This window comes from Mesocricetus auratus, unplaced genomic scaffold (genome assembly GCF_017639785.1).
Source record: "Mesocricetus auratus isolate SY011 unplaced genomic scaffold, BCM_Maur_2.0 Super-Scaffold_100010, whole genome shotgun sequence".
Taxonomy (NCBI): Eukaryota; Metazoa; Chordata; class Mammalia; order Rodentia; family Cricetidae; genus Mesocricetus; species Mesocricetus auratus.
The window spans coordinates 36,616,265-36,760,443 of record NW_024429194.1 but is presented as its reverse complement, the minus strand read 5'-3'; the positions used below and the strand labels follow the sequence as shown (position 1 = coordinate 36,760,443).

The window sequence follows — 144,179 nt, the reverse complement described above, 5'->3', positions numbered from 1 at the left end:
AACAACAACAAAATGTCCTCGTTCTGTTCTGGTGATCATATTCCACTCACTGTAATGCAACCTTGCCACTTGAAGGTGCAGAACAAGCCATAACCTCATCCTTGTCTTACTAGTATTTATAAGATTAATTGATTGGTTGTTGGTTGTGTTTTTTTTTTTTGGCTGGTTGACTTGGGTTGTTTTGTTTCAGAGAGACTCCCTTATTCTCAAGATGCTACAATTTAGTTTAGTTTCGTAGTCACTAATTGAAAAACAACATGAGAACTATATGTTCTATCCTGGAATTAATTCATTATGGTATTTCCTTGGTGGAAAAATAAGAAACAGGAGTTTGAGTTCTGTGCAACAAATTCCAGCTACCAAGGATGATGATAGTGGTGTTCAGCACAGTGTGGGCTATGACACACCCTGGAACTGAGCAGTGTTCTCCAGCTTCATCATGACAGATGGCTGACACACTGGACAAGATAAGTTGTAACAGTTGAGTATGGCTGTAACCGTTGTGTGTGACTGTAACAGGTGAGTGTGGCTGGCTGAAAAAAGCAGACAATAGAAAATACTTGAAAATCCAGGCAGTCCATGACTTAGACCAGTAGGATAGAGAGGGTGGCAAAGAAAAGGCCAATTCCCAATCCAGCTGAGGACTTCTGTGATAAATGGTGAATGATTGAAAAAGAAGTTCAGATTAGAAACTCAAACTGAAGACATTTTTTTTTAAATCCTTGCTGGTAATGTCCATTCTCCAAAGGAGCAAGTCTGAGTCGCTGACATCTCAGATACAAGAATCATGATAAACATGGTAAACTGGAGATAATTTGGTTTTGTTTTAAACTCTTTAAATACCTAAAGTAACCAAAGAGACAACCAAAATGAAAAGGATACCCCAAAATCTTAAAACATAATACCAGCACCCAGACAGAAACCATGGCAGTTACCTTTGAGAAATTCCTAGTTTATATGTTACCAGAATTGACATTTCATGCTATGTTGTATTATTCATGAAATTACTATCAACAGAAGTCCCACTTGAACTGTATAACTGTTGTTCAGTAGGGACTTTTGGAAAGTAGAAGCTGATCCTATTAGCAGAGCATGAGAAGCAAGCACTGAGAGTCCTGGGCACACTGTCTCCACTCCCTCTCCTCAGCTTCCTATGGCTCTACTCCCAAGATCAACACTCCAAACTGCACTGCCCCCAAAACCTCCTCTGTGCAACCATGCTCCTACAACCCACAACTGTCCTTGTCCTCCCCGTTGATTGACATCCTCCCTCTTGTCTTTGCTTTCCCCCTATCCTGTTTAGCTTCCATGGACCATCAAGGGCATCACACTTGCCAAAATCCCTTGACTCCTTTTTTTTTTTTTTTTTGCCCACAGCCTCCTGGCAAAATCCCAGTCCTGGATGAATGGAGCCATCTGCCTCTTTTTGTGTGTGCCTGTGCAAGGACTGTTGAGATACTAGAGTTAAATTACACATCTCCATGGTCTATGAATTCACGGTCATCAACTTCAAATGGGTCTGAATACTGTCTGGCACTCTTCCTCCAGACTGGCTTCTGCTGACACCACTCTACCAAAACGGCTCAGCCAGTGTCACTGGTGATTTTGATGACATTGCTCATTCCAAGCCACTCTTTGGTTTTCAAATGACCTTCCCAAAAAGTTAAAAATGGTTGATTGTATTTCCAATGTCCTGCCATTGGCTGTGTTCTCCTGGAATTTTATCTTACAACTTTCCCCTCGCCCTGAAGCTTCTCTTGCCTAATCACTATAACCGGGGAGATTTCACTGTCACTGAAGTGTTGAGGAGCTCACTCACACAACTCCAGTTAGATTTATTGACTCTTTTTTAAACAAAGTCTCATTCTGTAGCCTATTTAGGTTGGCTTAAGTATCCCAAGTACTGGGATTGTAGGTGTGAGCCCCCAAGCCTAGAACCACAATGCCTTTTCTGAGTATGCACACTAATGAGTTTCACAGAGACCTCTGATACAGTGACTCCCGAAGAGGAGTCTTTATCTCCCTCTCGTCACCTGCCCCTCCATGGTGTTTCCGAGTCAGGAGAGGAACCACCTCTGAAAGAGAGAATTGGGCTTCTCCATTGTCCTGTGCTCAGCACATACTGCCACTCACTGATGGTGTTGAGTCTACATTTTAGATATTTACCTGACTCCTCACACTGTTTCACTCTTTTTCATGCCCTATTTTAATCTCTACTAGCGTCGGTTTCTCTAGCAATCTTCTATATGCCTCTCTGCTGCCTTCCAAAGACAAGAAGTTCGGTGATTTGTTGTTTTTCTTTTTGTTCTCTAGAACAAATCTGGACAGTCGTACCCTAAACTAAAATTTTATTGGTTTATCGTGTTCTTAGAATTGTGACTGAAGCCGGGCATTGGTGGCACACACCTTTAATCCCAGCACTCAGGAGGCAGAGGCAGGTGGATCTCTGTGTGTGTTTGATGCCAGCCTGGTCTACAGAGTGAGTTCCAGGACAGCCTCCAAAGCAATACAGAGAAACCCTGTCTCGAAAAAACAAACAAACAAACAAAAAAAAAGAATTATGACTGAAATCTGCAGTAGCCCATCTGAATAGGCACATCTCAATACAGTAGCTAAGTGACTTACTCTTTAGAGATGTACAAAGCTGCTCCTATATACTGTAGTTCTAGTCTTTGGGCCTTGACACACACTGACTTCTCTTCTTCAATCTCTCCCTCCCACTTCTTACCCTAACAATATTTTTTTATTTGTGAGGTGTTACTGGTGTTACTGTGCTGGAGATTAAACATAGGTCCTCAGACATGCTAGGCACATGCACGACCCCTAAGCTTTCACATAGTTTTGAAATGTTGGGGGAAGTCCTGTGCATTTGTCAATAAAGTACTGTTGAGCCTATAGGAAACCTAGATAGGAGGGACTAGGAGTCCAGGAGAACTCTGGGAAGGGGAAACACAAGAGAGTCAACATATAACGCCGGGTAGGAGCCCGAAAACTTCTCCGGTAAGAAACATACTTAGCTTAACAATTATGGGGTAATTACTTAAGGCAGAGCTAGCCAGTAAGAGACAAGCAAGGCCAACAGCTTCATGATTAATATAGCCTCCTGTGTGTTTATTTGGGACTCATGCGGATCTAGAACCAGGCTGGCGCGGCAGAGCCCAGGCGACTGGCGGGGGGATATACCAAAGCGGCTAGCAAAGGAAAAAGCTTCTCGTAACATAATGGTGATCAGGAGTGGGATGATGAATTTCCACATAAAATGACAAAAGCTTTAAAGGAATTTTAGAAACAGAAGAACGGTGAGAAGCACAGATTTTGGTAGCAGCATTTTCTCAGGTGTGCTCTGTTTTGCTAGCGACAAGCCGAGATTCACGTGGCTCGGTTACCGGAGTCTTCCTGACTCAGCATAAAAAGAAAAAGAAAAAAAAAAAAAACCAACAAGGTTGTTTTAAGAGACTCTGCTAACGATTGAAAGGTGTGTACGTACAGCTGGAAGTGGCAGCTTTTGCTGGAGGTCAGCATGGACTGAGGCGGTAAGCTGGAATCATGCTTACGCCCGCCATCTTGGAAAAAAAAAAAGAGGCAGTTTAAACTGCCACGGTTTTAACAGATAAGACACGTGGCCAGAAAAACATAAAGATTTACAGTAAAGTCAGACTTGGATGAACAAAACCTTTAAAGGTTTACAGTGTGTTTAAAAATATACGTGAGATTGAGAGAGAAAATGAAACGGCAAAGTGGTAAATAAATACAAAAGCTGGCGTTGTGGTGGCGCACGCCGGTAGGAATTGCTCCAGAGGCAGAGGCAGGCGGATTTCCAAAGAGACACCCTGTCTCAGAGAAAAAGAAATAAAAGTGAAAGAAATAAAGTAATAATAAATAAATAAGCCACACAAAGATGGAAAATACACAGAGAGTCTGGATACTGTACACTATTGTGTTTTTCAGTTTTTTGCTTGCTCAGGAAGGAACTGCTGCTAAAGTACACTTGATTATAAATGCTGCTGAATTAATCCAACTTCTATCTTTTGAAAATGCCTTGACTTCAAAATTTAAGTATAAGGATATGTTACTCGGAAAAGGAGATTTTATTTATGTTTCTACAGAAAATGAAAAGCTAAGGATTCCTTCCAGGCTTCTGTGGTTTGACGAACCAAGACCCCCGGAAGCAGTGGACCAGGTGTTCCAACAATCGAAACAGCGAAGATGATGCAGTCTTACAGACCCCGAAAATATGAACTTATACAGGTTTCTGAGTTTTGTCATGATCCCCATGGTATGAACAGCGCCCCCTTCCAGCAGGAAGCAGTTTGGAATGAGCGACGTCCCAATTCCCATCTTGTTTATAAATCTTTGTTTTCATTTAAATGGGATTGTTTATAATTGGCTAATGATCACAGCCAATCTTTTTTAATGGTATAAAAGGGAATTAGGGTATGGGTATTGTTTTTCATTTATTGATACAAATTCAAAGTCAATTTTGTGATAAGTATATTTCTCCTCTTGATTAAGTATTGTGCTTATACTGATCTTTTAAAACGTAATACATAATTGAATACAGACTATAGATAGTTACTTATAATAGAATTTATAGTTAGGTAAGTTAGGTTTTCTAGATATACAGAAATATATTTGAGATAGATAAACAGTCTTCAAACCTCTCAAATACCTTCAGAAAATGGCATTTAATATGGTTTAGGGTTTTTCTTGACAATGAGAAATGTCTGCTCCTGGCAGCACCAATTACGTCTGAGAGGAAGATGGGCATCGAAGAAACTTGTTATGGAGTTTGCTTTCAACATGGCAAGATTAGGCATTTGGGCAAGAAACTGCTCTTGCCTAGACTGTTTGACTGTTGCTGTATAAACTAGACAGGCAGGACCCACAGGAAAGTGACTACTGAACTCAGTCTTACAGGGTTCCTGCTTCATGAAAGAGTCTACGAGACTTTCTACAGGACAAAGAAAAGTGAATAACAGACTGCCAATGCAGATGGACAGTTTAAAATTTCCTGCTTTGCTGAGAAGTGTTCCAGACACACTGTGGCCTATGGGCTGAGATGGATGCCCAGAGGAACTTCGGGTGACTGTCCAGATAGCAAGATGTCTCTGTCAATCCTAGTGTTTATTTATTATCCTTCTGTGGTCTTTGATGGAGTTGAAGACAGATAGTTGTAATTACAGTTTTCCTTAGTTATGATAAAAGATAAGCTACATAGAACTTGGGACTCACAAGGATGGGATGGATGATATTTTCTTTAAATCTTGGTAAAATATTGTAACTATGTTCTTACTTGATAACTGTTCTGTCATATACAATTTGACTATGTTAAAATTAAGACCTTTCTTTTATTTAAACAGAAAAGAGGAGATGTTGGGGGAAGTCCTGTGCATTTGTCAATAAAGTACTGTTGAGCCTATAGGAAACCTAGATAGGAGGGACTAGGAGTCCAGGAGAACTCTGGGAAGGGGAAACACAAGAGAGTCAACATATAACGCCGGGTAGGAGCCCGAAAACTTCTCCGGTAAGAAACATACTTAGCTTAACAATTATGGGGTAATTACTTAAGGCAGAGCTAGCCAGTAAGAGACAAGCAAGGCCAACAGCTTCATGATGAATATAGCCTCCTGTGTGTTTATTTGGGACTCATGCAGATCTAGAACCAGGCTGGCGCGGCAGAGCCCAGGCGACTGGCGGGGGATATACCAAATCGGCAAGCAAGGAAAAAGCTTCTCTTAACATATTGAAAGGTACTGGTTCAAAAGTTTACTTCCATCATGAAGGTTCCCTACCCTGTCCATGTTATTGAGGAGAAGCCCCAGTCTGTGAGTGACTCAACCCACATGTCACACAGCCTGTCAGAGCAGAGTCATGGTAACATGGTAACAGCCATGGGACACAGGCCAGAGACCCTGTGGCAGCCTGAGAACTTCTTTTCAGAGATTTCTGTTCACATGAACCAGGATGATTGACATCACCAGAGAAGAGAATTTCAGGGTGACTTGGCTATGTAGCAGCATTGGGGTTTTTAAACCTTTTTTTAGAGACGTGGTGACTGTACATGGGGGGAAAGAAAATAAACAGACTTTCTGGGGTTTATTGGAGCCTGGTTCTGAGTTGACACTGATGCAGATAGAACAGTGTGGCCCTCCAGTTAAAGTAGGGGCTTATGGAGGTCCAGTGGTTCTCCAAACTCACCCTGTGGTTTTTTTCCTCAATCCTAGGATGTATAATTGGGATAGATATAAGTTGGCAGAATTATTACAGTGGTTCCCTGACCTGTGGAGTGAGGGTTGTTATGGTTGGAAAGGCTAAAGGGAAGCTGTTAGTGTTGCCTCTACCAGAGAAAACAGTGAATCAAAAACAGTATTGCATCCCTGGAGGATCTGCAGAAAGTAGTGCCGCCATCAAGGACTTGAAAGATGCAAGTGTGGTAGTTTCCACCTCCTCTCCCTTTAACTCTCCTATCTGGCCAGTGCAGATGGATCATGGAGGATGATGGTTGACCGTAAAAAATTCAGTCAGGTAATAACTCCGATTGCAGCTGCTGTGCCAGGTGTGATGGCCTACCTTGAGCAAAATAACACACCTCCCGGTGCAAAGCATGCAGCTATTGCTCTAGCAAGTGCCTTTCTCTAAGCACCAGTCCATAGGGACCACCAGAAGCAATTTGCTTTCAGTAGGCAAGGCCAGCCGTATACATTTACAGTTTACCTCATGGATACATTAACCTCCTGCCCTGTGTAGTAACTTAGTTATAAAGATCTTGATCATATGTCTCTTCTAAAAAATCACTATATTCACCATATTGATGACATGATGTACAAAGTAAGCAGGAAGCAGAAACCACTTTGGACTCGTTGGCAACTCTTAAGTGGATCAGACGGTGGGAAATAAATCCAACCAAAACTCAAGAGCCTTGTACTTCAGTGAAATCCTTAAGAGTCCAGTGATGTGGGGCATGCAGAGAATCCTTCTAGGAGAGGAATAAGTTATTGCACCTGGCCACTCCATCACTGAAAAAGAAACACAACATTAGTGGACCTGTTTTAATTCTTTTGAGGGCACATTTCTCACCTGAGTGTGACACTCCATCAACCAAGTGGCTCAGAAAGCTGCTTGCTTTAAGTGACCTGGAAAAGGAAGAGAAGGCTTTCAACATGTCCAGGCTGCTCTGCCGCTTGGACCATATGATCCAGCAGGCCGGATGGTACTTGAAATGTGTGGTGGTTTAAGTAAGAATGGCTCCATAGGCTCAGTTTGAATTCTTAGTTGCCAGGGAGTGGAACTTTTGACGGGATTAGGAAGTGTGGCTTTGTTGGAGGAGGTCTGACCTTGCTGGAGGAAGTGTTCCACTGGGGGTGGGTTTTGAGGTTTCAAAAGCCCATGTTAGCCCCAGTCTCCCCCTCACCTCTCTCTGCCTGAGGATCAGGACGTAGCTCTCAAATACTTTTCCAGCACCATCCCTGCCATGCCTGATGCCACACTCCCCACCATGATGGTCATGGACTAAACTTCTGGAACTGCAAGAAAGCCCCCAGTTAATTACTTTCTTATACAACGGTTGCCTTGGTCATGTTGTCGGAGGCAGGAAGATCTCTGAGGTTTGAATCCAGCCTCATCCACAGAGTAAGTTCCAGGACAGCCAGGGCTACACAGAGAAACCCTGGGTCTTGGAAAACCGAAGAAAAAGGAGGAGGAGAGAGAAAAAGGGAAAGGAAGAGGAGGAAAAGAAGTTGTCCAAATGTCTATAGTTTCTATTCCTGTCATTCATGCTGTCTGCTGCCAAGCATGCACCTCATGGGGTGTGTCCTAGGCTCTGTTGATTGAAGAAGAGAAGACGAGGCCAGGCTTATTGATGGTTCTAAATGTTATGTAGGCACAACCTGGAAGTGGTGCGGCTGCAGCGTTATAGCCCCTTTCTAGGACAACCCTGAAAGATACCAGTGAAGGGAAATCTTCGGAGTAGGCAGAGCTTCAGGCAGTGCATATGGTCACACATTTTGTTTGGAAGAGAAAATGGTCAAATGTGCAGTTATTCAAAGATTGGTTGGATGGTCAGGGACTTGGAAAGAGCATGATATAAAAATTGGTGAGAAAGACATCTGGGGAAGAAGTTTGTGGATAGATCTCTCAAAATGGGTGAAGGATGTGAAAATACTTGCCTTCCACACAAATGCATATTAAAAGGTAAATTCACCAGAGGAAGAGTTGAATAATCAAGTAATCAAGAGTGTAGGATGACCCATTCTGTGGACAGTCATCTTTTTTCCCCTTCCTGTCATTGCCCAACGGACCTGTAAACAAAGTGGCCACGCTGGTGGACACAGAGATTATACATGGGCTTGACAACATGAACTTCCACTCACCAAGGCTGACCTGGTTATAGCTGCTGCTGAGTGCCAGATCTGATAGCAGCAGAGACCAACACTGAGCCCCAGATATGGCATCATTTCCCAGGGTGACCAGTCAGAGCCTTGGTAGCAAATGGACTACATTCTAATACTTTCTCAGTGTAAAAGACAATACTTTGTCCTTACTGGAGTAAATACTTACTTTGGCTATGGATTTGCCTTTGCTACATGTAATGCTTCTACCAGAACCACTATCCTTGGACTTACAGAATCCTGATCCACCATCATGATATTCCACACTGTATTGCTTCTGACCAAGGAATTCAATTCACAACCAGACAAGTGTGACAGTGGACATATGAACATGGATTGTTTTCCCACCATCCTGAGGCAGCTGGCCTGATAGAAAGATAGAATGACCTTTTGAAGAAACCATGACACTGCCAAGTGGGTGTCAGCATCTTGGAGAGCTGGAGCAGTACTCTCCAGATGGTGGTATATGCTTTGAATCCAATATATGGTACAGTTTCTCCCTCAGCCAGATCCAAGAGTCAAAGAGTAGAAAATGGAGTGATTCTGCTCGCCATCACCACAAGTAACCCATGAAGAAATTCCTTTGCTTTCTGATCCCACACCCTTAAGCTCTGCTGGCCTAGAAGTTTTGGTTCCAGAGTGGGGAGTGCTCCTGCCAGAAGACATAACAAATATTCCAAAGAACTGGAAGCTCAGACTTCCCCCTGGCCACTTTGGGCTTCTGATGCCCTTTAGTCAACAGACTAAGAAGAGGATAGCAGTGGCAGGAGGGGTGAGTGATCCACATTACCAAGAGGAAATTGGATTGCTTCTCCATGATGAAGAAAGATTATGTCTGGAGTGCAGGGGATCCTTTAGGACATCTCTTGGTGCTACCATATCCTGTGATGTAAAGTCAATGGGAAATGACAACTAGCCAATCCAGGCAAGATGACAAAGGGTACAGACCCTTTGGGAACAAAGGTATGTATCTCTCCTTCAGTAAAAGAATCGAGACATGATGAAGTGCTTGCTAGGTGGAGGAAATATAGAATGGGTCATAGAGAAGGTGGCTATAAATACCAGCTAAGGCCAGTTGCAGAAATGAGGGCTACATTTGACATGAGTGCTTCCATCATATTTTGTTAAGAATGTGTTTGAACAGATATTTGTGTTTTCTTCCCTCAACTTCTTTATCATGTAATGTAACATCAATTAAGAGGATATCAGTGGTTATCATATTTAAGTTTTGAATACCAAAAGAATGTCCCTCAAGGGACATTGCCACCTATTCTAAATATATAATACATTTGCAAATGTATATGGGATAGTTAAATCATGTCAGACATAATTTTGACCTGGTTATTGTTTTTGTTTGTTGAGTTGATTTTGAGACATGGTTTCTCAGTGTAACATCTCTGGCTGTCCTGGCAATCTCTTTGTAGGTCAGGCTACCTGCCAGTGCCTCCGGAGTGCTGGGATTAAAGGTGCATGCCTTCATGCCTGGCTCTGGTTATTGTTTTCATTTGGAAATTAAGCATGACATACGTTGATTGTGTATCAAGTTGACAAAATGTGAACTTGTGATGGCTATTCTTGATTGTCAAATTGACTACATCTGTAAGTAACTAAAACCCAAGCAGCTGTGATAGATTTTTCTCTAAATTAAATCATTTGAAGTGGAAGACTCACTTTTATTCTGGGTCTTTTGAGGCAGGAAGACCCACCTTTATTGTGGCCTCCACCTTCTGCTGGCAGCCTGTTTAAAGAAGATAGAAGAAGAAAGCTTTTGCTGTGTCTGTTTGTTCTTGCTGTTGCTGTTAAGTCCATTCCTTCACTGGCATTAGATCATACTTCTTCAGATTCTGGCATGTACAGAAGACCAGCTGAAATATCCAGCCTTGTGGATTGATCAGCTACTGGATTCTTGGACCTTCCATTGGTAGACAGCTGTTGTACTATCTTGACCACAGCCTATAAGCCATGCTAATAAATTTGGAAATTAAGCATGACATAAAGATATATGTATGTGTGTAAAATGATACATAGATATAGGTATAGGTATAGATTATTCTATCAGATCTTTCTCTCCGGAGAAACATGACCGATACATATATATATACGTGTGTACAGACACACATATATATATATATATATATATATATATATATATATATATATATATATATATATGTGTGTGTGTGTCTGTACACACAGGACATTGGATCCCCTGGTGCTGGAGCTAGAGTTGTGAAGTGTAATTTCTGGGAACTCAGGTCCTCTGGAAGAACAGTAAGTGTTCTTAATCACTGATCAATCCAGCCCAGAACTGGAGTTATTAAGAAGAGATGATGAAGAAGATTCAAGCCTGGGGTTCTTAGAAAGAAAAGTGGTCAAGATATAGGCTCTGTTTTAGGGAGCCTATACCTGAGCACCTGTATAGGCTCCCTAAAAGAGATGCCTTTGAGTGCTTCTACAATAACTATAGGCATCATTTTGGTGACTTCTGCAGTTACATCTCAAATGGTTGCTAAGGAACTTAAATGTGGTTCCTTGGGTGCATTGATCGATAAAATCCCAGGTCACAAAGGTTGCACAATTAAGATATGTTTTTACTATAAATGAAGTTCATAGTCTTGTTTGTGAGAGTCCCAGAAGGGTACATCTGTGAGAGCAGGGTTACATCTGGGAAAAAAGAAAGATATTTGAACATCATGTATTCCTATGCCTTGAGCATGGTGCATTGTTGAACTCCTGTTTAAAAATCTTTTTGTATAAAAAGAATATTATTTCTTTGTACCAAACGCTGCTAATTGTTCAGGAATTTTTGACTCTTAGCTAAAGCTATGTGTAGGCCAGACTTGGGAGGAGGGCTCTTTTCCCTTTCTGTTTCCCCATAGTTTTCCTTGTGTTTTTCACTTGTGTCACTACTCACTTTATAATACATCTCTCTCCCTTCATGTTACTGAGGGTTGATAGGGGTTGTCCTGCTGTATATATGTTTTATCTTATTGGTTAATAAATAAAACACTGTGGCCAATAGAGGCAGGGAGATAAGTAGGACTATGGTCAACGAGAATTCTGGGAAAGGTAGGCAGGAGAGGAGCTGGCCAGAGAAGAGTCACCATGTGAGCCACCAAAGTTAGAGGTCCGGACCCTTCTCCGGTAAGCCAAGACCATGTGGAAATACATAGATTAATAGAAATGTGTTAATAATTAAGACAGAGCTAATCAATAAGAAGCCCTAGTCACTGGCCAACAATTTTATAATTAATACAGCATCAGTGAGTTTATTTGGGGCTAATGGCTGTGGGACCAGTCTCTGGGAAAGAAATCTTATAAGAACAGAGGATTAAAAAAAGGTCTAAACATACCATCTGACTTCACTAGTTTTCAGGTGACTTAAAAATGGCTAAATCTGAAGGTTACATAACTGGGGTGATACAGTATTAGTTTCCCACTGGCTTTGCCATAGATAATACCTCTATGATGTAGGTTATGGCTGCAGCTGTCCAGTTACTTTTCAGGGTCACAAAGGCTACTTTTGATGGAAACGCTAGCTCTCCAGCTGGGCTTGCAGATGTCCAGTGGGTGGCTGGAACAAGCTGAGGAGGCTTGACATCAATTTTGCTCACATGGCTTCTAGCCCCTTTGTTACCTTGATCTTCTACAAGCTCTGCATGTAGACATGTTAACTGTTTGAGAAGTATTTTGCCCAGAACCACACTATGGGATTAACTTGACCTAGACTTGTCCTGCTTCTCTTTCTCACCAACTGTCATGAACGGAAGCATCAGAACGTGAAAGGGGGGAAGGGGGAGCACATGGGCTGTGGAGGGTCCCTAGCTGTACCCAGAGCATGCGTGCATATCCCCCTTCTCATTAGTCCACCCACTGCAGAAGTTCTGAGCCACACCACTCTCTTGCCCCGGCATGCACTGCAAGTCTCCTGGGATTTCCCTACTCCTTTCTCCTTTGCTCTCCACAAAGAGAGTAACCCAGCAGAGATTACACATCACTTCTGCCCAAAGGTTTCCAAAGCTTCCTTCTCATTTAGAATAAAAGCCCAATTCTTTACAGTGGCTCATGGTGCCTTATTCCACTCGTCACTCTGCCTCCTCCTTTTGTTCTCTGTGTTGCAACCATTCTGCCCTTCCGGTTGTTCCCAAAACAATACCACACACCCACTATGTAGGGCCTTCCTCTCAGGCTGGAGCATGCTCCCTAAAGTTTCCTGTAGCTTGCTATCCCCACTCAGTATTCAGCTCTTTATTCAACTGTGGTCGGTGAAGTTTCCTCTGACAAGCCTGCTTAAAATTGCAGCTCCTGCATGACCTTTTCTGAAGGGAAATGTAGGTGGAGTAGATGTGGGGGAAAGGAGAAGGAGGGGAGGGGGTTGACTAGGAGGAGAGTAGGGAGGGGAAACTGCTGTCCAGGATGTAATATATAAGAGAATTAAGAGACATTGCAGCTTTCTGTCCTGAGCATGGTGAGGCAGGCCTATAAACCATGGCAGCTTTCTTCTGGCCCCCACTACTGTCTTTGATAATGGTGACATATCTTCATCTAACACCCTATAACATTTATTAATTCCTTTTGTTTATTAACTTTTTTCTTCTCCGAGACTGACAGTTTCTTTAATTCAATATTCTTTTCATATAATGTTTTCTGATTTCAGATTCACCTCTCCCAACTCCTCCCAGACTTACCACCTACCGAAATCCAAACTTTTCTCTCTTTCTTTAGAAAACAAACAGGCAAGGAAACACACACACACACACACACACACACACACACACACACACACACACACAGAGATAGAGAGAAAACCCATAAAAACAAAATCAGAAACCATAATGTATAAACAAAAGATCTGTAAGGTAAAACAACAAAATAAAGCAAGAAAAAAAGAAGTATGATGACACCAAAAAACCTCCAAAAATACCATTGAGTTCGGTTTTCATTGGCCATCTAACTGCTGGACATAGGGCCTCCCTTAAGAATGGTTTGGATAACAGTGAGACTCCGTTGGAGAAAACTAACTTTTCCTTTGTGAACAGTTATCAGTTGGAGATAGCTTCTGGGTTAGGGCTGGGGACTTATGTCCACTTACCCTCTCGGTGCTGGAACCCCCTCTAGAATAAACCTCAGCAGGTCCTGTACACACTGCCGCAGTCTCCGTGAATTTACGTGTGCTTCAGTCCTTATTTCCTTGGTGTCCTCCATCCCTACTTGCTCTTACACTCTTTCTGCCGCCTCTTCTTCCAGAGTTCCCTGAACCGTGAGGGCAAGATTTGATGGACACATCTCAACTAGAACTGAATGTTCCAAGGTCTCTTGCTCACTGCATATTTTCCAGCTGTGGGTCTCTGTATTTGTTCCCATCCACTGCAGGAGAAAGCTTCTCTGATGATGGCTGAGCAAGATATGTGTGTGGTGGAGTGCTGCTAGGAGCCATTTTATTGTTACATTCACTTAGAGGAGCAGTATTTGATTTTCCCCTAGGTCTATGTCCTATCTAATCGGCATGTGCTCCGTGGAGTGGTCCTTAATTCCAATCAAATAGTGGTTTGTTATTCCCTTAGCTTTCGTGTCATAATGCACCGGTGTATCTTACGGGTAGGTAACTATTGTAGGTCAAGACTAACAACTCTTTGAGGTCAGGAATTTCCCTCTTAACTATCGCCTTTCACCACTGCCATATAGTAGATCCTGGAGTTAATTACCTTTCTGTTGCTGTGATAATACAACATAACCAAGGCAACTTAGAAGAGAAAGAGTTTATTTGGGCTTAGGGCTCCAGAGGGATAAGAGTCCACAGTGGCAGGTGCAAGAAGCTAAGAGCTCACATCTTGAGCTGTAAGCAGAAGACAGAGAGAGTGAGGTAGAAACGGTGCTGGTCCTTTACCCCAGTGCTTTACTTACTCCAACAAGGTCACACCTCCTAAGCCTCCCCAAACAGTGCCACCAACTGAAGACCAAGCATTCAAATGCCACAGCCTATGGGTAGTATTTCTCATGCAGATCATAACTCTCAAAAGAGATTATTTTTGTTTGTTTGGTGCTTGGTATTGCTTATTTATTTGTTTGTTTGTTTATTTTATGTCTCACTATGTTGCCCAGGCTGGCCTTAGGCTTCACAATCTTCCTCCCCCCTCCCTCCAAGTGCTAGGATTACAAGTATGTGCCATAATACCTAACACTTTGTATATATGCATATATGAATTCACAAGTAAATGTACAGCATCCTCAATAAACACTTATAAGAGAAGCACTTGTTTTAATAGCATCATGAACATATGGTTTGAATTCTATGGCTTGAATTCTACTGGTAACATCTACACATGCTTCTAGCGAATTAAATACTTGTTTGAACACATTTTCTGCTTTTGGATTGCCTTCTTGCTCAGTCTGTTTGCTAAACCTAATGAAGCACCCTTATCTTCTTCTAGGCTTATCAACTTCTAGGCCTTCAATGTCATTAACTTTCCAAATTTGTTTACCTTTAGCTTCTCTCTTCCATTGATAATTTGCATTCATAATTTCAACACCCTCTGTGCTGGCTAGATTTATGTCAACTTGATACAAACTATAGTCATCTGAGAGTAGGGAACCTCAATTGAGAAAATGTCTCCATAACATTGGGCCGTGGGTCAGACTGTAGAGCGTTTTCCAAATTAGTGGCCAATGGGGGTGGGCCCAGGCCATTGTGGGTGGTCCCACCCCTTAGTCCTGGGTTCTATAAGAAAGCAGGCTGAGTAAGCCATATGGAGCAAGCCAGTAAGCAGCACCCCTCCTCCACAGCCTCTGCATCAGCTCTGCCCTCCGGGTTTCTGTTCTATTTGAGTTCCTGTTTTGGCTTCCTTCAGTGATAATCTATAATGTGGAAGTATAAACCAAATAAACCCTTTCCTCCCCAACTTGTTTTTTGATCAAGGTGTTCTGTGGCAGCAGCAGAAACCCTCCCATATGACATTAAACAGTGTCTATCAGCTATTTGTGCTTCAAAATCAACATTTAGAAATTCAAATAATTTGCACAACTACTCACATTAACTTCTCACAAAATACACATATACCCAGACTATACTTTCTTGTTTGCATAGGTATATAATAATATAATATAATAATGTATAGGTTGCCCACCTCATTATATAGTCATATAACCAAGGTAGAAATGATGAATTTCTCACACCCCATAGATCTCTGTGTCCTCCTGTTCTTTACCTGTGATTTGGTTTCGCGTGGACCATTTTCTTTTTTCTTCACTCATTCATTGGCTCATTTCTGCAGTGTTGTGGATGGAGCCCAGGGCTTTGCACATGCTGAAAAGCACTCTAACATTTAGCTGCTTCCCCAGCCCTCACACAAATTCCTGCTTTACATCTTTGGTTAAGAATAGGTATAGTAGTGAGACAAAATACTGCATTAAAGGAGTAAGAAAGTGTTTATTCTAAACCCAATATGAGTGATGCTGACTTGGAAGCTCAGATTCAAGACATCTTGAATGACCTGCTGCTCTAAGGAAGGGCATATTTTTTCGTGGGCATTGTGTAGGCTGGCTGCAAAAAACAAAAAGGAGGATGGTTTCAGAGGTTATCTTGTTATTTTGAGCCTTAGGGCTAGTGAAAGCCTATTAAAGTGATATTCTAAGAGGTAACAAGAAGCAGAGGCAGGTGGATCTCTGTGAGTTTGAGACCAGCCTGATCTACAGACCGAGTTCCAGGACAGCTTCCAAAACAATACAGAGAAACCTTGTCTCGAACAACAACAACAAAAAAAAAAAAAAAAAAGAAAGAAAGTTAGGTCAGATGTAAAGATTCAAGGAATTGGCCTTTAAAAAAAACACAGTCGGGCGTTGGTGGTGCACGCCTTTAATCCTAGCACCTGGGAGGCAGAGGCAGGCGGATCTCTGTGAGTTTGAGGCCATCCTGGTCTACAGAGTGAGTTCAGGACGGCCTCCAAAACAATACAGAGACACCCTGTCTCGAAAAACCAAAAACCAAAACCAAAACCAAAAAACCTTTCTTTTTATTCTTCGTGTCTCTCACAACATGTATCTTGATCCTATTCATTTCCCCTCCCTGCATACCCACACTCTGTCCTTGCAGCCCCCCTCAATAAAATTCAAGAGAAAAAACTGAGGTGTGACTTAGTGAGTCGCACAGTAAACCTTTTTGTCCATTTCTCTTTACTTGCAAAGAGTCAATGGTCTGTCTTGAGGCCTCTGGTTTCTGCTACACTATTGATTCTGGCGCTCACTGGAACTCCCCTTGGTTATCCTGCTGTTGCCCTGTGTTGCGGAGATCCTGCAGCTATGGATCCACAGGACTGGTTCTTTCACGTGCTCCAGCAGCTCACAGGTGGGGTAGATGTTGGAGTGGGCCAGCTCATAGCCTTGCTTCTGGGCCAGTAGTTGCAGGGTTGGTCAGCCCACCAGCTCTCTCTTGTCCTCACCATCAGGGTGAGCTCTTCTGCATTGCCTTGTGGAGTTCACCCCTTGCAGTGATGACAGAGCAAGGGGCGGGGCCAGTTCACCTGCTTTCATGTCCTGGGGTTGGATTTCCCACACCTACACCTTCAGTACCTGCTTTACTGTGTTACCCAAGTCTGAGGTAGGGGTCACTCTCCTGAGTGCTGTAGCAGATGAGGCACAGGGCTAGCTCCCCCTGCCCCCCTTTTTTTTTTTTTTTTTTTTTTTTTGAGACAGAGTTTCTCTGTGTATCTTTGGAGCCTGTCCCATAATAAACCAGGCTGGCCTTGAACTCAGAGATCTGCCTTCCTCTCCTTCCTGAATACTAGGACTTAAGGTATGTGCCACCACTGCTGGCTAGATGTCCCTCTCTTATGACCTCAGGACCAGCTTTCCCACCTGCCTCAGGCCTTGATGGCAGGGGGGGGGGGTCAGAACCTGGGCTCAACAACTCCTTCAAACATCTGTTAACCAGAATCAAGAGTTTTGTTTTTCTGACCTATGAGCATCTCTCACATTTCTAAGAAAGATATGTTAGGATCATCACAGTGTCTTCAGGATATATTTACAACCTTAAATGTTGAGGTTCATGGGCAGTACAGGAAACTGTCTTGGCCGATCACTTTTGATTTCTATAGAACCTAGAAAGAATAAACAGTAAAAGGAAATAAATAATGCTTAGAAATTAGACATTCTCCCCCCCCTCTCTGTGTGTGTGTGTGTGTGTTCAATTTGATAAATATTTATTGAGCCTTATCTGCCTGACTTGATGACAAAAAAAAAAAAAACTATGACATGATTGGCTGCCCAGGGAGGAAAGTACAGACGCATACCCTGGAGCAGTGAAAATAAGAAAACAAGGTATTAAACTGGATTAACTCAGACCCCTGATACTAGAGTAAGACATTCCTTTTTTTTTTTTTTTTGGTTTTTCGAGACAGGGTTTCTCTGTATTGTTTTGGAGGCTGTCCTGGAACTCGCTTGGTAGTCCAGGCTGGTCTCGAACTTACAGAGATCCGCCTGCCTCTGCCTCCCGAGTGCTGGGATTAAAGGCGTGCGCCACCACCGCCCAGCTAAGACATTCCATTTATTTAAAGCTATTTACTATGATTAGTTTAATTCTCTCATAGTTTTAGAATACACACTTGCTGGTAGTTTCATTTGTTAGTAGCAGAAAGAAAAAGGTTGAGTTTTGTTCTTAGTTGTTTCATCACCTTGGACAAATCACTTCTTTCAGGGAATCTTCCTTGCCTTTCTTACAATGCTGAATGAACAAATTGTGAACTGACTGGCAAATACAATAATGTACAAGTGTACCTTCTCCGTCCATTCTCTTGACATAGCTGACCACTTGGATATGTTTCTGAGCTTACAATTATGTCCTTGAGCTGCCAACTGAAAGCAAGCTAGCATCCTGAAAGTGAGAAATCCATCACCATGAAGAGCTAATCAATCACTAGTGCTGCTATTCCAGACTGACTGACAATAAAAATAGGTAAATTCCATAATGCCTATACATTCATATCTTGTTTATTTTTTACCCCACCCAAAGGAAGTTTGAGGATCCTAAAGTCACATTAACACATATGGAAAGTTTCCTATGTGTCTTTCCAATCTTGAATGTACTACAATTGGTTTCTGTCCCATTCCCAAATCTAGTCTTTTCTGGCAGCTGCTAAGGACTACTGAAGCTGATTCTCGTTGGGTTCACTACAACTAAGGGTTTGTGCACCCCAATGGGAACATCTGTTTTAAGAAGCAATTCACTAGGTATTTTTCCACAAAACCACTTTTGGTAGAAAAAGTGAGTTGAGAAGGTTAACCTACTAATACTTATTAAGAAATGCAAGCATTTTCCTTGAGGTCTGGGAACTGTTTGGAAACAGAAAGTTGGCAATCGAGTTAGAACAAGAAAGTAGTTTGGAAGATTCTAGAACTACACCACTGTAAACTAGAAGCTGCATCTGCAAACATCACTATTATGGAGAGATAGAATGTTACATTTCTAGAGATTCTTTATAAAAATGGCCATTTCTGGGCAAGAGAGAGATGCCTCCCTCACCCCACCCCCCAGCAACACCTGAGGTGGTGGGAGAATTGGACCTGAGGTCATAAGGGCAGCACTTGTAGCTGAGTCAGGAGGCTTTGTGCTGGGTCTTTTCTGCAGCCTGTCATGGCTGCCAAAGCAAGGGGCTGGATGAGGATCTGGTTCCTTCAGAGTAAAAAGAGATTGGACTATTATAGAGGGAAAAATGAGAAGCAGAAATAAGTAGCATCCAGGTAACAGGAAAATGGACTTTGAACAGATGGTAAGCCTAGACTGGAAATAAAAAGCTAGGCTTTTAATAGATTTGTAGCATTTGGGGTTCTTTTGTAGAATTGTAGATTCTTTTGTCAAATTGTATTAAGATATTAAAAATAAAAATATGATTAAAATAAAATTAATAGTATTAAAATATTAACATTAAAAAATAGGGCTGTGTGCACAGCAAGATGTGCTTATTTTGTGTGAAAGGTGTCACTTAAAAAGAAGCTTATGGCCGGGCGTTGGTGGCGCACACCTTTAATCCCAGAACTCTGGAGGCAGAGGCAGGCAGATCTCTGTGAGTTCGAGGCCAGCCTGGTCTACACGAGCTAGTTCCAGGACAGCTTCCAAAGCCACAGAGAAACCCAGTCTCGAAAAACAAACAAACAAACAAAAAAAAGAAGCTTATGTGTTCAAATTGCAAACTTTTAATTATTACCACTCTTCTCAGCCAAGCTTGAAGGAAAAGATCATTTTACAGATTTGCAAGATGGTGATCTTGATGTAGACTCCAGGCCATTTTATAATATGGTACGAAAACCTCAAGTGATGGTCAATTTCACTTCTTTTGGGCTCTCAACTGATCTGTAGGTCTCATGCTTGTTCCACAAACCTGTAAAAGAGGGGAGCATGGTAGAAGGCTGCGCAAATTCTGACTTCGCCCCCAACTGGGAACTGTCTATTTCTATAGTTAGTTTCCCAGAATCGGTGCTCGGGCCTCGGCCGCACCCCCCCCCCCAAAAAAAACCCGCGAAGCGCGGGCGTCCACGCCCAGATCTGAGTTCGGAGCCGGAAGCCCGCGGGTGCACGTTCCCCGCTCAAAATGAACTGCAGCCCCGCCCAGCGGCGCCTCCCGCTCCAGGCTGCAGCTTCGCGGGGCGGGGCGGGGCGGGGCGGGGCGGGGCCTCGGGTTACGTGGGGGTCAGCACGGCCCGCCCACCGCTTCCTGAACCGCGGGGTCGGGCTTCCCTGCGATCGCACGTGGCCTGCCGTCTTCCTTCTCCGCGACCCTGCGCTGCAGCCATGGCTCCCGGCCAGCTCGGTGAGGCCCTCGCGGAGCATGGCCCGGTTTTGCCTGCCCCAACCCCGCCACCCGCCCGTGCTGCACGCTCTGGCCGAGCTGGGGAAGCCCCGGGGCCGGGCCTGCAGACTGTGTTGGGCCTACAGTCGCATGTCCCCTCCCCCAGATCCGGGAGGACGCGTGCAGAAGCCCGCGAATAATGAGAAATGTCTTCTGTTTCAGCTCTGTTCAGTGTGTCTGACAAAACCGGCCTAGTGGAATTTGCCAGAGACCTCGCATCTCTTGGTTTGAGTCTAGTTGCTTCCGGAGGCACGGCGAAAGCGCTCAGGGATGCTGGCCTGGCAGTCAGGTAAGGCAGTAGGTAGTGTTAACGGTAAGTCCGTGGAGAAAAAAAGGTTGTGACCACGTTTAACCCGGAAGAGATGTAATCCTGGCACTGTGAGAAAAATAACCTACTCCCAATCACGCTGTGAGGCCCTACAGCCCTAATCATTTGTGGAAGAGGAAACTCCCAGGTAACAGCATAACAAACAGTAAGGGCCAGAAGTTGGGTCAGAACTTGAGAGATTTGACTTTCAGAACCCTAGCACTCAGCCACTGTCTGCAAACATTAATTTAGGCGGGCCATTTGTTAGGCAGAGCAAACACAGATTCTAAGTTTCCAAGGCCTGGCTTTAACAGCATGAAGAGAAGATGTACATCTACCTCTTCAGTTAGCATCTCTGTGAAAGTACAAGTCATTGGCTGGCTCACAAGCTGCTCATCACCTGACCGGACAGTGGGAAGGGTGATTGACAAGAGTTGCCTTGACTTATTAAGAAGATATTTTCGTTAGAATCGTTTTTTGCTCTGGTGACTCCCATGAGAACTCAGGAGTATCAAGGATAGCAAGACGGTTAGGCTCTGTGAGGTGCAGTTGAGTCCTGTGGGCCAACTTGGTGTCCACCATTGTTGCTGTTGCATTTCAAACTGAAATATAAGGCGTTCTTACATCGTGTATCACCCAGTTTAAAATGTTGATCAGATGGTCATTCATATTTCCATGCTGCTGCCCAATCCCTGCTTGCTCCCATTATACCAGCAGCGTTTTGATTCTTACTCTTCTGGTAGTACTGAGGGTTGACTCCAGTGTCTTGCCCAGTCAGCTGCTGAGCCCATATCCCTAACCCATCTTTTAAAGCTTTTTTTTTTTTTTTCCTGAGGCAGGGTTCCTCTATAGCTTTTTGGAGCCTGTCTTGGAACTGCTCTGTAGACCAGGCTGTAGATAGTTTCTCTACCTCAGGAGTGGTGGGATTAAAGGTGTGCTCCACCACTGCCCAACTTAATTTAGAAACTTTAAATTTAGAACCAAATTTAAATTTAGGGCCTTGAACTTGTGATCCTCCTGCTTCAGCCTCCTTGAGTGAGTGTTGGATTGTAGATTATCTTTTAAAAATTGAGAATGAAGGTGTCTTTTCCTGCAAAGAGTGAGTTTGTGTGTGTGTGTGTGTCTGTGTGTGTGTGTGTGTGTGTGTGTGTCCTAAGTGATTTATTTAGAGACTGACTTAGTCAAGTTCACTGAGTGGAATGTGGACAAGTGGGGGGCTTGTTCCATTATTAGTTCACAAGTTGTTCTAACATCTTTTCTTGTAGATTATCTTTTAAAAATTGAGAATGAAAGTGTCTTTTCCTGCAAAGAGTGAGTTTGTGTGTGTGTGTGTGTGTCCCCTAAGTGATTTATTTAGAGACTGACTTAGTCCAGTTCACTGAGTGGAATGTGGACAAGTGGGGGGCTTGTTCCATTATTAGTTCACAAGTTGTTCTAACATCTTTTCTTGTAGATTATCTTTTAAAAATTGAGAATGAAAGTGTCTTTTCCTGCAAAGAGTGAGTGTGTGTGTGTGTGTGTGTGTGTGTGTGTGTGTGTGTGTGTCCCCTAAGTGATTTATTTAGAGACTGACTTAGTCAAGTTCACTGAGTGGAATGTGGACAAGTGGGGGGCTTGTTCCATTATTAGTTCACAAGTTGTTCTAACATCTTTTCTTGATGGTCCGTATTAGATAGGTACATATTTGAAACAGAGCCACAAAAAAGTAGCTTGTCCAAGGCCATGGTGCAGTTAGCTAAGAGGTCAAGATTTTCTCCAGAAGTTGACCATTGCCTTATGCAGCAAACCAATGAGATCGTCATTAGTGGGTGCAAGAGAAGCTAATTGCATTCTCTACATACAGACTTGGAAGCAAGGTTTTATATTTTATATTATGATTTTAGTGACATACTGTTCGTGCAGGTAGGCAGGGGAGAGGACAACGTGCAGAAGTTGGTTCTCTCCCGCCTCGTGGAGCCCAGGGATTGAATTGAGATTGTCAGGCTCTGAGGCAGGTGCATGTACCTTTTTCAGAGTCTCTTAATGAACCAGGAACTCCAGTTTAACTGGCTCACAATGTAGCCCCGAATGACCTAGAAGTCCAGGTCCTATGACTTTAGCCTTCTGAGGCCTGGAATTTCAGGTGTGTGTGACCAAGTCCAGAGAAGGTCTTCCCCATCCCATGAGTCACTAAATTCCCCACCCCCTATGCATAGTACTGAGAATTGAATCCAGGGTCCCATATAGTCAAGCAAATGCTATACAACCAAGTAATTTCCCAGCTCTTGTAAATTTAGTTTTTCTGGTTTCTGGGTGGTTTTGTTTTGTTTCTGTAGGTCCTAGTGCATTGGAAGCAAACTCTACACCAAGCTACACTTCTAGGCCAAAGATATTTTTAATCTTTTTTTTTCTTGCTGTTGTTAAATTCTCTATAAATGATTCAGTTGAATTTCCTTCTTTTCTTTTTTGTTTTTTGAAATGGGATTTCTCTGTGTTATAGCCTTGGCTCTCGTGAAACTAGCTCTGAAGATCAGGCTGGCCTTGAACTCACAGAGATCCACATGCCCCTGCTTCCCTAGTGCAGAGATTAAAGGCATGATTATCTTGATTAAAGATAATGACATACTTTCTCTGTAGACCAGGCTGACTTCAAACTCACAGAGATCCTCCTGCCTCTGCCTCCAGAGTGCTGGAATTAAAAGCATGCGCCACCAATGCCTGGTGACTTTCTCTAGAAATTGTAAAGTCACTGCTTTAACACCTAATTGATTCTCTAAAACATTTCATTCAGAAAGCATAACCTTTTTTTTTTGTAATGAATAAAATTTTACAAGTCTAGCATGGTGAAAAAAATAATGGTTTGATATACTTTTGTAAGTTGGACTTGAAAAATAGATCTGTTGAACTGAATCTAGTAGTTTTGGTGGGAGATGATTTGAGTATTGGAAAATGGTAATTTAGTAATGGTTTTATTACTCTGTTTTCAGAGATGTGTCAGAGCTAACGGGGTTTCCTGAAATGTTGGGGGGACGTGTGAAAACCTTGCATCCTGCTGTCCATGCTGGTAAGTGATTGTCACATTCAGATTATAACAGATATTTTAGTCAATAGCTTCCAAGGACGTAGGAAAAAGCAAGTAAGTCATAAGCTCAAAAACAGTTTTGTATAAAGTGTACTAATGCTGTGTTGGTTTCTTTGCCGTCTGATTTTCTTCATCCATTAGAATCCCCTTGGAGTGTAACTGGCCTCACTACAAGACAAGGTCACATTGTTTTCCTCTGTTGCTGTTGACCTAATAATAGTTTAGCTGATCTGGATTGCAGTGTTCCCATGTTATGGTCTGATTGTACATTTCTGCAGAACAGAGTTAACACTGTAACTGACTCCCAAAAAAGAATGTGACTTTTGTTCACGTGTCTAGCACGCACAGCAAACCCTCTAAACAGTAACAGCAGCAGGAATTGTGTTTCTGCCTTGCAAGCTACAGTCAGACTTATAGCAGAAGGCCAGAAAGGTAGCCCTGGAGGGAAGGCTTGGCCTCAGCAGTTGAGAGCACTGACTGATCTTGCAGGGGACCCAGATTCAGTTCCTGGCACCAACGTGGCAGCCAGCTCACAACCCCATGTAACTCCAGTGTCAGGGGATCCAGCTCTTTCTTTTGACTTCCTTGGGTACCAGGCATGGGTGGTGCACATACGGATAGTACAGGCCAATCAGTCATGCACATAAAGTAAAATAAATCGAAAAACAGTAAAAGGAAGAAAAGCCTGAAAAATCAGCCATGAGCTATTACTTATGAATCTGTAGCTTGAAAGAGTGGCAGAGGTTGTGTAAAAATAAACTCAGTTTTCTGGGTTTGGGGATGTGTTTTGCATAAGAAAAAGGTATTAGATAGATTTGTTTTGGTTTTTGAGACAGTCTCTCTTGGAGGCAAGACTAGCCTAAATTATCTGTATTCCGTACTGGGCTGGAGCTCTTATCTCAGTGCTGGGAAAGCAGGTGTGGGCCACCAGACCTGGTAAGATTGAAGTATTGAGGGAAAAGGTGTTCTGTTGTTGGGTTTGTTGTTTCAGTGTCTTGCTGTGTAGCCCAAGCTTGGTGTCAAACCTGCTATCCTCCTGCTTTGACCTGGGTGCTTAGAGTACAGGCTTGTACTTCTGTGTCTATTGTTAAAACTCTTAATTTTTGTCTCAGAACTCTTCAACTATGTTAATGTTCTTTAAGAATATTAGGTGTTTGGTACATTTGCACAGGCCTATAATCCTAATACTTAGAAGGCTGATGGGAGGGCCATTTGAACCCAGGAGTTTAAGACCAGCCAGGGCAATAACGTGAAGCCCTGTATTTGGTGTAGTGGTGCATGCCTTTCATCCCAGCACTTGGGAAAGGCAGAGGCAAGTAATCTCTGAGTTTGAGGCTAGCCTTGTCTACAGAGTGAGACCCTGTCTCAGACTAAGAATACTAGAAGGTTTACCTTATGACTGATGGGATTACACAGTATAAACTGTTTCTTTTGTTTGTTTGTTTTGGAGAGACAGGGTTTCTCTGTGTAGCTTTGGAGCCTGTCTTGGAACTCACTTTGTAGACCAGGCTGGACTTGAACTCAGCTGAGATCGACCTGCCTCTGCCTCCTCAGTGCTGGGATTAAAGGCATGCGCAACCAAGGCCCAGCCTGACTGTGTTTCTGACCTTATTATGTACCTCCATTTTATTACATTAGGAATCTTGGCACGAAATATTCCAGAAGATACTGCTGACATGGCCAGACTTGATTTCAACCTTATAAGGTAAAGCGTTTGAAACTGAAGTTTGAGTGAGTTAAAAGACCAAAGATAAGTAGTGCTAAACCTGTTGTCTCCTGCCCTCGCTATATAAACCCTTTCCTGCATCTCCCATATGATATGTGACTTGTGTGAGCATTTTAATTTTGCCAGGTTAATGTTTCCAAACCATGTAATTTAAGTTACAAACAGCCTTTGCTTTGTTGTTTATCGTGCATTTGGAGCAGACATCCCACCACTGAATTAAGCCCTTAGCCTCAGTCTTTGTTTTTCAAAAGTTAAGATTTAAATTTCACTGCATAAAACAAACGGAAGTACTGCTTCCTTTAAACATCCACGATAGCTTTATTGAGGTGTGGTTTGCCCATTATATAATTCAACCTATTGAAAAGATGCAACCTGATGGTCTTAAGTATATTCAAAAGAAGTTGTGAAACTACCATATTCATTGTTAGAACATTCTTGTCTCCCATCCACTTCTGTACACCCCTGTATTTGGTAGTGTCCGGCCTCACTTGGTTGCTGATTTCTCATGATTCTCCCTCTCCCGTTCTGTGGCTTGTTTCTTGTGGTGTCATTTAACCGCCACATGTTTTGATTATTTTGATGATGTCCAATTTCTTTCTTTTGTAGCTTATGCTTTTGCGGTCATACCTAACACACCTCATTATGTTGACGATTTTTTTGCTTATGATTTTGTGGTTCTAGGGTTTGCTTGTTTGTATTTAGACAGAATCACAACTGTGTGGTTGAGACTAGCCTCTGCTTCCCCACCTTCCTGCCCTAACCTAACAAATGCTGGGGTTACGGGGGTGTGCCATTTTGCACCCAATTCTGTTGAGTTCTTTTTTATATACGCAGAGGTATGAGGCAGAGATCTAATTTGACACGGTTGTGACTGTCCCATTGTCCCAGCATCATTTGCTGAAGGCTGTTCTTTGCTCCATGTGGTTCAGGCATCCTTGGTCTCTGTGGTTACGCCAGTGCACATTACTACTGTAGATCTGCAGTAAAATCTGAAGTAGACAGCCATGGGTCCTCCCACTCTATTTGAACTGTTCAGGGACCCCTACATTCTCTTAAGTTTAGGATTTCCATGTAACACTTGTAGGAGAGGCAAGGGGGACTTTTATAGGGTGTGGGGATTATTGTCTGATACAGCAAAAAGTCCTCTAGCTCCTGAATGTGAAATTTCTTTCCTTTTTGAGAAACATTAATTTTCTTTAGTTCCTTTCAACATTGTTTTGTATTTTTTCAGTGTCTGACGTTTTTGCAATTTTATCCTTCAGTATTTGATTCACTTTTGTGCTGTCATTACGGCATTGTTTTCTTAATTTCCTGTTCCGATTGTTGTTTGCTAACATGTATTATTACAATTGATTTCTGTATATTGATCATAAGCCCTGCAGCCTTGCTGGACTCATTTATTAAGGCTGATAGGTTTTCTTAACAGCTTAGGTTTTCTCTGTGTATGAATATCATTTCACTTGGACCCAATCCTGCTGCCTTCCCTTTAATTTTCTTTATACATTCCTTAGGCTAAAATGTGGCAACATACTGAATAGAAATGGTTAAGAGTGAATATTCCTATTTCTGAATCTTGGGAGGTAAATATTGGTTCTAAGATAATCAATAACCATGATGTTAGATTTTAATTACATTTTGTCATGTTGAGGTACTTCTACAATCCTGAGTTCATTGATGTCTTTTAAAGATCTTAATTTATTTGTGGTGCACACATGCTGTAGAGGCTCGTGACAGTCTGAGGGTAGATAACTCACAGGAGTTGGTTCTCTCCTTCCACTATGTGGGCTCTAGGTGTCAAAGTCAGTCATCGTTCTTGGTCACAAGCACTGTAACCTCCTGAACCATCTTACTAGCCCCTCGTTAAGTTTTAGGTGCTAAGCTAACCCTGCCTTGCTGGGATGCTGCCCTGCTTGGCTGCGGGGTCATTCTGCTTTTTGTGTTGGGCTGACAGGTTAGCTTTTGTGTCAGCTTTCATGAGAAGCAGTAGCCTGTTAGTTTCCTTGTGATGGGGATCTGGGTGACAGGCTTCATCTGGTGAGCTGTGAAGTCCTCCTCCTTCCGTCATACTGGTTTTCAACAGCTGGGCTCCTACTGCGATCCTGGGATGGACCACAGTGCGTTTGACCTTCATGTTATACCATACTTATGACGTCCCTGGAGGCAAAACAAGTGTTTTACCCTTTGAATGCTGAACTGTTTTCCTCATGAACAAAGTCTGTTGGGAAAATAGTGTAAATGTGAACGAATGTCCTAGGTAAAAATCACAGTCTAAAATGATTTTTTTTTAATGTTTGTTTTGTGTTTCAAGACAGGGTTTTTCTGTGTAACAGTCCTGGCTGTCCTGGAACTCGCTTTGTAGACAAGGCTAGCCTTGAATTCACTAAGATCGGCCTGCCTCTACCTCCCAAGTGCTGGGATTAAAGGCGTGCACCACTGCCGCCCAGTGAAACGAGATTTTTCTATACTCTTATAATTTTGATTTCTTTTTAAAATAAATCCCAGTACCAGGGAGGCAGAGTCAGGCGGATCTCTGTGAATTCAAGACCAGCCTGGTCTACAAGAGCTAGCCAGGATAGCCGCCAAAGAGGAAGTCTGGAAAAACAAACACAAAATTTGTTTTGAAGTGGGAGTTTATCTATGCAGCCCAGGTTGATCTTCTGAATGTTAGGATTATTCTCACTCCCAGCCAAAAAAAATTTTTTTTGAAATTTGAATGGTTTAAAGTAATAGCTGGCTAAGGCTGGGCAAGCATCAGACTTGCAGGATGGTCTGGGGGGGATAGCATGTGCTGATGCTATGCTCTGCAAGTGCCTCCAGACCTCTTTCCTATATAACTTCTAACTTCTATCAGTTTCAAGGTGTTGGGGCTAGACACCTGTTCTCAGCGGTTAAGAGCACCTGCTGTTCTTACAGAGGACCCAGTTAGGATTCCAGGGCCCACATGGCCCCTCACATCAGTTTGTGACTAGTTCTAATGTCCTCTTTTGGCCTCCACGGGCACTGCACGTATGAGAGCATGCACACATGTGGGCAAACCCATGTAAACAAAGTCTTTAAGAAAATAATTTGACAGTCATTGCTGCTTCTCCTTGGTTGTCAGAGTCGTTGTCTGTAACCTGTACCCCTTCGTGAAGACCGTGGCGTCTCCAGATGTGACCGTTGAGGCAGCTGTTGAGCAAATTGATATTGGTAAGTTGAATAAACACCTCACAAGGGTGGAGCTTGAATTCTCTTTGCCATTTTGTTTTTGTTTTCCTTGTTGAGTATTTGCAATATTGTTTCATGTTGAGACAGAGATTTGCTACATTGCTGATCCTCTTGCCTCAGTCTCCAAAGTGCATAAATTCTGATGGTGTGTCACCACATCCGGCTTAGAAAATATTTCATAAACTACTTAGACAATATTAAAGTGAACTATAAACTAAATATTTTGTGTATTATACGGGCTCATGTGGGCTATGTCCCCTAATTTTTTAAGTCAGAAATTAAAGTAGAAGTATTGTGCACAATGACCAGAGAACTCATCATTGACTGATAGCAATATGTATTTGTTCTTCAAAGGCGGAGTGACCTTACTCAGAGCTGCAGCCAAAAACCATGCTCGAGTGACAGTTGTGTGTGAGCCAGAGGACTATGTGGCAGTGGCAGCAGAGATGCAGAACTCTGATAGTAAGGACACCTCCCTGGAGACCAGACGCCACTTGGCTTTGAAGGTGGGGTGCACCTCTGTAATTCTGTCTAGTAATGTCCAGGTAGTCCGCGTACTAGTTTAAGTCATAATCAGTTTTGCTAAATATATCAGCTTTCCACACTCTGCTTGGGGAGTCTGTCCTTTTGTTAAACATAGAGAAATCAAGTATTAGGGATATTCTGTCGAGTCAAAGGCAGAAATGTTAGTTGTGCTATTTAGGGTTATGAGAGGGGGTGGCGGGGGGCGGCAGTGGTATGGCTATGTTCCTAAAAGCATCCTTGGGAAGTGTTCTTAATGTCTCACAAAGTGCAACTCTTTGTAGGCATTTACTCATACTGCACAATATGATGAAGCGATTTCAGATTACTTCAGAAAGCAGTACAGTAAAGGAATTTCCCAAATGCCCTTGCGGTATGGGATGAACCCCCATCAGACGCCTGCCCAGCTGTATACGCTGAAGCCCAAGCTTCCCATCACAGGTAAAGTATAAGGAGTACGTGCAGACACCTGGCTTCCTCTGAAGTTGCTCCCGTTCAGAATATAAACTAGATTACTTGGTAGTGTAACCCTTCAAAATCGAGGTACCAGGTGGACTGTTCACACCGGGTGTCGGAGTGGCACAACGTCCTGCACTGCTTGGCAAACCACGGGTCCTGGCTGATAAACAAAGCTCAAGTTGGCGATGCAGTTTTTGGGACATTGTGTTTTGGAAGACATGAGGTCAGGTGGCAGTGTTGGGATTTCCCACAAAAGGGCCTCGAGCAATCCTGTGCCGTGTCTGTAATTGGTAGCTGAAGCAGTGAAGGGGGGGTGGTAGGAAAACCTGTGTATTCAGTGCGTCGAGAGCTACTGTGTGTTTGGCAAATGTTACAAGAAGTGATTTCCTTGATGGCCTAGAAGGCAGGTGTAGTGGACCAGAATAGAAGTGTGAAGTTGCATAGTGTTGATGGACCAGTGGTTGAAGAGCACGGGCAGTTGCTACACTAGCCTGGCGACTGGAGTTCAGTTGTTCTCTGAGCAGTATACTCGTGTCTGTACTTACCCCACACATGCACATACAATACGGTAAATAATTTTTTTAATTTAAAAGAGAAAGAAATGACAATGATGGCTCATTCTTTGAACTGAGAATTAGAGCTGTGGGTTTGTAGTTGAAATGTGAACACATACATGTCTACTGACTCCAGATAGGGACCAGTAACAGACCACAGATACCACCAAAGCCCAGTGTGGTGAACCAGTGGTTTTTACTGTGATTACTTACAAGAATATTGGAGAGGTTCTGCAGGCAGCTCAACAGGTTGGAGAGTGTCCTTTCCAGGCAGCTCAATTGGTCTAAGTCTCCCAGTAGACCCTACAGCTTCTTTAGGTACCTGGTAAATCTAGTCAGTTTCAGGAACTTCCTGCACTTAACCACCTTTGCTGTAGGGTGGACTGTTTCACCTCCTTTTTAAAGTCCTGTGTCCCAAATAAGAGTTTTACCTAGGAGCCGGGCATTGGTGGCGCACGCCTTTAATCCCAGCACTTGGGAGGCAGAGGCAGGGGATCTCTGTGAGTTCGAGGCCAGCCTGGTCTACTGAGCAAGTTCCAGGACCGGCTCCAAGACAATACAGGGAAACCCTGTCTCGAAAAACCATAAAAAAGGGGGGGGGTTACTTAGGAGGCAACAGCTACGTGCTGTTTTGTAGACTTATAGAGGGATTTTCGGTGTTTCGCCCTGTTTGTTCCCCCTGAGCAGGAGGACGGTGGGAAAGGGAAGAGAAGAACTCTAGGTGTGGAGCCCCAGCCCTGTCTCTAGGGTCAGCACATGCTGAGAGTCAGCACATGCTTCGTTCACACTCTTGAGGCTAGCTGTACTAGTCCATGTTTTCCTGTTGGCTTCTTGCTGTCGCGGCCCAGGAAGGGTTGGAAAGAGCAGGGTCGGAGGTTTGAGGGTTTCAGATGCCCTCCAGGGAGGGACAGGTTCTATCACTGCTCTGCCACAGCCACATCTTATACCTAATGATCCCTAAGTCCCTCAGTCACCCCAGAGTCTCCCAGACTGTGCTGTCTGTTTTGCTTCCTTCCTGGACCTTCCGGTTCTGTAGAGCAAGTAGTCTTAGCAGTGTGCATCAGGCGATGCCTTCCTTCCTGCTGCCTCAGTTCTGCTTCCTGAGTTTCCCCACCGCCCCTTTAGCTCTGTTCCCAGCACAGCGCAGCCTCTACTCTAGGTCTTGGTATTGACAGACCCCTGCACTCAGGCTTCCTCCCCTCTCTCTGCTCTTCATGGTCCTGGCTGCAGTTTTTCAGGTCGTAGCACCTCACACCAGAGTGGCTGACCCTTTTTGTCACCTCATCCAACTTTACTGGTTCTCCCGTTGGGGTGACAGCCCCTGAAGCAGAAACCTGTATTGCATTTGGAGTCTTTATGCATTTTCATAAGAATTTCCAGGGCCGGAGTGTCACCTGTACTCTGAGAAGCTCTGTATTCCACTCAGCACTGAAAAATGGTTTTCTTCTATGCTGTGTGAGTTCATTGTTCCTTATGTGTTTGTATGGCTATTTCATTCTTTCAGAATGTAGAACTATTATTTGTATTCATGGCAGGGAGGTCCCAGGCATGTAAACAGCAGCTTCTTGCAAGAGATTCATTCACAGGATTTCTCCCAAACACATACTTATTTTTACACCAGGAAAAAAAGTAGTTTGCCTTTTCATGTGGTTTGAATATTTGGCAGTGGTATAATTAAAATGTACATGCCTGTCTAGAACAAAGCTGAAGCAAAGAATAAAGATGGACTTGTGTGTTTATTTGACTTTTGTGTTTTGTCTGGTTTGTCTCTGGTTTTGAGACATCTCGTTATGTATTCCTGGCTAGCCTGGAACTCACCAGGCTGGCCTCAAGCTCGTGTGGCGCTCCTGCCTCTGTCTCCTGAGTGCTGCGGTTGTAGGCATGCAGTACAATGGCTGCCTTTGGTGTGACTGCTTTCTTCTGGCCGGAACTGAGGTGGTGCCTGTTTCATCTGTGAATAGATGAAGCAACTGGAAACGTTTCTCTGTAGATCTCTCTGTTGTCTAAGCAGTTACTGGCACCTCTGAGACGATGGTGTGTGAAGGGGAATTAGTACTCTGAGCAGTGTTGACGCATGCGTTCCCTCACACTCACTCAGCTACCGACAGAGGTGGGAGCTGGAGATGGGATCTGAGCTCACTGCTCTTTCTTCTGCTTTCCCTGCTGTGCACCTTCATGTAAGGTGTCTCATGTAACAGTTTATTGCTTGCTGTGACTTTGTTTCTTCCACGCCTGTTAGCTAAGTTCTGTGAGGGTATCCTGTGGCTTTCTTTTGGTTGGGGAAACTTGTTTAGAGACAAGGTCAAAGTCTCCCCTCATCCCCATCCCCAGAGAGTGTTGGGATTCCACGCATGCACCGATCTGCTCTGCTGCTCTTGCATTGCAGTCTGTGGTTTGTTTGTTTTGACTTCCTGCGTTGTCATGGAACTCCTGTGTAAGCCAGACTAACTTTGAACTTGGTGAGATCTGCCTGCCTCTGCCTAGCGAATGCTGGGATTAAAGGCGAGCACCCCTGTGTCCGGCCTGCATCTTCTGTTGCATGGCTCTGAAAGATGAAAACACCACTGCCTCTGCCAGTCTTGTGCACCCACGCGCTTTAACTTGTACCATAGTTATTGGTCTTTTTGGGCTTTTGTTGTTGTTGTTGTTGTTTAGTTGAAGGCTTTATGAGTTGTGATATGTACTGTCACTGTAGTTTCCATGAATATTTAATCTTATTCACAGGGATGTAGTACATGGCTGGTTTTGTCATTGTTGCCCAGTCTCTCTCACTGTTGTATTTCTAGTGTGCAGTTGCAGGGGTAGGGTAGGGGGTGCATGTCTGAAGATGACCCAAGTGCAGTTGCTCTGCTGCTTTTGAAATTGGGTTACTGCTGTTTATAGATATCTGTTTGCCTCATGTTTACTTTTGAGGGGCTGGGGGTGGTTCTTGAGACAGCGTCACACTATGTAACCCTGGCTGTCCTTGAACTCACTATGTAGACCAGGCTGGCCTCAAACTCCCAGAGATCCGCCTGCCTCTGTCTCTGCCCCCAGCCTTTGATTACTTTTTGTAGACTCTCAGTTCTCAGCCTTTTGACTGAAATCACATGCAAGTTGTGTAGCCTAGACGTTTTTTTTGGAGGAATGTGCATTATATGTGATCTTATTGAACCTTCCTGTTTAATGTGTGTGTGTGTTTCTGTGTGTAGTTCTCAATGGAGCCCCTGGATTCATAAACTTGTGTGACGCTCTGAACGCCTGGCAGCTGGTGAAGGAGCTCAGGGAAGCAGTGGACATCCCGGCTGCGGCATCTTTCAAACACGTCAGCCCGGCAGGTGAGGCACTACTCCAGAATGCCCTGGAGTGCTTGGGTTTTTGTTTTGTTTTCTCTCCAATTTTCTCCATTATTGGTAAGTTTTGATGCCAGTTATATAATCTGGGACATTGTAGACCACTTCTGGCAAGTCTTGACAATAGTGTCGGTACAGTTATGTGCAACTTAGAAGTATACACGTAATTATATGACATTATTTGAAGATAGAGACATTGCTCTATTGGCTCTTGCAGCGTCATTCTGAAAGTTTAGAAGTGAAAAGGAAGTGGTATAATGTAATGAACCAGCTAACTGCTTTTCTGTGTCGAAAGTATTCCTTAGTAAACATAGAGACTGCTCTTGTACCATTCCGCTCCCATTTTTATTGAATGACATATTCCTTTGCTTCTACCTTCAAGTCCTTAATTCTATAATTTGGCTATCCATAATGTCACAAGGTCTGCTGGCAGTCTCGAGCACATAATTGTTCCTCACATTTATTGGGTGCTAAAGTGAAACGAGTGAGGAAGAAATAACTGTTTTTGGACACTAAGCAGAGTCAGAAATGCAGTGGTCTGGCTTCCTGCGCGTGCCAGTGTCAGGCTTTGGGGCTCTGCTTCCAGAGGCCAAAGAGAAAGTGCTCCTGCCCCCTGCATTGTTTGTTGGGTCTTACTTACCTCACTGAGTAGTTTTTGTTTAAGTTGGCACAAGTACTGGAAAATATGCTGCATAGGTGTTTGAAAAATACAGGCTAGGTCCTTGAAAAATGGGAATTTTTAAAATTTGTTTTGCTTTCTTCGTTTATTTTGTGGTTCTGGGATTTGAACCCCCCGTCCTTGCATGTGTTTTACCACTAAGATACACCTCTGGCCCTTTAAAAAAAATATTTTGATGTCAAATTTGAAAAGTAGCAATTTGAAGCTTTAGGTTATTTTATGGCTTTTTTAAAAATTGTGTGTATGCACGCTAGCAAAGGGGAGCCCAGTCAGTGAGTGCTTTACCTTGGTGGGATGGGGGTGCCCGTTCGGTGCTCTCCCTACCTGCCGCCATTGCTGCCCTACTTTCTGCTTTCCTTGCCAGGTGCTGCTGTTGGAATTCCACTCAGTGAAGACGAGGCCAGGGTCTGCATGGTCTACGACCTCTACCCAACTCTCACACCTATGGCCACTGCATATGCAAGAGCAAGAGGTCAGAAGAGAGACTTGTCGGTTAGAGGAGAAAGCAATAATAGAATCAAAGAGTGTTACCTGTGGCTTACATTCTAGGATTTAAATTGTCTTTTATGGTTTTTATTTAATACTTAAGATGAGTATATGTACAGAAGTGCATGTAGTATTTTAATGTAGTAAATGGAAACAATGAGATTGATACATTTTAAGAATAGATTTTGAATACATTTTTATTAGGAAAAAAATTCTATGGCTACTAAAATCACTAAGTTTGGTTTGACTTGCATTTTACGTACTCAGAAATACCAGATTCTTGGTTGTAATGACTAACTAGTTCCTGAGGTATTTTGAGAAACCTGGTACAGTTATCAGTTACAGCCAGAGGCAGCAACTGTAACCTAATGCTAAGGTCTCCGGCCTGCCGCTTCCTGCTTCTGTATACACAGTCTGTGTGGATGAAGACCTCTAGCCTCCTTCAGTAGCTGATGCTGACCTACAGCTAAGTGCTAATTTAGAAGGTAAAATTAATGACTACCTTCTCACCAGTTACTTGACTGATATATTAACTCCAGGTAATAAAGTAAGCTTTAGAAAAACTATATTCTTTGGTTTCCACATCACATATATAGTATGCCCACATCATAGTAGCAGAGTTTGGGGAGGCACATGCCACACCCCAACATGTTTATGAAACCAGAAAGGGATCAGAGAGGAAATATTGGATTTGATCACATGGATTTTTCTATGCAAGGAGACTTTATGGCTTAACTTTCACTTTCAGGGGCTGATAGGATGTCTTCATTCGGTGATTTTATTGCATTATCTGATGTTTGTGATGTCCCAACTGCAAAAATTATCTCCAGAGAAGTGAGTAGAGGTTCGGGTACTTTGATCCAGATGTAACTGAATAACTTGTTTCTAGGCTTCATTACTGTAGGACAGTGGTTGTTTGTGCCAGCTCCTTAAACTTTTGTTTTTCCCAAGTTCGAGACAGGGTTTCTCTGCGTAACATTCTTGGCGATCTGTAGACCAGGCTAGCCTAGAACTCACAGGCTAGCCTCTGCCTCCCAAGTGCTGGAATTAAAGGTGTATGGTAGCACCGTCTTGCACGGTGAGGAAATAATAATGGACCTTGCTATAAACGCATAGAGATCTGAATGACTAGGGCAGAGGAACGTAGAAGCTACTCGATGAACTAGCCGTCATCACTGAGCACCAGGTTTGCATCCCACCATTAGTGCTGGGAAGCAGAACTAGAAGAGGCAGCTCAGAGAGGAAATCAGACAGTGGTCAGGAGGGGTGGGGGTGACTGTATGTACATGGTGTTTAGTTACTTTAGGGAATCCTGTGGCTTTGAGGCATGCCACTCACAGGTCATGCCTACACTGAGACACCTTTGTCTCTGAGTTGCAAGATGACAAACGTCTGGGATCTCATCCCCATGCGTTGTGCTTCTTGCGCCAGGCTGGAGTGATTCCTCTAGTGCAGGCCTCAAGCCCACTCCATGAAGAGACTAGCATAAGAATGTGGTTTCCACCAGGTGGTGGTGGCACATGCCTTTAATCCCAGCACTCAGGAGACTGAAGCAGGCAGACCTTTGTGAGTTTGAGACCAGCCTGGTTTACAGAGCACGTTACAGGCAGGCTCAAAAGTTACAAAGAAATCCTGTTTCAAAAAATTTTTTTTAATGAGTTTTTCTTCCCCGAGGCTTATGTGTATATTAAAGTGAATCATCCATTTGTTCTTAGTTAAAACTAACAGAAAATATGATAGGATAGCTTGCAAAGTATAGTCAGCCATAAAGAATTAATTCTGTTGATAGTATTGGTACATTACTTAGGACAGCTAATTATTGCTATATTTTACAGAGTTATTCTCTGATTTCTAAAAATAAGAATTACATCTAATGTATTTACAGGTGTCGGATGGTATTGTTGCCCCAGGATATGAAGAAGAAGCCTTGAAAATACTTTCTAAAAAGAAAAATGGAAACTACTGTGTTCTTCAGGTCAGAGCAGTTCCTACATTAGATAGTAATTTAGTCTTCCGTTTCATTTTGTGCTTTTTCCCTGTGTACCTCTTTTTACAGAGGTGGCTTTCAGCTCTTTAGTGTGCTTGTCTCTAACCTTGTCTTCTTTCTTGCTGAGACAGGGTTGTACTGTGTAGCTCACGATGGTCTCTGACTCACAGCTCTCCAAGTGCTGGGATTAGGCACTTAGAGCAGCATCAGACTCCTCTACTCTTATTGTTTGTTTATGAAACAGGGTCTCACTCTGTAGCCTTTGGCTGGCCGAGAACTCAGAAATACCACCTGCTTCTGCCCCCCAGTGCTGCGATTAAAGGCATGTGCCATCACACCCTACCAGACTCCTTTATTCTTAATCTTATTATTGTTTTATACAGGTGGTTTGTGGGGTCTAAGATCCTTTGCTTCTTTTCTTTCTAAGTTTTATTTACATGCCGTCTTCTTCACTGTTACGTGGTAGAAAGCCCCCAGCCTTGTCTTCTGCCACTGTTACTCTTTTAAGTGACTACTCTGGATTTCTGCTTTGTCCTTCCAGAAGTAGAGCACATCCCTCCAGTGTTCTCATCTGCACTTCCTTTGTTTCTTCCTCATGTACCCTGCTTCACATCCTGGCAAGTTGTCTCATGTCTTTATATGGTTTTCCTAGGTCCCAAGACAAGTAGACTGGGCCACAGGCTGTGTGTGTCGGAGACTTTGTGCTGCCCCTATAGAAAGTGGGCAGCAACCTTAATGTCCTCATGGGCATGGTGTTTTTGAACTTTCCGTCTTTGCAGGTGGATGAAAGAGGCTTCTCACATTCACAGAGAGACCCTCTTCACATGGGACTGTTTTTCACATGCGAGCCATAGTTCTAGTTTTTTCCCATTTTATGTTATTTTTGCATTTATTTTTGCTGTGCTGGGAATTGAGCTGGGAAACCTTGTGCATGTTAGACAGAAACTCTATCACTGAGCAAACTCCCCGACCCTTTTTCTGTTACTTATTACAAGACAAAGTCTCACCAAGTTGCCCAGGCTAGACTTGAGCTAACTCACTTTGTAACCGAGACAGGCCTTGGACCTCTACTTCTCCCAAGTCAGCCCTCCCAGGTAGCTAGAGTAGCCCACATATACCAGTAGGCCAGAGCCCATTTTTAACTTGTAATTCAACTATTAGCTAAATTTCTGTAACATATTTTTAGGATGTCAATTTTGTGCCTTAGCCTGTTCTGGCAGTCTGTTTTATATGCTGATCCAAGAAAGGAACTGAAGGGTGGTAACTTGTGATGAACAAAACAGTGTGCCCATGGTGACTTTAGTGCCTGGCCATTGTACTAATTATATCCATACTAAATGACATCATCGTGCACCTTCATGTTAGGAGATTGGGTGTAACTTAACAGTAAAGTCTTTCTTTTGCTAGTATTTGGTTCTGTTTTCTGAGACATGGTTTGGCTGTGTAACTCAGGCTGGTCTCTAATAACCTGTTGTCTTCCTGCCCCATCCTCCCAGGTACTGGGATTAGAGGCATACACCACCATGCCCAGCCAGAATGAAAATTTTTATAGAAAATTTGAGACTATAGATGTAATGCTTGTAACTTTTAAAATTTGTGTCCTAGATGGACCAGTCCTACAAACCGGATGAAAATGAAGTTCGAACACTCTTTGGTCTTCGTTTAAGCCAGAAGAGAAATAATGGTGTCATTGACAAGTCGCTATTTAGCAATATTGTCACCAAGAATAAAAATGTAAGTTTGAAAATAACTGAATGATAATAACATGTCTATCTTTAGTACATATAAGCATATCATTCATTAAGGTCCATATTTGAAATTGGTAGATGTAGAAGCAGCTAGCTCATCTTCGAGTTGTCAGGTAAGCCTGACACATTAGAAGCTTATCTGTATATGTACATACATAGAAATGTGTCTTCAGTCATACAGCTGCAGCTGCGTATATTAGGTTACAGATGTTTTTCTGTACTGATGAATGTTGTTTTGCATTAGTGAAAAACCACATGACCACCCAAGTATAGAGATCTGTACCATGATGGGTATTTAGGTTGTTTCCCTTTTCAGTACTTGATAATTATTTTTAATGTGAACAAGTTTGTTTTTTTTTCTTTTGGTCACCCCGTAGAAGAGGTCTCTTCTTAGGATGATGACCTGGGAAGAATTGCTTACATGCAGTATTCCACTCAGTCCCTGTACGTTTTGGGAGAGAACTGTTCTCTGTATTGTAAAACTTACAGACTTGGGACAGAGTTTGTCTAAAGTTGCAAACTAGGGAAATGGATGAGAGGTGTGCATGTGTGTAGCTTTTTCCCTGGATCTGTGCCCATCAACATTAGCTTGGGGACCTGCTTCTCTCTGCTTCTGGAGGGAGACTGGTCTCTTCACCAACAGGGCATTGTAGCAAGAGTGGAAGATAGAGGAGATCTGAGACAGGCTGGTCTTGATTGCTGGGCAGGGCAAGCTGGCCACAGGAAGTCTTATCCCTTCTTAGAAATAGTGCTTCAGCTGGCTGACTTTCCTTCCACCCCCACAGGCATTCTCATACCCTTTGATCTAACTGGAAATGCCAGGGCTTATATTTGAAGGTGACTTCTAAGAAGTTAGCTTTCTGTAGAGTCTGATTATACATGTTGGCTCAAACAAAAGATGAAGGATATATTAATGTCTTAAGTTCTTTTAAAAAAAAACTCTTAAAACTAAACTTTGAATTTTGAGATTTAAGAAGTGTAGGTTCACATGCAGTTGCCATGGTCTCCTATACTCTATTCCATTCCTCTTTTACAGAGTAGAAGCTTAATTTGGATGAAGCCAAACGTAACTTTTTGTTTTTAAAGTTTTAAGTTTTCATTGCATGTATTGATTGCATATGGCAATGCGTATTATAAGGACATTTCACACAGTATGTGTTGTATGCTGGCCATGTCCCACCCCCTTTTAGTCCTACTCTGTTTAGTCCTCTTTGTTCCCCTAGACCGTTTTTCTTTCACATTCTACACGCTGTACATGATTTTAAAGATCAATAAATCTAGGGACCATAAACAGAATGTTTGTTTCTGAGAATGACTTAATTATTCACTGAATGTTATTATCCTTTGTAGTGCTAATTTTAATTGGTCTTAATAATAAAAACCTTTAGTCAGATATTGGGGTAAATGTTGAAAGAACAGACAAGCAGAGTAGCCAGACACTAGAGTTCTTACTTCTACGAAATCATCAGACATAAGGGGGGGGGCACTGAGTTCCTGTCTCTTAGACTGGTTAAGTTTCATGTAGCCCAATGTAGTCTTGAACTCCTGATCTTCTTACTTCCACCTCCCAAGTACTGGAATTAAAGGTATGTGCCACCACTGCCTGGCTTCTATGGCTAAGTAGTGGCTAGCTCTACCCTCTGATCTTCAGGCAAGCTTTATGCATTAGAGCACAAACAAAATATTTCCACAATCCTCAGTTACATCTCTTTTTCCATAAGCAACATAACTTCATTTTCTTTCTCTTATTGTGTAGTCTAGGCTGCTCCTCCTGCATCAGCCTCTGGGTACTGATTGCTGGAATAGCAGGCATCATGTATCTTTTCTTTTGGTATCTACTTAGCTTGCACATTATCCTCTTTTCTAATTTGTATCAAAGGAAGTGTCATTTGGGGCTATTACAGACTTGTTGCTGAATGTTGGCTTAGAATTTGTAGAATATTTTTAAATAGCTTCTTAAAATGTTCTCAGCAAGGCAAAAAATGGTACCATTTGACTTCCAAAAACAGCATTGATTGTGTGTACATCACAGTAGTGTATTGAAATTTAATCTCAGTATTATTTCTGAATCTGAATCTTATATCCTCAGATATTAAGGATATTCTGGTCAAAAAATAGTCATTTTAAGATAAATGCAGTATTTCACATCTTGTTGCTGAACAGTTGCCATTAGTTCGAGGGTGACACACGGGACACTGTACTACATTAGTCACAGATGTGCTGATGTGTTTCAGTCTTCAGTAAAGCGTGCAGCATGACTCGTTCATCTGGCTGTCATTGAGGGCCCTGACTGCCTCACAGGTCTGTCACGGTGGTGTATCCATAGCTTAAAGCATCCTGTATGTTTCAGCTGCCGGAGTCTGCCCTCAGAGACCTCATTGTAGCCACTGTCGCTGTCAAGTACACTCAGTCCAACTCTGTGTGCTACGCCAAGGATGGACAGGTAACCACACTGTTTCACAGTATTCAAAACCCATCCGCCTCAAGTACTGGGCGCTTGAAAGAGAAGACTTGCCAAGTTTCTCTTCCTGGTTTGTCAGTATTTACTCAATACTTTGGTGGACGGGAAACTAATGAGAACGAAGTAAGCAGCCAAGTACTAAGCCAGAGCCAAGTATTAAGTTGGTTACATTGACTCTTGCTTGGAGTGAGCTGGCTCATTTTGGATTCGTGAAACTGGTTTCTTCACTCAACACCCACCCCTTGCTGATATTTCCATGGACAAGGGACATGTTTCTTACGTAGCCTTTTATTTAGTCTTTGTAGCCTTTTGAGTGTCTGTCCTGGGCTTGTGTACGCACCCTCACCTCTGTATGTTGTGTTTTTAAGAATTTGTTCAAAGGGCGTCAAGGCTCGGGGTCAACCTGAGCTTGTTGAGCTTCCTGGACTCCCAGAGTTCCTCCTGCCTCTGCCTTGTTAGTGCTTGGGTTATTATTAAAGAATAATTTGAACATACACAGTGTACCAGTTTTAAATGTACATATTTTTTTACAAATTATGTGGTTTGTGGCCACTGCTGCAGACAAGGCGGATGACCCCCCAATTTTTTAAAAAGTATTTGTTTTTATTTTGTATGCATTGGGGTTTTGCCCGTATATATGTCTTTGGGAAGGTGTTGTGTCCCCTGGAACTGGAATTACAGACTGTTGAGAGCTGCCATGTGGATGCTGAATTGAACCCTGGCTCTCTGGAAGAGCATCCTGTGGTTCTGCTGAGCCATCTCTCCAGCCCCCGCCTTTCAGGGTTTTCATAGATGCCAACTGTTAAGATTCTTCGTTCTTTCATAGTCACTAAATCGTAACAAGCTGTGGCCACTGGTCCTTGGACAGGGTCTCTGAGGAGCCAGCAAAGCCACTCATGATGGACGCTTCTCTACTGGCGTCCTTTTAAAGGAAATGTCTGTGTTCCTAGGTTATTGGCATCGGAGCAGGACAGCAGTCTCGGATACACTGCACACGCCTTGCAGGTGATAAGGCAAACTCGTGGTGGCTCCGACACCATCCACGAGTGCTTTCCATGAAGTTTAAAACCGGGGTGAAGAGAGCAGAAATCTCCAATGCCATTGATCAATATGTGACAGACACCATTGGTGAGGTATGGGCTGATAATGTTCCAGGTGGGCTGTGTTGATTCAGTCATTGTTAGGGGCAGACTTTCACGGTATTACTACAGAGACTTTCTTGAAATCCTGATTGTCGGAAATCATTAAAATATCTTGTGGTCACCTTCACTGTTGTACCCTTTCTGAAACCACAAGTCTCTGCTTTCTGAGTTATGAGTATTGGATTAATTTTGTAGGCCCATACCCCTCCCCCCCCGGGTTATAATAGTCACTGCGAGGACTGTTTTTTACCCTGGTGTCAGTAGAGGCTTGCTATTGAGTAGTGTGGTAGACTTAAACTGTAAATGATCTCATCACCAGGGGCTCTCTTCTACCATACTTACAAAGGCCATCAGCAATTTCGTGTGGTTTTAGTACCTTTTCTGTTTGTCAACAAGAATATTCTCAAGGCGCGGTCCTCTCATGACTGCTTTTTTTTTTTTAAGTTTTGGTTGTTTAAGGTGAGGTCTTCAGTGTAGTGCAGGCTGACTGGAACTCAGCTCAGGGATTACAGGGTGTTCCACTGGGGCCTTCTGATGGCCTTGCTTCTTAATCCCATTGTGCTGGGGTTACATTTCAGTGTAAACTTCAGAAGTAACACCAACATCCAAGCAGTAGTAAGCACTATGGATTTGTTTTGATTTGCCTGCAGTGTATATGTGTAGTTCATCTACACAAACATCAGCTATCATCTGCTTCCTAGATTGGACATGAAGAATTGTCTTAAATGCTTTGGCGAAGGTATATAATAAGCTTATAAATTTAGAGATTGAGAACATAGTAGGCCTGGGACAAACTGAGTTACAAAAATGAGATGTAGTCTCAATCTCTCTCTCTCTCTCTCTCTCTCTCTCTCTCTCTCTCTCTCTCTTTTTTTTTTTTTAAGTTTTTTGAGACAGGGTTTCTCTGTGGCTTTGGAGGCTGTCCTGGAACCAAGCTGGTCTTGAACTCACAGAGATGCGCCTGCCTCTGCCTCCTGAGTGCTGGGATTAAAGGCGTGCGCCACCACCACCTGGCTTATAATCTCTTTGGTACTCTAAGAATAACCTTTCCTTTAATGAAAGTATTTTTAAGTGTCAAAGAGCTTCTGAAAATAGGAACTTGGGTGTGTCATTGTTTAGTGGACAGTCATAGGAAAATGCCCAAGTGGTCTCTGGCATTTGTGCTTCCCATTGGATAAAGCTACAGGTGATGCTGAGCTCACCTTGCTCCCTGGCTCTCTAGGGGGAAGACCTGGTGAAATGGAAGGCACTGTTCGAGGAAGTCCCCGAGTTACTCACTGAGGCAGAGAAGAAGGAATGGGTCAACAAACTGAGAGATGTTTCTGTCAGTTCCGATGCCTTCTTTCCTTTCAGAGATAACGTGGACCGTGCCAAAAGGGTGAGTGAGGGACCATGTGCATTGGGGACACAGAATTTTATAAGTAATTTCAGGCACCCATCTGCTTTTGTGACTGAGGGCGCAGCATAGAGCACCTGACCCTAGGTCCAGTCCCAGCACTGCAAACAAGAACTTAGTTGTGCTTCTAGGTTCCTTAGACTTGCATATTACAGCTGTGTTTATTTGATACAAATGGTGAATTATTTCACTTTTCTTTGTGATATAGGCATAAACCAAATTCTGTTGCTTTTCCTGAATATGTCGTTGTTAGCTTATGCTTTAGTAACAAGATGTATTTGTTTTTGTTTATGAACACACTTTATCACATACAGTGATTGGTTTGACTGCTCCTGTATGTGTGTACCTGCCCGGTGCCCAAGGAGGAAGAGTGGCTAGGAATCTCTGAGCCAACGCTTCTACTCCTGGTTTCTGCTTTCTAGAGGGAAGTCTTGTTCTTTCTAGATGTGCATGTCATTGTGTTTTGAAAGTCAGCATGGGCTTGGGGTTTTCCTTTGCAGAGTGGTGTGGCCTACATCGTCGCTCCGTCTGGATCCGCTGCTGACAAGGTTGTGATCGAGGCGTGCGATGAACTGGGGATCATCCTGGCTCACACGGATCTCCGGCTCTTCCACCACTGATCGTAGCTTCCATCGTTTCCCTGTTTGCTTATGTGCAGTGGATGATCGTCTGGGATTTTAAAAGCACCTCTTTAAAAAATGAGTCGTTTGCATCTTCATAATTGGGTCTAAGGTTTTAGGTAGTTGGGTCTTACTCTCTGAAAGGTATAGATTCCTAGCCCCAGTTACCACAGACAGGTTTATGTATATAGAACCTACCAGCATCTATGTCTCCTTGGAGCTCAGCTTTCAAGACAGCCCCTGTAAGATACCTAAAAGGGCAAGTTGGCCGGAGAAGCCAAGCTGCCTTATGATGACACCATCCCCACTGGGGATTGCTCTCCACAGGGCTCCTTTTATCGTGCCTCTGAGAAGCTTGCTTGTTTGTCTCCTTGACAAACAGCCAGTTATCCCCTGGGAACTGAATCCTTACCAATGGCTAGACAATCCTTTCCTAGGTGAAGTTGTCTGTATTTCAGCACCCAAGAACCCTCTTGAACTGTTTAAAACCTATATTAGCTATTGAGTAGCTTGTTTGGTACCTACAAAATAGACCCAGTATTCTTAGTGTTTTATCTAAAGTGAGCGTATGTGGGGGTAGGAATGTCAGTGCCTCCCTTTGTCAAACAGGGCGACATAACTGGGTCTGTGTCTCTGCCTTTGTGGTCCTGACTGTTCACATGGAGGACGCCTATGGTCAGCTGTAACCTCAGGTCAATAAGCCTCAGTCCTCTGTTTTTCCACTTCTTCTCTAAATAAAAAATGCACAAGTTTTTTTTGTTTTGGGTTTTTGTTTTTGTTTGTTTGTTTTTCAAGACAAGGTTTCTCTAGCTCTAACTGCTCTGGAACTTGCTCTGTAGACCAGGCTGATCTCAAAATCAGAAATCTGCCTGCCTCTGCCTCCAAGTACTGTGATTAAAGGATATATTACCACAGAAATTTTTATAAACGGTCATCTTTGTGAGTCATTTATGTGCTGACTGATCTTCCAACTCTTGGAATAGCCTGTTGAAACAAAGCAGACTTAAGTAATTATTAAAATACTGTGGCTTCTGTTAGGTCTCAGGGCAGGGATCCCTCGGGAGTAAATAAACCATCTTGCTTATGCTAACTGCCAGCCTTATGAATGAGATGCCCTAGAAATGGATCTTTCTGCTCCAACCTCTTCTCTGCCAGCATTTGGCTTTCACCTCTTGGGGGGCATCTGGGTCTTAGCTATCCCAAGGAGCTTTGTTGATCATCTGTTGCCGTACTAGGGATCAGAACCCAGGGCCTTCATGCTAAGCAAGCATTCTACCACTAAGCTATAATCTCAGCCTCCAAGGAACTCCTTAATTCCCAATTCACAGACACAGATACATACTGTTGGCCACAGCATTTTTAATTCTTTTTTTTTTTTTGGTAGTAATAAATAGTGAGTACAGATTTTGGCTCATAAATTATTAAATGTGCTGTCTCCCTCGAGTTATTTAGCTTGACTGAAAGTGAACATTAAGTGTAATTGGAACCATTTGTCTGCTTAACCCTATACTGCTTCATTAAGCTTACACATGTAATTCTAACCACAACCCTTTTGAGAATTTAAAACTATTGTGTCCACACACCTGGGAAGGGATGGTGGGATTCCAGCTTTCACATAATATTACTGCAAATAAAAACAGTGCTAGGACAATGGATTAGTTTAATTTTTTTTGTTTGTTTTCTTGTTTTTCGAGACAGGGTTTCTCTGTGGCTTTGGAGGCTATCCTGGAACCAGGCTGGTCTTGAACTCACAGAGATCCACCTGCCACTGCCTCCAGAGTGCTGGGATTAAAGGTGTGTGCCACCACTGCCCAGCTAGTTTAATATTTTTGATAGCGATACTTTGTGGAACCATTTTTTAGCCGCATATAAGCATGGTTGGCCAGTAGAAAACCTGCCTGTCATGATGTCATAGGCCACAAATGCCAGCCCTTGGAAGCTAAGACAGGGTTTGGGAATATTGATGTCCATCTGGACCATGTTGTCAACGCAACGCTACAAAGTAGAAAGAGAATCCCCATCTTCACAGTCGACTCCACAGAGTTCTTTGACTTGAAAGTACTGGGTTCAGTTTTAAATTGTGATCTCCCACCACCACCACCAGTGATGTTCAGTATATCACTCAGGCCAGACAGCAGCAAAAGCAACTCCCAGGTGAATGCTTACATGTGGACAGTGAATGCCTCCACAGTGTGCTGTTGGAAAGCCATGACGTTCAGTAGGTCATCGTCCATGAAGGCTGTTTCCAACTTGTGATAGGATGATGAGAGCTCAGCTCTGTCCTAACTTGAGAGTACATTCTCAGCAGGTGCTTTCATGACTCCCTACATAAACTTCTGTCCCATCTATGGATACCCTCATGTCAGGAATTACCTGTGTAATGCTTAATGTCGCTGCTTCTGTTGGAGTTTGTATTCCAGCATATTTTCAAATTCTGCTCCAAAATACATGGGTGTGTTGCTCCTGCACGCCCTTGCCGGCAATCACACAAGCTTGAGGCAGAATAGTTCGGGTATCCTCCCTTCAGGAACAAGGGTTTTGAGTAAACCCATGGCAGTGGCCCCATACAACAATGTTGATCAATTCTTCACAAAATATCTTAAGTTTTGTAGGGCTGTCAGCAGGTCCCTTTACTGCTTATCAACAGGCCAGAACATCACTCCTAAGTCCATGTCCCTGATGCCTCCTTGAGTCTGGGACTTAAGTTTTCCTTTTTGTACTTGGGGTAACCTGGTGGAGGTAGCCAGGTCAAGAAGTTCATCACTGCAGGAGAGTCTTGACAGTGAAGCAACTAAGTTTCCTAAAACGAATGGAGACTTCATAGCTGCATGTGTGATGACTGCCTTGAATAAATAGAAATGAAAACTTTAAATGAAGAGAACAATGATGGATCTTGTTTCCATGGCTCAGAAGACTCATAATGTAAAATGCCTGGATCATATTAATGAGTGTACTAAAGTTGGAGCCGCTGAGCACTGGAAGAAACCCACCCCTGACCCATTAGTGAAGACTCATAGTTCCCTGGTCCCTTGACACTTGCTTCCTTCTGGAGTTATCTTTCTAACTATCAGTGTCCCTTACAGCCTGAGAGGCTTTAAATGCCTTCTGTTCTTGAAGACTTAAACATTATTTTTGCTGAACACCGTGGTAGGCAGGAATTTATCTTAACTTGTAAGAAGTCATCCATCTGAGACATCTACTGACATCAACAATGAGGCCCAGAGGTAGAACTTTTCCAACACACACACACACCGTCTCCCTTCTTGATCATGGCCGCATCTTTTCTCCAGGAGTTGATCTACCTGCCTTTTAGGATAAACACCTTGTTTGCTGCTAAGCAGCTGAGTAATCTTGACTGCATCTTTTTTTTTTTTTTTTTTTTGGTTTTTCGAGACAGGGTTTCTCTGTGGCTTTGGGGGCTGTCCTGGGACTCGCTTGGTAGTCCAGGCTGGTCTCGAACTCACAGAGATCCACCTGCCTCTGCCTCCCGAGTGTGGGATTAAAGGCGTGCGCCACCAACGCCCGGCATGAGTAATCTTGACTGCATCTTAACCTGTACTTTGTACACTATGGAATGGAGTTGGACCCCTTTATTTTTTATTTAGGTTAGAAACGATCTTGTTTCACATGTCAATCCCAACTCCCTTTCCCTCTCCTCCTCCCCCTCCCTCCCCACCAGGTCCCCCAGCCCCCCACCCAATCTCCAGTCTGATCCCCAAGGAGGGTGAGGCCCTCCATGGTGAATCTCCAGTAACTGTCATTTCATGCAGGGCAGGGTCTAGGCCTTCCCCAAGAGTCCAGGCTGAGAGAGCCTCCCATATTGTGGCGTGGACACTCAAAGTCTATTTGTATGCCAGGGGTAAATATTACCCAAGGCCCCATAGATTGCCTAGGCCTCCTCACTGACACCCACATTCAGGGGGTCTGGGTCAGTCCCATGCTTTCTACACAGCCATCAATCTGAAGTCCAAGAGCTCCCCCTTGTTCAGGTCAATTGTTTCTGTGTGTTAAACCAGCACACTCTTAACTCCTTTGCCCTGAGGTGGACCCCTTTAAAGAGGCAGGATAACCTCTGGTTCAAGTCTCACCAGTGGTACTCACAAGCTGTATGATATTGCTGATTCCTGTAGCCTTGTGCTCAACTGTATGCTGTAGCAATGATGGTAATGTATTTTTCTGAGGAATCAGTGAGATAAAAAAGGACACGCTGAGTATTGTCTGTCACAGCTTCAGCACTGTTTAGAAAATGATGCTATTTATTTTCACATTTTTGTACATGCGGAAGTATGGGAGCTAGTGGGAGAAAATGATGGATGGAAATGACCGGGAAAAATAGTAAGTGCATACACATTAAAGACTTGTGCCGGGAAGTGGTGGCACACGCCTTTAATCCCTGCACTTGAGAGGCAGAGGCAGGTGGATCACAGTGAGTTCCAGGACAGCCTGGTCTACAAAGGGAGCTCAAGGAGTGGAGGGGTGGGGTAAGACTGGAGCATTTGGGAGGATTTGTGGGTTTTTAGGTCACTAACCTGGCCAGAAGATGGTAGCTTCAATGAACTACCCCTTCTCAATGGAATAAGGCGAAGAATGGTGGAGGATGACACCAGACAACCTCTTGTTTTTATGTGTAGTAGATACTCGCACCCCCAACACACACATGCAAGTATACATAAGCATGTACCATACACAAAATTCATCAAAGCACAGATGCCAAGTGCTCACTGGTAGGACCCTTGGCCTCCTGTACACTCGACCTTACGGAGCTTGTATAGTGTGCAGTCTGCAGAATGGGGACTGCAGACCCAGACCCATCCAAACCAGTGCTGAAAGTGACCCCAGACTGCTAGTTTAGAGGGAAATTTGGCTCCCAGGGTTGTTAAAGCCCCTGTCTCTGAAGAGTAAGTAGTGAGAAGTTTAAGGAAATGTAAAACATGCCTTCATATCTCCTACCTGACTCTACTGAGGAATGTTAAGAGAAATTTCCCAGTCGGGGATTTTAGCTGGAGAAGTTTCTCTGTTCTTTTATTTCTTAACAGTATTCTTATCATTTGTAATTTATGGAGTTTTTTTTTTCAATTCAAATAGAATCTTTTAATGGAAATGGAGTAGGATGGTGCTGATAATAAAAATAATATTTTAAATGAAAGTGCCAAAGAATCTTTAGTGTGTGTAAAGTGAGTGTGCATGTGTACGCATGCGTGCGTGTGTGTGTGTGTGTGTGTGTGTGTGTGTGTGCGCGCGTGTTTGTGTAAAGCATGCGTGTGGAGGTCAGAGGACACCTGCAAGAGTCATTTCTCTCCTCCACCATGTGGGTCCCAAAGATTGAACTCGCGTCGTCAGACGTGGCAATCAGCACCTTTCCTCACTGAGTGACCCTGGGGCCCCCTTGCTAGACTCTTCGAGAACTCGGTTAGTCTGTGCAGGGTTGTCTCCCTGCTACTTCTGCTTCTCCAGCCTGTGCTAATCTTTAGATCTTCCTTGCCAAACAATGCTTTTGTTTTTCAACAGTTGCATTGCATCCCTGAGAGTGAGACTTTAAAAAAATTGTAGCCTGCCACTTCCCCTACTGCGGTAATGGGGACTTACTGAATAAGGGCAATTGCAGCACTTAAATGTGCTGACGTGATGTTTCTTAATCACCTTAATGAGTTTCATATGAATAGTACTGCAATAGAATTTTCCATGGAAATATAATTAAATAGGAAGAGCCATTTCCTATACTTGTGATTTCTACCTCCTCATTTCTTCATTCACCTCCCTAGAAAGTGTGCCTTACAGGCTTATAGCGACATTATTATAGACTAATTTACATAATTCATTCAGGTCATTAGAGCTGAAAACAATATAAATACAGAACAACATAATTCATTACGAATCAGCTTTGGCCAGGTAGAGTAAAATTTCAAAACTGTTACTTTCTTTGAAAAGTCTAAAATTTACTAGTTTTAACTGAATTACTTTGAATTATCTATATCTAGCCTAAATCCAATCAAGTGTTTTAATTAGACCTTGGCAATCTGGCTTGTTCAAGGCAGTTCTCGGGGGACTCAGCAGTGAGTCAGTGAAGACTGTAAAGGTCTGGGAAAATACTAAATGGCAGTTCTACTGAGAAAGGATCAGTGGGAAAGAGCTTTACCTTTCTTGCAATATGCTGCCCAAACAGGAAAGGTCCTTTAAATGTGCTTCATGTATTCCAAAGTGAGTTGTAAGTTCAGCGCATTGCTTTGGCTATCCGGCAGAATGCTAGGCCTGATGGCCGTTGCCGCTCATCCTAGCACCTGAGAAGCTGAAAGAGGATTACAGCATGTTTGAGGCCAGGCTGGGCTACACGTAAGATTCTGTCTTAAAAGTCAGAAGAAGAAAAAGCAATAGGAGCACCACAGAAAGACCAAGTTGCTGTTGTCGACCTTTTTTGGTTTGTTTGTGTATTTATCTATTTGTAGGGTTTGCAGAAATGGTTCAGTGGTTAAGAGCACTGCTGCTCCCTCAGAGGACCAGGGTTTGGTTCCCAGAACCCACATGTATGTCTGTGTGAGTATATTCATGCGAATGTGGGGACCTTTGGAGGCCAGAGGCTTTGGATCCCCAGGAGCTGGAGTTACAGACAGTTGTAAGCAACGGGATACGGGTGCGAGAACAGGACTCTGCAGGGGCAGTGGTGAATCCCCGGATGTAGGTGCGAGCAGTGGCAGTGGTGAGCCCTTAACAGTTGAGCCATCTCTCCAACCCCCCTGTTGCTATTGTTAACCTTAACCATGAAGCTTGTGGTTTTTTTCATTTCTGCACAAAAGTCAATTAAATCAGTCCAACTAGCCATGTTTCGGGGACTTCCTGCTTTGGCTTGTATTTTGGCAAGCTGTCTGGAGCATAGCATCAGCCAGAACCTGCTCTTTGCTTGTGTTTGCTTTGTAGCCTTTTATGCGAGGGTCTCCCTGGCTTCCACCTGTGGGAATCTTCCTGGCTCTCCCTCCCCAGTGCTAGGCTTACAGCTTCCACCCCTGCTGATCTTTGTTTTTAACTACAAAGTCCTCTGAGCAAAAGCAAGCTGAAAGCTTTCTTGTGGCTAACTCCCCCATGCCTTTAGAGAGAGCTTCAGATGAAGACTGGTGTGAGCCAGTCCTCAATGAAGTTATGGCCCATTCGTATCAGACAGCCATTATAAGCACCTGGCTCCACTTCCTAGGGCCTTTGAGTGGTAGTGGGAGAAAGCAGGGTCTCCTGTAACCCAGGGTGGCATCTAGCTCTGTAATTCATGATGACCTTGAACTTCTGATCCTTCTACCTCACCTCCATAGTGCTAGGATTGCAAAGGTGCCACCATACCATTTTATGTGGTGATAGCTGAGCACAGGGCGTCATACATCTAGACAGTCGCTCACCCCCAGGTCCCTCCCCAGTCCTATTGTTTTTTCTAAGACATGGTCTTCCATGTAATACTTTGGACATGTAGTCCAGTTTGGTGATGTATTCCAAGTCCAGGCTGGGCTCCGAACTCAACATTCTCCTGTCCTCACTTCCTAAGTGCTGAAATTACAAGTGTGTGCCACCACACTGAGTATCCCGTGATATTTATCTTCTGTTCTTTTGTTTTGTTTGAAAGCGGGGGTTTTGCTTGTCAAAGCCCAGCCTTAGCCTAGAACTTCTGTGTAGCCCAGATTCATGACAATATTCCTACTTCAGTCTCCTAAACAATATGATTGGGAGTAAGCCAAACAGGTCTAACTCTTCTTTTGTTTTGATAGATAACGCTGCAGCTAGCTTGCAGACTCTTGGATTGGAAAAGCTGATTTAGCAATCTTGAGCAAAAGCTCAGAGGCCAGGCCTCTCTGGTTTGTAAGAGAACTCATCTGAGCTGGGTTCTCTGCAAAATTAAGCCTTCCCCAAATGAGAACTAAATGTCAAGGCATTTTGCAAACTGCATATCAATTCAAAAGTAACCCTAGTATGTCTTCTAGCAAATGAACCAAGAAGACTTCTTTATGAATTGTTTCTTTGCCAGGTGTTTACTGAAGTACTCTTTGTACTGAATAATGATGCAATAGTATTTTATGAATCTTTTACTAAATAATAATTGTAGTGGTTTGAACGAGAATGGCCCCAGTTGGTGAACTGTTTGGGAAGCATTAGGCAGGCATCTTTGTTGGAGGAAGTGTGCCCCTGGGTTTGGGCTTTGAGGTCTCAAAAGCCTACAATAGGCCCGGTATTTCCATCTCTCCACCTGCAGGTCAGGATGCAGAACTCCCAGCTACTTCTCCAGCACCGTGTCTGCCTGCCACCACATGCTCTGCTATGATCATGGACTCATTCTCTGAAACTGTAGGCAATCCTCCAATGAAATCCTTCCTTTGTAAGAGTTAGTGATCATGGTGTCTCTTCACAGCAATAGAACACAAGACTACAATGAACTTCTTACTGTTTTTCTATGCTACTATTTCCTACTCCAAATGTCAGATTTTGGGGGTGGAATGGATGTAAGATGTTAGGTAGTGAACCTAAAGCCCCCCACATTCTAGGCAAGTGCTGTGTCATTGAGCCGCATGCCCCATTCTCAAAACAGAAATTCAAAAATCCCTAAATCTTGTTTTTCCAAGGTGAAATGAAAAGGAAATGACTTTTTCAGGGGTAGCCGATCTGTGAGCTGGGAGTTCATCAACCCACCCTCATAAAGTGGCAGTTGACCCAAGTCAAGACAGGCTAGACTGAGATCATAGCCCGGGGTTTCCTAAGGAGAAAATCTCCATACTATGCCATTCAAGTAATTGTCACAGCTCAGCCATCCTGTTTTCCCTGAAAGTGATCTCCTTGAATAGGTGTTTATTAAGTGAAGAAGCATAGGCCTATGATAGTTAAATAAGAACGACAGGGATTGGAGAGACCAGAGAATGTGCAGCTCAGTCATAAGTTCAAATCCCAGTGCTTCTCAAACACACATCTCTCCAGCGACCCAGCATCCCCTTTGGGCACACTGGAAACAGATCTTGTAAAAAAGAAAAACTGAAGGTTACTTAAGTTATACTTCTGAAGTACTATCTAGCAAAGCTAACAAATGTTTGAATTCACTTAAATCTGTTAAGGCAGAACTACAGCCAAGGACATAGGGCCAGGCAGAGATCCATGTCCAGGAGTCACCCCAGCTCAGCACACTGGCTTTTCAAATGTTTCTTGGACTGAAGAGGACATTCACGAAGATTGTGGTTTTTCTCCCCAAACACCTTATGTTAAAAAAGAAAGTGACCTCCACATGATGGAATGTAAATCTTTTATTAAAACACTTGTCTTTCCACAGTAGTAAAGCGTTGGCATGTACAGTATAAAAATAACCACCAACCATAATTATACTGAATTCCTCTCATCAACCGCATACTAAGTGTCTTCAATACAATTTTTTCCGTATAAAAATACTGGGAAAAATTGATAAATAACAGGTAAGAGAAGGATATTTCTAGGCAATTAGAATTGTTGGGACAGAGTGAGTACTGTGAGGTGTTTGAACACACAGCTACAGGACATGCCTCCTGACAGCGCTGCAGGCCATATGGTTACAGAAAGAAAGCCAAAGTGCTTGGGGAACGTCCCTACTCCAGATTTGGGGTACTACCATTCAAGACGTGTTTCATCTTGGTTGGCTACTGGTGTTTCCTTATGGATCCCAGACCAAATCACAAGGATCTTTGATTCTCTTAAACAATACTGGGTGGTACCGTCTCCTGCAGGGCAAACAAGGTAATCACCCGCCCTGTTTGTGAGAGAAGTCTCAAAACATCCCCCAGGGTGATGATGCTTAGAGAAGCTGTGAGGTGAGCTGAAGCTGAGAACTTGCCCCCAGAGCAGAAGACTTAAGGGAGAAAGGAACACTCAAAGACGGAGGGTCCGCTAACATCACTCGGGTGTGGATTGACCTCGGCAGAGAGAGACACTTCTTCCGGGTTGAAAATGTTACTCTCTGGAGTCGTCTCTGTCGGCTTGCACGTCTAATGGCATGAAGCACTCAATCGGGCAATTAACATTCTGCCAAAATAGAAGAAGAGCATCAATAGCAAATACTATGAAAAGCAAAAAGCATGGAGGGGAGATTTATCTCAAAAGACTAACAATAGAGTGCTGAGCAGCCAGGCGGTGGTGGCACAGGTCTTTAATTCCAGCACTCGGGAGGTAGAGGCAGGCAGATTTCTGTGAGTTCAAGGCTAGCCTGGTCTACAGAGCGAGTGCCAGGACAGGCTCCAAAACTACACAGAGAAACTCTGTCTTGAAAAACAAAAACAGAAAAAAAAAAAAAAAAAGAAAAACAAAAACAGAAGAAATGTGCTGAGCAATAGACAATGCTCAGGAATTTAGTAACTTATAACAAGCAAGTCATTCATAAGACTCTGTGTGTGTGTGTGTGTGTGTGTGTGTGTGTGTGTGTGTATGACATGCAGATGCTGCCTCCCTTTGATTTTTGAGACAGGGTCTCAGGAACCTGAAGCTCACTAATTAGGCTAGGCTGGTTCACTCCAAGGACCCCACATTTCTGTCTCCGCAATGAAGGGATTACAAAAGATTACAAACTTGCAACAGTGCCCCGCTTTCTTACATGGGCTCTGGGGACTGAATTTGTGCCTTCAGCACTCAGTTATCTCCCCAGCCACAAAAGACTTCTTTCCGGGCCTGGAGAGATGGCTTAACGGTTAAGAGCACTGGCTGCTCTTCCAGAGATCCTGAGTTCAATTCCCAGCAACCCATTGGCTCACAACCCTCTGTAATGAGATCTGGTGCCCTCTTCTGGTCTGCAGGCAGACATACAGGCAGAATACTATACATAATAAATAAAAATCTTTAAAAAAAAAAAGAGACTTCTTTCCAAATAAAATCATTTAGTGAAGAAAAGAAAAAATCTGGGAGTAGTGGTGCACACCTTTAGTCCTAGCCCTCCAGGCAGAAGCAGGCAGATCTCTGTGAGTTCAAGACCAGCCTGGTCTATAGAGCGAGTTCGAGGACAGCCAGAGCTGTTATGAAGAGAAACCCTGTCTCGAAAAATCAAAAATTATTTGGTCCCCTCAAAAAGCAAAACAAAACTATTCAAACTCCCTACTGTGCACCTAACTGCATTCAGGGAGAGGCACTGGGGTTGCGTGCACTTACAGTGTTTGTTCTCTGGTGGTATCTCTGAGTATACTGGTTGTAGGTATGGCCGGTGGTGGTGCCGTCGGGACTGGGTTCACCCCCAGGTCTGCGGCAGTTGTCACAGCGCCAGCCCTGAGAAGAGAGACAGGAAGTTAAATGGGGTCTGTGATAACCTGAGGACATCATAATTTAGTGCTTGAGTTAAAGAATTTCAGCTTACGCATCGGTAACAGAAGCCGTTAATCAAACAGAAAGCCTTCGTGCATTTACAACTCTTAGAATGTATCTTGGCTTGTTACCATATCTTACACTTACATCTTTCTACATATGCTTTTCTTTCTTCTGAAATACCCTCGATTCTTTTCCTGTGCAGGCTCTGCTCATCCCGCTCCCCCCTTCCTCCTCAGCAGGCTTTCTGCTCTAGGTGGAGGATTTCTCCCAGGCCTCTAAGGCTCCTAACAGGGACTTGAGACGTGTAGACAAACTCCAGCACTTTCCAGGGAAGGAAACAGACCCAGAACAGAGGGATGACTTGGAAGGAGCCAGAAAGGACAGAGTGGGCCTCAGGAAGAATTGGATAACTGGCCACTTTCTCTTTCTGATCCCTTCTAAAACCTCCCTAGCCTATAGCATTGTAGCCTCAGCTCTGGCCAGAGATGAGACAGGATACAGGAAGATACCACAATGGGCCTATGCTGCTTCCTGAGTTTTGCTGGAAACAGATTCACTTTCTCGTTGTTCTTGAGCTGGGAGGAGGGAAGGCCAGAGCTGACGGGATGAAGATGGTACCATTAGCAGGACCTTAGGGGAAAGGGACGTGGACACTTAGGAAGACACAGAGAGGTGCAGACTCTGGCTCCCACTGCTCGAGTAGCCCGCGAAGCTCACACACTGAGGGGCTTCTTCAGTTTGGCAGCCATCTTTTGCCTAACTTGAATGAGACTTTCCTTTTGTAATTCCAAAAAATTAAGAAATAAGTCCAGGCTTAATGGTGGCACAAGCCTTTAATCCCAGCACTCAGGAGGCAGAGGCAGGCAGATTGCTGGGAGCTGAAGTCAGCCCGGTCTACATAGTGAGCTCCAGGATAGCCAGATCTACACAACAGAGAGGGAGCCCCCGCCTCAAAAATAAATGAATAAATACTACAATCGATTTTGTTTGTTTTGTTTTTTGTTTTTCAAGACAGGGTTTCTCAGTGTAACAGCTCTGGCTGTCTTGGCACTTGCTTTGTAGACCAGAGTGGCCTTGAACTCAGAGATCCGCCTGCCTCTGCCTTCCCAGTTCTGGGATTAAAGGTGTGCGCCATCACACCTGGCTGTATGTCTATGACTTTTAAGTTGTAAGTCATTTTGAAATTTCAATTGTTAAAAGATGGAATATAAATTGTTACGTAGAAGAAGGGCACATACTAGAAATGGCTGAGAAGTAATGAGCTTCCCAGCCCTCCAAAATTGTCTTCCTCCTCAAATCTAACTTCTTAACAAGAGACACCAGGGGGAGCACTGCCTCACTGTAACCCATCTGGACTAACTCTTCCTAGGCCAGGGGTATGCTCACTGCCACCTCTGCTTTCTTCCTTCCCCACTTAATTCTACTCCCCAGGAGGTTTATGTTTCTCTTTTCTATGAAGCTTTCTTGCTGATTCCAGCCCATCTAGAGCTGGACTGAGTATTAGTCAGAACTAGTGATTAGCTTGGCTTGGCAGGGTGTGCTAATTGAATGTCTTCAAGTATGTCATTAAGAGCCAGAGTCACTTCCTGTTCCCTGTTTGTCCATTATGACTCAGCTCAGTACTGGACTAATAAAAGATCTATTTTTATAGATTGAGCAAGGTCACAAAAAAATGGCATTTTCTTAGATCAAGGTATTATTAAAAATATGAAATGCCAGTCCATCAGCCCAGAGCTGGAGGCTTAGTGCTACAGTTCAGATGAGGACAAACAGGCCAGCCTGAGAAATTTAGTCATGGCTGGGGATGCTGACAGAAGAGGCATGGCATGACTCTTCACACAGCACAGCCATGCGGGAGCCTCCTCTTCACACAGCACAGCCATGCGGGAGGCTCCTCAGGGCTCTAAACACCACCAGTCTTACCCGCTGGCCCCCGAAACACGTGCAGGAGCAAATGGCTCCAAGATACTCTTTCTGCCACTGTTCTCCTACGTGGTAGGTCTTCCCATCGTCATAGCACGTTGCTTCATCTACACATGGGCACAAATCAGAAACAGTTGTAAGACCAAGAACAATCAATCATGCAGGTTCAAGTTGATGCACCTGCCATAGACTTGCATGAGCACAGGCCCAATCTCATCAACTTAGGTGAATCATAAGGAGATGCTTCAAAGCCTCGGTGTAGCAGGCCTGACGGGAGGATGGAATTCATACGTCAAAAGCTGAGTCCACTTATAACACTTAGCTGCAGACGATCAAAGTGCTCAGATTGTGAAGGCGCCAAAGTGCTTGGACATAACATTCAGTCATGACTCACTTTTGGAGCATGCTACTGATTTCCCAACCACAACACTGACAAACCCACCGTCTCCAGCCCATCCTGTAAATGGGTGTTTTGGCTCAGTTAGGAAAGTGAGAGTACTCAAGTGTCTAGAAACCATTAGGATGACGTACGGGGGTCACACTTGAATTCTCCCTTTCCATTCCCGAGACACGTGCAGCTCATCCGCTGACCATTTTCTCCCTGGCGATCCCACTTCTCTCCAATCTTGTAGTTCACACCATTGTCATGGCACCATTCTGTAAGATGGGGATATCATAGGGAAAGAGTTACTTCTGCTTTGACTCACATGACAGGCAGAACACTGGGACATGACATGAATCCGCAGAGTGGAAAGTCGAAGATCACATTACCTATGATGAACCATTCATGATAACGTTTAATATCTAATATTTCCCAGGCCAGTGTTAAGACACTATTACCAAAATCATTTCATAGATTCATTTGACTCTTTTTAACCTTACAATTATGGAAAACTAAAATGGGATTGGAGAATTAAAGAAATATTTTGCGGTTTGCAGAGACCCTAGATACAAAATAGTTTAATTAAACATTAAGGAGAAATCAGCTGGTGTCTATCTGCTACCACCTGATTCATATAAATGAAGAGAACAAATGTGACAACAAACAAAATGATGACAAATTAATGAATTAGGCTTGTACAAATAGATGAGTTCTAAGACACATCTAATCACCATTAGCTGTGTTTAATGTCATATGTAAAATGTTCTTTTAATCTCTAAGATTTATACTGAACAGAATACACTTAAGCCACTTATAAAATACAGTGTTTCTTCCACTTTATCAATACTTTTATAAGCAAAAGTATTATGACATTTCAGCAAAGAATGTTGAGCCAAAGGCTCACATGTAAAATTACTGGAGCACATTTGTAATCAAGTACTGACTCATTAACAACATGCAAAATTCAATGTAGTTCCATCCCAGAACAGAAAAACCACCTAGTCAATGCTAAATGTTATCCCTCCCAGCTCCAGCATGGGTATAGAGCCCACTGTGCTGCATCCAAGTATAAAAATCTACATATACTGAAACCACTGCTTTCTAGTGTCAGTCTGGATTTAGCTATTCCATGAAAAGTGAAGGAAAATGTTTGCTATAATTATCCATAGGATTGTACTTAAGACAGAATGATTTCCACATTAAAAAAAAACAAACTGCCAATAATAATTATACTTCCAAAAACAAAGAATAAATAAAAGTTTATACACTCCAATACTAAATTTCTAGATACAGTAGATAATTATTAGAATCATTTCTACCAGTAATTTGAAAATAAAAAAGAGCCTCTTTAAAATTTGAAGATCAATTTTCCAGCCAGTTGCCTTTGAAAGTTTTACTATATTTATTTTCATGTGTTTGTACATGTATATATGTAAATTCATGTCCTACAGTTCATATATAGAGGTCAAAAGACAACTTGTGGGAGCTGACACCATGTGGGCTCCAGAGATGAAACTCGGGACATCATGCTCCCCTGTCTTAGAAATTTTTATTTTAAGAATTAAAAATGTATTACCTGGATATTTTTCCTTATATTACTAGCAACGTTTGGGATATCTGGCTGTGGGGTGTGTGTGTGTGTGTGTGTGTGTTGTGTGTGTGTGTGTGTGTGAGAGAGAGAGAGAGAGAGAGACAGAGACAGAGACAGAGACAGAGGCAGAGAGAGAAGTGTGTATGTATTACAATACTTGTATCTGGTTATGCTGAGAAAGACAGTGTTTGTGAGTTTGTTCTTCTCTGTCCTTAACACTAAAGATCAAAAGGAATTTGGTGAGTTTTTAACTTCATCAAGTTAGCTATAACTAAACATTTCAAAAAGCATATCACTACTACAAACACTTTTTAACAAATAGTGGATTAGCACACGAGTCTTGAAATGCAGTAATATTCAACAAGTAAAATTTCCCATCATTCTCCTATGATGCAAAATGTTACTTTGAGTCAAACAGTAGACTTTGTTTGCATCATGTTTGGAAGAGCCTGCATCTGCCAAACATGCTTCCGTGGCCAACTACTGCAAATGCATGAGACTAGAAGAGATGGAGGAATAAGTCGATGGACAAAGCAAGCTACTCACTAGATGAATCACATCTGAAATGACCACTGCCAAAGCCCAAGCACTGGCATGTGAGCTTAAAGCCAGAATCAGACAGTCGCTCCCATTCCTCTCCAATGGCATAATGGGAAACTGTGTAAGGGTCAAAGCATGAGTCATCCGTTGGTTGGTTCAGGCCTTCATTGACTATGAAGAAAAGGAAGATAAGGTGCGGGGGGGGGGGAAGGGGGGAGAGAAAAAAAGATATCTTATTGATGGTTTTAGACCATACACAGAAACAGATGTACTGTGTGCAATGACCTAATCTAGTAGCACTAAAAATAACAGATATTCTCATCAGCAATGCCTTGATGTAGCCAATGGGCACTTGCCACAGCAGGGTAAAAGAAACCCATCTTCCTTCATTCCCACCTTCAGTTTCAAAACATGATCTTTTCCAGTAAATTTACTTCTCATAAGTTAAACAGATCTTCAGACAATTTAAACCAGCTACAAATGTGGGCAGAGATACTTCTCCCAGGTACCAAATTTCTTTGAGCTAATCAACATTTCTCTGTCTCTCTTTCTTCATCCATTAAATAAGGATAGTAATATAAACACCTCCACATCCTTAGGATCGTGTAGAAGCTACATGAAACCAAGAAATCCCTTTATCAATATACGGAAATTACTCACCAACAATTACTGTTAACAAGTAATGAACAATTATTGCTGGACACCATTTTTTGCTTATACTAAAAACGTCTTTGACATTTATATATAACATCAAAATACATCTTCACTTACAGCATTTTTTGCAAAATAGTTTTGCAAACCTAGATTTTTACGGTATTATAAAACTGGAGAAAATTGGATTTTTCAAATAAGAGGAAATCACCATGATGCAGAAGTAAAAATCTCAGTGGTTCTCCCAAGATCTGCTCCCTGTCTTAGAATTTTTTTTTAAAATTGAGAATTATTTAAAAAAATAATGTGTGTAGGGTGCTGGAGAGGTGGTTTGGGGGCAGGGTTAAGAGCACCGTCTGTTCTTCCAGAGGAGCTGGCTTAGGCTCCCAGCACCCACGCGGTGACTCAAAGCTGTCTCTAAGCCTAGTCTCAGGGGCTGTGATGTATCTTCTGCATCCCATGGCCACCAAAAGTGCACATTGTACAAAGACATACATGCAGTTAAAACATCAATACCCATTCCTAATAAATAAACAAACAAATAAATAACTATAGTATGTACAAATACAGCACACCTCAAGTTATTCTCTTAAGTACACTAACTTACTATGACTTTTAAATCCCCATGTAGGTACTTCTTTTAATTGTGTAAAAATCAAAAGAATAAATGCAATCAATATTTGAAATGCCTAATATTTCAAAAGCCATTATCCTGGAAGAACTAAAAAATCTGAAATGTTTTAAGACCAAGAGAACCTGGTAAGTGAGAACACAGAGGGAATAAGGAGTTGGAAGGGACTGGAAGTCTTAAATGGGGATTCACTATTTTAAAAATGCTCAGGAGTTAAATTCTGCTCTTGCATTACAGAGCCTGAGCTACAGAGCAGGTTTTAGCCCAGCACAGATTGTACAGTAAGATTCTGTCTGAAACACACCCCACCCTCAAGAAAACAATGTGGGAAACCATGAAAACCCTACACTTTTCAGAATGCCTTTCATGTGGCATTTTACCAAGGAAACCACAAAAGGCAAATACTCATTATTGTGGATGTCATACAAAGTATCTGCCCACTTCTGCACTGCCAGACAGGAATCTGCTTAATTTACAAGGGAAAGAGCATTTCTCAGAGGAAGGAGGCTGAATCCAAGCAACTGGTCCTACACAGAAGTCCTGCTACCTGGAAGAAGTTCCTTACAGTGTAAGACTTGGTATTCATAGTTTCCGTTATTCCCTGTCTCCTGTTCCTTGGCCAGTCTTCAGCTACTGCAACTTGGAAAGCCAAATGGCACAATACTGTTTCAAAAGACTTCTCAGGGTATACACAGAAGAGCCAAGGGTCATTCAACTTTTATTAAGATTTTCATGATTAAGGTCATTCAGCCTTTATTAAGATGTTGCATGGGGTCATTCAACCTTTATTAAGATGTTGCATGGGAGTCATTTAACATTTGTTAAGATGTTGCATGGGGGGTCATTTAATCTTCATTAAGATGTTTCATGGTGGTCATTTAACCTTTATTAAGATGTTTCATGGTGATCATTTAACCTTTATTAAGATGTTGCACGGTGGTCATTTAATCTTTACTAAGTTTGTATGATGGCCATTTAACCTTTAAGATCTTGCATGCGTGTAACAGGTTAATATAGATATTCAAGGCTATTAAAACACATACAAAGTTAAGAGCACTGGCTGCTTTTCTAGAGGACCTGGCATAGGTTCTAGCACCCCCTTGGAGACTAACAACCATCTGTAACTCCAGTTCTGGAGGATCCGGTGCCCTCTTCTGGCCTCTGTGGGTGCTGCATGCATGTTTCACACAGACATACATGCAGGCAAAACACCCATAGACATAAAATTAAAATAAGTATATCTAAAAAGGAGAAAACAAAGATGTATATAAAATTGAAATTTGGAATAGGGAGCTCTTTGAAAAGAAAGGAGCAATGTTGGTAACATTTTACATTAGGAACAAAATCTAAGCCATCACTTAATGTGGCCAAGGAAGACTATTTATAGGTATTCTGTTTCAGGGAGAAACATTTAAGGGGACCATAGTAAAGGACAAGAAAATAGTAAAAGGTACCCAGAAACCATTGCCTAGATACTCAGTAGGAAGGACAAAGGCCTGTCATCCTGTCACTGAAAGCCTATCAATCATTCATGTGTTTCAGTGAACACCCTAGGATTGCACAAATTTCCTGCTATTGTGCAGCCTTAACTTTCCTAAGTTCAATGATAACAAGGAACAATAGATAAAGCCTTCTCTGGGTTGATCCAGCAAAAAGCATGTGCCTAAACATGACAACAGTGTACCTACCAGTGTTGCCCACGGTGACAACCTCTTCCCGAACCTTGTGCCTCCTCTGGTTTTGCAGTGCCTCAACTATGATGTTGTAGGTGACCCCTTTGGTAAGGCCAGTCAGAGTGGCACTAGTAGACGTTCCAGGAACTTGGAACTGTACATCCAGAGTTGGGAGAGAAAGCATTACAGTGACAAACAAGCATAAATCTCCCTATCCTATTCGTAACCCTCCCTGCTTAAAAGAATAAAGGGAGAGGAAGGAGGGGAGGGATATAGGATTCCCACCCAGTCATGACGAGATGTTAGATGAGGTTCTGCTAGATTTTTCTACCCAGGTGGTCCACAATTACCAGAAACTCTCAGCTATACCAGCCTCCCCTGCATCCTGTGACTCCCTAGAGCTCCCAGCAAATCCCCTTCAGAACACGGACACCGTCGGAGATAAGTGCATGCGATGCAAGCTCATCCTAAAACACCGGCACATCCCCAGGCTGAAGTTCCTAACCTTCAAATGTCCTCCCACACAGACAATTTTTAAACTTCTGCCACTTCCTAAAAACAACACAATAAAAATTGATCCTAGTATCTATGGGACAAATTAAAGAATAAAGTTTTGGAGACTCAGTCTCTCATAATAGCTGGTACCCAAAGGTTCAACCTAATCATCCTAGACACATCATAAATGATGTGACTCTTCAAGGATGAGGGTGGCATTTCAGATTTCATATAAAAGTAGAATATTTCTCCTTTTCCACGATCATCTTTTTATCTGCCTCACTAAGTAGCCTCCAGTGTATTACAATAATAAAAACAATTTCATTCTCTCTACTGAGTCAAACTCAGTGATGCTCTCTGGCTTATCCTCCATAGCCACAATGAGATAAAACAAAACAAAACAAAAAACACAACTCCGAGAGTTGTGACATCTTTCTAATAGTCCTGGGAGAGTAGACATCTGACATGAGAGCTCTGAGTGCTTCTGGTTGACTCCTTCCGGGTGACAAAGTTACAAATAGAAAAAATGAGTTACCTGTAAGGGCTCCTCGTCGGTGCCAACAGGATGGCATGAAATGATGTACTCAGAACTCTCCTGGAATGGCGTCCAAGAGATGGTTGTTTGAGAAAGAGCTTCTTGTCCTGTAGAGGCATTTGGATTGAGCCCCGGAACGTGAGGGTAGAGGTGGTAGTCTACGTCTCCCCTGGGAACATGACCGATTTGGACCTCCTCATCTACATTCGGTGGGTATGGTCTCGGCCTAAGCCTGACGGGGGTGGCCGCGGTGGGTGGTGTGGTCCGCCTAAAGCCATGTTCCTCAAAGATCATTTGTTGCCCAACACTGGGTTGTTGGTGGGTTGTGCCAGGAAGCTGTATACCATTTTCAGTCTCATACCCAGGGTTGGTGACGAAGGGGGTCTTTTGAACTGTGGAGGGAACATCCAGGATCTCTGGTCCATGAAGATTGGGGTGTGGAAGGGTAACCAGTTGGGGAAGCTCATCTAGCCAAGAGAGGTTAGAGCCAAAAAAGCAAAGCGTGTTAAGCTCAAGGAAGAAGCAACAATCACCATCAATCCAGGCAACAACTTTGTCAACCCAATCAAGGCTTCTAGACGGTCAGCAGTTCTCAGATCACAAAACACTTTCTAGAAAGAAATCTTGATTTTCCTCACAGATTTCTTTATAGTTCAGACAGGAAAAAAAAATGTTAGTATGAACTCATACAGACAAAGCTTTGAACCGCTGAGCCCCACAGAAAGCCCCATCTCTGCTCCAATTAAGCTTTGAAATTTCAGAAACCAAGTAATAAACCAAGACAAACAGGGAAGGTTTAATTCCCACCATTAACAAGTTTTTCCTCCAATTCAAATTATCTAGTTTGAATTTCTGAAAGGTGAATAAGGGTTTCGGTCATAGACAAATAAATAAGTCAAATATCTTTAGGGCATATTAGGTGATTCCTGCCAAAGAGTACAATATATATGCCAGACTGCTAGAAAAATAATCCGTGAAAAACGTGTCACAATGTAGAGAACAGCGCCCTGCAAAACAACCATTGGTTATGAGTGTTTACCTGTCTTTTTTCTTCCAATCAGAGGCTCGCTCTTCTGGTTGTTCTTCAGGGCAATGACATAGATGGTGTACTCAGTTCCTGGCTCCAGACCTGATAGGGAATACAGTCATTTCACTACATTGGCAGACTAGGCTAGTTAAGCAGGAGTCATCGATCGGCAGAGGCTAGTGGGGAGTAAGCATCCCTTCCCGCTGTCTCTAGAGTCTTAAAAGGTAGCATCAGCTTCTCTTCTCTCTACACTCAAGAGACCCTGCACACAAAGGCCACTTGGCCAGCTAATCATCTTCCCATCACAGCTGACACTTGAAAAAGCAGTTCACGGTAATCTCACTGGAGTAGTCTTTCAGTATGGAGACAACCTATCAACACTGTGTGCCACTGGTAGAATATACATCTGGGAAAGTGCATCACAGACTCCAGACTTCTGTTTAGACCTAGTCACTGGCAGCCTTCAATAACGATGCAAAAACCTAGCTCAAGTCTTCCCATACCAGATTCTATTTTCTTGTTCTACAAATGCAACAAGGAAGCTGTGATTCCTAATTTCTGTGAGTTCCACAGGGACTCCAACACCCTGGTGACACTATAGGTATGATTTATTCTATTTTGGGGAACAAAAATAATGAAAAAATAGGTGAATTTACATCAGATAGTAATGCATCTAGCTATATCATATGATGGCACAGAAATTACACGCTTAGACACTCACACCTTTTGAGGACATTGCTGTCCCCAAGGAAAAGAATGCCCTCTAGAGTGCCAGGCACCCCATTCTCATGACACAGCATCAAAGATACACCTAGGGAGTATTATGAATTTGGGGTATCTGTGACTAAGGGGAAAAATCGCAGCACGGAAGCAATACCAGTAATGGTGGCCTCTGTGACACCAGGGCGGGGCCGAGGGACCACTTCTCTGGGAGGGGATCCAGGCTTCTCATACTTGATAATGTAGCCAGTAATCCTGGCACGGGGCGCCTGCCATGATACCAGCAAGGAGTTGGGTGTGGTGGCCAGGAACCGCAGGTTGGATGGTGCATCAATGGCTAAAAGCAAACAAAATGATGACTTAGAAAATGAATGGCCATGAAACTAGTCACACTTGCACCAGGAACTAACAAACCTAGTAGGAAGAACTTGAGGGTTGTGGGAGCAATAACAAGGAAATTCCAGCTTCCCAATTAGTTCTAAAGTTTACATAGCTGATTACAATGTGTATCCGCTGACATTTCCTTAATAGAAAGTGTAGTTACCAGTGGAGGCATCAATGATGACAGGGGAGCTCCGGGCATTGTCATTCAGAGTGTACAGGTGGATCTTGTAGTCAGTGCCTGGCTGTAAACCTGGAATTGAAAAAGACACACCTTTTATCTGTTCTGATTTTATCCGCCTGTTCTCATGCTTGCCTGCCGTTTCCTTGACTCCCACATTTTTGTAGGCTACGGAATCGGTCCACAGAGGAACAGTACAGTGTATCACAGTGTGGACAATAACATTAACGAGGAAGTCCATCTGAAAACATAGTCATTTATGTCCCTGATACTGACCTCCGATCATTAATCTTTGCATACACTTCGACCTTTATTATATGTAGTGCTGTGTGCTGTTTGTTTTTTGGTTTGGGTTTTCTTTTCTTTTTCTTTTTGGTTCCGAGAGGCTTTCCCTGTGTAGTCCTGGTCTTCCAGGAACTTGCTCTGTGGACCACGTTAGCATCACACTCAGAGATCCACCGCCTCTGCCCTCAGTCTCCCAATGCTGAGATTAAGGAGTGTGTTTGTAATTATAAATTTCATTATACTTTTAAAAAAATGGTCATGCTAATGCTAAGAGAGCTATATACTACTATTTTGTATCTTTTTGTATTCTGAATTAACTTAAAAAACAAACTAGGGTTTCACTATGTCTGGTCTCAAATTCACATCCTCCTGCCTATGACTATGGGTATGCATTTTCTTTAAACAATAATGAGCATTTTTGTGAAAAAAAATTTGGTGACATTTATAGGTCAAATGAAAGCCAGGATGTAAAATATCATGGGATGGCAACCACATTTTCAAACTGTGTTCGAATAAAACACTGGTCTTGGAATAACTACCCAGCCAGTTTATGCTGTGGGGGCACACACACAGACTGCTGTGGGGACATAAAGTCAAACTTCTGGGCACACTGACCTGTGATGGTATAGGTTCTGATGTCTGGGCTGATGGTCCTCTGAATGGGGGGCTGGCCATTGGCTGGGATGGCATCAACTTGGAAGCCAGTGATTGTCTCTGTCTTTGTTCGCCAGCTAATAGTGATGGTGGTCTCTGTAGCATCTGTGACACGGGCCCTTCTTGGAGGACTGACATCTGTGGAGGAGCATAGCTAGAGATTAATGCATGTAATGTTTCGATGTATTAAAACACTTCCTAATTATGCAAATACATTCACTTCAGGAGATACACTGATTAATAATGTGCAAGTTACCCACCTTGGGCATTCAGAAAGAAAGGTTAACGGTATTTAGGAAATATGAAAATATTCACTTCTTATGCCTTTTGTTTGAAGAAACTGAAAAGCTTTATCAATACTGCCAGTGGTTCCCAGGGCTGAATCTAGAGTACCCAGAAATATTTCAAACAAGTGTTACAATGATTAATTCACTGTACTGTAAAAAATGTGTGGTGGGAACCTTAACACAGCTACTTAGTAATAATACAAGCATGGGTAGAAGTCCTCTGCCATTTCTAAAAGGCATCACCAGCTTCTCCCTTCATCATTCCACAGATGACCAAACTGACACTGCACATGATTGCTGAAAGAATGGTCATCAGGTTATTGATAAAACAGAGAACTAGACATGGACCTAAGTAAGCCCCGTCTGTCCTGTAGCAGAAGTGAGTTCATCCTCCCCAGACTGAACTCTATGAAAGCAAATCCTCACAAACAGAGTTAACCCGGCTGTGGGTTTAACCCATCAGAGTGAAGTGCTTCCATTTTGTTTTCGCAGGCCATTTTCTAGATGGCGTGCAAAGTGGATTATCAAAAAGATCAGCTACCATATCAGTCTCCAGATTCTATCATTAAATGTGTAGTCTAAGAGATCACTTACTGACCTTCACTTTTACTCACACCGAAGGATCTTCAATATTAGAATGTTTGATTACTTACTCTCTAGAGTTGTGATGACTCCCTGAGCTGGTCTGCTTGTCAGTGTGTCCTTGAGAGCATAGACACTGACTTCATATTTGGTGGCCACCTAGAAATAAGGTCATGAGAAGCGTTTGCAATGGTATTGCAAGAAGTCTAGAGAGTTCTACCAAAGCACTGGAGAAATGCAGATGTTATAAAAGACAATCTGCAAAACCCAGAACACTTCAAATTGTCAGATTAACTTCAATTTTACCTGTGATTGCTAACAGGTTTAAACTGGATGAATTTTAAAATGTTCTCGGGGGTTAAGTTCAAGCAATCTACAAATTACATATTTATACTAAAGTGGTATCAAAAAAAAGAAAAATCAGTATTAAGGTTTTTTTTTTGTTGTTGTTGTTTTTTGCTTTGTTTTGTTTTCCTTTATGGGAACCAGAGTTCTAATCCCCAACATCTGCATAAAAATGCCAGGTGTAGCAAGGCCTTTAATCCTAGCTCTCGGTGGCCAAAGGTGATTAGATCTCTGTGAACTTAAGGCCAACCTGGTCTACCCGGTATGATTGTGTGCATCCATAATCCCAGTGCATCAGGAGACAAAGGGGTCACTGGAGGTGGCTGACAGTTATAAATCATGACTTTGGTTATCTTCTGATCACAAAGAGGTAAGAATTTCTATTCTGTCTCTGAGCTCTCTTCTGCAGCTTCCTCTGGAACTGGTCTTGGGTCAAGGTGTGCATCAACCCCTTAGGGTCCTAGTTAGCTTTCTGCACATCCACAAAAAGTTGTTTGTTTGTTTGAGACAGGGTCTCTCTATGTATCTCTTGGCTATCCTGGAAGTCACCCTGTAGATCAGACTTACCTAGAACTCAGAGATTTACCTGCCTCTGCCTCTCTAGTGCTGGGATTTGAGGCATGTGCTACCACACCCAGCTTTTTAAATGTTTTAACAGGGTAGTGTCAAGTTGGGTTGGCACTAACTCAAGAATGCTTCTATAAAAGCCATACATTCAGCCAGTGAATATAAATTGATATAAATTGATGCCTATGGAATACAACCTTTTAAGATAAGCAGAATACTCATTAGTAGCTATATAAGAATTGCATAAAATTCAATGCTACTTATACCATTCTAATCCAGTAGTCACCTAGAAAACCTTGGCTCAACATTAAAGAATTCTATTGTAATTGTATACATTTATAATAAAATTATTTGATGGTATAAGGGAAGAATGTTTGATTTATTGAAATTACACCTCTACTCTCTGATGCAATGAAATGACCTATTTCCTATTGCAGGGATGGAAGCTCACATCTTACCATGAGCCCGGATACAACCACAGACGAGCTGTCTGGAGAAAGGTTGATTTCCTTCATCGGTCCAGTCTTCTCCTTCGGGGTCACCCGTACTCGATATCCAGTGAGCTGAACATTGGGTGCCACCCACTGGGCACTGAAGCTGGTGGGTGTCACCTGAGTGAACTTCAGGTTGGTTGGAGCAGGAATAGCTGTCAGGGTGGTCATTGGTTAAAAGATTATCTTATAGGGAATGGGGAAAAGGGAAAATAAAGCGAATTTTAAGTAGAGTGGGTTGTTCTTGTAGGGGCTGGGGGTGGGCTTCCTGGCCCAGCAGCGATTCAGCACAAACAGGTAATAAGAAGGGATACACCAGAGGGAAGTGTGTTTTTTACCAGCAATTCTCAGAGTCGCTGGAAACACCTGGGTAAATGTCAGGACTCTAATAGACTTCGGGTTTGAAAATGTTTTATCTCCCCACCCCTTCAAAAACCAAGAACTGAATTGCCTTATTGGTCATTAGAATTGATTTTTTTTTTCTTTTGTGTGAAAATAGATGAGCAATGGCCCCTTTTCTATGTAACCTGAGCTTTGTATGGTAAACGATTTCACAGAGTATTCCATCTAAGAGATGGAATTATGTTTTTATTGTCTCTTTTATATTTGGACCCCATGGCAAATATGGCTGCTAAATTGGAAGTATTCTCTGCGGTGCGGCGTAAGAAGAAAATTGGTTGACGATAGAGGCAGGAAAGAGAAGCAAAGAGCAGTAACACAGACTGTCACCTCTACACGCTTTGAGCATTCCAACCCTGATTCAGGGGTAAAGCACAAGGGGACAAATGATTGGAGGAAGGCACTGGCCCTAGCGACTCTGTTCTGTGCATTTGCATCAGAAACCTTTAAGCAAATGACACACCGGCACAGGCTATCTGGCCAGGGAAGCGCTTACCCATGCGTTCTTAGATCACGCTGTAAGGAAATGCCCGGTTTAGGGCCATTCCTCAGAGTTAGCTCAATGATTCTAGACTTCTTTCCTCCGTGTGTGGAGAGGGAGGGTAACTACAGAGGTGTGTGTCACTTAGGAAACAATCCACAGTTTAGTATCATCTTCAGACATCTTGCTTTATGGCCTTCAAATATACATATACTTAGCATATTTGCATGCATATGCTAAGCTACTTCAAATTTCTTTTGACTAGACTCAGGTAATGAAACATCACCTAACTTTTACTGTGTGTTATCATTCCTCGGTAAAGAGGGCCTTTCCTAAGGGTTTGAGGGCATTTTCCTACTCTCCCTAACATGGGAATCAATAGCCCAGTGACGAACAATGTCAGCAAGGCGTAAAGCCGCTGCTCCCATGAGCACCCAAGTGGTGCAGTTAACGATATACCTGTGGACTGGATTCCAATCAGGGGCTGGCTCTCCATATCATCGTGCAAGGCAACCACACTGACTGTGTACTCAGAACCCGGCCTGAGGCCTTGTAGCTCTGCAGTGTCTTCTTCACCATCAGGTGCAGGGAAAAGCTCATGGATTCCATCCTCAGGGCTTGAGTAGGTCACCCTGTACCTGGAAACTTGCCCCTGTGGGCTTTCCCAAGCAATTTTGATGGAATCGACATCCACATCAGTGAATGCCAGTCCTTTAGGGCGATCAATGTCTGTTAGGCAAATTAATGGTAAGAGGTTATGTGAAAAGCCAAGTTGTGAAACAAGCCTATTTTTATACCGTGCAAAGCAGTTCTGCAGATACCATTTTCTTTGATGAATTAAACTCCAATTATCACACTATTATAAAATAGAAAGTTACTTGACATTTACTTAAGAGCCTTTGGTGGGGGGGGGTTTAGAATATTTAGGGTCACCTTTCTTATTAAGACACAGGGTGAGTGAGGTGTGTAGACACCCTCAAAAGTCCCCACAAAGGAATATTTTGTTGATTTCAAGATAATCTATCAAGATTTGATTTTGCAAGGTGATGTTAGTCTCACAGACCTGGATTTTCTATATCTTGGAAATGGTAAAGTTGATTTTTCAGTGGTCAATTTAGACTGCGATAATCTTTCTCAAAGGCTTCTCTTTTTGCCCTCCCCGCCATATGAAGTATTTTTTAGGAAAACACTGGTGCAGTCCACAGTCCTCCAAACATTACGGCTTCATGGGGTACTTGTGTCAACTTTACCAGCCAGTCATAGAAAAAGTCGGTCCTAGAGAAATACTCCACAGGTTTGCTGAAGGCAATTAAGATTTTGCTGAGGCTGTTTGAGCAAAGGAGGCTGAAAGCACAGCAGCTGTTGGTGGCCACACGAACAACGGTTTTCCCTGAAAACTCACTATGTGGCAGGAAGGAAAAAACTGTTTGCCAAGGGCTCATCTCAACCTATGAACCAGCCAGCATGTTGCCTTTCCCTGTACATAATGGCAAAAGACATGCAGTGGGCATCTAGACACCCCCCTCAAAAAAAAACCAAAATGACTTTGGAAGTAGAAACCAAGCATTGGTTACGTACTGGTTACTGCAGTTTGAACGAGGGGCTGGCTTTCTCCGTTCTGGTTCTGAGCATAGACACTAACCACGTATTCCACTGTGGGTTGCAAGCCTTCAATAGTCATTTCTGTTTGATCTGCAAAGGAAGGAGAGGCAATTGCAGGTTTGGAAAGCCACCCAAGCCGCTTCCACGATAGCGTCATGAAAAGCAGATGTGTACAACAGTCATGAAGCACCTATCCGTCTTGGGAAAGTCAGATACCCATTTTCCTCCTGGGAAAACCTGTGCACTGGTAACAGAAGTTTAAGATATTGGGGCTGGGGGATGCAGCTGAATTGGTAGAGTGTTGTCTCGTATGAGCAAAGCCAGGCTTTGGAACCCAGAGCCACAGTAAATTGTATGACCTTAGTACTAGCGCTTAGGAGGTACAGACAAGAGAATCAGAAATGGAAGGTCACCCTTGGCTACACAGTGCATTCAAGGACAGCACAGACTTCTTGAGACCCCATCTCAAAAAAAAAAAAAAGGTTTGGCATACTTCAGTAAGATCATATTCAAGAATAAATTTTACAACTTAACATGATACCCCCAAAATTAATGAGGGTATTCTTGAAGGAAAAAAATGAAAGAAATTAAATTGGCCTTAAGAAATTGCCTTGAGATCATAACTTTGGAAGTCGTTTTATCTAATACAAACATCAGATCTAGAAGGCTCTGCAATGTCAATCCATCCTTCTCTTCCTGGTGTGTGTCCACACAGCTACACAAAACTGTATGAAAAACAAAACCAGAAATATATGGGCAGTAAAACTTGCCCTGTGAAGTGAGATGGCAACAGTCTATGAATGGGAACACCACAACACATGCCACATAGAACACTTAAAAATGAAACCCTCTGGGGCTGGGCAGTGGTAGCTCTCGCCTTTAATTCCAGAATTTGGGAAGCAGAGGCAGGCTGATCTCTGTTAGTTCAAGGTCAGCCTGGTCTATAGAATAAGTGCCAGGACAGGATCTAAAGCCACACAGAGAAAGCCTGTCTTGAAACACAAAAGAGAAAACAAGACCTTCTGGGCTCTTACTGGATTTATCCTGCTAGATTTGACACACTGGGTTTTCTTACCTGGACCAGCAGTTTTAGTTTTTGATGGTCCTGGGCCATTTTTGGGAATGGTGGTCACTCTGTAACCCGTCACAGGAGAACTTGAAGGCAGCCACCTGACACTAATGCTGTTGTCCTGAACATCAGTCACTTGCATTTGGGATGGCTTGTCGATTTCTATAAGTAAAAAAAAAACCAGTGAGGTCCCAGTGTTTGAGGGCAGTACTGGACAAGCCCTTGTCTTTAGCTCTAGTGTGTATGTAAATGATCTTTCATTTCTATTAATGTATTGCAGATGTTTCTTTTGACAAAAGTAAGATTAGCTTGAAAAAAGAAAAACATGCATCTAGACACTATTACAACTATTTTCAAGATGATTATTTCATTCCACAAACAAAACACTTCACCTCAGGTAGGGCTTGGTCCTCTACCTTCTATGAGTATTTATGAATACTCTCTCTGTCTGATGTCTACTGCTAATACATGGAGTGTAGCAGTTAAAAACACAAGACAAAGTTGTCTGCTCTTAGGGTCTTTGTACATTTGCCACAAAATTCTGTCGTTAATAGGTATTGCTAGCTACAGGTTTTGTCTTATTAAGAAAATGAATCAGGTTTGAAGGTGTGGTTCAGTGAGAGTGCTTGTCTAACGAATATAAGATGCTGAGTTTGATCCCTAGCACCACACAAAACTATAGGAAAATCAACTTCACGGTGAAGAAAACACCTCGGGAGAACACTGTGATACCATCTTCATGAATAACCCTGTGTCTTCCCAGACAAGAAGTTTGTACCTGTTCGATAATTGATGGAAACTGGCTTGCTGCTGGCTGGACTGTCCCCGCGGCCAGTGATAGCGTACAGGGTGATAGTGTAATCTGCTCCGGGTTTAATGTTGTTGATGGTGGCTGTGGACTTGCTGCCAGGCACAGTGAACTCCTGGACAGGGCTGTTTCCGCCTGTATGAAAGGGGTCAGTGGGAGCTTTGAGGAGCCAGGAATCACTCCAATATTATTAACACACTGAAAGCAGTATGTAAATCACTACTGCTCGCAGCAACGCAGCCTGAACTGGCAAGTATATTTATGCATGTAGTAAGCCTCAGTAAGTATATAAAAATAGGGAGAACTCCCAAGCTAATGTCATTTTAACATCCCTGGGTTAAAATGCCACTGAGTTGTAGATGAACAGGCAAAAGGTGAAGAAATTCCCAGGAATGAGCTTCCTAGTTGATTTTAAAATACCAAGTAGTATTATGTATACATAAGCAACACTACACAGACTCAGTAGGATGTATTTATACATTCTTGTGGGAGTGCATGGGCACTCTGTGTGTGTGTGTGTGTGTGTGTGTAAAACAGTAAGAAAAAAGAGGCCAAGCAAGTGAAAGGGAGTGGTGGGAGAAGGGCATGGGAGGGTTTGGGAGAGGAAAAGGGAAGGAGGAAGTGCTGTAATTAAACCTTTAATTAATTTTTAAATGGAAAAGGGGGGCAAGACTGTGGCCCACTCAACCTTAAATTTAATGAACCGCATTCTTTTCAAAACTGCTAACAGAATATTTGTTAAATTTAGAGAGCACAGAGAAGAAAATATAAGAATTACCAATGATAATATTTGTGACTGTATAAACTTTCCCCCTCATCTCTGCTTTCCACCTCTAGCTGTAGTGTATAGACAACACTTAAACTTCATTTGACAACCAATTATCCATAGTTCCCAAGTTTTCTCAATGGTCCTGCTTGCATTTGAATCCCATACCCGCTGCCAGGTTTCCAAGTTACCCACCCGGGCTCTGATCCCATCAGGGTGAAATTGCACAATATGATCACACCTGTCTCTCCATAGGTGATTCTGTAATAGCGTACGGAGACGGGAGGAGGTTCCCAGCTGATCAGCAGGCTGGTAGGGGTGGAGGCAATGACTTCCAGGTCCCTCGGAATGTCAGAAACTAGAAAAAAATCACAGGAAAATATTCTACGTCCATAACTTCCAAAGAAAGCTCAGAGTCACTCTCTGTTCTTTTCCTGATTATAACTGTTACATTTCCTTCATATAATGATAAAGACACTAAATTAGCAGAATTAAAAACTATGAAGTCAAGGGAAGGGGCTAAGGAGATTGTTCAAATTGTGATAAAATCGTGGATTCTTTTTCTGCAACATTCTTTTTGGAAAACAATTTAAACCACAGAAAAGTTATAAAAACTATAGTGGTACTCACCCATGCACTATTAACCTTGTGCTATTTGGAGGTAGCAATTAGACATACCTCTACTGGTAACTAAGATATAGATTATCATAATAGGTCTCCCAATCATTGTCACTGAAAATAAATCTATATACATACAGACATCTGTATAATCTAGGGCTTGACTCCTGCCAGACAAAGTACTCTACCGATACGCTACAGCCAGAACACCTCATTTAAAAGCTTTGAATTTTGAGACAAGGTCTCACTGAAACAGGCTAAGTCTGAACTCACAGCAGCCCAGAATGGCCTTGCCCTATCTATCTTCCTGCCCCAGCCCCCTGAGTATCTAGGATTACAGATCTGTGCTACTAAGCCCAATTGAAAATCAGGTTTACAGTAACTTTGGGACCATAATATGTTTTTGAATGAAACTTTACTAAAAGCTAACAAATATCCAAGCTGGGAGTAGTAACTTGTGCCTGTAACTCCAGCACTCAAAAGTTCAGGCAGGAGTATCATACTTAGATAAGCCTGGGCTATGGAGTCCGTTCTGGGTCAATATGGGCTATGAAACTATCTCAAAACAATATAAAAAAACTGACCGGCAAAAAACACCAAAACATAAATAAGTGAATCCCGGTAAAATTTTATCAGAGTTAAAAAAAAAGAATCTTTTAAAATGTATTCTTAGAGGGAGATACAGGTGCCACACATAATGTCACTGCCTCCTTCCCCTCTTTATTGAGATGGGATCTGACTGCATAGCTCTAGACTTGCTCTGTCCCAAGTTGACCTCCAACTCAGAGATCCTCCTGCCTCTGCCTCCCAAGTGCTGGGATCAAAAGCATGATGTATCACAATGCTTGGCCCTGTCACTGCCCTTTCTTTGCTGATGCCAACTAAGGTGACAGGAAAACTTTTTACACACTACACCAAACCATACAAAGGAATTTCTTTGCAGATTAAAAAAACAAAACAAACAAAATTACCTGTTGATTGCTGGCCAATCAGAGGGGAGCTCTCCTCTCTGCCATTAACAGCAATGATGCTGACAATGTACTCAGTACCAGGGTTGAGGTTGGTGAGGGTGATAGAATTCCGAGAGGGAGGCACTCGGTCTTGTCTAGGTCTTCCAACAGACTGCTCGGCATGATGGCGAATTATGTAGCCGGTGATGGGAGCTCGAGGGGCCACCCAGTGGACAGTGAACGAGTTGGCAGTGATATCAGAAGAATCAAAACCAGTTGGAGAATCAAGACCTGTTTTTTTTTCCACCCAAGGAGGGGAACAAAAGACAACATCTTTCTTTATGTCTGAACTGGTGGTTGTTTGGTGTCTTTTGACAACAATTAGTTCATGTTCATTCATATTTTTTTCTTCTTCTAAGTAATGGAAACTTGTATATGTGTAATTATAGTAGGTTTCTGTATAATACTTGAGTAGTTATATTTTCAAGGGCATTGGCATTGTACTGGATAGTATATCAATTTGACACAAACTAAAGTCATCTGAGAAGAAGGAACCTCAATTAAGAAAATGCCTCTGTAAGATCAGAGTATAACAGAGAAGATTAGCATGGGCCCTGCACAAGGCTGACACACAGATTCGTGAAGCGTTCCATATTTGGAAAAAAAAAAAAGAGCAGAGTAAAGGCAAACCTGTATAGGGCTTTTTCTTTATTAATGGTTGACAGGGGAGGGCTGGGCCCACCCCATTGTGGGCGGTGCCATCCCTGGGCCGGTGGTTCCTGAGAAAGCAGGTTGAGCAAGCCTGAGGGAGCAAGCCAGTAAGTAGCATGCCTCCATGGCTTCCGCATCAGCTCCTGCTTCCAAGTTCCAGCACTGCTTGACTTCTTGTCCTGACTTCCTTCAGTGATGGACTACTATGTGGAGTGTAAGCCAAATAAACCCTTTCCTCCCCAAGTTGCTTTTGATCACGGTATTTCATCCCAGCAATAGTAACCCCAGCTAGCACAGCATTCAAACATTTTATATGCGTCATGTATGTATGGATGCCAGAGTATCTCTCAAAGCAGAACATAGGTCATGAAACTAGGAAAGGGAGTGTAGAAGAGAAAAGGATACCTTAATAGGGAAGGGTGAAAAAGTGTCTTAGAATAGAGGTGACAAGGTGACATGAGAGCAAAAAGGGGCTGTACTAATTAGCATAGGGAGACAGGGGACCAGGAGGAGTGGCATGGGGAGCAGGGAGAGGAATCGAAGAGGAGGGTTAACAGAGCATATGAAGATACCGCAGTGCTAACTCAAAAAGAAAAGATTTTAAGTAATGTTCCAACAACATTAGAGAGCTACTTGATAAGCATGTTGCCAGCAGGACTCACCTGTTTTCTGTCTTCCTTGAAGAGGGATGCTCTCGTGTTGTTCATAGACACTGGAGACACTGACTAAATATTCAGTCCCAGGAAGGAGATCTAAAGAGGCAAGTGGGACTTGCTTTAAACTTGAAAGCATGAGAAACCACAGCACTCCCTGGACTACTCCATCTGATGAACTAGCCAAGCATTCGGTCCCATAGCCTACTTGCAGCTAAGTGAGCATCTACGCATGGAAACATCTGTAGTTAAGGGCCACCTTTCCCTGTGCCTCTTAAGACCCTCAGTTCCACCTGTATAAGTGTAATTCAGTCAAGTGTAGATATGGTGCATTAATATCTCTTTCATCTACTTGAAAGTGCATTTACTAAGGGTAACTGATAAAAATTTCTGAGAGACTGTGCATTAACATTTAACCATCATAACAGCATCACAAGGAGGCCTGCGGCTTCCATGCTGTGCAATGTTGCATATATTTAAATGTGCAGTTGGACAAAATTTGACACATGTCCTTGTGGGGCCATCAATGTATTCAAGACAATAAACATATCCAGTACCCCAGGGCTCACTACACTGCACCAAACTGTTTAATGTTTAAAATAGGATATAATGGCTTATCTAGGAGGGAGAGAGTCACTGTAAGATCATATTGCATTAGGAGTCTTAAGACACACAATTAACATGTAACAGGGAAGACGGGCATTGGTGGCGCAAGCCTTTAATCCCAGCACTCGGCAGAGGGATCTCTGTGACTTCGAGGCCAGCGTGGTCTACAGAGCGAGTTCCAGGACAGCCTCCAAAACAATACAGAGAAACCCTGTCTCAAAAAAACAAAGCAAAAACAAAAAAAACAAAAACCAACAACAACAACAACAACAACAAAACCAAACAAACAAAAAAACATGTGACAGGGTTTGGCTAAACTGGAGCCAACATCACCCATGTGTACTGGGTGATGGTGGTACCTAGTGACTGAGACAGCCTCATGGCCACAGTCAATCAAGCCACAGATCTGGATGCTCTGGCTATGAGTGAGAAAGCAAGATAAGTCTGCCTGGCGGCCTTCTTGTATTTCACTCTCTGGGATACATCTGAATGAGAAAGGATGTTTGTTTTCTGGTCACTACTAAGGAATATATCTAAATGTAACTATTTTCCTCTCATGTGGAACCTCACACAAATTACAACATGTGTATTCGAAGCACAGCACCATGTTGCAACCTCTTGCTTTCTTTAATACAAAATATCTCTTCCTAAATGGTAGGGAATGGGAAATGACAATTTCTATAAATTGTCTATTTAAGAGGCGGGAGAGATGGCTCAGCAGTTAAGAGCTCTGGCTACTTTTTCAGAGGACCTGGGTTAAACTTTCAGCACCCACATAAGCAGCTCACAACTGTCTGTAATTCCAATTTCAGGGGGCCTGAAACTTCCCATGGCAAAACACTAATGCACATTTTTTAAAAAGTCTATTTAATGTCAGTTGTTTTCTGAACTCTAAACCTTCTGGGAAATTCTGAAAACAGATGTTTTTTGAATTATGAACTAAACTGCCTCTTCCCATACAAAATCCTGACCTAACCTCCTCCCCTGCCCAAGTAAGCAGTCACTGTTTCTAAGATCACCTGCTGATGCTATCATACAAGAAAGGACAGTAAAATAGACACGCTGACACCACCTTTTGTACCCTTTCCTTAGTTACAGAATTAGCTTGCTATTTACTTTTTTGTGTGTATTTATGTAGGGGTAGAATGTATTGGAAGCCTTGGGACTCCACTGCCAGTGTTTTCCACTGTGATTTGTAGAGACCAAATGTTTGTCACACCAGCAGAAACGCTGCATCTGTCACAATTTACAGGGCTGCCTATTAAACCAGGATAGTGTGCCGCTCTGTTACAGCCCTCCTTGTCTTAGATGCTTCCCCGAGAGAATTCGGAATCCATCCGTCCTGCTCCAGGTAAGGATTTACCAAACATGTAGGCTTGAGCGCTTACTTGTTAGAACCACTGCATTGTCTGAAGGTGAAATTGACAGCTCCGCCACGTCCTCCTCGTTCTTCACAGGGGAGTAGCGCACCAAGAGGTTGGTTAGCTCGATGGACGGAGGTGGGGCCCAAGTGACACGCATAGTGTCTGGACCAATGTTGGTGAATCGAAGATCAGTGGGAGGAGGGACAGCTGATTTCAAACAGGAAGGAATATTGAGTTAATGCGATTTTAAAGTCAGAGCTAACGAAATAGCTGGAAAAGTAAAAACCCGAACTTCATTCATGCACAAAAGAAAACAGTCAATATCATGCAAACAGTCTAATCTAAATCTAATCTAAATCATGATACACTATTGTTAAAAAAACAAAACACTATACAGAATACTGTTAGGCCCCTTTAACCTTTCTGCCATCATTGATGCATTTTAAAGAATATTAATAATTTTAACCTATTTTCAAATAGGTTTTTTTGTTTTGTCTTCTTTCTTTTTTTTTAAAGTGCATTAATACCACTAAAGATTTTTATCCCAGGCTGAAGAGGCTTAAGTTGCCACACAGCAAAGAGACATAGCAGTACTTTCCAAAGAAACACATGCATACAGACGAAAAAGACAAGGGGCCCTCCCTCAATCTCCCGGAGTGAGATATCTACAAACTACTGCATTGCTATAATTCCAGGCAGTGAACTCTACTTACAAGTGAGGGGACTCATGCACATTGGTTCTCAGCATGTTTCTTACCATGCAGGCCAGAGAACCTTTACGATGTTGCATGCTGGTCTCCAGACTCTAGTTAAAGAGGAGTTTCCTTACCTTGCATAGAGCACCATCTAGAAGGCCTTATGGTTTATGCCTTCCTACCTCGAAAACCCTCCTTTCCTTCCACCCTAATTTTTGATGGGTGTTTTATTAGCTATGAAAGAGCTTATCAAAAGGTAAGAGGAGACACCCAGTCACACACTTAGGTGTATCTTAGTTAACCAATGCTCACCATAGAGCTTGGTATTCATTTTTTTTTAAACAACATTCATTTTTTTTTAAACAACACAAGGTCTACAAATTTTCCAGCTTTGTATTTTGTAGATCAGCTACCTAGATTTCCTTAGCTTTACCTCTGTTTGTAGTTTGAATGAAAGTGCATGAGGCTACTTATGTATGCTTTCATTCAATTAGGTTAAAGTATTCCTTATCCCTGAACTAGCCCCATCTTCATCTCTGTGGCCAATTTGGCTTCTCACTGGAAACATCCAGATTTAACCAGAGAGACTGAGCAGCATGCAACACCATCCATGTCTCAAACACAGAAGATTTCAAGATTCACCCGTTTGCTGTGTCAGTGTAGTAGGGGCACTCTCTCCGCCATTAATGAGAGTGATAACGCTGATGTCATAGTCAATGCCGGGTTCCAGCCCTGTAACTGTGTAGTATCCTACTGAGGAGTCCACAAAATCTTCAAAAATAGGGACACCTTCTCCTGTTGCAACTACTGTGATGCGGTACCCAATAATGGTGGAAGAGTTTAGCGGGGTCCACCTCAGGCCGATGGTTGAATCGGTTATATCAACAAAGCTTAGGTCAGTGAGCTGGGGCACCTCTATTGAGTTACAAAGCAAAGAGGAGGCAAAAGGAAAGTAGAGGCAAAAAATAAAGCAGTGTACATCAGGTGACCAGTAGTAAAATTGACAGAACGGTAAAGCAATGATGGTAATATGCAATGATGGTAATATGCAATGCGTCTCAGATCATTTGAAAAGACTTCCCAAACATCATGAAGAATTTGCTTCCCTGGGAGAATAAGGCAGGTTACCACATTCTTTTAGAGACTTTCTTGCATTTAGAAAATGTCCCTGAACAGTACAGTTTTAACTTAAGTGCTAAAAAAAATTGTAAACACATTTACAGTGTCAAAACTGTTCTCAGAACTTAGACATAATATCTACAAGAGATACCAGGCAATGTTGAGAGAAAAGAATCTAAAAGCTTTCGAAAGAAAATAAAATCTTACAAAGTAGGAGGACTAAAGAAAAAAAAACTGGCTGGTTAATTGATTAATTTTACATTTTCAATATTCATGACAGCATCGTGGCCATCATATTAACATTATGTTATGAAGGTGTCACTCAAAAGCCTGGTCATGCCAAGGCCAGCCAGCCCTAAGCCCATGGCTCTGCCAACATTTTAATTCATGTAATTTAATTAGTATTCATAAATGCATACCAAAATACTGCAGAGGGGAATAGCATGTGCCCAGTGCTTTCATTCTACCAAAGACTTGGGGCAAACAAGGAACCTATCCTTAGACAGGCCTTTGTGACGGTGTTTTTCAAAGAAAGACCTGCAGGACTGGCCTTTACTTCTTTTGTCTTTTTCACCCCGCTTCCAATCTTAAAAAGGATTTGAAGCTGCGAGATGAAGAATTGGATTGTCAACCAAGTGCATTTCTGTTTTCTAGATAACTGTTGGAGGTGGCTATGGACTGTAAAATCAGGCACAAATGTCCCAATGGGATGCATTTACCACATTACTTTTAGCCTGTCAGCACTGGATACAGACACACGACACTGTTTAGTAATCTTTCCATGTGAGCAAACAGTACAGAGTTAATGCCGTGGCTGCACTCGTCACATACCCTTGGCAACAAACAGCATCCCAGGGAAGCACAGATAGTGAAGCAGAGGCAACAGCAAAGCCTTCGTCCAAACAGTTGCTTTGGCTTCATGGTATTGGAGCGTGCACTGAGAGTTGGCATTAAATCCCAACTATATCTGACACACTCAGCTATCTGGGATTAAGATGCTAATACCCACTGCTACTGAAACTGTCACTCTGAGGATAACAGCTTATTTTTCTATTACCTGGGATGATGGTATCAGAGATAGGGGCACTTTCCTTGTCATTTTTGACAGCGTAAACACTGACATTGTACTCCAGGCCAGGATTCAGGTTTTCAAAAGTGCAGGAGCTCTGGTCGGCATGGACCACTTCTTCCAGAGTGCTTCCCTGCTGCCCACTTGGGGTTGTGGTTATTCTGTAGCCAGTAATGCCTGGAGCAAACAGAGAGGAAGTTACCATATACAACATTTATGTCCGGAGTATATTAAAACTATACACCAATGATGCACCCATAGAGGAACAGGTGGGAGAAAGAGACGGGGCAGTAACTTGTACCAACAGTCAGAAAGGAGGAATTTAGTTTTAATGTTCTCCAACTCATAGCAATTTATGATGTATTTCAAGATAACTAGGCAAGTCTGAGGGTCTCCAGCTCATAGAACTGAATGTTTGAGATGGAAACACTAAACTTGATCATTCTACATTGTATCCACTGAATGATCTTACAGTACCCCTACATACGTGCAAATGCGTTATTATAATATGGATTTATGGGACCTTTAACAAAGATGAGGCTATCTCAGAAAGAAGTGACGACCCGAGACTTCCCTATTTGCAAATTCCAGTCTCTTTCCACACTCCATTCTGAGTCTCCTTAATGGGTGACCTGCAGGAAAGCTGAAGAATAGTTTACTTCTTCTGGCTACTACGTGACTGATTTCCATCTAAGAACATTTCCCTCAGAGTATAAAGGTTTGGACCTATGGGACTCCCAGGAAGAGAACTGGGGGCGGTGAGGGGTGGAAAACAGAAGTATAGATGCTTATTCTTGAAAAGGAGTATTAAGCATAGACGACCTCAGAATTATGAAAATAGGGCAGTGAAGGTGCTGAGGGGAAGGAGAGATCAATCAACCTAGCTGTGGTCAGAGCTCTGCAGGTCCAGGCTGGAAGAAAGCATGACGATGTTGACTCAGTAAGGACAAGGAAATGAAGGTGTATCGTGTCGGTGGGGAGAAGGTGAACACTGAAGTGGTGTGTGCTGGGAAGCCGGATGGAAAATCACTAACACTTGGGGCATTCGCTTTACTACAGACCATCCGAATGGGCAGGCCAGTGAGACTAGAGATTAATGAGCCAGCTGCCCAGAAGCAAGGCACTTGTCAGCTTCGGGTTTCCAAGCCCCAGTAACTTATCTGCCACATCATACAATGCATTGCCACAGAGAAGGAAACTTCCTGTGAAATTCAGTCCGTTTCAAAGGGAGATTTAAAGGAACACTTTAAGCTAGTTTTATTTTGTGTGACTGTAAAACACACACATTTATAGGTAATCACTTGACACATCTACCAAAACAAGGGTAAAAACTGTGTAAGAAAATTTCATTCAGAAGGTAAGATATTTGCCATGTAACCATGAGGACCTGAGGTTCAGATCCCTAGAATCCACATAAAGCCAGACACCATAGCATGTGTCTGCAATCCATTGCTGCTATACAGAGCTGGGAAGTGGAGACAGGAGAGTTCCCAGATTCCTCCCACCTCACCCACCCATCCTCCTGCCCCTCCCCCTCATCTCAAACAAGATGGAAGGCAGTCATGTTCACTGAAGGTCAGCCTCTGAATTTCATACACACAATGCCACCTGAGCTTACACGGATGAAAATGCGTATAGACATGCATACATCATACAAAGGTACTTTCAAATTGTATGTACATATACATACATGTGTATATAATATATATACATACATAGATACAGAGCCAGTTTCATCTTGTTTTTGTTGAGGCAGGACCCACACTGTGACCTGGCCTAGCATTAAGACTCACTATAGGGCTGGAGAGATGGCTCAGAGGTTAAGAGCACCGACTGTTCTTCCAGAGGTCCTGAGTTCAATTCCCAGCAACCATATGGTGGCTCACAACCACCTTGAATGAGATCTGATGCCTTCTGTTGGCACACATGCAGAAGAATGTATACACAATAAATAAATAAAATATTTTTTAAAAAAAGACTCACTATAGCCTTGAACTCATGTTAAGCCTTCTGCCTCAGTCTTAGTGTTGGTGTGACAGTTTCACTTTTATAAAAATGTTATCAATACCAGTAAAATTAAAAACGTTAGATAATAAACTAGATATTTCTCCAATCAAGTACAGCTCCAATTGGTTTTCTTTCATTTAGAATGTTCTCAATAATGAGTATCATGATGTCTCAGCAACCGTCTCACCCATGCTCATTATTTAATCATAGAATTATATCTAAGTTTAACATTCTTGTGGTGCATTATGCTCCTTGAATAGTGTTATACTTTATACATCTTAGAATTTTACAGATACTTTTTATTACTATTAATCCTGCTTATTTTTGTTACAATTATTTAGTCTGTGTGTGCATGTGTGCGGACAAGCTGTACACCCCCATGGCATGTGTCTGGCAGTTCTCAAGTTCTACCACATGGGTCCTAGGGACTGACCTCAGTAAGGCTTGGCAGCAAGCCACTGGCCCTGATGAGCTCTATCTGACCCTCTCCCCTTTACCAAATCACATGTATCTATGTAGAGTGTATATGTGTGTACATGAATCATTGCATTCTTTTTTGTGTGCTTATGCACTGATACACATGTGCCATGACTTGCCCGTGGAGGTCACAGGGCAACTTCCAGGAGTCATTTCCTCCCTTCCATCATGTGAGTCCTGGGGACCAACTCAGACTTGGCAGCAAGAATCTTCACCCACTAAACCGCCTCACCAGTCCTAAATACATTTCAGTGTGTGTGAACCCGCTTACAGCTTCATTTGCTATCACTCCTCCCTGGAGAGAGCCCTGGAGTCAGGGTCTCTCGCTGAACTTGGAGCCAGGCTGGCAGTCAGCAAACCCCAGTAATCTTGCTTACTCCTTCCTTTCCCCACAACAAAGGGATTGCAGGTGCCCATGCAGCCGTGCCCAGCTTTCTGTGTAGGTGCTGGGGATGAACTCATGTCCTCAGGCTTGCCTGGCAAGTGCTATTACACACTTGAGCCTTCTCTCCAGCCCGCCTCTCTCACATTTTGTAGTGCAATTAATCACATACCCATAGGTTACACATCTGTGCACAGAACTGGGATGGATAAAACATCTGAAAATAACTGGGGTCTGTACTGTGTATACGCTTTCTTGTTATTGTTCCCTAAACAATCCAGGAGGACAACTACTTCCACAGCATTGGCAGCATATTAGGCTACAAGTATTCTACAGACGATATGGTACAGGAACAACCTGTGGGTTATATGCAAGCAAAAACACCATTTTATGTAAAGAGCTGAGCAGCTACAAATTTCAAAATTGCTGGGAATCGGGAGCCAGCCTCATTCAGATACCAAGGGATTTGTCAAACTCCAGTGAATAGTCTGAGATTTATGGTAACTCACACCAGAGAAATGATTTGCTATGTATGATGTTAGCTATTTGTTTGGGTTTCTTTTTAATTACATATTTTTTGTGCATTGGTGCTTTCCCTACACGTATGCCTGTGTGAGGATGTTAGATCTCCTGGAGCTGGAGTTACAGACAGTTGTGAGCTGCCTTGTGGGTACTGGGAATTGAACCCAGGAGCCAGTGCTTTCAACTGCTGAGCCATCTCTCCAACCTGTAATGTATTGAACAAAATCTTGGTTCCATCTAGTCCTCACAATTCTCTGCAGTGTAAACATTTGTCTTCTTCCCTACAGCCTCACACTTGATTGCTCTCATTCCTGTGACTTAAGAAAACACGCGAACATGTTTACATGTTGTGAACACCCTGTGTTTCATGAACTGCTGCATCACTCGTGGAGAGCTGAGAAGCTGGTTTCTCTTTTGCTCTGACTGGACTCTGCTGGAGAGCGCGTGTGCATGTACCCTCAGATCCCCACAAAGCTCACCTGGGGTGACACTCCTCTCCCAGGAGACCGTAAGCACTCCAGTGTCAGGGTTTGCCTCCAGGTGCAAGTTCGTTGGCGGAGACAAGGCTACATAGAGAAGAAAATTTAAAAGTTAAAGGGAACACGAAACATTTAGTTTATGAAATGTTTCCTTTACTGCCCGCTTTCTCTCCTTCCTTTTTTCCCTTCTCTTTAATCCCTTCCCTTTAGTAACATTAAAAATATAGACAGTAAAGTATAAAAACCACAGTTGTCCATGACTCCCTGATACAAGATTGGTTTTTTTTTAAGATTAATGCTATTATACCACTACTGACATTGCTTCATCTTGCCTGTTCGGAAGACTTTTGACATGGAAGGGACACTTTCAATGCTGTGGACTACATGACACCAGCTAAACCGACTACATCAAATTCTAAAGACACTAATGATTTAAATAGGGGATGGGCTCTTCCCCTTGTTTTGTTCAAATAAGCAAGCTGTGGCACTAGTATGAGAAGAATTAGAGGAATTTGTATCCTTTGTTTGAGGCAGGCCCTCACTGTGAAGCCCCAGTTGGCCTAGAACTCACTGTATAGACCAGGCTAGCCTCAAATTCTCTGATATCTGCCTCCTTCTACATCCCAAATTGCTGGGCTTAGAGGTGTGTATTATGACAACCAGCTCTTTGGCCTTCAACTTTTGGTGTAGGTGAGGCTGGCCTTGAACTCCCGATCCTCCTTCTTCACCTCCCAAGCACCAGGATTAAAGGCAGGTGCTGCCACGGCCTGCTTTGAGTCTTTGTAAATAGTTTCACAGTTCTTACGCGTCACAACTCTGTTGACAATTGGTGCATCCCTCTCCTGGCCATCTCTCAGGACCTGGATGGTGTAAGTATACTCTATGCCTGGTGTCAAGCCAGACACAACGATGCTTCCAGATTCTGAAGTCACTTCTCGGGGTGCTTCGCCTCCCTGGCTTGGTCGTACACCCAGCTGGATGGAGGAAAGCAAAGTCAACATGAAGGATGAATATTGCAGAACTCCCAAGAGGTTGACACAATGAGAACTCCCTTAAAAATCCACACTGTGCTTTTCATTGGATGGGTAACAAGTTGGGGGCTCACTTTAGTTATTCTGCAATTAACTGGAGAGTGTCTTCCTTTGGTACTAGGATCATTGATAATAGAAAGTTCCAAAGAGATGTCATTATAGTTCTTTGACAAAGAACCTTCTGGTACATACCAGCAGTACACAAGGAAGAAATCCCCTAGGCTCTCTCTTTAATGAGTTACTCACACTCAGTTAACTTTCTAGTTACCACCAGCCACTTTGACACTTGGAAATGAAAAACACATTCCCATGAAGAAGTGTGTTCATAACTTCAAAAGCCTAGGTAATATTATCAAACAGTATTTAACTCAAGAGAAATACTTTGTAGTTTCTGTGGCTTCTAAAATGCTGAATGACATTATTAAGGGAAACTAAAAAGGTGCATTGGCAGTCTTCATAAAGAGCTCCTCTGTTGGATTAGCATAGTCATCAATATGGCTATTTGCATACTAAAAAGTGAAGTGACCTTCGATCTATTTTTTTCTTCCTTTTAAACTATCAGGCTTTGATTCCCAGGCATAATAAACATTTCTTTTTTTCATTCTCTGAATGCCAAAGGATGGGATTCTTTAAAATATATTCATTTGTATTCATCGCTTCCCTGATATCATTACTTTAAAGAACATGACTCCAGATATCTAAGACGAAGACCTCAATTTTAACTCCTATTAAGAAATTCACCCACGGGGCTTTGAACACGTCTTAAGAAGAGACTGATTGGATAAAAATGTGATTTTGAAGTGACTCTGAGTTTAATTGATCTCCTCAAATTGGCTTTCGTAAGCTTCTTGACACCCATTTAGAGCAACACATCAAATGAAGTTTTCCTATATTTTTATTTTTAAAATGGAGTTCCCTGGGGGAAAGGACAGAAAACAAAACAAAACAACAAGCACTATAGTTCCATGCTAATGGTTTCTTCCTTTGCAAAACAGACCAAGAAAAAAGAAAGTGCAGCCAAGGCTTTGCTCTCACAAGGCCCTGGAGTATAATTATAGGGCTTAACAAAACCCAAGGCTCCAGAACGTGGCTGTGGCTGTTTTCTCCATAGGCAATAGCATGGGAAGGTACCTTGGGCTGCCTCATGAGAGACCTCATGTGACTCACCTTGAAGCCAATTCTTGGAGCGGGGGTCCAGGTGATCACGATGGTCGTATCCGTCACCTCGGTGTTGTAAGGTGGAATGGAGCGCGTAGGCTGCACTGTAAAGTAACCAACATGAAGTTCAAAACCGTAGGCTCATAGGTGTTGGCCAGGACTGCAGATGAACAAACATTTTAACCAACTTTGGTCTAACCAGCAAGTAGACAGAGACTGGAGCCTGGGTTCCTTTATCAACTAAGACATAAACAGCACTGCTTCATAATCACTAACATGTAACACCAAGTCACCCTGGTAACAATGGGGGTGGGGGTTGGGGTGTGTGTGATTCTGCAACTCCAACATTGTTCTGGGGGCTTGAATTTCTGGCAAGGACCTGTCACTCATGAGTAACACAACGGGCTAGGTGACCAAAAATAAGTCCCTTTCCATTTCTTGGTTTTTATGATCTGCCATCTTTTCATCAGCATCAAATCCCTTATAAAACATGCAACTGCTCGCTGCAAACTAGTAGTCATTTTCTTTCTGTATACTTATGAACAAAGAGGAAACTACAGGTGTAATCTAAGGGTAGCTTCGTGCCGAATTATTTCACAATAGTGGAAAATCACTTTTAGATGCAATCAGAAATCCTGACACTACATGTTCCAAAGATCCATCCCTCAAACATGCGATGGATGCTACAGGCATTTGGTACCTAACAACTGGAAGCAAGAATTACAATGAAAGTTTGCTTAGTATTCTCTTCCAACTCCACTCCACCTCCAGCCCCAAACACGATGGAAATGTTTTCAGCTTTCACTCAACTCAGCTCCATATTTTTTTGTATGACATAAGAATTCAGGGCCAATATTATAATTCTTCCATGTTTATCTTCTCAGCTTGGATTTATTGTCTCATTTTTAATGTTTATTTAAAAATGTGAAGTGGAAGGAAAAGTCAAATATGAATGCACCGACTTAAGGAGAGAATGCTGTAACGACTGAACTGAAGTATTGCATTTACGGCCCACTGCTACAGTAGGCGGCTCAAAGTATGTTATTTTGATGGCATTTAAGGTAATTCGGGTTGGTGACCTGAAATCATGCCCAGGTTGCCTGCTGCCAACTGTTCGAAAATGCCTGAGCCAGTCCTGGGTGACCATTTGTAACTGCTCACAAGAAATAATATAGAAAGAATAATCCCTTCCAAGCACTGAGGAAGCAAATATAGACAGATCTCTGAGTTCAAGGTCAGCCTGGTCTACAAAGCAGAACAGCTAGAACTATACAGACAAACCCTGTCTGGAAAAACAGAAAAAACAAACCAAAGTGAACAAACAAAATCAATTCAGAATGGCCAATTTCTTTCACCTGGACTAGGCATTTTCTATCCTAGAGTCAGGCAGCTAAATCTACCTACGTTTGAGATGATACTGTCTTGCCCAGGCAGACCATTATAGGAAAATCACTAAACCACAAACCCACAAACTGATGTCAAACAAAGGATGCTCCTGTAAGTATTAATTATGGGTTCTGGCAGGGACTGTTAGGTGAGGAACAATCTGGCTCTTGAGAAATAAAAATACACCCTCAATACAGGAGAAGGCTGGGTTATTCTCCCAAGAAATAGCTTATTCTCCCTACGTATCTCATGATTGCTCTTAAGAATTTAACATGAGATGCAGAACTCAGAAAGTTACTAAAAGTTCTCAGAGTTACTAAAGCTCCCAAAACTCAAGTTCCTAGGCCCTGCTGCTGTTTATAGCCACAGACCATTTGTGGTTCAAATGGACTTGGGTAACCCCTTCTTTACATTGGTTGATTTAAGTCTGAGTCTATGTGAGTTGGTTTTTTGTACTATTTTTTCTTCAATTACTCATCTACTCAAGCATTTTGGGAAAGTACACTATGTACAATGAAGTATGTTAATTAATTTTTGGCTAACACAAACTTTACTACTATTACACCCAGAAGCCATCTATTAAGAGGCTATGTGCACTGACATCTCCAAACTGAGTCACTTGAAGGACATCTTTTTTAAAAATGGGTATTTGCAAGAAAAACAGGCATTAACTTCATGAGAGTGGATCTTAGACTGTGTCAAAACCAGGCAACATGAAATAGCAAAAATTTAAAATCAATTCTCTTGCAAACTATTAGCAAATTCATTTGCCTGTGACTAACAAAGCCATAAGAAAAAGCCTTCATTGCTCAAACTCATGTATACTTGCAAGACAGTTTGTAGTCAACTATAGGTTACTGTGGGGGACAGGTGACAGGGAATCTTCTTTGAGAAATTCCATAGTAATTTACAAACTAAGTTTTTCTAGATTATTTATTTATTTGTTTATTTGGGCAGGGTCTCTCTACATAGTCCTGATTTTTCTGGATCTCGCTAATGTAGACCATGCTGGCCTTGAACTCATAGAGATCTATCTACTGAATGCTGGAGTTAAAGGCGTGTGACACCACACCTGGCTTAGATTACATTTTAATGCTTTTGAGAAGCCATGTTTTAAAAGCAATGAAGACTTGCTGAAAACTCCTGGGAAGTTGTGAACTAGGGGTTCACAGCAATAAATGGCAAAAGCATGCTTGTGTGAGGTGCTCCCATAACTCAAAATGTCAAGTAGAAAATAATAAGCAAATGTTTCGAAAGAAACAGACTCGTAATTCTTTGTCATGTAAATGGAGTATACTTAGTAGGAAAACAGCTTATGAATACAGGCCTTTATTGGGATGTAGCTAAATAAGAGACTTAAGGCCATTTCCTCTAAAATGTTGAGGAAAAGGTAGCCATGGCCAAAAAATGTTTATATTGTTTATATTTTTTTTCTCCTCTGTGGAATTTACAGTTTAGGGAAGAGGAAGGAAGCCAGGTCTCAGCTCTGTGAAGTTCTGTAGCCTGCAGCAGTCCAGGCGCTCAAAGAAATAATTTGCTTAACCTCTCATTCTATTTGCAGATGTCCATTCAATCCCTGGGTGTTTTTTTGTTTACATAAATGACTATCATTTGATGTCCAGAATAGTATGATACTGATTATATTCTGATTACATTCAGAATGTATTTAGTCAATATTTTTCTTTTTTGCTGTGTATGCATGTATGTGTGTTCTACAGGAGTGTGTGAGGAAGTCACAGATCAACATCAAGGAACTTATTCTATCAGTCTCCACCGTGTCTGTGTGTGTGTGTGTGTGTGTGTGTGTGTGAGAGAGAGAGAGAGAGACAGAGAGACAGAGACAGAGACAGAGACAGAGAGACAGAGACAGAGAGACAGAGAGAGAGAAAGAGAGAGGAGAGACAGTGTCTCTCTACAAAGTCCTGACTACCCTGGAACTCGCCATGTACACCAGGCTGCCTCGAACTCAGAGAACAACCTGCCTTTGCCTCCCCGTCCTGAGTGCTAAGATGAAAGGCATGTGCCACCACACCTGGTAGATTTTGAGAACCTGGAGTTACTGACTAGCAAGGCTGACTGTATACCTCTCCAGATCCTCTTGTCTCTGTTTCCCAAAGCTAGGATTACAAGTATGCACCACTGCATCTGACTTTTTATGACTGTGCTGGGGAACCAAACTCGGGTCCTCACATGTAAGCAGCATGCGCTTTATCTACTGAGCCCTCCTGTCTCACAGAGTTGTTAACCCAGGAGAACAGAAGGAACTTGGAAAATTCCTGCAAATTCACACACTGCTTCCTCCAGCCAGAAAATCTGGACTCAAAACATTTATCAGCCAGAGTATAAAGGCCATGGGCTGTGATGCCTATTCTGACGAACAAACATCAATAGAGCAGCCAGTCTACGGGGTACACATAAATGATGCACTATGGTTTTTAAATTAACTTCTAAAGAGTGGGAGGATGGGAAAAGTCAATACAGTTAAGAACACGCAGCTCCACCAAAGAAAGGCATTTGGATGTCAACTTACGGGTAGTGAAGACTCCGGTGGCTTTGGGGCTCTGTTGGTTGCCTTTCACAGCCACCAGGGTCACTGTGTACTCAGATCCAGGCTGCAGATTTCTCAGGGGATACTTGGCGGCTGAGGGTCCCACATTATACTGCTTGGTCTGGCCCCCTCGAGTCGGACCCACTGTCAGCCGGTAGCCCGCTATCCGGGCCCGAGGTGGGGTCCAGGTCACCAAAACAGTTCTGTCATTTTCGTTGATAAACTGGAGGTTGGTGGGTGCATCGAGTTCTGGAAAAAAAAGGTGAAATGTGTCAAAAAGTGCTTGGATAATGATTATCACGCTGAAATCCTTTATTAAATAATAGTCCATGTTTTCACCCGAGGTTGACACTAGAGTCAGAGCCACATCCCTGGAAACCGAGGCTCTTGAGAACTCGGGTTGATGCAGAATCTCCCCCGAGAAGACTAATTTTCCCAGCAAGATTTACCCACCACCCTTGGAAATTATAGTTAAACTATAGTGACAGTTTTGTTTTGTTTTGTTTTTTAAAGCAAAGCAAACACTTTGCAAACCCCACAATTTGCTTTATGCCAGAAAGTTTAAGGGAGGGAGAGTGAGTCCAACAGACTCAGGACAAGGAAAGCTTGGTACCTACTGCAGGCAATATGCTAATCCTCTGATTGCAACTAAAACAGACATGCAGGACCCCAGTCTCAGGGTGGGATGGTGGGGAACTTTTACCACCAGAAAGAATCACATAGATTGCCACTTTTCTTTTTGAGGATGCTAGCTGGGTTTCCCTTGGGAGGTTAAAACATCTTTTAGGAACTTTCCAGAGACAGTCGAGTATAATAAGAGAGCATGAGCTTTGGAACCCAAGGGGCAGTTTAGAGACACTTTTGTCACTTCCTAGACACAGGGCTGAAAAGGACCTTAAGATTCTTCCCATAGCCAAGAGAAGTGACATTCTCCTTTGCACATTTCAATAAAGACAGAAGACCTAATAAGATTTTGCTGGTGAAGAACCTGAACAGATAACTTGGTGCCCACTATCACGAAATGCTTAGGATTTATTATTTAAATGATTAACTCACTGTGGTGCTAGAGATAGGTCCTGCAACTGCATCTCCATGTCTTCATTAGCAAAGAAAACCTTTCCTAATTCTCTTAAATGCTCTCCCTCATACATCCCGGCTGTATGCACGTGGGAAGTGCTGTGCATGTTAGATGTGGCATGCATGTTGGATGTGGTAGGCACGTGGGAAGTAGTATGCATGTTGGAGTTAGCGTCCTCAGGACCCTAGTTTCATTCCACCTTCAACATTCCTTCCAGCTGGACATTTCATTACTGCTAAGCTGAGAGCCCGGGAGTGAGTAGCATGTTGTAGAGGATAGTATAACTGAGGGTGTAGAGCTTGGAGGCGGGGCAAAAAGACAGACAGGAAGGAGCAGGACATACTGGTGGTCTGTTGTGCGGTCAGAGGCTTGCTTTCCCTGCCTTGGTTCACAGCATAGACGCTGAATTGGTATGTGACCCCAGGGGTCAGCCCGGTGATTTCAGCAAAGGTGTTCCTGCTGACAGGCAGCCTCTGCCCGTGTTCCCCAGGCAGGTTGACAGGGAGGACATCAACACGGTAGCCAGTCACCAGACTATCAGGAGGTGTCCACATGATGGTGACTTTCACATCTGTCACTTCCACAAACTGGAGTTCCCGGGGAGGGGGAACCTTATCTAGTAGACAAGAGAAATGTGTCATTCAAAATTCCCACCGTAGGTTGTTGCTGAAAGTCAACACCATGAACAACTGAGGCATTTCTTAGACCCATTCGTTCCTGGCCAATAGAGGGTTTGCCATCTTAACCAAAAAATAGACTTATTTTATGGGTAGATAGATATTCATGGTTAGTCTAACTGCTGTTGGAATCTTTATCTATTATCTATAGATAGGCATTAGTTTATAGCATAAAAGCAAGAAGTTAAAATAAATACACAAAAATTAAAATGCCTTCACTTTAAGAAACCTAAAGAAAAACTGGTGCATTTGTTTAACTGGCTCACTTTATGGTAGTTAAGAGAACAGATTAAGTCCTTCTTAGGTGTCTTAGGAAACATGAGATATTGCCAGTTTTTAACCAGAAAGCTTAATAGTTGTCTTTGGTAAGTTCCTTCCTAGTGTTGACATTTCAGTATTTAGGTCAGTAGTACTCAGTCTGTAGGCGGCAACCCCTTTCGGGTGGAACAACCCTTTCACAGGGTCACCTACGACCACCAGAAAATGCAAATATTTATGATTCATAACAGCAGCAAAATTAGTTATGAATTAGCAACAAAAATAATTTTAGGTTGGGATTACCACCACATGAGTAACTGTCTTAAAGGGTCTCAGCTTTAGGAAGATTGAGAACTGCTGATTAAGGTGATGGGAATGTTGAAACTGAAGACAGAGAAAAAAGTGGCTCATTCTCAGGGACCTGTCACTCACGTGACTTACATCTCAGTCCTCCCTGGAGGCTAAGGGAATGAATATAATCCATGTAGGCTTTATCTTCCTCTGCAAGGTTAGAGCAGCTGTCTGGTCAGTCCTAAAAGGTCAGACAGCAGGAGAGGTGGTATTTTGAAGTTACCAGATCGTGGGGTGCCGGTAGTCTCTTGTTGAATGAACACAGGCGTGCTCTCTTGGTTTTCCTCCACTGCATAGATGGTGATGTTGTACTGCACACCGGGCTGTAGGTCACTGAGGGTGACGGAGTTGGCGGTTTCAGGAAGGTTGAGTTCTGTGCTGCTGCCTTCTACTGACGGTGAATAGACGATTCTGTACCCTGCAGGTTTAGGAGAAAAGTGTCTAGATATATAGACTCCTGAAGCCAAGGCTAGACAATATATCTCTCCTTTCTAATGGCTCTCTGCAAGATTCTTTCAGGGTTATCATTTCCTATGACAATGACTGACAAGCAGAGATAAGAACAGTGATACAAATTCTTTAACAATAAATATCCTTGAAGACAGAAATGCTTAATAAATGCCAATTAGTGAAGCCACTAGGTGAGATAGCATGCCAATTTCTCTTCTTGGAGCTGTGGATGGGGAGGCAACTAATGACATAGCCTGAGCACTGGCTGCACCTTTTGGGACCTTCACTGATAAAGGCGAAACAGCAACTCAGCCTCTTCAACCGTGAACACAAGGTTTGCAGGAGCAATCTACCTCTGCAAGCCCTGGAAACTGCTTCAGTGAGCCACAGGGCTGGCTTCACGGGTCATATGTGCATGTGTCAGGGGTGATAAATGAATTTGAGGGAAAACAATTCATAATGAAATAACCCTGGAAGATTTGAAGTGGACACAACACACACACATACCACACACCACACACACACACACACACACACACACACACACACAAACATCTAATCACTTAAATGGGAGACTTAAAGGTGATGCCAATGTAGTCAGAATTTTCTCCTTCCACATCTATATATCCAAGCTAAACACCAAAGCCAAAGATGACCTGTGATGGGTGCCTGGGGTCTGCTCCACCGAACGACAATTGATGTGTCATCAACCTGGTCCACAGTAGGGTCTGGAGGGGCATCAGGTGCTGACAGAAGAAGAAGCCAGTCAGTATCCCTATAAGCCCATGCTTTATAGTAAAATTAAAACATCTCTAAAAAGTTCTTTTTAGTGTCTTGTAATGTACGCTAGCCTGGAACAGCCTCCTCCTCCCAAACCTGGCATTGCACATATGTATCGAATCACCCACCACACCCTACATCAAAAGTCTTTGAACGTGGTTTAGTGCACACATACCCGTCGTCTGGGATGTAGACAGGATCAAGCTCTGCTTTCCCTCTTCAGATATCTGATAGACATTGACGATGTACTTCCTGCCTGGGAGCAGGTCAGGGATGTTCACAGAAGTGGCCGTGCTTGGAAGATCTTTGAAATAAAGGGAAAGGTTAGTGGCCGGAGCAAACCCACCTTCGATGGCTTCTAGGGAACTCTATATCCATGGGAGAAAGACTAGGAGCAAACTAGTGAATAGCCTGCAGTTCCCAACGTATGTTCTTTTCATTTTCTATTTCTCCTCCTAAAGATATATAATTTTTAATAACCGCTTTTGATTTTTTTTTGTAAACACAGCTGTTGTTAGAAATGAGGGTAATAGCCATGGGTAGAAGGATGATGGGATGGGGTTGGAAGGTAGATCATTTTTTGATCTGGGTCCCATTCCCACAAGTATGTCCAGTGTCTTTTTAATATTACATTTATTGGGGGCGGGGGAGTCTGTTATGCATGCCACAGCACACGTGGTGGGGGACTGGAAGTCAAATAACTTGTGCGACTCAACCCTCTCCTTCCACCCAGGGACTGAACCCAGGTTGTCAGGTTGGTGAGCGAGGGCCTTTATTCACTGAACCATCTCAATGACACAAGTAAGCTTTTTAAAAGCTCCCTGATCACTGGGATATTTAAAAAGCATACAGGATGGTAACTATACATGCCTAAAAGATAACATTGCCAGCTGCAAGTCTCATTCTCGTCCCTTATGAGGACAAATGAAAAATAAATAGCACCAGAGACAAGTGAGGTGCTCAGGGAACCCTGGCCTGGTCAGAGAGGACCACCCCTCTCCTTGCTTTAATGTTGGGGAGTGTCCTCAGTCTGAACCGTGGAGTAGTTCCAGAGACCAAAATTCTTCCCAGCCAAGTAGCTATCGACTTGCACTGAGTCAGTCACACATTCTACTCACCAAGGTACTGTGGCTCGTCTCCCTCCTCGCTCAGCTCATACTCCACCCGGAATCCTGACACAGTGTCGGAAGCTGAGACCCATGAGACCACAAAGCTGCTGGCCGTGATTTCAGTCACAGACTCAGAAGTTGCCACAACGGGAGAAAAGGGCGCAGTCTCTCCTGTCACCGTGTTGCCTAGGGGAAGGGGGAATGCAAGCCAGTTTGAGTATCTAGAATGCTTACCCTCTCTGTGCTGGGAGGATGTTAAAAGGAAAACGCAGGTGTCATTCGCAAAAGGATGCAGCCGAGAAAGAGAGAACTTTCTGCGGGGACTCTGCGTCTGAGCAACGGACACAGCCCCAAGGATGGCACAGCCCCATGGATGCTGGATACATACTGGTCACAGGCGTGCTGGCACTGGTGGTGAAGTCAAAACGTGTCACTTCTTTGTGCCCATACTGCTGGAAGCTGATGAGCTGACCCTCATAGATCACACCTGGGGTCAGGCCTTTGATGGTATAGGAATTGAGGTGGCCTGGAATGGTGGCTTCCTTCCAGCGGCCCACAGAGGTTTTCTGGCAATTTAAAAAGAATACATGGCACAAGTGTGGGTGATGATAAACATTCCAAGGTGGTGGCCTGTAATCTTCAAAGACGGTTATAGCTTAGAGCTCCATTTTGGGAGAAAATGGTGGGAAACACAATTCAGAGAGGCCTCTACTGAGTTTGCTGACGTTAATTAATTACTGGGCCAGGTAGCTTATCATGTGGCCAGGGTGTTTTGCTTGTTCCTCCCACTAATCATCTTCATCTCCCTGCCAGAAGTGACCAGCATCACTGCTCCCACTTTACAGGCGGAGAAACAGTTAAATGATGTTGTTCAGAGTTACATAGTTCTGCTGAATACCTTCCCAATGGTCAATTATTGGATAACTTAATACTAGCATCCTCAATTCAGCCTCTCACAGTTTTTCCAGTAAGCCCATTTCTTATCAACCTGTTATCTATCAACCTTCAGAGAAAGATCCATTTCTCTCTGAAGTGAGAAAAGGCCGCACACTCTGTCTTTCAACTTGGTGGGGTACAGTTCAAGTGTCTTGTTTTACAGACACTGCAAAGGATAATATTGCTTTGACTCAGATCCTGAGGCCATAACAAACAAGATTCAACTTGTCTGGTTGTGTGACTCATCCTTGGAAATGAACAACCCATCAGGAGCGGTTAGCCAACTTTGGGAAAGACTGCAGAAGAATATAATTCAGTTTATTTAATCTTTTCCCTCCGGTTTACATTCTTATATCCTGTCCAACTTCATTAATATGTCATGGACCGCAAAACTCATTGCAATAGATTGTGTGGAGGAAAAAAAAAAAAACACCCGGACTTCAAACAAGAAGGCCTTTTAAGTGTAAATATTCTAAAGCGGTTTAAATATCAAATACATGTTCAATGCCCAGAGATTTTTTAAAAAAATGCTATCCAATCAAGTTTGTACATACTTCAAATGTTCTAGTGCCAGTTTATGTTTTGAAGATAAATGAAAGTGAGCCAAGTACTCTTTAAATTTAAGTTTTAGCTCAAATATGCTGAAATTGGAATTAGCCATTATGTTAGCTTAGAAATTAGGGGAAAAAATAACTCTTATACAGTGTAAGCATTCTTGGTCATCAGAAGAAAATATCAGAATGTAAACTCTCAAATTGCCTACATAAAAACAAAAAAACAAAAACATCAGGAATTCTTTGTTAAAATTTCCAAGAGAACTATGGGTATGGCTCAGTTGATAGTGTTTGCCTGGTATGGCCAAAGGCCTGAGTTCAACTTCTGGCACCACATAAAGAGAGGGAGATGAACCACTCTAAGCACTCAACAGGCAGAGGCAGTTCAAGATGTTCAGCTATATAGGAATATGAAACACGTCTTGGCCTAATGAGACATATCTCAAAAGAAAACACAGCAAAACCCAAACAAAAAATACTCAAAGAATTGAATCAAATGTGAAGATCTTTCAACTCAATACATATTTCGTGCCTATCTGTCAATGTCCCTTTTATAGTGCCTTTGTACAAACACTTCAGAGTTAAGTTCAAAGTAAACAAAAATGGTGGTAAAGTGAAAAGATGAAGGAGATGGGAGATACTGAAGAGGAAAACAAAACCCACTGCTTAATTGACATTGCCAGATGTTAAGTTGGTGGCTGACTACTTAAGACTCCGAACAACACGGTGCAAGTGAAGAAAAAGAGTGATCTCAACAACATGGGCTGTACCCAAAGAGTTTAAATTCAGCTGCATGATTTGATGTCACGAGTCAAATGTTTTGTATTGTCTTGGATTATTTACACTTGGACAGATTTGATTTGAGAAAGTATATTTTTCTCCTTTCTAAAATAGTGTTTTTCAAATTATGTCAGGAACTTTGGAGAGGGCACGTCTAGAGGAAAAGAGACATCAAAATTTAATAGACTAATAACCTCCTTAGAATGGTTTCAGCATCTAGATGGCTAGAAAACTCTAGAGTTCATTTCCTTCCAGGAACCAACTATAATCCTTTCCCTGCACTCCTTTCTCTCATTACCTCATTCCCTTCTGTCTAATAACTTTACAGGACCAAAGTCCAGTTGAATTTAGTCAAAAGAACGACATTCATTCAGCTGGTCTTCAAACTCTGGAAATAATTTGAAAATGCAATCTTAACCTTTAATGGAGTTGCAAAGCATACCAAAATTTCATTGAATAAGAAGCATTACGACTTCTAAGACCTTCCTAACACAAAGACCTAATTTCTTCTGGGCATCCAAAGGAACCTAAAATCGACATGCTGATTCTAGTAACCACAGATTGGCTAGACACCAAGAAAATACAAATACTGTCTGACAAGGGATCAGATCTGTTGACTCAGAAGCAGAAACAAACCCACAGAGCACCACATCCCAACCCAGAAAGGTCAGGAGTCCCACAGCCCGAGCCTTCTGAGCTAATACTCACAGGTCTCCACCTAAGAATGTACTTGGTGATGTGAGAAGGCTCCGGTGCATTCCACTGAATGGGGTGGGAATTGGGTTGGCTGGGCGTCTCTGTGATAATCACTTGGACAGGACCAGTTGTGCCTGAAATGAAAACGTGTGATTTCTTCACCATATCTGTTCTTAAAGTTTCCTATACATGGATGTCCATCCTTAAAGACTATTGACTTCTCAGGAAATATGGGCATAATGAAAATGACTACATTTAGCTAAACCTTTTACATATTGACATTAGAAACAGGTCTGATTCTACCTGGTAATTATTGCCTTTTCCATAAGAAACACAATTAGATTTTTTCCCTAATAAAGGAAACAAAAACTATTCCACTATCTCACAGATTGCTTTCAAATAAGAATTGAGAAACAATTGTGAAATTTCCATAACATGAATAATGTAGTTCAGAATGCAGACGTCATATGCTGATTTTACTCAGGCTCGTCTAAGACAAACTGACTCGTGGAGGCTTTCAGCACAGATGGATCTATTAAGAAGGAAGAACATTCCCAAGGCCGTATGACATGACGGAAAGCAAACATTTCTAAATAGGGTTGAATCCTGGACAAACAGACAAAGGTAATAATTAAAGACCAGGGTTCGTTCCCCCATCCAGCTAAGCCTTCTCTCCATTTGGACAAAGAGATCTAGTTTCCTTTTACTTAAGAACTATATATACTCTAAGATCACTGTGGGTTAAATTGTTAAGAGATCACATTTTTTGTTTTGTTTTTTAAAGGAATTACCAAGTGAAATAACATTTAGAAGCATATATTGAAAATTCAGTATTTTCACATCTTGATATGACTGTTACTAACAAAATTTAGGACGGATTCAGTTCTTTCATATAAAAAAAGGCAAAACAAGAGAAGGGAATCATTTTTAATATAGTAGATTCCATTCAGGATAATAATGAAATTTTGTTAAAAAATGTTTACAGAATGGAAATTTAACTTCTCAGTTCTCTGTTCTTTGTTGGTCAAAGGTCATCTGTACAAAGTCTTTATAAAAACTTTAAGGTAAGAATTTCTCACTGGCATTCTGTGAAACAGACAAAGTTCTACATGTTATTAAAGTACTCTACACTATTAGCAGTTTTCTAAATGTTCTTGGGAAATAATATATTGACTTTTAGTTTTAATTATGAGGTTAGCTTCTAAATTCTTTGAAAACAGTTTTCTTTAGAAGAACCAATATGTAACTTACATACTTGTGTGACCTCCAAAACTTTTAGAATAACCTATTCACTTCCACACTGGGAATAACTCAGTTTGTTGAAGACTAACGAATATTCATTGAATCTTAATTTTACTCAATGCCACAGGAGAATGTCAAGAGTCACATGTAAAATTCTCGGCTTTGCATCCTAAAGAGGCATAAGCTCCACACATCACACAGGTTGATCACTCATTCAAATTAATAAACGTCATTTCCATGGCCTTCTGGAATCATCCCTTCTATGCATGAAGAGACTTGCAAACACATACTAAAAAACAAATTTTCAAACACTGTTTAAAGAAGTTCCACAGAAATCAGTAAAAAGAGACGTTTGACCATATATGAGTTGTGGCAATTTGCATAAAGTTGTTAAATACTGATCTTTTAGAGTAATTTCACTATAATCTCTCGGGTAGAGAGGCATTTCACGTGCATTTTATTCAGTGTGTCAGTAGTGAATTTGAAGTGGGAAAATATGTGGTGATTAAGTCTCCCAGATAAGTAAGCCTATTAAGACAATACAAATGACATTTACTGCCCACTAAAATCATACTCGTATGCACAAGCATGATAGGAGGAAGACGAGAAAGGGAGGGAAAGAAAGATGGTTGCCATGGTTACTCCAAGTGAAGCAGCGCTACCGAAGCTTCGGTTTCCTTTCTCGGATTTCTAGCACAGGCCTGGAATTCTAGTATTTTGAATTTTAATCTAATTTCTAAAATGCCCTTGTGGGCGAGATATCTATATGAGACTACAGGTGCTGGCAGAGGACAGAAAAGTGAGATCTGTACTGTCCATTGTGAGTGCTTGGAATCAAACTGATCTGCACGAAGAGTCATGTACTCTTGACCACTGAGTTATCCTGCTCTCCAGCCCTGTAAACTCATGACCTGGGTCACCTTTAAGGGACTGCCCTCAACAGCAAGTGAGATTCAGAGCATTTTGTGCAGGAATGAAAAAGAAAATGTCTGAGTTATTTTTTTAGGTCAATTAAATTCCTGCTCATCCCTACAATGTACACTACCACATATGATTAGAGACGGGAAAGTTAAGAGCCTGGCTGTCATTTATACTATTTAGATGGAAATGTTTTTATAATCCTTCTGATACTGGTAAGTTTTTCCAATGGACTTTTCTGGCCATCTACGAGAAATTCCCACTGTGAACTCTTCACTCGTAGGATGGCATGTTATGCACTTTGAAAATAAGGTCAGAATGAGTGATTTCCGATAATGGTGACCCTGGAGAAGTTAAACATTCATGATTTTTTTTTTACTGGAACCATTTTTTCTCTACTTAATTTGCTGAGAGCTATGCTTTTCTGGTTGCTTATTGACAAACCAAATTCCTCTTATCTTTGTTAGTTTGAACAACTCTACCCACTCAGTAGGAAGAGCAAACAGGTCAAGGCTCAGACACAATCTTTCAACCACCTGTGGGTTTTTTTTTTTAAAATGATTCCTACACTCTTGGAGCCTCACTGGCCAGGCATGAGCCACTGAGCAAAGCCGACAGGGAGATAAGCTCTGAGGTCGAGCACTCATCTCCGCACCCTGAAATCTCTTCTGTGTTCAATGGGCTTTTGATGTTGCCCCTTTTAGAGACTAGGTACAAAGTCAGCAGGTCTAACTCCAACTAGGTGAATCTTTCACATCCAACTGGGCTACCTCAATGCTGGCGGGACGACTATGTGGGTGGCCTTATTTTCAAAGAAAAGGTCTCAAAAGGAAACAAATTTCAAAAAATTGCCCTGCCAAAACCAACCGAAAAAACAAAATTAAGCTATTCTTGGCTTGTATCTTTTAAACATTCAACCCTCCTAAGTACGTATTTTCTGAATGTATAGTATATTTGTAATCAGATCTTACGCTGTATTAAACTGACCAGGTACATAGTAAAGCACGCTTGTAATTCCAGCATTTAGGAGACGGAGTTCAAGATTCTCGTTGGCTACATAATAAGTTTGAAGCAACCCTGGACTGGATGAGACTCAAAATGCAAAAACAAAGCAATGACATTAAATTTTTAAAAATGTTAAGAGACTCAAACCTAAATCCAACAAGAAATACGTGCTAAGAGACAGGTCACTCTGAGCCACAAAACTGTGCAAGCAGTCAGTCACCTGTCCTAACGCTGACAAAAGGGCTGGGCAGAGGAGGATGCTGCAGGCTCATAAGAACAGCGCACGGGTGCTGGAGTGGCCTTCGGGATAGCTTCCTGGTAGTGTGAAGCACAGGAAGGCATTTTACCAGTGAGTAAGCTAGTTCTCTTTGCACAGATGAGAAGAAAGAATGAAGCTAACTAGTGTCTCTCACAGCACACTCAGACCTAGGACCCAAAGCTTGCTCACATGCTAGCTCTGCCTTTGGCTCCCATGATGGTGACTCCCTTATGCAGATTAATTTAACCTGAACTCCTGTGGAGCTATCTTATTATTATAATTTCTATTACATGCAGATTGTTATCTCACCCCACATCTTTCTGGATTCAGGCCACGTTTCATGTCTAAAATTAGTGCCAGCAAGATGGCTGGAGACGTGAGTTCCCAGAAGTCGTATAAAGAAAGGTGAAGAGAGGACTTCACAAAGTTGTCTCTGACCTTCACCTGCGTGCCATGGCACACTGCCTTTGCCACACATACTCAGAGGACATAATAAACTAAACTAAATAAATAATCAGTGGCTATCTAGGAGACTTTGCTGAAATGGTCCATATCATAAATTCAATGTCTCATCATAGTCATTCAATGATTTTTAAATATGTTTTCCCCAAAACATATTTAAGAATGGTATGACAACAAAACAGTAATAAGTATTTTGGGGTACTTGAACTGTGTGGGTGGCGTCGACCAAGTTACTCAGCTCTTGGCTCCAGATACTTGGCTCCACATTGCATCTCATAAACAAATGAAATTTAACATATGAAGGGTTAAAGATGGCAGGGAACAAATTCATAGCTCTTACTGTACTTCCTAGCCTCCGTTTACGTGACTTCTCCTTATGAAACAAAATGAAAAATTCCTTTTCACTTCCGGAGTACTTTATGGTTTCTATTTACACACACACACACACACACACACACACACACACACACACACACACACACAAAGAGAGAGAGAGAGAGAGAAAGAGAGGGATGAGATAAAATTAACTGCAATGTTTTCACCAATGGATTACTCTACAGTGTAGATGATAGCATATACTTTTTCATAGCCTCTGATGAAGGGTGAAAAAAGGAAAATAAATAAAAAATACTGAAGATTAAAATGAAAAAAGATGGCATAGAGAAAGTCCTTCAATTTGGGCTTAGTAAGGGCTGGTGCTGTCATGTTATCATGACCACAGGTCATGTCAGTCTCAGACCTGCTTACCTGCGTATGTCTGCAGAGGTTGACAATGCCACTCCCCAATACCACGACCATAGCAGTAGCACTGGTATCTGACACCATGCACAAACTTCTCCCAGGAATCACCAATCTGGTAAAATGTCCGGCTCTCTGAGTCTTGGCACTGGTCTGGAATATATGCAAGGAAAAGATTAAAACAGCCCTAGACAACGTCATTGTAGTGTGATAGAGTATATTCTTAAAATATTAATAAAAACTTGTAATTCTTACAAATACAGTTAAAATAATAGTTGTACATGTACGGGTGTATGTGGTATTGGGTATGCGCGTGATGTGTGCACATGTGCATGTGAGTGTACGAGCGCACGTGTGTGTGTGTGTGTGTGTGTGTGTGTGTGTGTATGTGTGTGTGTCTGTGTAGCCATTTCCTCAACTCCAAAATAATATCTTGTTCAAATAATTTACCTTACAGGAAAACTACTAGTAAAATCTAAAATGTGCATATTGGAATATATTCATAATCTGAATATTAATTGAAAAATTAGATGTCAATTTAAAATTTTAAATTAGGCCGGGCGTTGGTGGTGCACGCCTTTAATCCCAGCACTTGGGAGGCGGAGGCAAGCAGATCTCTCTGAGTTTGAGGCCAGCCTGGTGTACTGAGTGAGTTCCAGGACAGGCTCTGAAACAATACAGAGAAACCCTGTCTCAAAAAAGCCAAAAAAATTTTTTTAAATTAGATACCAAAATAACTGACTTGCTGTTTGAATGGCAAGAAAGAACTTTGCAAGATTTCATTTTATATACTTCTTCAAAATTCAGGAGCTAGTTTTGCATTAATGAGCTAAGTTTTAAACACGAACAACTTCAAAGCAAACCTCTTGGGATCTCTCTCTCAGCTTTGCAATCTGAGGCCAAACAAACGGCTGGGATCAATTTGTTGTCTCAGTAAGCAACCTGCCTCCTTCAGTAAAGGAATATGAACTGATTATCTTAAACTTTGGATTTTTGGAATAGGGCTATGTCTAAGGTTGAACCTTCACCGTTAGCACAGTCCCATGTATTATACAGGGAGCCAAAAGATGGAGTATTATTTTGAAGGGAGGTGTTTACCGGCTTAGCCCTTTACCCACGTTTCCACAGTCAGTAAAAGAAAGTTCCATTTTATGATTCAGAGCCAAAAAGCTAACTTCGGTCAACCAAAGAAAAGCTACCCTTGTCATCAAACTGAGCAACAGCAACAAAAAAGATGAGTGGCAAGACAAGCTGCACGCCAGCTCATGATGAAAACACACCTGGCTAAGCTCTCTGCAGACCACTGCGTTGCGTGCAGAGTGAACATAATCTGGTTACATCAACTAGCTGTCCTTACCCACAGCTGGCTAACCATGCTCCGTGGTGACAACTATGCAGTCACAGGTAGCCACTTACCAATAGGATCACACTTCCATCTGCCCCGGCCCTGACCGAAGCAGGTGCAGTTGAGCATGTGCCCCTCCTCGTGACGCTTGTGGAATGTGTCGTTTACGTTGTAAGTGATGTCATCAACAATGCACTGATCTGCTCAGGGGACAGTTAGATGGGTGATGAACTTTAACAGATGGAATAGAAGAAATCATAATTTATCAAAGCATTAGGTTCTAGTGCTGGATTAACCTGCTAAAATATCTTTTCTGCTGGCATAGAATACGCCTTTTTCTTTTAAGTTTAATGACATAATTTTTACTTCCATCTTGTTCCATCTAATAGACTTATAATTGTCATGGGTTACAGTCCATTAAACTAAAAGCCCTGGTAAACTATAGCTTCCTGTGAAGAAACTAATTTTGCAACAAATACATGCCTTAGTTCCTCTAACATTCTCATTTAGTTGATGATTTTATTTAAATTATTTAAATTTTTGAAATTTGTACATCATATACTATAATGTGGTCTGGCTTCTAGAATGGAGAGGAGGGTGTACTGGTGGTTGGTTTTTGTCAACTCGACACAAACCTAGACATATCTGGGATGAGAGAATCTCAGTTGAGAAAATGCCTCCATAAGACTGGCCTAAAGGCTGCTGGGTAGTAGGGGTGCACATTTTTAATCCCAACACTTGGGAGGCAGAGGCAGGTGGGTCTCTGTGAGTACCAGGACAGCCAGGGCTACACAGAGAAACCCTCCCCTCCCCCACAAAACAAGAAAAAAAAAAGGAAAAAAGTGATCTTGCCTTCTCTAGACATAAACACAGGCATAATCTAGAGCTAAGAGGATCAAATGCTGATGCTCTCCCTTAGGAACTCGCCCTTTTGGCTCAACATAAGTACTTACACGCTGGGACTGCTTCCCAAGCCCTAGAACTAACAACTCAACTCTCTCGCCAGCTTTTCTCAACCAGCTGCTGGAAACAAGAAATTTCTCCAACACAGTGAGTGCATGGAAAAAGCGTGGCACTACAGGCTTCCTTCTGTTTTTGGCAGTACAAGTTTTCACCCAGTCTCTGTACCCTTGCTCACCAACACAGCAGCGTACCTCGAAGCTGAGAGTAGGGGATGCAGGACCATTCTCCACGGCCGTTACCAACACATGTGCACCTCATCATGTGGCCCAAATCATGCTGCTTATCCCACTGATCCCCAATGCGATACATGACCCCTTCGTTGGTTGTGCAGATCTCCTCGTGGGCTGTTTGGAATGGATCAAGAAATAAATGATCACGTGATACAAATGGGTAGGCATAGGAAGTTATTGGTCTTGTTTGATGATTCTAAGGATTCTCATTTGGGAAGAAGGCATGCATGCTGCTGGGTGAAGGTGGAGAGTTGAACTCTCTAGACTAGTTCCCAGGGGACTGGGGAGAAATACTGTAAGGACTGGAGAATATTAGACTAGGAAAATCTTGTACACGCATCCAACTGGTTCTCATTGTCTGGAAGGCTGGATTTAATACAGCCTTGTGACTTCACATATTTCAGCTCACTCTAGTTCAAAGGAAAATTGAACATAAATAAAATCCCATGGAAAAGTGACTTTCCCTCTTAAACCCAACGTCATCTTTTCCTGAAATGAGAAAAATGAAGTGTCAATTGTTTCCTTGCCTCTGACCACGCATGACACTCAGGTTCCTGGTTCTACAACTGGAAAATCAAATGTCTTTCAAAGGACTTTCAAAACTTAAAAGCAAAATAACGAATACTCAAATCCTCTTTCTTTATTTAGGTAAATTGGGGGCCGTTCTATACTTGTCAGAAAATAATCTGACTTACTTTGATCACTTTGGTTCTTAGTAACTTGGGTGTCAGTCCAACCAGCCCTGTGTCAATAACTATTAGTCTGTGACAACGAGTCAGATTGCTTTAAAGTACATTTTTGTGAATTTATGTTTGAAGACTTATAAAATTTTAAAAGTAGTTGGTATTGTGTTTAGTTCTTGACATTAAATCTTGTCAACAGGATTTTAAAAGCATATCAATAAGCATTGCTATTGATGGTTTTCTCAACATGCAAACATAAGATATAATATATATGTGCATCATACTCTTCCAAATTGTCTTAGGGAGAAATGGAGGAATCAGCATCAACAGTCTGCTACAGATGCATAAGTTACAGGGCTTCATCTTACCAGCCATAGGGCAGAATCCAAACTTCTGGTCAACGTCATAGTTCTGGGTTGTTCCACACCATTTCATGTTGTCCCTCCTGCCCTCAGAAGTACAGTCAGTGTAATTGCGGTTGTTGTACAGGAAGGGGAAGTGGCACAAGGCACCATTGGAATTTCCGCCTCGAGTCTGAACCAAAACTGCCGGGGACAACACACAAACGGGAAAATTACAGCTGAGCTTTGGTGGGCACAGCAAGGATAGACTACCAAAGACTTAGACAAAGCCAGGTTCTGGTTGCTAATTCCCAGAGGGCCTATCACGGGAGAAAAGGTATCTGATAGTATAGTCCTAAGCTCCTTAGTGGATTTTCATCTTCACTTCCAAAATAGATTTAAATCTCATGTTCTCTCGTTTTCCCCAGCCAAGAAGGAAAAGAGATTAAATGATAGCTTTGTGTAAAATATGGCTCTAAACAGAAGATAAGTAGAGGCACCCTTGACATTTATCCTGTGTGTTCATCGGCTCTGTGGGATCATTCACTGATTTCAACCCTCAAGTGTCTTTAATCACATCATAATCCCTATGTGTCAAAATAATCAAACCACAGAGCTTTTTTCCTTGGTGGCATTTCCCCAGTGGTGCTAAGGGACACGGAAAAGGGCCTCTGCTGTGGAATTAGCTGTGTCTCTGGGTCCAAACAGATCAAAGCGGCGTTTCTTGTGCAGCCTCACAATTAATGATTGACTGCTGGCAAATGGAAGGGCTTCTCCTCCCTGCTCTGGTTTCTCCTAGGATACTCACCGGCATGGTCTGTACAGAAAGAATACTTCTGGTCTTTCTCATAGTTTGAAGTTGTGCTGCACCACAGGTGTCCATCTTGCCGCCCTTCCGCCGTGCAGGAGTAGAAGGTCCTACCATTGTAGGTGAATGGGAGGACACAGGGCTCCCCATTTGAATTGCCGCCATAAGTCTGGGTCACAGCTACAAGCATAACCAGGGTCTCGGTCAGTACAATTGTTTTCCACCGCTACCCCACCACACCCCAGAGGGGGCAAATTTCTAATTTACACAGAGGCTGAGTTTGTGCCGCTAAAGAAACAAAGCAAGAGTCATCTGGTACGTGGCAATCAAAATGTATTATTATTTAGGATAGAGCCATGGGCCAGAGTTCCTCTGTTAATGTTCCTGGGAGCCACCTCTGCTGCCATGACTCAGTTTCTCCATTTGTAAAGCTCTATTAATTACAGTTCAAAGATGACAGAGAGATTTATGATTATACTCATACCAGAAGAAATAGTATACAAGGGTATTCTGGGGGGGGGGGTGTGGGAATCAAGAGATAGATGTTCTTGTAACCCAGAAGAGGCTGTGAGTTTTTGAAAGACATCTATAATTCCAAATTCAAAACTCGAAGTACAGATCACTAGCAGCTATTCAGAAAACCAGTGCTCTTACAGCATCACAGCATCACTTCTGGCAAATACAGATAACACAAAGCAGTTTGATCCTCATGATAGGAAAAAAAACCCAAAGTAAAAACACTGGAAGAAAATGTCAACCACTGTGATTTTTATCTGGGTTTTATTGTTTTACATTTTCTTACAAGCAAAGATACGGTATAAGCTAAACATAAGTTCTAAGGTGCTACTGCATAGAGATGGTGCCTACCTGTCTCCTGGCAGCTGACTCCATTGCCCAGGCAAGTGCACAACATCTGCTTGTTTCCCTGTGACTTCAGCCACTGCATCCCCACCGAGTAGACCACACCGCTGTCGGTGACACAGTGGCCATATGGAGCGGGCTGCAGGTGAGTCTGGGGTTGGTAAACTGCTGTTCGGACATCTGTGGGGGAGCCAGATCCTAAGAGCAAGAGAAGGAAAACTTACAAAACTCAAAGAGAGAAATCAAGGAGTCCAGAGTCAGCCAGGAGGTGGTGATGGTGGCACCTTTAATCCCAGCACTCGGTAGGCAGAGCTAGGTGGACCTCTGTGAGTTCAAGGCCAGTCTGGTCTATAGAGCGAGTTCCAGGACAGCGACAGCTAAATAGAGAAAGCCTGTCTTGGAAAAGAAAAAAAAAAGCAAAAAACAAACAAACAAAACCGGGGTCCAGAGCCTTGGTCTGACCTGGAACTCGAATGAAATGTCCCTCCCATTCTGAGTTTCTGCTTTTGCATTCATCCCAAGAAGCGATCCATAAGATGATCTCACCTGAGCCCCCAGAATAAGATTATCCAAGTGACAAACAGTACTCTGCCACACAACACAGCAGTAATCTTCAATGAACCTTCAGTCATGTCAGGAAGCACCTCATCTGCGAACTCCACACTCCTCCATAGCTCCTCTCCTGCCTGGCTGCTAGCCATTCCCTTCCAGGTTCTAAGTTTCAATCAACTGACCTGACATTATTCCTAGATGCCATCCATGCCCCTGTCCTCCCTTCACCTGATACGGTCTGCCTCCTGCTTCCTGCCTCACAGCTGTCAAACACAGTGTCTGGGCCTTCCTCTTCCCAAGAGACTCTGCCAATCCAGTCGACTTCCTGCCCTGTCTGAAACTGTGCTCATGGGGGGGGTACCCTGAATAGCCATGGGTTTCCTGTTAGCCCTCTTCCTGGTTGTTACTCAGCAGAATTACCTAGGGTGTGTGTGTGTGTTCCTAAAACCCAATCGGTCCTCATAAGTTTTCTCGGACAGTAACATGACAGAATGTGCTTTCTTCTCTTCGAACTTTAAGAAATCTGTCTCTGAGGCCAGAGCCCGCAGCAGCAGCAGAGCTGGTGGGGGAATGACTACTGGAGTGAATCGAGCATCACCCTCAGCGTAGCTTAACACTAGGACCCAAAGATACCTCAGACAAGGCCCTCGAAGGATAGGTTGTTTGTTTAACAGTTGTTTTCAAGCCTTTTAATAATGAAATACCTCAGTATAATTTAATAATGTCATAAAAATAGTTAACATGTATTATTTATCCCAGTTAACTCCCAGTTAATCCTTAACATAGTTCAGTGGACTGACACTTGTAACTGTTCTGTCTTTGGCCAATAGCTATTTTATTGATGATAATTAGATAATGTAGAGATCATCAAATCTAACCTTGTTTACTTTCATAAGAATTAATTAGGTCAGGATAAATTCATCAAAAGGAAAAAAATCTAATTACTCTTAGCTAAATGATTGATTGCTAAGTGGCTAAACAGCAAGGTTAGGATATCACATTCCTGATCCCTGGAATCACAGGCACCACCACACCCCCATGACATCTGGTGATGGAGATCAAACCCAGGGCTTCGCGCACGGTAGGCAAGTACTCTACACAAACACTCTCAACACCTTCTTCAGACTCTGACAAAACACTTGTGATACAAATATCTTTCACTTACTTGTCATTTTAAATTCTATACAATAGCTGCTGTTTGTTTGCGGGCTGGGAATTGAACCCAGGGCTGTGAGGATTCTGAGTGCATGTTACACACTCATTCACTATTTATTCAGGCATGTGAGTGAGGGTGCATGTGTGTATGCATGCACATGTGTGTGGGGAGCATTGCGCGTGGAAGACAGCATCCCTCAAGATCCTGGAACCCTCGCCACGTAGGGTGGGCTGGGTAACTAGTGACCCCCACCCACCTGCTTCCCCCTTCTTGGTGCAGACACTAACACCACCACACCTGGATTTGTATGTTGGTTCTGGGCACTGAACTCTGTTTTGCATGCACAAAGCACTGTACTGATGGAGCCATTACCTGAGTCTTATATATTTTCAAACCTCTGTTTTACCTTGTAGTGCTAAATGCATTTCTCAACCTCCAAGACCCATTTTTATTCCATAGAATGACAAACCAGCTTTAAACAAAATTATGTAAAGGATCTCAGCTTCTCAGTTGGAATGCTATAAATCATCTTCAGATGGTGTGTCAAGCTACTCCCCAGTCCCGGCGCCTCACCAGCTGAAGTGCTCTGGAGAGCGTGCCGCTCGCACTTCCATTCCCCTCTGCCGTTGCCTGTGCAGACGCACTGGAGCAGGTTTCCTCGGTTGTCCTTCTTGCTCCATGTGTCTCCAATTCTATAGGATGTCCGGGTGTCCTGATCATTGCACCGGTCTGTTTCAGAAAAGCAGCAAGCATTGAGTGTAGAATTCAGGTAGTAACCGACAGGCATGCAGTCACTCATACAAAAACACCAATACTGTAGTTGAATGCTTGTAAGTGGGTGTTGGTGTAACGTGTCCCTACCTAGTGCTGCTGCAGATATTAAAATCAGATACGTTTGTTATAGTAGGGTCCCACCTCTTCAATTTGCCAAAAAAACTTGTTTGGTGTCTTTCATTGATTAAAAAATTTTTTTGAAGACTTTTTACATTGCTTCTTGGACACAATTCAATCTCTGGCATTCTACTAGTCTTTCACTCCTCAGTGTCTTCCAGACTCTCTCCTGGTAATTATTGCGTATGGCCCTCCTTCTAATATCCAACTCTCCATACAACTCTAGACACACTAGGGAGGCAGGTCATTCTCAAAGGGACTCGTCCAGCTGCCCCAGGGAAGCCAGGAAGGAGGTGATTAAAGCATACCTTCCTCCACTTGTTATGTAAAGGACATTCTGTGGAACAACACTTTCTTTGGCTAGAAGGTTCTCTTTTCTTGCCCTACCCTAAAATACCTGTTTTAAAAGTCACAAACAAAGTCACCACCTCTCTACACCCAATACCTGGGAGGTAGAGGCAGGAGGATTAAGAGTTCAAGGTCTTTCTTAGCAACACAGGAAGTTCTAGGCCAGCCAGGGCTTCAGAAGACTTTATGTCATTATCATCATCATCAAAGTATAAAATTCACCAACAAAAATGACCCTTTATCCTATGGTTAAAAGATCTGCTCTGGGGGCTGGAGAGATGGCTCAGAGGTTAAGAGCACTGACTGCTCTTCCAGAGGTCTTGAGTTCAATTCCCAGCAACCACATGGTGGCTCACAACCATCTACAATTCGATCTGGTGTATATGTAATAAATAAATCTTTAAAAAAAAAGATCTGCTCTGGAGTTAAGGATGCTATCCTTTATTACTGAAAAAAAAAAAACTGGCCTCAGGCATCCTTAGTGCCCCTTCTAAGATTGTACTGAAGTCTTAATTGCTGCCTCTGTGTTCAAAGTTCCATCTGTAGAATTTCAAACTAACAACAGCCTTGGAATTTGCTGAAGCACGGTTTTAAAATGAATGTAAAATCAAATCTAAATATCTTGAATGTGTTTTATTTATTTAGCTTAAAGTAGTTAATTAAGAATACCACCCAAGATCAAATTTGCTAAACAAAAATACAACATACAAAATATATTTCCTCCAAACTTATTGGTTCATTAGATCTTTAGCATTTAAAAATGTGATGATCTTCAGTCTTCCGAGACCTCTGTAGCAATGTTTTAGCTTAAGACAAATTAGACGTCTAATTCTGGGTCACTGAAATGGCTCAGTGGGTAAAGGGACTTGGCACCAAACCTAACAACCTGAGCTCACTGGACCCTGCTTGGTGGAGAGAATCAATTCTTCCAAATTGTCCTTTGACCTCTCCGTGCACACACTGGCATGTGTGCCTTCCACCTCCACACACAAAATAAGCAATTTTAGAAAGAAATCTAATTCAAACTTTTACTGATCACTTAAAACTCTTCTGATAAAATCATCTGTTCAATGACATTTTATAAGCACTCACTTTGTATAAGGGGGCAGAGGGAGGGAAATATTAATTGAACAATAAATAGCCCAGCCTCCAGAGAACTCGAGAGATGGGCAAAGTTTGCTGATACTTAGTCACTTACAAAGTACAGCATGAAGAGTGTCAACAAAGACACTGAAAACAGTGCTGGAAAGGTGCAGGTGTGACAACACTGTTAGCTGGGGTCTTGATGGAAAGTACCAACCAGCAAAGACCTTCGTTTGACCTCTGTTCCTGTGTGTGGATGTGTTTGCCTACATCAATGGTTGATTTTTTTTCTTTCCTAACTCAGCACTTACAGCAGTATCTAATTCACAAAGAAGTGAGACCCTTCATATTGTAGCTCAAGAGCAAAGATGAGTTATAATTTAAACAGTGTGTTAGCCCAGTAAGTGAACACACAGAAATTGATTCCACATTCCCATTAGAAGGGTGACACTGAACACTTCTCATTTTCACTGGGTTTTTGTTTTGTAAATAAACCTTACTTAAACTTCAAGCGTAGAAGGAAATCTGAACTTTTAGAGCCTTTTATTTCCATGACAATAGCTTCCCCATGTCAAAGGATTAATTTTCATGCTACTTTAGGGATTTAATTGTCCTTAGTACTAGGAAAATACCTCAGTGATAATCTCCAGGTCTAAGATGAACCATTCAGCACTTGAATAAACACTAAGGCTCTTTTTACTAGTTGGCTGCGTAAGATAGCATTGAATGGAGAATTGCTTTTTCTACTTATTTAGTGTTCTCTGAAGAAGAATGTGTTGGTTTTACAGTTTTTCTGGATATCTTAAAGTTGCCGAAGCATATTGTGTGTTGGGTCTCCTCCAAGTGACATAGCACTACAACTCTCTCTAGGAATCCAGAAGCCAACGGCAGGCCGTATTTTCAACAGAAAAGAGCTAAAACCTACTTCTGGAGGTACAGGTGATGCGCCCACTGCCTTCGCCCAGACAAGTACAGTCCACCATCATCCAGCCTTGGTAGGGTTTTTCCCAGGTCTCGCCCACGACATAGGAAGTCCCAGCAGCATGATCAAAACATTTCTCGGCTGTAGAAGAAATCAGAAAACAGAAAGAGAGAGGGAGGGGAAGAAAAAAAAGCTATTTAAAATTATAGCATCTCCCTGTAATTCTAAGTGTAGTGTGTAAGCAAAAATCCAGCCACTTTTTTTTTTAAGTAGCACTCTGTTCAGAAAAGAAGGCACACCCTGCAGCTAAGCACATAGCATGTAGCCAAAGCAAAAGGAAGCCCAGGGCCAGTTGGCAGGCAAACTCTGTTCCCCTAATGAGTACATAGACCGCATTTGCTGCCAGTTCCCAAGCTTCTCACTAACATTTCAAGTGGGAAGAATCAATGTATGTACCCCGTGGGAGGATGCTGTGCAAAAATCCCAATTTTTAAAAAAAATCTTAAATTCATTAATGCGGTATTGGGGACTGAACCCAGCAAGTACTCTATCACTAAGCTGTGTCCCTAAACCAAATCTCAATCTGAATCACAAATGACTTAAATAGAATGAGAAGAAAGCCATTTCATTTTTAGACTTCCATAAAAAGCAAAGAGAAAACAAATTTGAAATCCAACAACTATGATTTGGAGAACTAGGAAGCAGAATCAAAAACTTGTATTCACAGAGTACAAATGAGGCTGAGACAAAAAGAGCATGTTTTGTTTTTAAAGGAATTACCAAGGTGTGACTAGAATCACACGCCACGCTGTGTTTTAGTCCAATGCGTTCCAACAAGAAATGTGTCAAAAGTGTCACTTTTCCACCTTTAAATAACAAGTCTTCACCAAGGAGACAGCATCAGAGATAAACAAAAGAAATTACGCCTTCCTAAATATTTTAACTCTATCTCAGGCCTGTGAAACAAAATTAAGATTTCTCTATGGTTTGTACTTCAGGATATGATTTCGTTAAGACTGGGAATCCTCTAACATTCTATAACATTTCGCTGATCTTTCCATTGTAATTCTTCCCCAGTGATTTGGGCTCCACACATCACAGCTCTGCACCCCACCCCACCCTGTCCCTTGCCCACAGCCATCCCTACAAGCCACTTACCTATAGGTTTACAGGTCCACTCTCCTTTGCCATTTCCCAGACACAAACACTCTAACATGTAACCACCAGTCTCATGTGGCCTCCTCCACTTGTCACCAATCTTGTAGGACTGACCCCCTTCATGGCAGCGATCTGTTCCAGATACAAGACGAGAAAGTGATACACACAGAGAATTAAAGGAGGTGGTGATCTTGTGCTACATATGAGAGAGGTACTTATGTGGGCTCACATGAGACCCCCTCAACCTGAGAACAGCTGTCCTGTCACAGGCAGGAGAAAGGCTAACAACACAGCTGCTCACTTTGGGTGAACTGCAAGAGCACAAAGGGAAGCCACAGAGAAATCTGAATGGCAAAGGGGTCATAAATAATGGATCCCCCAGAGAGGTTACAGATAGTTTGTTCTCAAGACAGAAAAGGACTGGGAGGAATAGCCTCCTCTTATACAGTAAATATGCTATATGGCACAGCATTCCAATTTCCTGGGCGTAGGGATAGACTGTATTTTCCTCTAGAACATAAATACCACTCTGGAGGAAAGCAAACACACATACTCACGAGTGTGGAAGCCCTGATACTTTCTCAGGCTGTTAAGTCCAATGGCTGGATTGTCTACAGAATTCTAAACACTGTGAGCTATTGACTCTCAGGTTTTGCTAAGAAACTTGGAAAAACCCTAACATTAAGTCTTGGGAATATTGGTTGGGTATATGACTGGTTCTTTTGGCCATAGGACTTATATTTAAAAGCTATTTTTTAAAATGCCTTATTTATAGAAAGTATCGGCAACCCAGTGAGTCATACTGGAAAGATTGCCTTAGCTACAGAGTTCATGAAGCCCAGCACCCAAAGTTCCTTGGAAATACACTGCGTATTTGAGAACAGAAAGATCAGCTCCGTAAGTCTAACCTATTCATCATAAAGAACCAGACGGCACGGCAAAGAACAGAAGTGTGGCTGGTTCATCACTGCAGATGATCACAATCTGGCTTGAAGATGCCCAGGTGATATAAAATAAGTAGATCCTCTGGGCAAGCCTTATTGAAAAGAACCAAGAGATCTACCTGGTTCCACTGTACACACACACAAGCTCGGGCTCTCTCTCGAGTGCACACAGGCATGGGCATATGAGCACGTGCCTGCACACAGACACACAGACACACACACACACACACAGACACACACACACACACACACACACAATCTCCATTAGACCCTTCTTCTTCTGCTTAGGTACAAGAAGTAGATGGGTTACCACCTGGATAGGACCACTTGGGTAAATCCCAAAGCAAGAAATATTCAGTCACGGGCAACAGAAAACGGCAGGGACAGGACAGAGAAATACATATCTGTGGGCCCTCCACATCACAGAGTGCCTTTCTTACTTGCAATGGTACAGCTGATCCTCCCGCGCCCAGCCCCGATGCAGGTACAGTCCCAGATCATGGAATCTTTAGGGCGCTCATAAGTGTCACCCACTTTGTAAGTGTTCCCGGTGTATTTGTCAAAGCAAGTCTCTTCAGCTGTGAAGAAGAAGAAGCCCATGTGAGCCTCACACACGCAGAAGCTTGTCTATCCCTCCCATCCATCTGAAGGAGACACCCCTCTTCTAGTTCACAGATAGCACCACAACGTGCAACTGAGATGATACTTAAGAAATTTCAAGTTACGATTTAATGAAACCATAGTTCTTGGCCTTTGGCAAGCTCTGCAATTTGTTCTCTCTTTACAAGGTAAAGAATTCTCAGGAAGAAGCCACACCCTAGGACCAGCTGAGTAGCAAAGGAAAGATTTCAAATTCCAACCTCACACTGGGGAAATCAATTCAAGGGCCATGCGGGAGGCACACAGTTTGAAGGTTGCCTTCCTCTCAGCATGCGCCGGCCTTTGTCAGCCTGACTGACATGCTTCCCCTGTAGCCAGAGCAGCTTCTCTGGAGGGACCGCTGTGATTCACAAGAAAAGTATCAAGGTCCTCCAAAGTCTCAGAAGTGGTGGTGGTTTCTCATTGAACTGCAGCTAACAAATCACTTTACAACACAGGCGCTTCAAAGCAGTTCTCGGGCCCATAATGTGAGAGCCAAAGATCTGAGATAACTTTCTAACAAATGAAACTTTTATAAGCAAACTTCCGTGAGTTTTCTTTTTGAAGGAAGGCAGGCAAAACCTTTCATTTTTCTAATCAAATTCTTTGAGAGAATAAAATGAAGGTTTTGGAAACTAGTTTGGAATACATTTGTTTTAGAGGTAAGAGGAGCATGCGGAAAGCCAATACCAGAGGTTTGACAGAGAGGGAATTACTGGCAATTCTACAGGGGTGGGGAGGGGGGAGGGAGAGGAAAATTGTTTTTATTGAAAGTTAACTTTAATAAGTAAGCATCATTTTTTTGCCAGTGACCAGACTACTGCCTTCCACTTACGTTCAGGTTTACTCTCACAGTTAAAACCTCGGCTTCCTCCATAGCAGGTACAAACCAAGGCATTGCCTAGGTAGGTGCGTTCCCACTGTTGGTTTATCTGGTAGTGTTTCCCATTGTCAAAACAACCAGCTGTGAAGAATTGAAGGGAAAGGTTATTATAATTTCAACCCTCCTCCTTTATTTCCCGCACAAAATTACTGAATTTTGTCAACTGAATTGGCAAGACTGAATGAACACAAAAATCTCTTAAAAGCAATATTCCACTAAAATACGGATGTGGAAACAAGCTATCCAAAGATTTAAGCATTATTTATGTAGGTGGGTATTTACGTATCTTTTCTTATCTTTTAACTTGGTTAAAAATTATACAATGATGTTATGTCCATCTGGCCAGAAGAAGTACATCAGCAGTGTGGAAACATTATGATAGGCAAATAATAGAAATTACTTTTAAAACATGTGAGAGCCTTAGCAAAAAGAAAAAAAAAAGACAAGAAAACTAAGTTGGGTGTGCTGCTGACCCTGCCTGTAACCCCAGCTCTGTGGAAACTGAGGCAGGAGAATTGCTCAAGTTGAGCACAAGGAGAATATCGGGCTAGCTTAGGCTACAGTGTGAGACTAACTAAAAAATGAGGAGGGGAAACTTTTAAAATTTCCTCTAGCCCTAGTAAAAGAAGGGTGTGTCTCTGAAAAACTCCAAGAGAAAGTCCAATCCTTATTCTTGGTGAAGAATCCTGAGGTAGCCCAACAGGAGCGCTGAGCCAACTCTTTCAAGTTGGTCAGAAACTATTTAGATATTCTTTGCTCATCTCCATTTAGAAAATATTTTACCAACTACTTAGTAATAAAGAAAATAAGGAGCAGTGGGGACCACACTAATCTCAGATGTAAGAATGTCTAAATTCCTGTCACTTTTCTCTTTCACCACAAGTTTTGGCTCCTGGCAGGGCAATCTGAAGGTGTAGAATCGGTTAGCGCATTGGGGGGGGGGGGGGGTAAGACCATACGATCCCCGCCGCCACTGCAGGATCTTCTCCACCCCCAACCAGCTTGTTCAAACCTAAGCCTTTTGTGTCCACAGCTGGTTTCTCTCAGTAAAGCGCGCACTCACACACGCTCGCCCAGGCACGCGCGCGCGCAAAACTTTCCCTACAACTTCAGCGGGCGCTGAGGACTGACCGGTCCCTGCAGCCGGCCGGTTTCAGCCAGACTGTCGGTACTCACGCTTGCTTTGACTGACAGCCACCGGGGACTGAGGCTGCACGATTTGCTGAGTCTGCCTCTTGCTCTTCCCGGCTTCGGTGCAGCGCACCGCTGTCCCCAGGCACAGGACGGCCAGCAGCAGCAGCCGCCCGGGTCCCGGACCCCTGAGCATCTTGAGTGGATGGGAGGAGAGTCGCCCTCCCCAGGAGGCAAGTGGCCCCGAAGTGTGGGTCCCTTCGCAGCCTGCCGGGGGAAAAGTCCGGAGGAGCGGGCGCCTGTAAGAAGATGGGGAACAGAGACTGGAAAGAGAGCGGGAGAGGACCAGAAGTTGTGGCCGCAGGTCCCGCTCACGCCCGGGGTCCCTCTCCTCCCCTAGCGCAGCGCAGCGGGTGCGGGCGGCTGAGCCCCAAGAGTCGGGGCTTATATGGGACAGGCCCCTCCCGCCCCCCACGAGGCCCTGCGGGCTGGGGAGGAGGGACGGGCCCGGCTCCCCCCACCCCTCCTGCCGCCGCAGCCGCCGCCGACCGCGCTCCGATTGGCCCGGAGTGCGAGTGACGTCACGGGGGACGGTGGGTTCGCCCCGAACAAAAGAGATGCTGATCTCCCGCCAGGTCTGGGGCTAGAGAACTTTTTTTTTCCCCCTTTGGCTTCCTTTGCGGTCGTCAAACTTTTTGGAGAAAGATTGGGGGTAGGGATGGGAAACGACTGTAAAGTGAGATAGACCCGGAGGGGAGGGAGGGAGGAGCTGGGGCTACGTGAAGCCTGGGATGACAAGGCTTGCCCCCTCTTTTTCCTCTTTTTTTTTTTTTTTAATTGGTGACTGTGGTGGTGTTTGAGAACATTACATCACCTCTGAGAAAAGTCTGTCTTCACCGGAGTGTATTTTGTGGGGAACGGAAAAAGTCATAAAGTGACCACCACCTTGTGGCTGTAGGAATCCAGACTTCACTTTTGTAACCCCGGGGTGGGGCGACTGCTTCTGGGTGCTTCTCCTGAGTCTCCTGTGCGCCGCCTAGGGTCCCCTTTTGCTTTGCGCTGTTGGCCTCAGACCCCAGCTCCACCACGCAAAACCTACCTGATTTCGAACAAGAGCCGGCTGGGAGAGAGTGAACGCGTGGCCAAGGTGAGCCTTGCCTGAGCTTCTACAGCCCCGGGGGCTCTCCGTGGAGCTCGGCAGATGGCAGGCAAACTCACAGGACCAAGTTTCTCTGCAAAGATGAAGCAACAGTTTCTAAGCCCTAAAGCAAAGTTTTCCTCTCCGGGAATGGAGTGCCCGTTTCCTTTAGGAGAGAAGGGGAGGGAAAAACTTTCCCGTCCATGCCACGTTCACTGGGCCATTTGCAGAGTAGAATCCTAGGTGGCCTCTGTAAAAGAGCGGGGATGGGCAGAAAAGCCTTTAGGTCTTGCCTTCCTCCAGCCTTCCCCCAACCCCTTTGCGTGGTCATTTTCTTTTTTGTAGACTTCACTGTTACGGAAGAATTCCGCTATCCACCCCCCTCCTCCGCCGCCAGATTTTTAAAACTATTTTAATTGTTATTTGCTTCAAGGATGTATAAAGTTCCACTGAAAATTCTCTGAACATTCTACACTCTTGAGGTTGTAAAGGGGACCGGAGACAACCCCCCTGCAGTCAGCAGTTCTAAACATTGGCTCTCTCTCTCTCTCTCTCTCTCTCTCTCTCTCTCTCTCTCTCTCTCTCTCTCTCTCTCTCTCTCTCTCTCTCTCTCTCTCTCTGTCTCTGCCTCTCTCTATCTCTCTGTCTCTGTCTTTATCTGTCTCTCTCTGTCTCTCCCTCTCGCTCTCTCTCTCTCTTCCAGACATACTCAAGCTCAGTTGCTTTTGAAGGGCTTCAAAAACAAGGAGCCAACAATTTTCAAAGTAGCAGATCCTTACCCCAAACTTGGCTTTCTTGTTCGGTTAGGCACGAGGGCTCGTTTGCTCTGAGAACATAAAGCTACCAGCAAAATATGTTATTTCTACCAGGTTCTTGTTTTCGCCAAAAGTTCTGCCTTGGGTAACTGCCGTAAGGAGAATTTGAACTGTATGCTCTATAAAATCTTCAACACATTAAAGACACAAAACTAACATTTATTTTTATTGATGTAAAGAACTAAAAACAAGAAAACCACAGCGGATACCAGTTTCTTATAAGTGGTGTAAAATAACTGTTGAGGATCTTTCTGACAAACACTCGGAGTTGAAGGAGTGCCATAGATTGCCCCAAATTTAGAATCCTGTCTGGGTTAGTTTTTTTTAATTTCTCATCATCCCTTGACAAAACAGTTTTCTCTTTCAAATATAAAAGGGCTCCTTGTAAAACAGTGAACTTCTGGGAAACATTCCCTCCAGGGGGGAAGCATACTTGGAAATCAGGATACTTGCAAGATAACTCTGTAGGAAAGTCTCTCTGTAAATATGTAGGTTCTAGAGGAAGTAAATAAGCGGTTAGAAAAGAATTTTGCCACAAAAATATGATAGTTTGGTATATTTACTGTACTCAAAATACTTTAGAATAATATATCTATGAGAGCCTTGCAGGGGACCCTCTCTACATTTCAGAAGAAAGTTTTCTCTTTCAGTTTCATAGAAATATCTCTAGTGGCTTACAAGCAAAAATGGAATAATATTTGACTGAATATTATAGGAATTCTTAGGACTTCACCCTTTTACTTGAAAATCGTGTTTTGTTTTTAATTTGGGAGGCGGAGACTTTTTCTTAGTTAAGATAAACCTGCCTTGCCACAGTATCCTTCCTCGGTCAAAGTTATCTCCAATTTGGAGATAGTTAAGTCTTAAAGACTACACTTGGGGTGGTGAACTGTAGAGATAGCTTCAGCACTGGCTGGTCTTCTAGAGGACCCAGGTTCCATTTCCAACACCCACATGAACAACACCCATATTACCATGACTATTCACAACCGTCTAGGGAATATCTCTCTTTCTCTCTCCTCAAAATTAGACAAATGATGCCTCAGGAAAGTTGGGAGTTTTGTTTGTTTCAGGACTATTTCTGTGTTTGTAGTACTTTTAGCATTTCCAGATTTTGTTTCAAAACCTTGATCCTAGGTTGCAACAGCATGCACAAAGAGGCCTCATTTCTTAGTTTTTCTAGAAGGAGGTTGGCCTTCAGTGTAGAGGTGAGACACAACCAACCATGAAGCATGTGCCCTGCTTCCTCCTGTAATTGCCCTAGTAACAGGATTTTCCCAGCGTTTCTGACCATTTAAATTTTCACCATAGAAAAGGGAGCGCGCACATCTGTGTTTTGCTGTTGGAAGGAGATGAGTAGGAGCATGTGTGGTACAGAACTGAAGGAGATTGACTTCTTTCAAGTTGAACACTGGAGATGAAGCTTGGTGAAGAGCAAAGATGATTTATCAGATACATTCATTCAGGATTGAAACTAAAAACAATTTACAGGATAAGTTGAGGGTAAATTTTTACTTTCCAAGTGAAAACGTGGGTTTGTTTAAGACTAGTAAACATTATCAGCAGTGTCCCTACTGACCAAATTGCTTGCCTACTGGGAGAGGGGAATCCCTGATAAGAAGATCTGGACTTCAAAAGATATAGCCGGGTGACAATGGCTGTTTTTTTCTGAAAATCTTTGCACTTTATCCTGCTGTTAATCAGTCTCTCAGTCCTGCCTGGGGAAGCCTTTGGCTGGGTCACCTTGAAACTCAGCTTCCAGATCTTATAGCATGTTCATAAATTTCCTGATTTTCTATAGATAGGTTGGATGGCCATAAATTACAGTCATTTTTTGTTCATTTTGAGTTTGGGGGGTTTGTGTGTGTGTGTGTGTGTGTGTGTGTGTGTGTGTGTGTGTGTGTCTGTCTGTCTGTCTGTCTGTGTATGTGTATGTGTGTGTGTCTATCTATCTCTGTGTCTGTGTGCTCTTTGTCTCTGTATTTATGTCTGTGTACTGTCTTTGTGTGTGTATGTGTGTGTATAGTTTTGTTGTTTTATTTTTGTTTTTGCATGAAATGCATCCTTATTTTTCTCCAAAAAACAGCCATGGCTGCAAAAATGCTGCTCATTAAGCACAGGTGCAGGAGAAGCATAAATTGTCCCATGGGCAGCCTGAGTGAAGAGTGTCTGAGCAGCTTGTCCAGAACTGGCAGGCAACCTGCAATCAGGGATAAAGTATTTGATAATGGTTTTAAATTATGCCATGAGAGCTAGCTTGTTTTAACTTAATAAGCATTTTGTTTATGTTTAAAGTTACTTTCTTTTTTAATCAGCACTTTGAAAAGTCTTAATCTACCCCTTTTGCTCCTTAGTGGGAATATTCCTTTCTTATTAGAATGATGTAACTCCCAAAGGTTTTGCAAAGGACTTTAAAATGGAAAGAACTGCTGTGCAGCTGGACCACTTCAACAGCCTGTCTCTAACTTCCCCCAAGATAGGCAGCATGTGGTTGAGGAATTTTATTTGTATGAATTGTTGATTCTTTTTTCAGTTTGGCTTTATCTTATGTTGGCAACATGATTTTGTGCCCAATTTTGTTTTATGTTGGCAATCCGTTCTGGGAGATTGACATTAAAAAAAGAACTTGAAAGATTTTTATATTTAAATTATTTTCAGTTTTTTGCAGGTCATATTTCAAATTTCTCATATGCAATTGGCCAGGAAGGTAGAATCAGATGCACAAAATAACCACAAATATAATTTTTATATTTATTTTTTATTTAAGTTAGAAACAAGCTTGTCACAAATATAATTTAAGTAAAAATGTATACCAATAGCTAGACTATTGCAATAGAGGTGGCACTAGTCAATCATTGTGTCTAGTTAGTGGAAACAAACTAAGGACATATCCAGCTGAACTATAAAACTGAAGACAAATACACATCTCTCAAAATTTATAGTGAATCATACCGACATTAATTCAATATATTCTTTTATTATCTGTGAAAGATTTATCAGCATGGAATGGACATTTAAAACCATTGTTTTTTTTTTTTTAAAGCAAAGTCAAATAAAAACAGCAACCTCTATAGGACTTTGACATAAATAATCTGTGTACTTCTATACATTTTAAGGTCTTTTTTTCTTTTTTTCTTTTAACATGCATTCAAATAACTTTCTTTTTTTTCCAGTTTAAATTTAGATAAGAAACGAGGTTGCTTCACAACAGTTCCAGGTCCCGCTCCCATTCCCTCCCCTCCTCCCGTGCCATCCCCCCAACCCCCCCCCGTTATCCCCTCATTCCCCCAGGGAGGGTGAGGCCCTCCATGGGGGTGTCCATAGTCTGTCATTTCATATAGGGCAGGGCCTAGACCCTTCCCCAAGAGTTCAGGGTGAGAGTGCACCTCACATTGTTCTATGGGAGTCCAAAGTCCGTGTGTATACTTGGGATGGGTACTGATCTGCTGCCCAAGGCTCAATAGGTTCCCTAGGCCTCCTCATTGACACCCAAATTCAGGAGGTATTGATCAGTCCCATGCTGGATTCCCAGGCTGATGCCTGGGATTCAAGAGTTAACCTTTGTCTGGTCAGCTGTTTCTGGGGGTTAAACCAGCCCAGTCTTAATCCCTTTGATCATCAGTCCTCCCTCTCTGTTACTGGCTTTCTTGAGTTCAGCTCAGTACTTAACCGGCCACTAAATGAAGTTTCTGTTTCCCAGACTCTCTGGCCATAGGATTGTAGGCTGGCACTCCCCAGATCTATGTCTAAAATCCATATATGAGAGAGTACATGCCATGTTTCTCTTTTTGTGACTGGGTTACCTCACTCAGGATGGTTTCTTCTAGTGTCATCCATTTGCCTGCAAATCTCATGATTCCATTATTTTTTTCTGCTGAATAGTACTCCATTGTGTAGATGTACCACATTTTCTCTATCCACTCTTCGGGTGAGGGACATCTAGGTTGCTTCCAAGTTCTGGCTATTACAAATAAAGCTGCTATGAACATAGTGGAACAGACATCTTTGTTGTATGAATGGGCATCTTTTGGATATATGCCTAAGAGTGGAGTTGCTGGGTCATGTGGTAGGTTTATTCCCATTTTTCTGAGGAATCTCCATACTGATTTCCAAAGTGGCTGAACCAGTTGGCACTCCCACCAGCAATGGAGGAGTGTTCCCCTTTCACCACATCCTCTCCAGCATAAATTGTCATTGGTGTTTTTGATTTTAGCCATTCTGACAGGAGTGAGATGGTATCTCAGAGTTGTTTTGATTTGCATTTCCCGGATGGCTAAGGATGTTGAGCACTTTCTCAAGTGCCTCTCAGCCATTTTAGACTCCTCTATTGAAAACTCTCTATTTAGTTCTGTAGCCCACTTTTTAATTGGGTCCTTTGCTGTAAAACCATTGTTTTAAAAGTGAAAAAGGATTGACATGGATCCCATGCACAGAATCCTAACATTTCAATACCTTAATAGAAAGATATTAAGTAAGTAGATTTTACTAAGCTCGGATCCACGCCAGATGATTTGCTAACAAACAACATACTTGGTTTCTCACTCGCCTATCAACAACTGTCCTGTTTCATAGAGTTGGGAACCTGGAGTATGCTAAGCAAGGGCTCTGCCACTAAGCTATGGCACCAACCCCCATCAAGAACTTACAGGTAAGTCCCATCATCTTCTCATTCTGACAAATGAGAAGCTATGGCTCAGAAAATCTCTAGAATGGCATTTTCTAAGTCACCAGCCTTGTAGAAATGATGTGTCACTTCATAATCTCACTCTCGCAGCAAAAGCATGGGCAAAGCAATTGTCTACAAGATTTGGGAGGATATCGTCTTCAACGCGAGGTCAATTCATCTAAGAGAGGTCACATGTAAACTTACTCACTGTTGTTCTGCTGGTTTCTGCTTGTTGGATAAGGGCTGTTCAATCGTGCAGCAGTCCAACTACTACTTTTTGACTGGGGAGGCTGTGGTGGGGGTGGGGTTTAACCCAGGACTTTGAACACACCAAGCATAGTCTAGTTACAAGCCCCTAGCTCCTAGTTTCGGCATTTTGAATCAAATGTGAAAGATGGTCCCTAAGGACTCTCTTCATGCCTGTAAGTTTGATGGGGACAGTCTGTTTTATAGTTGGCGTCTGTAGGCCCAGCACTGTCCTCATTGTGCCCTGGGAGTAAGTATTTGGTAAATGTACGGTAAATGAAGAAAAAAAATCTTAGATGATGGCCTGGTGGTAGTGGCTTATGCCATTGGTCCCAGCACTTGAGAGCCAGAGGCAGGTGGATCTCTGTGAGTTCAAGGCCAGCCTGGTGGACAAACCTGTTCCAGGACAGCCAGGACTGTTACACAAGGAAACCCTGTATCAAAAACAAAAAACAAAAACAAAAAAACAAAAAAAAATATTTTCTTTTAAAGTAAAAGGAAAAATCTAAGATGATGAGCACTTTCCTGTTCACATGGAGACCACGGGCAGAAACCATACTCAGTACTTCGCATGTGTTATTTAACTTTGCCCTCAAAGCAACTGCCAGAAATAGATATTAACAGCCTCGTTTTACTCTCTGAGGCTCGGGGTTTAAAGGTGGGAGAGACAGGGCTGGAATTTAAATTAAGGTCCCTGACATAAAATTCATGTTCTTAAGCAAGACATCCGTGGCTTTCCCTGAAGTCATTCTGCCCCACGTAAGTTACAAGAAATGTGTGGAACTCTCTGGCATTACCTTTAATCTTCCTCCAGATCCTCTCGCTCTGCTCTGGGCCCAGGGCCTGGCCTTCTGGACTGGTCAGCTAGCCATCTGTTTGCAGAAGTACAGGAGGGAGGTGATCAGGAAACTTCTTCCCAACCCCCCACCCCATTGCCCTTCTGATAGGGGCGCCCTCCTTCTAGAACCTGTGTTTTTTTGGGGGGGGGGCGGGGACAGTATTTCCCCATGACGATGAAGACTGGTTCTGGGATCTGGGTAGGGCAGGGAGGTGGGCTGAGGGAATATGTAATAAGCTTTTCTGAGAGAATCTTTAGTTGCTCATTTATCCCTTTAGAGTTCTAATCAAATTTAATTTATCTCTGGGGATAGGGTGGGTCAGAGATAATAAATAAGAAGACAAACAGAGATAGGAGCTCTAATTCACATTAGATCTCCATCAGGGTGTTCTCTTCCGAAGCTCCAGTCCTCAAGAGCTCTGTCCCATTCATGGTGGCCTAGAGTGACAGCATTTTTCTATATTTCTGGTTTTTTTCTGTATTTTTATATTTGTGGGGGTAGATAGTGCATGAGAGTGCTGACTCCCAAGGCCAGAAGAAATCCCCTGGTGATGGTGAGCTGCTGGGCATGGGCCCCTGGGTGCTGGAAACTGAACTCTGATCCTCTGGAAGAGCAGTATGTTCTCTTAATTGCTGAACTCTCTCTGCCAGCTCCAGCTGTGACAAAATTTCTCAGTTGCTAATTGTTGGAAGCTTGGAGCATTGATGAATGATCCACTGCTGGAAGCTTGGTAATATACCTGTCCTCAAAGTCTTTCCATGAAAACCTATTGAGTTCTGTTTTCTGAGGAAACACTCACAACCCAAATTCTGATAGACTCTAATCATGACAGTAGCATACGGTTTAATTTTATGTGGCAGCAATATATCTAAGGTATGCATGTTCTTTTCCAAACTGAACAATTAGTTTCTGGGTGTAGGTTTCCCCTTGTAGCTCTCATATCTGCTGATGGTATGCCCTCTAACATTACAGCTTTCCCAGAGTAGAATGTTCTAATCTGGTGATGATACAGCTACAGAACATATACCATGATGTGTCCACCAAGTCGTTTGGTTCATGTAAAGAAGGAATCAGCAGGCAGCAGTGCTGACACATGACTTTCTCTGGAGTAAGAGACAGGCGGCAGATCTCTGTGTTTGAGGCCAGCCTGGTCTACAGAGTGAGTTTCAGTGCGGAGAAACCCTGTCTCAGAAAAGAAACTTAAAAAAATTAAAAAGTGCTTCATAAATCTACAGATACCATGCACTTAAAAGTGAAGGATGTTTTTGCTTGTATCATGCAATAGTTACAACACAATGTGATGTTTAGGAACACAGCTTTTCTTCAGTACTTTGAAACTTCTCACAGTGTCCTGGAGATCTTTCAACTCTGTTACTTATCTACTGAAATCTGCTTAGTTGGGGGCTAGGTTGGAATCCAACAGCAGCTGCAGTGTCTTAGTTATGTGCGGAGAAGTAATTCCTTGCAGTCCATCTCAAAGATGTTTGATAATGTATCCTCTATCGCAAAACAGTCCTGTTTTTGTCAGCTGATACAGTGTTCCGCAAGATCCTTGATGTTGGCTTTACGGACGCTGTAACGATACGCGACACACAATTAAGGAAAGTGAAGCTAAGTATTTAATTTAGAAAATTACTCACAAGATACCAAACCCCGAGAAGCCCAGCAGATCTCAGCTAGCGACTGGACCGGAAGCCGAACTCCAGGAAAAGAGAGCGAGACTTCCTGTGCGCTGTCTTTTATGCCTTCCCCCCGTAACGCCCCTAGCCATGCCCAAAAGTGGGCTTGGCTAGTGACGTAGTTCCGCCTACGTATGTATACGTCTTCACGTCCAGCCGTATATGTCTTTAGTCCTGCCTAAAGTGGGTGTGGTTAGCGGTGTGGTAAACCGCCCTTTTATTACCTCATCTGAATGCGCCTCTAGTAAGTCACATGTTTAATGGCGGCATAGACTTAGTAAGTCACATGTTTAATGGCGGCATCAGACTTCCTCCTACAATTCCCCTTTTAGTCTAAAAAAGGACAACTAACTTGTGTCCATGAACAAAATGTATCAAACATCTATTCTATCTAAACCTAAACTTATCTTAAAGAAACACCCAAATATGAACACCTCCTTCCAATCCCAACTCTAAAATAATTGAAAACTAACACTAACAGGTGTAATCTTATAATATCAATAGTAGGGAGAGGGGCGTGGAATTCTCAAAACTACTTCCTGCTGAGATGGGACGATGATAATCTCATGGGGACCTGTGAAAAGAAAATGTTAGTATAACAAAATCTGAGTAGATCAGACAGTCTCAGTATGGCAGGAGCTGCTTGATTGAAGTTCCTGACTGAGGTTCTAGTGTTGATTGAAGCTCTTATCTTGAAGCTCTGGTCAGATTGTAGAAGATGTGCTATTTCTGTTCCTTGGTCTGGAGTTGTGTCGAGTGATGTAGTTTCAAGCCAGTTTCAGGATAGTGCTTGTCAGGTGGAGTCAATGATGTGGGGCAATTCAGATGCCTCCAGTCGAATCAGGTGAAGTCAAGGAAGTGGATCCTCATTCTCTTTCGGAAGCAGTTGAAGATTGCTGTCAGGAAATCCCTTGTTCTCTGGAAAACTCGAACATTACTGTTAACAAAGAAATATTTTAACTTTCATATGTAAGCATACAGAAGAGGTGACAATAGGGAAGATGGAAAACCTGGAGGAAATTAGACTGTTCAGAAAAAGAAATCCATAGATAACAGTCCCTCATTTTATTTCTTCTGTCTTATATCAATGGCTCTTTGATATAATACAGAAATTCTGAATTGTATTTAAATAATATGCTTGGGTTTAGAGTAGGAGAGCCAATCCAACTCCAAAGCCAGCTTCAATTAAATGAATGGGAACTGAGGTATGTGAAGAAATAAAGATAAAAGGATACTATGAAAAAGCAATATAGAGAGATTTAGACTTTGATACCACACAGTGTGTGTTTGATGGTCCTCAGGGTAGCTATTCATTCTTCTACAGGAATCCATGTGTCCAGTATTCTTTGCTGAGTTTACCTGTGAGGACAAAAACAAAGCACTTCTCTTTCCTTTTAGGAGGTCACTTTACCCATTGTGGACTATGAATTTGTAGATGGGCTGTTATCTTCCTCCTCCTGAGATGTTTTCTGTTCTGATCGAATTTTAATTAATTTTGATGGAACCCAAACCTTTTCTTCTCCTGTGGAAACAAAAGCATAACCCCTTCCCCAACGTAACACATATCCTGGTTTCCAGACTGAGGTCATAACATCCTTAAAATACACCGGTTGGTTCAGTTCAGAAGTCTTCTCTGTAGTCCAGTGTCTTTCTGCTGCAGTTTGTCCTTTTTCATCAGCATTAAGAAAATTCAACGTTAGTAAAGCATTGTGTAACCTGTGTCTAGGTGTCTTTGTTTTCCCTGGCTGTTTATGAAGCATCTCTTTTAAGGTTCGGTTAGACCTTTCAATTATTGCTTGTCCTGTGGGATTGTAAGGTATACCAGTTACATGTTTTATATTATAATATTTGAAGAATTGTTCCAATTTACTGGAGACATATGCTGGACCATTGTCAGTTTTTATTGTTTTAGGTATACCCATAACAGCCATTACCTCTAAGAGGTGTGTAATAACAGAGTCAGCTTTTTCAGAGCTGAGGGCAGTAGCCCATTGGAAGCCTGAGAACGTGTCTATAGTATGGTGTACATATTTCAAACTGCCAAATTCTGGGAAGTGAAATACATCCATTTGCAAAAGTTCATTTCTGTGAACACCTTTAGGATTACAACCTGCTGGTAATGGAGTTTGAGTGTACAATGAGCAACTGGGACAATTTCTTACTATTTCTTTGGCTTGTTGCCAGGTGATAGAAAAATCCTTCTTTAAACCTTTGCTGTTAACATGGTGTTTCTTATGAAATTCTGAAGCTTCCAACACATTACCTACTAATAAACGATCAATTTCATCATTGCCTTGTGCCAGAGGACCTGGCAGACCTGTATGGGATCTGATGTGTTATATATATAGGATGAGTCCTGTTTCTGATGATTTCCTGCAATTGTAAAAACAATGAGGTTAATTCTGTATTATCAGGAACAAATTCTGCAGTCTCAATGTGCAGGACAACTCTTTCTGCATACTGAGAATCCGTGACTATATTGAGAGGCTCTGTAAAGTCTTTAAGTACCATGAGAATGGCATATAACTCTGCCTTTTGTACGGAGTTGTAAGGGCTTTGAACTACTTTACTTATATTTCCTGATTTATACCCTGCCTTACCTGATTTGTTTGCATCCGTGTAGAAGGTAAGAACTCCAGAAATAGGTGTTTGCCTCACGATACGTGGAAGAATCCAAATTGTTTTCTTTATGAATTTGATTCTCTCTGTTTTGGGATAGTTATTACTAATACTTCCCAAAAAGTCACTGCAAGCTATTTGCCAATACTCATTATCCTTCCATAAGGAGGAAATTTCCTCATTCGTTAACGGTACAATAATTTCAGCTGGGTCTTTCCCAGTCAGTTGACGTAAGCCTTAATTTACCTTTTAATATCAAATCAGATATCTTTTCTATATATGTTTTCAATTTTTTATTTTGTTTATGTGGCAGAAATACCCATTCTAGAATGATGTCGTCCCTCTGCATTAATATTCCTGAGGGGTATTCTCTAGATGGTAAAATAACCAGAATACAGTCCAGATTTGGATCCACACGGTCCACATGTGCTTCTAATATTCTCTTTTCTACCCATTCTAATTCTTTTTCAGCCTCAGCTGATAGTACTCGTGGGCTGTTTAGGTCTTTATCTCCTTTTAAAGCCATTTTCAGGTGTTTTAAATCATGCCCTTCTACACCAATAATCGTCTGTAATTGAGAGATTTCTCCTAATAGTTTTTGAAGATCATTAAGAGTCCGGTAACGATCTCTTCTGATCTGTACTTTCTGTGGTCTAATTTTCTGAGCATCTATTTTATAACCTAAATAGTTAATAGAATCTCCTCTTTGTATTTTTTCTGGGGCAATTTGTAATCCCCAACGAGGCAAAATTTCCTTTACTGCCTCAAACATCTTTTCCAAAGTATCCTTATTTGAATCAGACAATAATATGTCATCCATATAATGATATATTAACGAATGTGGAAATTTTTTACGAATTATTTCTAGAGGTTTATTCACAAAATATTGACACAAAGTTGGACTGTTTAACATACCTTGAGGTAGTACCTTCCACTGGAATCTCTGTACCAGACGGGAATTATTATAGGTAGGTACTGTGAAGGCAAACTTTTCTCTGTCGTTTTCTTGTAACGGTATGGTGAAGAAACAATCTTTTAAGTCTATAACTATAATTGGCCAATCCTTAGGAATTAGAGAAGGTAATGGCATCCCAGGTTGTAGAGACCCCATAGGCTGAATTACCTTGTTGATGGCTCTAAGATCAGTAACCATTCTCCACTTACCAGACTTCTTCTTGACAACAAAAACAGGCGAATTCCACGCACTAGTTGATTCCTCAATGTGTCCAGCATCTAGCTGTTCCTGAACTAACTTCTCCAAAGCCTCTAACTTCTCAGATGTCATAGGCCATTGACCCACCCAGACGGGTTCATCTGTCAGCCATTTTAATGGTAGAGCTTTTGGTTGCTCTGTAGGTTTGGCACTAGCATCTTGCTTCTGCACAGCCTGTACATTTGGCATCTGTTTTCTGTACTGTCTTACTATATTCTTACTACCACTAAGAGCTTGTCTATAATTCCTAGCTGATACAGGAGGAATTTTAATCTGCGTATTCCATTGCTGGAGTAGATCACGACCCCAGAGGTTTATAGCAATATCTGCAACGTATGGCTTTAACCTTCCTCTCTGTCCTTCTGGCCCAATAAAGTCAATCCATCTAACGCTCTGTTTAACTTCAGATAGGGTTCCGATCCCTAAGAATTGAACATTAACCTCTTTTAAAGCCCAGTTTTGTGGCCAGGACTGCTGATTAAGGATAGTGACGTCACTTCCGGTGTCCAGTAATCCGTAAATCACCCTATTATTTACCTTAACCGGAAGTTTGGGTCTATGATATTGTATAGAAGTTTGCCAAAATATATGTTTTGTATCTCCTCCTGATGTAATTGATTCATCCTCTGGAGCTAATGTATTATCCAGTGCCGTATTATTTACAATGGGCAGTGGATCTTCTAATTGTCCTGGGAGAGGCTGTCCTCCACTGTCACTGGGAATGACCGGATAATCTTTCTCTTCGGGGCTCCATGGAGCCCGGAAGCCCGTTTCCCTGCTGTAAAGATCTACCTTGTCTGTCTATTGTGGAAAAGCATTCATCAGTCCAATGGCGCCCCTTCCCACACCTCCTGCATAGACCAGGAGGCTTAGGCCTTCTGTTTGATACATTCCTGGTAAAAGCATTATTTCTAGGAATGCGTTGTCTACAGTTCCTACTAAGATGTCCTATTCTACCACAGTTAAAGCATTTTGCATCTTTACGCCTATTTAAATTCTTTGAGATTGCCTTCCCTACCCATGCCTCTATATCATCACAGGTAGGGTATTTGGCATCCTGGTGCCTCCTCAAACCTGTAGAAATAGCTTCACCTACCCAAGCTCCTGTATCCTGACTTTTACATTCCAGGTTCGCTGTATGCAGAACCCATTCCTCCAATGGCGCTGATCTTATTTTTAATGGCCAAATTACCTGCCTGCATTGAGGATTCGCGTTCTCATACGCCAAAGATTCTATAAGAAGACGCCTGGATTCTGGGTTCGCTACCTGTACCTCTACTGCTCTGGATAATCTCTCTAAAAATTCAGTGAACCTTTCCCTTGGGCCCTGTAATACCTTGGTGTAGGGTTGCATTATCTCTCCTGTTTCACAAACCTTATCCAAGGCATTTAAAGCAGCTGTACGGCACAAAGACAACATGTGCTCATCATATGCAGATTGAACCTGCGTGTCAGCGTAAGGACCCTCCCCAAGAATCTTGTCTTGGGGTACTTCCTGACCGTTCTGTAATTCCTGAATTTCTATTGCTTTTGCTTCTTGCCTCCATAAAGCTCTCCATTGAATTTGGCAAGAATTTTCGAGTACTGCAGAGGCTAATTGGGCCCAGTCTTTTGGGGTTACTTTATTTACAGTAGCCCATGAGGTTAGGAGCTCTCTGACAAAGGGAGAATGAAGACCATACATGACAATGGCCTCCTTAATATTTTTTAGATCCTTCATCTGTATAGGCTCCCAGTGATAAGCAATGGGACCATTTGATTGTTTTTTCGTTGCTGGTTTTTCTGTTACAGATACCGGAAAAACCATAGGGGAACGCATAGCAACCTTAGGGAAATCATTCCGGCATTTGAGAAGCTTTGGGAAACTCCTGTCCTGACCTGTTGCCTGTGTTTCTGATTCTGAAGTATCAGATTGAGCGTCTTCTAAATCCTGCAGTCTATTCATCATTGTTTCTCTGAGCTCTTGAAGTTCTTGGGACAAATGATTTTCTAAGGATGTCATGGAATCTTTCATTTTTTTACATTCATCATTTACATGTGATTCCAAATTTCTAATATTCTCATCCTTAGCAAGTACCTCAATAGCATGTAAACTGCCTTCTACAAATGATATTCTATCAGTTAGTTTACCATTGCTCTCAGACATGGAACAATTCTTTTCTGCTAGCATTTCAATTTTATGTTCCAGTCTTTGTAATTTGCTAGCGAAATCATCAAACATGGAACCGTGTTTGTCGTTAAATGTTTCCACATTATGTTCCAATTTTTCAATTTTATCTATGGAACACATTTTTCCTGAAAATAATTCAATTTTGTGTTCCGTCTCTTTAAACCTGTTCGTCAGACCTACATTATCATTTTTAATATCCTGAATATTTTCTACCAACCCTTTCTTACTCTCCTGCAATGAATTTTGCATTTCCTGAATCCTTTGTATTAAGATTTCAAAACTATCCTGCGATGACTGTATGACCTGTATAAGTTTATTCCTATTTTTGAGCCATTTCATTAACAAAATTATATTGATTATGAAGCTAATAATCACCATCATGGGTAGGAAGCACCTTTCAGGTAGGTCCTCAACCCTTTCTAAAATCCCATCCATACAAAAAACAAGAAAATTCTTAACATCCTGCATCATAGTGTTAGCTGTTGACATTGTATAAAGCAGTTACGTTTGTTACCAATGGAGTAATTCAGGCCAAAATCAACAGGCTGCCAGCGAAAGAGCACGTGGCCGGAGTCAGCTGGCCGCCAGTAAAACAGCACGTGGCCGCGAGAGAAACCTTGGAATTCCGCCTAACCTTACCGGCAGGTAGAAGGTGCTGGTTCCTGGCGGCAGGAATCGTGCCTTGCCGAGCGAAGTGGTGAGGAACTTAGCGAAAGGAGAGTCCACGTGTGCCTGGTCAGGCCGAGAGAAGCGCCTGGGTCCCGATTCCAATCCCGCTCCGACACCAAACTGTTGGCTTTACGGACGCTGTAACGATACGCGACACACAATTAAGGAAAGTGAAGCTAAGTATTTAATTTAGAAAATTACTCACAAGATACCAAACCCCGAGAAGCCCAGCAGATCTCAGCTAGCGACTGGACCGGAAGCCGAACTCCAGGAAAAGAGAGCGAGACTTCCTGTGCGCTGTCTTTTATGCCTTCCCCCGTAACGCCCCTAGCCATGCCCAAAAGTGGGCTTGGCTAGTGACGTAGTTCCGCCTACGTATGTATACGTCTTCACGTCCAGCCGTATACGTCTTTAGTCCTGCCTAAAGTGGGTGTGGTTAGCGGTGTGGTAAACCGCCCTTTTATTACCTCATCTGAATGCGCCTCTAGTAAGTCACATGTTTAATGGCGGCATAGACTTAGTAAGTCACATGTTTAATGGCGGCATCAGACTTCCTCCTACACTTGAGATGTCACCAGTTGACACAGAAGCCTGTTTCCTTCTTCCACCCATCAAACTTTCAAGTAAAATAATGCAAGTGTTGAGGACACAAATGATTATCCCACTTCAGCTTAGGGAAGCAAAGTAACACAGTATGGAATCCTAGGTGGCACACCATTTCTGTTCTGATTTTGTCCTAAGTGACTGAGTTTTTTTGTTTTTTGATTTTTTTTAAAAAGCAGGCTAGCAACATCATAAATGGGAAGACAATTTTCTTCAGTAAATGCAAATCTTTGATTTAACTGTTCTTTCTCCAAGCGTGGCTTGATTTTTTTTTTTTTGGAGTGGGGGCGTTTTATGTTTTGTTTAGTGTGAACTAATTAAAAATGGTTAGATAAAGTTACTGCTTAATCCGCACAGATAGTTCAGCAAATTGTGATTCTGGATGCTCTAGAGGAGTGACAGGCACCATGATGAGAGCATTGGGACATTCTAAAAGATGGCTTGTTGCTTTCTCTAACATATTCCCTTCATATGTCAACTGCATTTGAGACATAAACTTCGATAAGGGTCGACCTGGGTACACCACAAAGTGGGTAACTATTGATGAGGCCGTGGCCAAGCACTCTGGTCCTTGGAGTAGTCTTCCCCTCCTGTCTGCCCCATCCCTCATGAGTCAGCTTCCTGTCACCCTGGGGTAGTTGGCATTTTCTAGAGTTTTATATATCCACTGTGTCTGGCTCTTTCACTGGGGGTAATTATTTTTGAGATTCATCTCTGTTTATTGTATAAATGAATCATTTTTTGTATGTATGGGTTTTTATTTCTAGCTAACTCTCTAGTAATTAAATTGTTCAAATCATTTGCTAGGTGAATTTTTTTTAGTATTTTAAAGATGATAGCCATTGTCCTTGCTTTGTTGTATTGAGCTGCCTGTCACCATCAGTGTATGACACCCCAGCTCCATAACATCCTGTCACACAGCATGGCTGTTTTATGTGGCAGAGCAATTTGTTCCCTCTTCATGTGAGCAGTTACTGAGGGGCTTCTGTGTTTTCAACAGCTTAAGTACACTAATCAACAATTGGAAAAAATGTTATCCTCTCTGGCACCATATTTTAGTTATAATTTGGAATTGTACTATGGATTTTTAATTTTTTCAAAAAATTAACATTTGTTTGGTGTATATGTATGTGGGGGACAGGGAGTGCATACATGCCATGGCATGCCTATTGAGATCAGAGGACACCCACAAGAGTTATCTCTCTATTACTAAGTGGGTCCCAGGGATCCAACTCATGTTACCAGGTTTACCTATAGGTGCATGTTTACCCATTGATCTATCTAGACAGCCCATGGATTATGTTTTTAGAAAGTCTATTTTGGGGCTGTAGAGATGACTCCAATGGTTAAGAGCATTGGCTACTCATCCAGAGGACCCAGGTTCAATTCCCAGAACCCACATGACAGCTCACAACTGTCTGTAATTCAAATTCCAGTGGATCCAGCTCCTTCACAAAGGCATGCAGGTCAAATACCAATGCGTATACAAATAAAAATAAAAATAAAGAAAGTAAGTCTATTCTGAGTCCGATAAAATGTGTTACTTTTGGCAGCTTCTTGGTACATTAGTATTTACTATCACTTTAATATTCCCTCTTTGCTTATCCGATATTATATCATTTTCTACCAGTCTACTATTTGAAAACAAATTCTGTTTTTCTTGAGGCATGATGTCAAAGATTTAAACTGGAAAAAAATGTAATCAAAAGCCAATGAGGGAAAAGACACTACAGGACGTAAGTATTATAATCATAGCTTTGCTAGGTATTGAATTTAATGGTTATTAAGCTAATTGGTAGATAATGATAGGGTCTATTATTGTTTAATATAATTAGTATGTAAATAAGATGATGTCAGTTTCCATGTGAAGTTGTTACTCATGGCTCTAAAGATTCTGGGCTCTCTAATGTTTTTTTCTTCTTCATTTTGGTCCTAATTTAACATTTCTCTATAAAGACCAGTATCTTACTGTAGTTCTTGAAATTTTCACTGATGCTTTTCTCTCAAACAGTACTGTCATCTCTTTAATGGAGGATACTAGCTTCATTCTTACTAGGAAATCTTTTTTCCTCACATTGCAGATTTTTAGGGGGTGGGGATGATGGGGACGGCCAGATGTCTACAAGAGAGCATTCCCTTCTGGGTTAGTCGTCTCACAGTAGACTGCATTTACAGTCTGCCTCCCTGGTGGTTAGATATGCAGTAGACATTGTCCTCACCAGTGGAATGTGAGAAGTGACATGTTTCAGATCTGGGGTGGGAACTTCATTCAGCAGCACGCTTCCTCTCGTTCATTCCCACCAGCAGAAATGTAGGCGTGGACGACATCCAGCATTTACCGTAAAGATGATGAAAATGTTTTGGAAATTTTTTGGCTCTGAAACACTCTGATGAACAGAACTTGACCAGTGAGTGACCTGGGTCATTCAGTTTGGGACTGTTGTCTGAGACAGAAATACACTTATTATTCATGCAGTCCCCGTGTAACTAGGCACATCTGTCCCAGAGCCAAACTCCCCTAATGTTTTGCTATTTACTGCCGAGTGGTAAATTTAGATTACCCATTTAATATTTTAGTACCTGCTAAGAGCACTGGTATAAGCCAAAAGGTTTTCCTCCCCTCAGATCCACCCCTTGAAATCTTTACCTCTCACTGGGACCTTAATGGGAGACAGAGTCTCTAAAGAAGTAATTTAGGCACAAGTTCATGAAGGTGAGCCCAGACTCTATGTGACTGTTGTCCTTATGAAAAAGACAGAAATGGCAGAGAGCAGTCTGAAATATACAACTTGGTGGTGACTGGAGCCTCGTGACTCCAGACTCCAGCATGGCTGCTACCCAAGTCTCCACAGCAACCACAACCAAAGCACCTGGTGACTTAGTCATGCCACCTGTGATGAAATCAAACACTGAGGTTTGACAAAGGAGAAAGAATGTCTGGCTAAAGGAGAGTCTGGAATTTTTGGGGAAAGATGGGTTTACAGTAGAAAATAGTAACGCAAACTTGGAAGATGCATTTGAAATGGAATAGGCTAGCAGTGAATAACACACAGAGGTACAGGCAGACTCTGAAAGAAGGAACCAGTGTTTCCACAGATGACTAAGAGGTCAAGAGCCTTTGAGCCTGGAGGAAGCCATGATACTTGGTTTTTGACACAGAATCTCACTATTTAGTTATGGTGGGTCTGGAATTCACTGTGTAGCCCTGGCTGGCCTGGAACTCAGAAAAGAAACCTACCAGTCCCTGGCTTCCTGATCTTAAGATTAAAGGCATTCACAGCCATACCCAGATTCCATAATAGTGTTTAGAGAGGACTCTGCTGAAAGACGGGGGGAAAAACATCAATGGTCAATACTGATGACTTCAAAGAAAAACTAAATAAAAACAAAACAAAGAAAAGAATAAGAAAAAGAATGAGAAATCCAATAAGTTCAAAGAAGAGTATCTGTAAGTACTGGTACCAGGAAGAACCAAACAGTGTGAAGGTGACTTGATGTGGACTGATTGTCATTCCCTGCACTTGGAAGACGCTCATCTCCATAAGGAGGTCCCTGAAACAGCTAGGTTCTCTAAGATGCCAGAACTAGTCATATTTCTCTGGTCTTTGAGTAATTTCCAAAGTCAAATTGACAATGATGAGCCTCTGCTCTGCTGTCACTGTAGTCCCAAATCCAAAATGCTGATCACAGTTTGGTGAATTGGATTTTGTGCTGTCTGTTTTGTCTCAGTGACAACATCTCTACAGTCTTTGAGGCCATAAAGCAAATGTAGATGTAGCTGTCTACTCCCCAAGTCTACTGCCACATTAGACCAAAAGGCGTTACCCTTGCCACTTGTGCTAATGATGGTTCTGTGACTCTTTTGAGTCTTGACAGTGGTGAACTAGTGGCAGATAATAAAGACCAAACTGTGTGAGGTCCAAGTAATGTGGCAATCATCAAGATATTCCCTAGGTACCACCTGCAATGACTGCTCATTCATGCACTTATGGGATTTTGCAGCTCAAAAGGAAGGTCAGAGCATGATTTATCAAGCTGATCTTTTGCTTGGATGCAGTTGGATAAGTTTGGAGGTTGCACACAGGATTTTGTAGTGGGATCCTAGAGGCCACCTGAAGAAATCTTGTGGAATAAATGTCTCCCCAGTGGTTACCACATTGCAAAATGTCAATGGTGGCAACATCAATAAAAGATGGGACCTTTGATCATGATGTTGCATTCATACCACTCCTGCCCATTAGAATTCAGAGACTTGTGTCCAGTTTGAGCTAATCAAGGAAGTACTTACTCAGTAGTACCTGTGATAACATGTCTAAAATATGTACCAGTCTAGGCTGGTATCCACTAAAGACTGTCCCTGGTTATGAGAACAAAGTGATGAACATTTCTTCTGATGAGCAACTGAGAGTCACTTGTTCATGGATGAACCTTCAAGCTCTGCATGACTGAGTAGTGAAGACCATGGAAGAAGAACTCTAATCTCAAGTTCATTTTTAGTTTTCATATCCTCAAAAGAAAATAAGTGATTCATTTTGCTCTGTTGTGTTTCCTGCCAATTACTGTGCATGGAATTGACTTTTCATGCAAGCCCCACTCATGAATAGGCGACCAGGTCTCTTGATGATGGCAAACTCCTTTCACAGTTAAAACTTAATTGTCACCTTCAGGTTCTTCTGTGAACTTTGTAGATGTTTTCATTAATCTTTTTGAATGCCCTATCATTTTACTTAGTACTCAAGATTATGCATGCTCTTTTTAAGTTTCTGAATCTTGAAAATTGACCTTTTATTCCATAGTGGATGTTCTAGGACTTCTTGTAATTTAGCAAACAAGATGGCTGGACTACAATCTAGACATTTTCAGATTAACAGGGACATGTTACCATAAGCTGACTGAATGGTGCTTGTCAGTGAGCCCCAAGAATGAGGGGTGATGCAGTAGTCTGCAGCCATTTTGGTGTTTATGTAATAAAAATGATTGGCCTTCCTCCGGTAGTGTTTGGGTGGAATGGTAATCGCAACAGGACACTCACCGCTGAGCATAAGCCTTGTCAGAAGAATGCCTACCATTTAGCTTTGAACTCTGCGTTCCTCAAAATATCTTAAAGTAAGGCCATTGTGTCAGGATCCAAAGCAATTCTAAGAAAGCAAACATGTCTATATCACGCAACTGCTTTTCTCTTCCTTATGTCGAAGATGTATATCTTGTATTAAAAGGTATTTCATGTCTAAGTAACAGGAAGGAATTTTGTGGTGGTCATTCCTAAATATAAAGTATAAGTTTTTTTATTTATTATACGATAAAAGTCAAATCTAAGAACCAAAATAATGAGAAGCAAGAATTACCAAGACAGTTGATTTAAACTGAATGTTCTTAATTATTCTCCAACTAAGATTCTGTGATTTTTCTCTTTTTGGTACATCTCAGAGTTACAGGGGACAATGAGAGGCCAGGAAAGATGACAAAAATTGTGCTACCAAGATGTGACAAGCAGTCATGCAAACAAGAATTGTTCACTTGCTTGAAAAAGAGAAAATAAAAAAGGCTTATTCCTCAGTGCTCAAATCTCCTGATGTGTTCCAAAGGTGGGAAAACTTAAGCAACGAAGCAATTATAGTTACTAGGTCAGAAATCAGAAGTGATAGCTAATGGTTGTTTCTATAAGGTATTTATGTCATAAATATATATCTATTAAAATGTTCGTAACTGTAGGAAGACATTTGTTTTAGACTGAATGTGTTTTGCCATCTTCTCAATTTTATATATTCAAGCCTGATCCTCATTGTGCTCATTTTTGGAGAGAGAGGGAGGGAGTTTCCTGAAGTCAGTTTTATTGTCAACTTGATTGGACTGAGAAGCATTTGCAGAAAGCTACAGCACAACTCTGGCTGGGCAGGTGGGAGGAAAATAACGTATTTTAGGGCAGATTCAATAAGAGGAGAAAACTCATCCTGACTGTGAGCAGGACCATTCAATAGATTGGGATCCTACACAGAACAAAATGGGGGAAAGGAAAAAGCAGGGTATGGTGCTCACTCTGTCTCTGCTTCCTGCGTGGCACTATGGTGTAAATGCCTCTGCCATGCTCTTCCATCATAATGGTCTGAAAACTATGAAATTGTCAGTCAAACTGAGTGTTCCTTCCCTTAAATTGTCTCTCTCAGGGATTTGTTTGGTCACAGCATTCAGAAATGCAGACTAACAGAAAATTGTTTGCAGGTGAGTAAGGTCATTCAAAAGCCTTAGAACAGGTTTTTGGGAGAAACAGAAGAAATTTTCAGGATGTGGGCTAGAAGCCTTAGCATGCGTAAGCAGAACTTGATAACAGGTAATTTTGGTGGGAGCTCAGCAGGCAAGAATGTCAATGGCAATACCGACTGTACTCATGAGGCTTCATGCTACACTGTGACAGAGGCTTTCTGAGACTTCGTGAGAGAGGCTGAGTTAAATGATGACATACTTATTTGGAAATTTCAAGAGAGCCCAGCATTCACACTATAGCGTGGATAGCGCTGGCTGCTTTTAGCCAACTGTACAGTAAGAAATTAAAGTGACAAAATAGGACAGAAGGATTTAGAAAAATAAAAATAAATGTGACCCTCCCCCAAAAGAAGCATGTTGAAAACTACAGGTGAGGGAGAGGTGGTAGTAAAGAGACAGGGACTGTTTGAACCGTGTAGGTACACTGGGACTACAGGAGTGATGCCTTGAAGGCATCTCAGGATTTAGCTCAAGTTTTTTTTTTTTTGATGCTTCTTAGAAGGGAGCATCTCTGGGGTGTCTAGATTGCCCAGGGATGTCTGCGAAGTTCACCAGGATTTGTTCATTAAACTCAACCATAAAGCACTCAGATGCTAATGCCACTGTGGTCCCGAGGGAACTTAGCTACCACGTGAGATGGTGGGAGGCATTAACGTAAGCCTTATGATGTTAATTTTATAAGTGTGAAAAAGACCAAGAGTTATGGAGTTATAGAAGTTAGCTTTGAGATGTCAAAGGAAGGTGAGGGAAAACCAGGAAACATCAAAAAGAGTCAGATTCCCTGCAAACATCCTTGAGAAGGTTAAGCATGAAACTTTGAGAGTAGAGTCTGTGGTTGGTTTGATGGAACATGGCCCCCAAAGGGAATGGCACTATTAGGTGGTGTGGCCTTGTTAGAGGAAGTGTGCCACTGAAGGGGTGGGTTTTGGGGTCTTTTTTGATCAAGCTTGCCTCAGTGTTATTTTCAGTCCACTTACTGCTGCCTGCAAGATGTAGGACTCTCAGCTACACTAGCACCATGTCTGCCTGCATGACACCATGCTCCCCACCATGACAATAATGGACTAAACTTCTGAAACTGTAAACGAGCTATTCCAATTTTTTTTTCATTTATAAGAGTTGTGGTGGCCATGGTGTTTCTTCATAGCAATAAAACCCTAACTAAGACAGAGTCCAAGCTGCAGTAGAGACTTCAAGGTGTTGGAATGCCAGGAGAATGAATATGTGTTGAGTGAAGCACAAAGAATGGGCTAGCTCAGTAGAGAGGTTGGGTGGGCTATAAACTGTAATGCCACAAAGACAGGACTACCCAAACCCATTGGAGCTCACATCATGGCACCATGTGCCCAGATTCTGGTGATGGAATGCCAGGGTTTTGTGTTTGAGTCTTGCTTTGGTCCTACCTTTCTGTTATTTTCCAATTGCTCTCATTTGTAGTGGGACTATTTACTATATGGTATTGTATATTATGGATATGTAATGTGTGTGTGTGTGTGTGTGTGTCTAGTTCACAGATTTTAGATCTTTGTTAATGACAGGGTCGCATGCATCTCATGTATCTCAGGCTGGTCTTGCTATGTAGCTGAGGATAACCTGGAACTTTTAGTCTCTCTGTCTCCACTTCCTAAGTGCTGGGATTAAAGGTAAACACAACCACTCTTGGTTTATACAATATTGGGGATTGTGCTAGTTAGTTGTCTGTTGCTGTGATGAAACACTATGACCAAGGAAACTTACAGAAGACAGAGTTTATTTGGGCTCACAATTTTAGAGGGTTAGAGTCCAGAGTGGGGAATGAAGGCATGGCTGAAGGAGTAAGAAGCTGAGGGCTAATGTCTTCAACCTCAAACATGAAGCAGAGAGAGTGCCCTGGTGATGGCAAGAGGCTTTGACACTCTCAAAGTCCACCTGCAGTTACATAATTCTTCCTAAAAAGACCATACCTTCTAGTTCTCTCTATATAACTCTATCAACTGGGAATCAAGCATTCAGATGCCAAAACCT

The 144,179-nt window shown here is 42.4% G+C and overlaps 2 protein-coding genes and 1 non-coding gene across 15 annotated transcripts; 2 read left to right on the top strand and 1 right to left on the bottom strand.

Moving 5' to 3' along the window:
- The first annotated feature begins 20,050 nt into the window (after nucleotides 1-20,050).
- Nucleotides 20,051-44,663, top strand: Atic (5-aminoimidazole-4-carboxamide ribonucleotide formyltransferase/IMP cyclohydrolase). Its single transcript, XM_005070526.4, has 16 exons — nucleotides 20,051-20,185; nucleotides 20,387-20,513; nucleotides 23,498-23,574; nucleotides 25,231-25,297; nucleotides 28,419-28,507; nucleotides 28,880-29,031; nucleotides 29,332-29,488; nucleotides 33,252-33,377; nucleotides 34,436-34,543; nucleotides 35,306-35,391; nucleotides 36,443-36,532; nucleotides 38,150-38,278; nucleotides 40,643-40,735; nucleotides 41,704-41,886; nucleotides 43,118-43,273; nucleotides 43,792-44,663. Exons 1-16 carry the CDS (start codon nucleotides 20,167-20,169, stop codon nucleotides 43,909-43,911), a joined length of 1,779 nt encoding a protein of 592 aa, XP_005070583.1. The 5' UTR covers nucleotides 20,051-20,166; the 3' UTR covers nucleotides 43,912-44,663.
- An 8,493-nt stretch (nucleotides 44,664-53,156) lies between these two features.
- On the bottom strand, nucleotides 53,157-119,692 carry Fn1 (fibronectin 1). Of its 13 annotated transcripts, none has more exons than XM_005070516.4 (46): nucleotides 119,303-119,690; nucleotides 118,079-118,207; nucleotides 117,045-117,182; nucleotides 115,661-115,792; nucleotides 114,506-114,643; nucleotides 111,832-111,987; nucleotides 109,557-109,748; nucleotides 108,690-108,869; nucleotides 107,909-108,085; nucleotides 106,819-106,971; nucleotides 105,736-105,864; nucleotides 104,329-104,472; nucleotides 99,708-99,829; nucleotides 97,118-97,295; nucleotides 96,739-96,915; nucleotides 95,796-95,924; nucleotides 95,497-95,586; nucleotides 94,614-94,808; nucleotides 93,448-93,720; nucleotides 92,009-92,275; nucleotides 88,102-88,196; nucleotides 86,709-86,877; nucleotides 85,904-85,990; nucleotides 82,025-82,213; nucleotides 80,491-80,763; nucleotides 79,178-79,360; nucleotides 77,193-77,282; nucleotides 75,841-76,110; nucleotides 74,493-74,609; nucleotides 73,456-73,620; nucleotides 72,684-72,839; nucleotides 71,585-71,698; nucleotides 70,466-70,735; nucleotides 69,094-69,281; nucleotides 67,795-67,882; nucleotides 66,816-66,992; nucleotides 65,898-65,987; nucleotides 65,511-65,690; nucleotides 64,646-64,735; nucleotides 63,607-64,073; nucleotides 62,592-62,730; nucleotides 59,628-59,792; nucleotides 57,640-57,765; nucleotides 57,109-57,215; nucleotides 55,033-55,146; nucleotides 53,157-53,919 (listed from the first exon to the last, which is right to left on the bottom strand). In XM_005070516.4, exons 1-46 carry the CDS (start codon nucleotides 119,451-119,453, stop codon nucleotides 53,848-53,850), a joined length of 7,431 nt encoding a protein of 2,476 aa, XP_005070573.1. In that variant the 5' UTR covers nucleotides 119,454-119,690; the 3' UTR covers nucleotides 53,157-53,847. The 13 variants fall into 13 exon arrangements, with proteins under 13 accessions (XP_005070573.1, XP_040609308.1, XP_040609311.1 ...); XM_040753374.1 differs by having other exon boundaries at nucleotides 63,607-63,998; XM_040753377.1 differs by having other exon boundaries at nucleotides 63,607-63,713.
- On the top strand, nucleotides 76,377-76,478 carry LOC121143042. Its single transcript, XR_005880174.1, has one exon. It is a non-coding gene; the product is annotated as a U6 spliceosomal RNA (small nuclear RNA).
- Nucleotides 119,693-144,179: the final 24,487 nt, after the last annotated feature.

What these genes read in the sequence shown, in the direction of transcription:
- Fn1 (XM_005070516.4), bottom strand. Translation starts at nt 119,453, where the DNA reads ATGCTCAGGGGTCCGGGACCCGGGCGGCTGCTGCTGCTGGCCGTCCTG. An exon ending in TTTCTGTACAGACCATGCCG is followed by an intron (nt 108,086 to 108,689) that starts GTGAGTATCCTA and finishes TGTCCCCGGCAG; the next exon opens with TTTTGGTTCAGACTCGAGGC. An exon ending in GACCGCACAACAGACCACCA is followed by an intron (nt 92,276 to 93,447) that starts GTATGTCCTGCT and finishes TTTTTTTTCCAG; the next exon opens with AACTCGATGCACCCACCAAC.
- Atic (XM_005070526.4), top strand. An exon ending in GACGCCACTTGGCTTTGAAG is followed by an intron (nt 29,032 to 29,331) that starts GTGGGGTGCACC and finishes AACTCTTTGTAG; the next exon opens with GCATTTACTCATACTGCACA. An exon ending in GCCCAAGCTTCCCATCACAG is followed by an intron (nt 29,489 to 33,251) that starts GTAAAGTATAAG and finishes TTCTGTGTGTAG; the next exon opens with TTCTCAATGGAGCCCCTGGA.